The sequence below is a fragment of the Rhea pennata genome, chromosome 2, assembly GCF_028389875.1.
Source record: "Rhea pennata isolate bPtePen1 chromosome 2, bPtePen1.pri, whole genome shotgun sequence".
Classification (NCBI taxonomy): domain Eukaryota; kingdom Metazoa; phylum Chordata; class Aves; order Rheiformes; family Rheidae; genus Rhea; species Rhea pennata.
The window spans coordinates 145,944,244-146,088,422 of NC_084664.1; the positions used below are offsets into that span (position 1 = coordinate 145,944,244).

At 40.7% G+C, this 144,179-nt stretch overlaps 2 protein-coding genes across 4 annotated transcripts; one reads left to right on the top strand and one right to left on the bottom strand.

Moving 5' to 3' along the window:
• Positions 1 to 8,390: 8,390 nt before the first annotated feature.
• EBAG9 (estrogen receptor binding site associated antigen 9) lies at positions 8,391 to 26,423 on the top strand. Of its 2 annotated transcripts, none has more exons than XM_062568384.1 (7): positions 8,391 to 8,560; positions 14,165 to 14,262; positions 17,801 to 17,879; positions 18,004 to 18,162; positions 20,039 to 20,146; positions 21,078 to 21,169; positions 25,878 to 26,423. In XM_062568384.1, the coding sequence occupies exons 2-7, from the start codon at positions 14,180 to 14,182 to the stop codon at positions 25,996 to 25,998; spliced, it is 642 nt and encodes a 213-aa protein (XP_062424368.1). In that variant the 5' UTR covers positions 8,391 to 8,560; positions 14,165 to 14,179; the 3' UTR covers positions 25,999 to 26,423. The 2 variants fall into 2 exon arrangements, with proteins under 2 accessions (XP_062424368.1, XP_062424369.1); XM_062568385.1 differs by lacking the exon at positions 8,391 to 8,560 and adding an exon at positions 9,785 to 9,879.
• Positions 26,424 to 29,465: 3,042 nt separating this feature from the next.
• On the bottom strand, positions 29,466 to 76,994 carry SYBU (syntabulin). Of its 2 annotated transcripts, none has more exons than XM_062570556.1 (7): positions 76,897 to 76,994; positions 75,517 to 75,709; positions 62,649 to 62,846; positions 37,291 to 37,393; positions 34,696 to 34,899; positions 33,605 to 33,754; positions 29,466 to 32,628 (listed from the first exon to the last, which is right to left on the bottom strand). In XM_062570556.1, exons 1-7 carry the CDS (start codon positions 76,921 to 76,923, stop codon positions 31,515 to 31,517), a joined length of 1,989 nt encoding a protein of 662 aa, XP_062426540.1. In that variant the 5' UTR covers positions 76,924 to 76,994; the 3' UTR covers positions 29,466 to 31,514. The 2 variants fall into 2 exon arrangements, with proteins under 2 accessions (XP_062426540.1, XP_062426539.1); XM_062570555.1 differs by having other exon boundaries at positions 75,517 to 75,715.
• Positions 76,995 to 144,179: the final 67,185 nt, after the last annotated feature.

Here is a 144,179-nt window from a genome sequence, read left to right on the forward strand (position 1 = left end):
GCAATGAAAACCTGCAGACTCTCTTTAATTTAAAAAATATTTGCAATTGAAATCAGAATTGTGTTCTACTTGGCCTATTTTTCTCAGCTCTCTAGTTTCTAAAAGAAATAGCTGTGATTGCAGAGCCAATTTTTTGACTTGAGCCCAAAATGAGGAAAAGTGACTTCTTTTCCTCACGAATAATTTTTACTTCACTGCTTCAGTGTAATGAATAGGTTAATCAGCATTCTGCTTGGAATCAAAGAAAGTCTAATCTTGTTTCAGCATATTTCACATTTACCTTTGTGCTTTCCACAATATTACTCTTACTTATTACTCTGATTTATTATTCTTAAAATGTTCTTTACATTTACCTTATAACAATTTAAGTGATTTACTGGTAGATCATTTTAAAAAAGGTCCCTCCATGATATCCCCACTGACTTGTGTTGGCATTACTAGGAAAGAGGCTATCCATTATTTCAATTATTGATCTGGAGGTAAATACCAACTTGCTTTTGAGAAAATCTGTGGTTGGCACAGTCATTGGTGAATACTGATAAGGGCAGAGCAACCTGTCCTGTTCTGTTGGCTGACTCCATTCAAGTATTTGCGTACTAATTCAGCTCAGTGCACAGAGGGTGAAAGCAACACTAAATTCCCTAGAAAGAAGTGATTCTGAAAATCATAGCGAAAAGCTCATCATCTGCATCCATATGATCTTTGCATATATTCGAGCAGAGATGAGCATAATACTGATCGTATCTTTGTTTACTGTATTGATGAGACTGACCCTCATGATGTGCAATCTGCATTTTTGATAGGAAGTGGAAAAAAGAGTGGTTACAGAAAGGAGAAAAATGAATTATTTAGGGCTAGCATTGCTTATTAGGCTGTTTACATTTCCCGGTGGTAGTTTTTTTTAAAAAGGAGAGAAAGTATAGTTGTGGTGTATCACAAGGTTCACAGAGAGAAAATACTAAACAAAGGGTACTTTCATCAAAAAAGATACACACCAGTAGATAGAAATAGAAATCTGACAATTTCGATTTTTAAAAAAGATAGAGTATGTAAAAGTACAGCTGTTCAGTTACTGAAACAGACTATAAAGAAATATGGGGCTCCTTCATTTTTCAAGCTTTTCTGAATACTGGTACCTTTCTTGAAGAGCTGCTTTAGCCCAGAGTTACTCAAAGTTTCTGGAATTTCAGTACGTGTCTTTCTGTGCTTTCTGTAGTTGGCAGCAGGAGCTCAGCTTCTTTCAGCTGAGAAATGAAAACCAGCTTAAATACTATGTGTTACACTTACTCTTCAAGAAAAAACAGAGGTATCTCCAAAAATTTAAGGTACAATGTAATTCACTGACTTGTGTAAATGTGTTCAGCTTTTTTCACTCCCCTGTTCTGGAAAAGCTTAGCAGCACCTGAAATGTTATTTTCTAACACTTTCCAGTATGAATCCTTCAATGAATCCTAAGGACTGCACTCCCCATAATGAGAAATGCTGCTTTTGCTAAATACAAGCAGAATTTATTAGTCTCAGTACAGGTGTAATTAGGTGGAATATAATGCTCTAGGAAGGAAATCTCAGTAACGGTTCAGCATTACAAAATCTTTTAGTTGTTTGAATTGAAAAATGCTCCCACCTAGATAACCTGTTGGTTAACTTTTTCATATGTATTTCATTCTAAGATAAGTTTCTGCCCAAATCCTGTATCAGATTGCTAATATTTGAGTAGTTCAGGGTGCGTTTCAAAATACCTGTTGACGGTTTTTTTTGCAAGAGGGTATCTCATTACATAGTGAATCGATAGAAGACTGTTCTCTTTCCCTGTTGAACAAAGATCAGAAAGAGCATTATCTATGCCTGTTTTTTACCTATTGAATGCTGCAATGATAAAGATGGCTTAAATGCTTCCTCACTGTCATGAGGCAAAAGGGAAAAGTTGATAAAGACTGGAAGATGTATTCCATGCTTGTTTCCTTTCTTTGATTGTTTTGTTCCTTACCCTACATTTATGAGATTATGCCGTTAAACTAAAAAATGGTTGTTTATTTTTTCCCCTCCACCAACACTGGAATCTAGACGTCTCAATCCAAATTTAATTGAGATAATAAAGTTCATCTGAAGCTTATATTGATTTTAGTGAGACTTTGGGAGCTCAACACTTCCAACAACCACATAAGTGCTCAGGTAAGAACCTGAACCCTGTTTTGAAGTTTCTGATCTATGAACATAGGTATTTTTGCTGGGTTGGTTTGATTTAAAATGGAAAGAAGGAATGATCAGAGGGCTGGAGCATCTGCCCTATGAGGAACGGCTGCGAGAGCTGGGCCTGTTTAGCATGGGGAAGAGAAGACTGAGGGGGGATCTTATCCCTGTATGTATAAGTACCTGAAGAAGATAGTACCTAAAAAAAGGAAGAGTCATGATTTATTTAATTATTTTCTACATACACTTTCTGCTAAAGTCTTTGTGACTTTAAAAGAACTCTTCTTGAAAGGTGATTAGATATGACAAAAGGCATGAACTTTTTCCAGTATTTTCATGAAGAACAATCCCTATTATCACAAACCTCCACTGTTTTGCATTATAATGAATCTATTCCAGTGCAAAGTGTAAAATTACCTCTTCCATACTATTATAGTAAAATATATTTGGTTTCATGTTTTAAAAAAAGAAAAGAAACTTGCATCTCACCAATAAGCAGACATTTTTCTAACAAATGGTAAAGCAAAAAGAAACAAGGAACGGCTTCATGATTCCCATCCCCCCAAAATAGAAGGAAAATCCTTTCCTTTCCTTCCTAAATGCTTTCCCCAACAAAATTTCTTTACCTTATCTTTTCATGATATGCAATGTCTCTTCTATTTATCTAAATGCACATCACTGAAATACACACATGTGCATGAATGCACATACAAAAAAATATCCATGTAGCTAACTACTTCTATAAAGCAACATTCTAGAAACTCAAGTAGTTAGCGGATTTGAGTTCAAATATAAGCCAATATGGAACATAGTAATCTAAAACAGATTTTAAGTGGAGTTTAAATACAGATATCCACATTTGTTTTTTAAAAGCTGCTCATCTGCAACCACGTAGCAGTTACAGAAATTCTTAAATTCTGTAACTGTAGGTACATTTATAGATAATAAAGTTCAGTCTATTTACAATTCTGGCATAGTACATGTTAGAGTTAACCTGTTATCTGCAGCTAAGTACATGCAGAGGAACTTGCAACTGGCACCTTAAGGAAACTGGGATCTAGAAGCAAGAAAGGAATGCTTGAATCCTTAGCACACCTGGCATTCATTGACAGGATTGGATTCCTACCAACAGGCAGCAGCAGCCACTGCTTTCTTTAAGATATAGTTGAATGAAGAGGAAATAGTTGGGAAAACTTGTGTATAGAGCTTAATAGTTAAATCGTGTAGTCAAGATCTAAACACTGGGTAGAATCATAGACTCAGTAAAGTTGGAAGGGACCTCTGGAGATCATCTAGTTCAACCCCCCTGCTCAGCAGGGTCACCTACAGCATGTCAGACAGAGTTGCATCCAGGCGGGCCTTGAAGATCTCCAGAGAAGGAGACTCCACAACCTCTCTGGGCAACCTGTGCCAGTGCTCTATCACTCTCACAGGGAAGAAATTCCCCCTCACGCTCAGGCAGAACTTCCTGTGCTTCAATTTCTGCCCATTGCCTCTTGTCCTGTCACAGGGGACAACTGAAAAGAGTTTGGCCCCGTCCCCTTGACACCCTCCCTTCAGGTACTTCTACACACTGATAAGATCGCCCCTCAGTCTTCTCTTCCCCACGCTAAACAGGCCCCGCTCTCGCAGCCGTTCCTCATAGGGCAGGTGCTCCAGACCTTTGATCATCCTTGTAGTCACGCTGGACTCTCTGCAGTAGCTCCATGTCTCTCTTGTAGTGGGGAGCCCAGAACTGGACACAGTACTCAAGGTGAGGCCTCCCCAGGGCTGAGCAGAGGGGCAGGATCACCTCCCTTGACCTATTGGCAACACTCTTCCCTCTTCCTAATGCACCCCAGGATACCATTGGCCTTCATGGCCACAAGGGCACATTGCTGGCTCATGGTCAACCTGTCACCCCCCAGCACTTCCAGGTCCTTCTCTGCAGAGCTGCTCCCCAGAAGGTCAGCCTCCAGTCTGTACTGGTGCCTAGGGTTATTTCTCCCTAGGTGCAGGACTCTGCACTTGCCCTTGTTGAACCTCAGGAGGTTCCTCTCCACCCAGCTCTCCAGCCTCTCCAGGTCTCTCTGAATGTCAGCACAGCCCTCAGGTGTGTCAGCCACTCCTCCCAGCTTGGTATCATCAGCAAACTTCCTGAGGAGGCACTCTGTCCCCTCATCCAGGTCATTGATGAAGAAGCTGAACAGGATGGGACCCAGGACTGAGTCCTGGGGAACTTCACTAGCCACAGGCCTCCAACTAGACTCCACGCCACTGATGACAAACCTTTGTGCTCTGCTTTTCAGCCAGTTCTCAATCCTCCTCACAGTCCACTCGTCTAACCCACACTTCCTGAGCTTCTCTAGGAGGATGTAATGGGAGACAGTGTCAAAAGCCTTGCTGAAGTCAAGGTACACAACGTCCAAAAAGAATGAAGTTATTAAATTTCTTCCTTAACAGAATGCAAGTTGTTAGGATGGCATCCATCCAGTGTCTGTGGAAAAATCACCTATTAAGTGACAGAAATCACTTCACATATATAAAAGTGGCACTAGCAGTCTTGCAAAGTGTTAGGTGATATGATTGTTTTCTCAATCTTTGGTATCTATAAAAGTATTAATTTAAATAAACCTAGTTCCATAAGAAGCTGTATTTATTTATTACAGCTATACTGTATTGACTGTGACAATGAAATATGTAAGATTTAGAAAGATCTTTTTGGGAAAACAAACTGATCCAAAGGAATTCTCTTCATTAAAGAGGTAAAGGTTAATAACATTTTCAAACAGAAATATTCATCACTGAAAAGATTTTTTCTAGCAGTGAAGTTATGTTTATACTATTCCTGAATTTGGAGTTGCATAATTATGCTTTTACGAAGAGGGTTATTCTTTATTATCAGTCTGTCAGTTTCCTGTTTTTTTTCTCATTAATGCGACAATCACATACAAGTCTGTTGTGCATTTAGGAGCATAGTGTGGGTGGGCCAATCTGGCAGTTTTTCTATTAAATGTGGGTGTTTATATGCATATTTTAAAAAGTTTCATTCTCAGTGTGGCTTATTCTCTATTGAGTACACAGACTGTAATGTTCAAAAACTGAATGTATTCTCTAAGGAAATGCCATTGGCTATCTTCAGAACCCCAGCTGTCCCACTGTGTTGTGCTCGTGGTTTTGCTTTTATATGCGAACTCAGATGATGATCATTTTCATTTCTGTGTCTTTAGATAGAAAGCTATACTGAAAGACATAAACCTTTGCTACACAAATGGTTTTGAAATGGCGCTTAAAATTAAAAACCTTATTGCATAAATTGAATATCTTTTATTGAATGCAGTGTCTAAGTGCATAATGGTGTCCAGGTCTGGGGACACTGCCAGACCTTTCCACCCCTGCCCACTCCCCCAAGGCTTCTCTCACCCTGCCCAGTCCCAGGCCCTCATTTCAGTCCAGCCAGGGGTCCTTAGTCCCTGCCCACAATGCCACAATGCTGCCAGCTCCAGCCCTGACCCTGCCCTGCTCTTATCCCTGATCCACATCCTGGCCTTGACCCATTCTCACCCCCCCAGGTGTGCCTGATGCTGGGGCTAGGGCTGCCCAGGTTGCCCCCTGGTGCCCCACACCTGTGAGGGAGGTGGGGTGGGGGGGGGGACCTTAATAGCTAGGCCTGGCCCTGCCATCCTCAGGAGCCCCTGGTGCTACTGGTGCCCCAGCCCCTAGGGAGCTTTTCCCCAAAAGCTTGTAGAAATGGATGGTGTGGCATGTAGGGTGTCTGTCAGCATTTGAGAAGAGGGAGATGAAAGAATCCAATGTGACACTAATTCCTCCCTAAAAGAAACTTCTTTCTGCATCTCACTCTTCTATGTCTGAAATAGCTGTATAGAAAACAGCAACCAGCAGGGCATGGCTTTCATGCCTCCCCAAGCAACTCCTTGGGTCAACATCTCTCTCATTACTGCAGTGGCTCTAGCAGGTAACTCCTCCTTCCACACACAAACACAAACAAACAGTCTGTAAGAGGAGATACTGCATGTTTGCAGGACCTCTTACTACAGGACCTACCCAGGGTATAGCAGAGGAGCACTTAATTTTGTCTTTTGCCTGGCAGTAGTGCAATGGTAGCTTCCACTCCTAGAATGCTCTAACCATTTGTCAAGTTCTTGTACTGAAGATGTTCCTCTCTTAATGTAAAATTTAACACTTACTGGTGAAAGATGTGAGTGAAAGTATAGTTACAAGGACTGGTTTAAATAGGTTCTAGCAGGCACTGAATCTCTAGTCACCAGGATACTGTGTCATCCTTTTCCATTGGCCTAATGAACCTTGAACTATCCCATGCAAAGGAGAACACTGAGATGAGTTTGAAAGTATTTTGTAGCCTTGCAGCAACTAACCTCAAGGCAGGAAACACAGAAGAAGGAACTGAACCCATTTATTTTCAAAAGTGAAATCATCCGAATCACCAAAGACTTTGAAGGACAAGAGGTAAAATGAGCAATGCTTCCTCCAAAGCAGGACTCCTTGCTTCAGTGTTTCCTGACATATTTCCACGTTCAACTGGCTTTTAAGGATCCTTTCTTTAGTACCTGAATCGTCACAAGAATTATACAATGGCTGTGATTCCATTCAGTGGCAAGCGAAATGTAACAGCATTCAACGCTAAAGCATCTTTCTTCTGTGATGGAGCCATTTGCAATCTGATAAAACTATTTCAGTGCAGCATAAAAATTTTTCTTAAATTTAATGGTAAGTTCATCTTTCTCATTCAACAGAACACTTTCACAGTTCATAGAATTAAAAAACTGGAAAAGTAGAGGAAGAACTTTAATACTTTTTTTTCAGACTAAGAATCTCAAAATATAAATGTGAACTTGGGGTCTACAAGTACCAAACAGAATTGGTAAAAATGCTCAGGAAGATAAGTGAAGAAAGACCAATATATAACATCATAAAATGACATACCCATATTGCTAAAAATTGAGTATTTGACAATTTCATCACTTTATCAAAAATGAAAGTCACTGCTCATGGTGAGCTGAATATCTAAGGAGAGTTCTGCATATTTCTCTACTTTTCTTGATCAGTCCTGTAGTCTGGTGGTCAGGACAAAAGAATCCCTGAATCTCTGGATATGATGAGCTAAAGCCACTGGAGTTAGCTAAGTTAGGCAGAAGATATGTAATTTAAAGTGATGTGGAACTAGAGAGGACTGAGAAAGGTTTTCTCTGTATTAACTGTCAGGAAAAGTGAAAAAGCAGGTTACTTCCACTGGCAGGACAGGCAGTCTTTAAGGAGAGCTACTTAAGAAGTACAATGAACTGAATGATACAGTTTAGAGATGTAAGGGACTTTATATCTGTGCTTTTTTAGAAGTGGGCTAGGAGTCCTGGTGAGAAGGGGGCAAAGTTTCCATTTACTGTATCTACTGAGCTTATTTAACCGTGTAATGCAGTTTGGAACCATTCACAGAGCTCAGAAAATCTCACATTGGGTTACTTAGTATCTTCCTCCTCCCTTCTTCCCCATGTGAACAGTGAATGAATAAACGGTACTGGGAGGCTGGCTGGCTGACACACACAAGTAGCTTTTGAAGAATCTGCTTGAGCAAACTTGAGACATTTGCAAGATCTGATGCCAGTTGAGGCAACATCCTGTCACAAAGAACTTCAGCAAAACTTTTTTTTTGGTAACTTTCAAATTCATAGCACAGATTCCAGCCAACAGCAAATGAGCACGTACACAGCCACAACTGCAGCATACAGATACTATTACATACAGGCCTATACTGATTTATCCCAGTTCCCTGAGGTGATGGCCTGGCTTAAATTCCTGTGGGTGCCGAGCTGCCAGTTTGCCTTATTGTTTTGAACTGTCTGCAATTGCTAGAGCGGATTTCGTTTCAGGAGCACCAAGCTTCATGCCGGAGCCGCCGCCCCCACGGGACGGAGGGGCTCACGCATAGCAGGGCGAGCGCTCGCAGCTAGGGGCAGCCGAGCCGAGCCGAGCCGAGCCGAGCCGAGCCGAGCCGAGCCGAGCCGAGCCGAGCCGGGAAGCACGCGCGAGGCAGCGCCGCCCGCCCGAGCACGGCGGCTGCAGCACCTCTCCCCTCCCCCCGCAGCCGTTAGCCCCAACGGCCGACGCCCGCAGCCCAACGGCCCGCCCTGACGGCCGGCGCCCGTTGGCGGCGCGAGGGGAAGGGGCGTGGCCGGAAGGGGCGGCCCCGTCGCCCAGGTGACAGGAGCCGACATGGCGGCGCGGGAGGCCGCGGTGGCGGCGCGCGCCGAGCTTTGAATGAGGGGCGCCCGGCGCGGGCGGCGGCGGCGGGAGCGGCCGGCCCCGGCCCCGGCCCCGGCCCCGCGGCCCCGGAGGGGCCTCCCCCGCGCGGCAGGTGAGCGCAGGCGGCCGCCTCGGCGGGGCCGGGCGGGGGCCCGGGCTCGGTGCCCGCGGCGGGGCTGCCCCCGCGCGCCGCCCTCGGCAGCACCTCGGCTGCTGCGCGGCCCCGCGCCCGGCCCGGCCCGGCCGTGCTGGGCGCTGCCGGGCGGCACCCGGGCCCGGGGGAGAGCGCCCCCGGCGGCGTGGCTGGGCGGCGAGGCGGGGGCTCCCGAGCTGGGAGGTGCGCGAGGCGGCGGCGAGTAGGTGGGCAGCGCCTGGGGGCTGGGAGGTTTGGCGGCCTCTCGGAGCTGGGGGTGGGGAGGGATGTTCGTGCCTTTTCCTCTGGACTGGGGGCTCTGCCTGGTCTGAAAAATCTGTGTTCGTGCTCATTCAGGAACTGCATAAACGTTCGTGTGGAGCTTGTTTAGTAAACCTTTGAAGACTTAAGAATTTCTAAAAGGTCATGTAAAGCTTGAGTGCTATAATGTGCTTTCTGTTCTGTGTCTCTAATAACGCTTCTTTCAGCCCTTACCAGTACGGGAAAAGGTTGGGAGATCTTGAGCTCTGATCGCTCTGATACGGAAGATACTGGTAAGCAGTATGGTGCACCTGGAACTCCTGGGAAAGGAGGCACGAGCACTTCAATCTGTGTGGAGCAGATCTGCTTACTTTTTGGCTAAAATGAGTGGTGCTTAGATTGAGGGATTTGTGTAACCTATATCGTCAAGCTAGAAGCAATTTGTCAGGAGTGTATTCATTTAGGGTTATAGTTTGCTGTTTAGTTTGCTACTTAAAGTAAAATTTGGTGTTTGGGCCTTGTTTTCTTCTGTGTGTAGGAGTCAGCCTGTTTTCTTCTCCTAGTTATTTTGTATATAATTCAATGAGATTGTTGGAGTTCTAAAAAGTTGGGTTTGTGCTTGTTTTGTGCAATGATGAAGCCCTATTATATGGGCTATTATATGACCGTGAATTCATGATGCAAGTGCCTTGGTTACACATTTGATGAAAAATGATAAGAGCATGCTGCTGTATGCTGCTGGCATTCTGAATACTTCAGAAATACTGGTGTGCCTTATAGGGATTTCTTTAAGCCACCCAGTATAGCATGTCTTGCTGTTTATCTCAACTGTAAGCACTGAAAAGTTGGTACTTGTAAAGACAACAGATGTTGCAGGATAATTCAATGGTAGTAACAATGGGAGTATGCTAATTTGTTGTCTCTGGCTTTTCATGTAGATACAGATAACTTAAGACCGGTATGGCTCCTAAAGACTGAAACAGAACTGGAGTCTCTTGAACTCAAGTTCTGTGGTCTGAGAACTCCAATATTATGAAGTAAGTTACATGAATTAGTCTATTATGTAAAGACTACATGCAAGCGTGAACTAAGTTATAGTGTAGTATGATGGGACTGCATGACTTCAGTTGTTATATTCTGTATGGTGACTTTTCAGAAGGCAGTACGTATATAGGCAGTGGATTATCAAAGAATAATTACTGTGCCTAGCCAGTGGACACAAATATTCTGGTTTAACTAATGGTACCTTGCATTACGGCCCTGACCGTACGTTGCAGAACGTACTCTAATTCAGAGCAGAAAGCTTCAGGAGTTCATGTCGTCAAGATTGGAAATATTTAGTTTATTGGGAAAGAAGAGGTGAGATGAGGTGGCATTACTGTAGTGGTTTTATGGCTCCAGGAGTAGAGAGGTTGTGTGATTTTTTTTTTTTGTTTGTTTGTTTTAAAATGTTTAAACTCTATGTAGTAAACTGAGTGTTGGGGATCTAGGATTAATTTAGGAATGGAGAGGCAAATGCACTTCCCCCTGGATTTTGCTGTCTTCTGCAGCTTTTAGTAGTCTTGAATTCAGGAAGAGGTTTCAAGTGCTCTGGATGACTTAACTCACTTCCATAAAACATATTAGCAATCATGTCTCCCAGCTATCACATTGCTTCCTGGTTAGGATGCTTATGCTGAAAGTTGGAACATTAGTTTTGAAACTATGGTTCCTCTTACTAACATCATCTTAACTACCTACCTATTGTTAAGTAGAGCAGATACTTCCTGTCCTTCCTTTTGTATTCCACTCTTTTCTCTAACCTGGTAGGGCCACGGCTTCAAGATTACCATTGAGTTTTATAAAAATGGACAGCTTGAACAGCAGCATGGCAAAGACATTGACCTGGTAGTTGCTTTCCTCTTCAATGTTGCCAATATTATGTTTATATAGCAAGTGATTTTTAAAAGTAATAATAAATTAACCTGAAAGAGGGAAAAAAATATCCTCATTATGATTCAGAATCACAGGTACTTTTTCTGAAATGCAGCAGCTACTGAATCATTATGGTACCCTCCCCTCTTTTTTAATACAAAATGTCATTGTGCATCTTGTAATATACAAGGGAGTGTTTATGTACCTGAAAATAAATATTTTTCAGCTCTATCTACTGATCTTCATAAGATTGTATCTTGCTATAAACCTACTTTGATCATCTTCACACGGATTAATGATTTTTAGTGCCACAAAGTAACATTATTTTAGAATTCTTTGTCTCTTGAAATATTGTTTAAATGGTATTTATTGTGTGCAAAATTAGATTTTTTTTTTTTTTAAAAAGGAAGTGCTTCTCCAAGCAACGATGTACTTGTTGTACAGTAACAATCAGTGAGAATCTTGTTTGTGGCACCTTACTTAGTCCAGCTAAGTAAGTGAAGTAAGCTGTGTGCACCACAAACACTTACTAGCTAGTGTGGATAAAGTCTGAGTTGCCAGGAGTTCCAAAGCTGCCAATGCTGCAAGCTGCAAGCAGTGTCAGTGTTTCAGTTCAATAAAACTTGGAACTCTTTCTCCCTTTACTATATTTTTTTTCAGGGCTAAGTTGCCTTGTTCTTCTGATTTGTTTATAATATTTTTAACATCTTGCTGTGGTTTAATCCTTTTTTTGCTCAACCTCCATGTAAACAACTGCTGTGACTTTCTGCCAGTTGAAGGCAGTATGAACCACATCATCCTGTTCTGTCCTAAGTCGAAGTCCTGTTAAAGTTGGATATCTGTTACAAAAGTATTGCACTGGCTGCCAATATGAAATTAATTAGGATTTATATCCTGATTTAAAATAAGCTTAATTACAACAGATTTTATTTAATTAAAAATTCCGGTTGATAGCAAGTTTGATTAATATTATGCCTTAGAAGAATTGCATCAGTCTAAATAATGGGAAGCTCTATTCAACTTTACACGTGGGACACTGAGGCATATAGGATGTGGTATGTGTAAGAATGTATCAGGCTGACAGTGGACAGCTGGATTGGATTTTCTTAATTCTAATCCAGTGTTTTACCTTTACCTACATTAAGAAATGTTCTAGGTTTCTTCCTGGAGCACTGCTACTCTGTATTTTGTCTCAGTGTAGGCTGTATCATAGTAGACTTCTGATGCAATTTTAGCTCCTTTCGAGATGGATTATCAGGGAAAGACTTATGGGAAGAAAAGGGGGAAAGAACTTTGTGGCACTTCCATTTAGCTCGGTTTTTGTTCCCATTCATGAGACAAGCTACAGTGCTGTGCATCCTTCTTTTCTAGTTGCTGTTGAAAGATTGACAGCTTGAGAAGAACACTGTTTCGCCTAACAAGTCTAGTGGAATAGCATCAAGTGAATAAGTTTGCACTACACTCAGAAAATAGTAGGTTCCTTTAACATTTGCATCCATGCAACTGTTTCAGAAGATAAAATTATTACTCATTGAGAAAATCCATTAGTTAACTTAGATGAAGTGTTTTTGTTTTGTTTTGTTTTTTTCCCTAATTGGGGAGTGCTGTCCTTACAACAGTGATGCCAGCATTTTATGCACCCTGTTAGATACTGTTGGGAATGTTTCACTTGTCCTAATCTCAATCCAAGGAATTGATTCAAGATTCTTGTTGCATAGTTTCTAGTCTCTTGCTAAAATTAATGCATGTTTACTGCTTCATATCTAAATTAGCAGTATAAAAGCTAGATACACTACTGCAAGTATTTTTTCAAGTGGAGTGATTGCTGATGTTGCTGTGGTTAGCTGATGGTTTCTTGTTTCCAGAATTCTGATTGTCTGTCAGATTGTATTGTGTATACGATTTCTGATGTACAAGACAATGTAATAGGAAAGATTACAAGTACAGTTTAGAGAAGACAAAGGCAAAATGATACTTGCTGTCTTGAAGGGTTTGACTTTGCCACGCTTAAAGTGAAATGAACTCAGATGTATACAGTATGGGATTGTGTCTAACTGAAATATCCATGTGAGACAAGGGAAGTGAAGGTGGGGAGAAGTCCTCTGAGTGTTGTGGGGAAGGGAATGAAGACTATTATTGAACCTTGACAAGCAGGTATATGTTGAAAGTATACTTACTCATGCATGGGAATGACCCAGGAAAAAAACATTAACTTCTAGTTCACTCTTGTCAGCAGTGAACTTCAAGGCAGGCCAGACTTTCCATGTGGACTCTGTGTGTGGATTGTTTGATGTGTGTTTTTTTTTTTTTTTTTTTTTTTTTTTTTTTTGTGGATTGTGGGTTTTTTTTTTCCTTTTTGTTTAACTTTATATTGAGAACTCAATACAGTATGCAACTCAATATCAAAAAAAGTGTGTGTGTGTGTGTATATATATATATATAATATATAAGCTAGAGATGAATTGAAAAAATGGCTTTTATATATAAATGACACGCTTTACTGTTGCTTAGTTTTAGTTTTGCACTTGGGTAATAAGCTTCCCAGTCCTACAGGTTCAGTGTTACTTGCGCCTAGTTTTGAAATGTTTTTTTAAAGTAAAGGTGACTTTCTAAAGCAGTCTTTTCAGTCAGTAGTTCTGTTTTTAATATAGAGTCTCCCCGGGCTCTATAGTTTGGCTGCTAGCTAGGCTGAACTGGGAAAATTGCTTTGCTCTTTCTGGTGTTGAGTACATTTCTCCCCCTGCTCTCAGCAACAGAAGAGTGAATTCTGATAAATAAGGGTGAAATGAGCCTCTAAACAGCTTTCCTTTCTGAAAAGATATACCTTTATTCAGGTTTCCACAGGACATCTATTCTTCGTACTGGAAATCTTGGCTAGATGACTTCTAGCTGTATGTTTTTAAAGTAATAACTTCTTTACCACTTCAGTGTTGCTTTATAATAATCCCTACCTTTAGAACATAAAGGTATATACACATAAATAATATGTAACTATGTAAATAAATAACTATACATAAAAATTATAATTGATATATGTAAGACCTGAAATCGTGAATGTCTTACTGCTCTTAAGTCTACTCTCCTTGAAGTTGTTGCAATGCTGTTGTTCGTGTCTAAAATAGATTAGCTGTACAGAGTCACTGCAGCTGGTTGCCAGCAGTTCTCCTTTAGAAGTGTCTTTAACTGTGACTTTATCTATGATTTTGTGCCATTTTTTTAACATACATTAGGTGTTTTTATTTACATCACTGAAATGTCCTGATAAATAGACAGTGTGACTATCCAGTCTAGGTACCTCTGCTCTTTTCTTGTATGGAATGCTCATTGCTCGTGAGGAAGTAAGGAAATTGGCTTTGACCGCTATATAAAGATGCAGCATACTCAACGTCTAACCTTTTTCTTTTGCAGAAAGGGGTTCTCACCATGGCCATAACACAGTTTCGACTCTTTAAAATCTGTACCTGCCTGGCAGCAGTGCTTTCTTTCATTAAAAGGCTAATATGCAGGTAAACTTGTTTTATGTAATAACCTTATCTTTTTTTAATTACAGGTCATTTATCTTTCCTTCTCACTACATGTGCCCACTTCTCTCTATAGTTCTGGTTTTACTACTAATTACCAAGCAATCAAGACAGATAAAACTAAATCAAATTCATTCTTGAATATGCATATTCCTTTCGAGTTCAAAAGTCTATATACTGCTGTTGTAAATATCAATGTATTTTGTAGCATGTCAACTTTTGTGAGGAGTGTTTTATAAACAGCTATGACAGGGTTTAAGTTTGCCTTTTAAAACTGTCCTGTGACAAAATGAAGAAAAAATGTTCTCCATTTGTTTTAAAGTATTTACCAAGTGATACTTTGTTTTATAGGAGGTTCAGTTAATGGCAGCATCTGTTCTGTCATCAGTCACTAACCTTTAACTATAACTGATTCTTTTCCTGCTTTATCAAAAAATAGTTGTTTAAAACTTAGGTTCTTCTGCCTATTCACGATTTTTTTTCCCCAGAAGTTTGGAGGACAGTGGTTAGAATTCAGCAGAACTGCCTTCCTTTTATTTGTTTATTTTTTTAGCTGAAAGTATCTTATAACTTTACAAGAATACATAAAAATACTTCTTTTTTGAGTTGTGAACTCATGAACATGGTAGTGTAGTTTATAATAGCTTTCAAAAAAGCCCTCAAGAATTATGCCTACATAATACTAGTGTTCAGAACTTCTCAGTACTGTGCTGTCATCCGTAATGTTGTTCACTTCTCGCCAACTATACAAAATGTTTTACATAAACAACAGTCTGGAGAAATGCATTCTGCTTTTGTATATGAAGACTACTACTTTCCTACTGAGGTTAAAGGATCTCCAAAACATGAGACAAAATAACATCTGAATTGTTTCTCTTCTCTTCACCTTTACTCATTCCAAGAATAAGAGGAAGCTTTCAGCTGACTGATTAAATTCAATGCGGATCTATTTAACTTTTAAAATGCTACATTTTAATGCTACATACAGCTATGAAGATGTAAGCCTTAATTTTGTGACTTGAATTCCAAATTAAATTAAGAATACTTGCTGCTTAAGTTCTAAAAGAAGTCAAAACACTGAGTTGATTATAACTTCCAAAACACATGATCCCCTAATCTCTCAAAGTATTAAGATAGCTCTTGGTAATTGTTTAGTATGTGTAGTGACAATATTTTCCTCCTTTATTAAACTTTTGAAACAACTAAATAATTAAAATAGTTGAGGAATTGATTGGGAGTAAAAAAAGTAGGAGAACTGTTCTTTGAGTAACAATCAGTTGAAGGATGAAAATTTAAAATTTCTCACATAAGCAAATCAGTTGATCAAACTGGCTCAGCCCATTAACTACAAATATTTCTCCTGTTTAATGTCAGCTTCAAAGCATAGTTTGATGAATTTTGATTTCTTGTAATGCGTCACTGCATCTGAGTATGTCTGATAATCAGCAAATGTGATTAGTATTCAGAGGACACGAGCTAGTACCTATTCAGATTATATTGTTTAAATTAAAAACTAATTTAAACTAGTATCTGTAAAGATTGTGCTACTGATTAGTAAAGATAAAGAAAACCAAGAGATCTTGAGAAATGTGGCATTCAAAGCAAGAATCAATATATGTCTAATGATAATTGAGGTGCAATTGTTCCTATGAGCCTGTTGGTCCCTCTGTAGGAGAGATGTAGCCTTCCTCAGTGCTGCCCTGTTCTGTGACAGAAGCCGTTTCCTTCCTCTCTTACACTTGTCACTGCTTTGGCTAGATTCACATTTGTTATGAACTACTGATTAGGATCATTATTGTGTCTTCTAGATCAGGTCTCAGATGTAGCTGCAGAATAGCAGTGCCACCTTTCTTTTATGAGGGCTTAAGCAAAGGTCGAGGCAACTTGATTTCTTTAGTTACTAGTCCTTTAAGAACTTTATGTATCAGAATTTTCCCAAATTGTCAAGAACGCGGCATGGTTTCACCCAGGCTTCTAGCTGTTTAGAAACAGAGTCAGGCCAAGAAGTCAAGACTCAAAGTTAAGTATACTATGCCTTTCTCTGTTTGTCATGTTGTGTGTATTAACAGTACTACGGATGCTGTAAAGATGTTTAACAGGTATGAAGTTCTGGGCTTGCAGCAATGCTTAATTTTTTAAATAGTGAATGAAGATTGCATTTGGAGAAGTCTTGGGTTAAGTATGAATTCACAGGAGCTACTTAGCCTGTACGTAGACCAATTTTTTTCTCAGGATTACAAAACAAATGTAAACTGTTCTAAATTAGATGTTATAAATAAAAATCAGTTATAGTTATATTTAAGACTGGACATTTTCAATGGATGATCAGTCTGTGTTGGCACCCTTTCCAATTATATTCATACTACTATAAAGATTTTCAGAAATAAATTTATAAAGTTATATTGAAAATTTTTCCTTTGATAATCCGTAACCTGAGTTCTTTTTCATTTGAAAGGGATAATTTCTCAATTGACTGGAGTTAATTACATAAAACCTGAAAATTTTGACATAAACACCCGATCTCTCATAAGGAAGACATCTGTTGAATTTCAAGTAGGAAGAATGATAACTAATTACTCACCAGTGTGCAACAGAGGTTGCATTACAAATGATTGAATTGTTCTGAGCTGATGGTAGAATGCTTTAGAATAGTAAAAAATGAACGCACACTCCAAACTGTAGTTTCCTTGATGTATTCTCCTAAGTAGTAATAAACAGATCTTATTTTTCCAAATGAACAGGGTTAGTTATTTGCCTGTCTTGCTGTGCTTCTTGGGGAAAACATGGGAGTGTCAGTATGAATTTCATTCCCTTGTGTTACAGGGTTTAAAATACAGTAAATGTCAACTAAATATATTTTAATTACTATTGTAATCTTTGAACATTAAATATCGAAGTAGCCTATTTATAATGTACAAATGTTTGTGTTAAAATTATTTGATAAAATTTCTGAAACATCTTCACTGAAACAGTATTCTGTAAATAACTAGAAGCATGTATTGAACAGAAGCTGCAGACTTGTATAGTTTTATGCTACTTCTGCTTAGAGTTCTAAGGAGAAAGTACTTTAGAGGAATTTCAAATCAAGAAGATCAGAACATGACTTGTAAAACACAGCTTAACATCTAAGACCAGTAGAAATATTTCACAGAGAGCTTCCAGTGGAAATGGTCATCTTTGAACAAATGTAGATCTGTAGTGTTTGCTTCTTAAGCATTGACAGTCTAAAAATTGAACCTGACTATAAATAAATAACAGAATTAATTTAACTAGTCTCTATTCAAACTTTCATGTAAATAAAGGCTCTGTAAGAAAAAGGAAAAGTAAATCACACTTTGAAATTCTTACGAACCTTCCTTTGTTTAGCAAGACTCTTATTGGTAGTAGTTAATACTGAGGTTGTTTAAGCACTTAATGATTTAGTCATGACTACTTTCAGTAGTTCTTTTCTCAGAGTTCCTTTCTTTTTTAACTTAGTGCTCATGTTTTCAGAGCTTGGAGGAATCCTACATTTTTCTTTCAGGTCTGGAAGAGGGCGAAAGTTAAGTGGAGACCAAATAACCTTGCCAACCACAGTGGATTATTCATCTGTTCCCAAACAGGTAATTGTTAAAGTTGAAGGTGACATGATAGATGATTACACCAATCATGTTGTCTTATTATATATTACTGAGACAAGGCTTTACTTGCAGATACTATTAGCTTGTATTGTTCACTTCTGTTTAGCCAGAAGTAGAAGACTGGTCTTCATGGGATGAAGATGCACCCACCAGTGTGAAGATTGAAGGTGGGAATGGTAATGTGGCTCCTCAGCAAAATGCTTTGGAACAAACAGAACCTGATTATTTCAAAGACATGACACCAACTATAAGAAAAACTCAAAAAGTAGGTATTGAGCTTTCAACTATACTGAGTGTTTTCTTTGCTTTAAAATAGGTTGTAAGTAAATCATAAAATAGATGCTTTGGGCAAAATTGAACTGTCCTCCTGAAGTGAGATTAGATATTGATGTCCAGTTACAAATCATGACTCTGGAGGGCTTTCAATATGTGGTGCTAGTTCATGTTTATGTCTTTGGTCTTAATGTTCCTGGAAACTTATGAGGTACTTCATAGTCTGAATGTTCTGGAAATATAGGGAAGAACTTCATGTCAACTTCAATTCTGAAAATAGTACTACTGAAAGAAGATACTTTTGCACATACCTTTCCATTGTTTGAAGAGAGCCATTCCAGGTCCTGCTTTTGTACTGCTGTTAAAGAAAACAGAATTTTGCTTGTTTCACCAAGCCATACTGGGAGGGTGGTGTTAGGAAGCTGATGTTTCAAAATAGCTTGCTCTTCAAGAAAAGGCACAAGCACATCTCTGCAATAGTGTTAACACTATAAACAAATGTTAATTAAACATATGTTAGTTTGTACGGCTTTGTATGTTTTTGTATGGCTTTGAATCATCTGGAAAGCCGTTTTCACCATAAAGGCAGTCAAGCATTGGAACAGGTTGCCTGGAAAAGTCATGAAGTCTCTGTCTTTGGAGATTTTCAAGACACAACTGGATAAAGTTTAGAGTAATCTGGTGTAACTTCAAAGCTGTCCCTGCTTTGATTGAGTGCTTGAACTAGAGATCCTGTGATCCTATGAACTGGAGATGATGCTGGCATCATTTTTCTGCAGATTCACAATCTACAGGATTCTGTGAATTGAACTCTTAAGATGTTGATCTTGCAAAATCTGGGGGGAGTCTAGAGGAGTGGGGAAGAGGTAGACTTCTCTTTTGTATCATACAGCATTTTTCACCAAACGGATTGAGCCTCAGATTCGGAACAGAACTCAAAAAGGGTCCATGCTGCTTAAATTCTATGTATTTTGTTTAGTTTAAACACATCTCTAGGATTGACTGCAGACATGTTAAAAATCCTACCTTCCAACTCTGCCCTATTACAATCTTTAAATTTGAAATTATAGTTTTACAGTGGATGGATTCAATGTGAGCTTTACAGTCTGAGGTGAAATCTCCTTCTATTATTGCTCATATCTATAATATCTGTGTGTCTGTATAGTCAGTGAAATTGGAGATCTATTTCTGGAAGCAGCACAGACTTAAAGGAGTCTAAACAAAACTAAACAAATGAGTAAGCTCGTATTTTGAGCTTAAGACAAAAAATGGATTTGTGATCTTAGCAGCTATATTAAACTTACTAATTAGCCTTTCAGGAGAAGCAGTAGTGCGTGTTTTCCAGCTAAACCAGTACAGAACCAATTGATTCTATAGTTACGTTCTGTCTACTGAAACTCAGATTGTCTGCACAGAAACATTGTTATGTACCTGAGAGAGCTCATGTTCCAAAGCAGTATAGCTGGTTGGACAGCACTATCTTCAAGAGTAGTATCTTACCTTAAATATCATCGAGACTGGATTTCTCCAGGGGATTGTCATTCGTAAATCATACCAATACTGGGAGATGTGACTATTGGATCTTTAATTCTTTCTGCACTTTCTCTGTCTTGATGCAGTCATAGGTCTCCATGTCACTTGAGATAAAGCTGGCTTGGGGGGGATGAAGGCAAAGAGTGGTCTTAGGCATTTGGCTTCTTCTACTTATGAGTTGATTTAGCTGTATAGGTTCTGGGACCTGAGCAGATTTGAGACACAGTACAGAGTTGTGTAGCTGCACCTTCATAGGTGCAGAGTATATGATCACCAAAAAATCTGTGCAGTGCTCTAACTCGGTTCTTTTCATTCTCTTTTTTTAATATTTTCAGATAGTTATTAAAAAACGAGAGCCTTTAAATTTTGGGGTCCCAGAAGGAAACACAGGATTCTCTAGCAGATTAGCAGCTACACAAGATATTCCTTTTATTCACCAGTCTGTAAGTATGCTCTGAATACTGATCTTTCATTTGACAGGTAAATTACAGTTCCTTAGGAGAAAGGAGGTTTGCTGTATGGAGAGTGGGAGAATAGCTGTACAATATTGTAAATGCTTTTAAAATTGAGCATTTGATTCAAAGCAAAAAGGTATCTAATTAATTTATTCTACTGAGAAATTTATCAGATTAGAGGATTAAAAAGGTAGGAAGCCTCCTAAACACATGCATACTTGCAGATCTCCTAAAACAGTGGACTGCAAACTTTCAGGGCTTTGCGTAGTAAGTTCTCTTATGAATAGAAAGTTTTTTCTTGTAGTAAGGCCTTTGTTTTATCTTTCTATTTTCATTGTATGTTTTTTCCTAAAATATATGTCCAAGATTTTAAACTTTTTTTCCCTCTGAACTAGGTGCCACAAAACATTTTTTAACATTTTGCCACGTTAACATGGTGTACAAAAGGATCTAGGTGTGAAGCAGTGCAGAATAGTCATATCACAGCCTTAGAATAAGAATTAGAATTATTTTCATATGAAATATGAAAATAATTTTGAAAAGGACAAACACATAACAGCACTCAAATAGTATTGAAAGGACAAACCAGTGGATGTATATGTTGGCTCGTCCATGGAACTTCAAGAAATCTCTTAAATTATTTGTTCAGCTTATCTACTCAGCTTATCATCACCTTCCTAAAAATGCATTTCAATACTTCCATCCATCCTTCTCCAGCTGTGAATAATCCAAAAACAATAACCAACAATAAGCTGAAAAAGTCATTATTGGAACAGGGGAAAACACAAAGATAAGCTCACACGTACTATCGTATGTCAAAGGTTTCTGGAAATATTAAGCCTCAAGGCTAAAATAAAAAAAATGTTTTTTATCTGAGATTTCCTGCATATGCTCATAGAGCCTTTTTTTCTTGTTTCAGCCTGAACTGGGAGATCTGGATACCTGGCAAGAAAATACTAATGCTTGGGAGGAAGAGGAAGATGCTGCCTGGCAGGCAGAAGAAGTTCTTAGGTAAATGAAAATAGGTTAACACAGTATAACTTTTTTTTTTCTAGTGTTAAGATATAATCATCTTAACTTTATAGTGTGTTAGACTTTCATATTTCCACATAAACTTTTACATGCAGGAGAATCAGATGTTTGTAGTGAGGCTTTTTTGAGTGCTAAAAAAGGTAATTCTTAAGACAAACAATTTTCATATACCTTGTCTCACTAATTACTGTTTGCAGAATACATTTTATATGTACTCCAGTTAATTTAGTGTCTCAAATAATGAAGAAAATTTGAGAATCGCTAAAACTGAGGATGATAAATTTAAGAAACTTACTAAATACAAATAGCATGTTTCAGCTTGATTAAGTAAAATACCACTGGATGACCTCACAGAACATAACTACATGCTCTCAACTAAAACAGTTGAGGCTAGAAGAAGTGATAAGTAAGTGTATTTTTGGAATCCCCATAGGTGCCATGCTTTTCTAGCTAACTTAGCTCATCTATAATGCTTGTATGCAAAATCAGTGATTTGTACAAAATTAGTGTGAATAGCTCATCTGTTCTTGTCACTTGGAAGTTGTTTCACTTCAAAATTTTATCAAATGTTAATTGCTTGCTACATGATCAGATAACCTACATCAGATGGCTCCAGCATCCTTAACTGCTCTCTCTTTACCCCCAAAATCATAAATTTGTGGTCTTAGTGTGACAACTGTGAAGTTAGAACATGATATGTTTTTAAAAAGTTATTATAGAACTGCCATTTTTTAAAGAAAAAGTATTTTGCAGAAAGAAAATTCTGAACTGTTTATTGTAATGTTATTGAGAAATTTACTTTTTCAACAAGTAGAGTAAGAACAGGAAGCATGTTTCTGATGAATTAATGATGAACTCAATTCTGATGCTATCAAACTTACTTGGCAGCAAGTTATGAAAATGGGACTGTAATGCAAATATTTTAGCAAACTTAATCAGATACTGACTAGAACACACATCTGAAAGTATCTTTTTTTCTCCCAGTGCTGAAACTGTTTCAGGTTCTGTCTTGCACAAATGTATCACAGAAGTATAAACTATGTGATATGTTTGAATGACATGCCGTAAGGGTGATTTTGTTCCAAGGAAAGTGTTTTTTCCTGTAAAAATATCAGCAGGCTCAGTAAGATTTTTAAAGTGCAATGTGCTAAGCTTAGTATGTGTCTTTCATTTTTCTTTGTCTGGTGCATTGATGGCAACCTCTCTTTTTTGAACTGAAAAATTAAACTACAACTACTTTTGCCTACTATGGATTCTACACTATTTTACTGAAACTGTGCAGTTTCAGTATATTACGTTAAAAGTGCTTAATTGTTTTAAGACTGTAAAAACAATTACTCAAGCTTTCCCAGGCATGGACTTGTCATATAAAAATTAGCTACTAAAAGCTGGTATGTGGATGTGCCAATATATATTGGAATATAAAATTTATCCTTATTGTGGACTTTTATGGGGTGTTAAAAAGTGTATTGTTTCTCAAGCGTTAGGCTCATGCTCTAGAACGCTGAGGGATACGCAGGTTTAGACTTCTGGAGATCCCTTATGTAGGAATAGCAATGGTGTTTCATCCAGACTTTGTTTTTGGAAATGTCAATTTATTTGGTTAAAGCTCTTCTAAATATTTCAATCCAGCATATTTTTACTATTATGTCTTCAGCTGAAGAGGTTAATTCTCAGAGTTACTGAGGAGGGCAATTTTCTACCTGTTTTAGTAGGGATGTGTGAATATATGTATTTACACATGGGTATGTATTTGTATATGCATAAGCAAGTATTTCAAGTAAACAGAGCAAGAGCATGATCAGAGCCGCAGTTATCTGTATGACATACCTCTTGGCCAGCTATGAATGGCTGCCTCAGTACAACTGATCACTGTGAGTTGTATCCCAGCTGTGAAGTAAGAGCTTTGTTTAATATGTGAAACATTACTCAGATTACTGTATTCTTCTGTAACTGAGGAAAATGCAGGCTGATTTTTAGCAAGAGCAATAGGAAGCATCTTCTGGGTTTAGGATCTCTCTTGGAGTAGAGACCTGTAGTGTATTTGTCTTTTGACACTTATCATTCAAGAGTTCACATTACTTGACAAGCCTGGGTCTGTCTTCAGCAGACTGTATTCAGTAGGAGATCTCAAGTCTGTTCTTAATGCTAAAAGACAAACATCTTGGCCTATGAAATGCTCTGAAGCTCTTAGACTGATGATTGTTGTCCAAAGTCTGCCTAACCCTTCAGAGAATGATAATATTAAGCTTACTTCAGCAGTGCATGTCAAGAATGGAATGAGTGTGTTTAAGTAAAATAAATCTCCATTAGCTAGGTATGTCTAGGTATCTATTGGTGCCCAGTTAATATTCAGAAGTGTCTTGGATTAATTCTTTGTGTAGTAATGGAGTAGTGATCATTGCAATTGTACTAAAATGGGCTGTGGCTTCTTAAATAGCAGAAAGGTTGTATCCTAAGGCCATCTCTCTGGCAATCTAATACATATATAGTAGTTGAAAAAAGCATGTGTAGCAGGCCAAATGCTTCCCGGAAATCAGAGTATGCAGGTAAACACTATGAAGGACAGGACATAGGAGTAGGCTACTATTGTCCAAGACATCTGTGTAGCCTGCATGGACTTTAGGCACTTTACTGAGAAATGAAAACTTCCTGAGCATGAAAGATGCTAATTTTACGTTGAAAAAAGTAGGAAGTTGGGAATGGAAATTGGTGTCTTGGATAATGATCAGCTAAGTAAAATAGTAATAAAAAGGTAATTATTTCTGGTAACCTCTTTATAAGCATTTTTTTTCTGTTACTGTGTATTGCACTAAATGAACAAGGACTTCAGTTACATCCAAATGCGAAGAGACCTCCACCACATCTCAGATAGATTGGACTGAAGTCCAATAATATTACTCAGCCAGCAGAGGGCATAGAAACCACTTAGAGGAATCTCCTCAGTGCAGAGGAATGCCCTGTGGTCTGTAGCTTATGGAAAAAATAATGATCTATAACCTCTCTCACATAACAAAAACAAATGAAGAGTGGCATTGTTTACACCTTTTGTGAGGGAGTTTTTGTTTGTTTTATTGTTTAATGAAACTCTACTCTCTCTACATGCCTGATTGCATATGTTGCCTCTTCATCTCTTCTACTGCATCAGTTTGGATGTGGATGGGATATAAGAAAATCTACTGCTGTAAAGTGGCAAATATGTTACTCTGCAGGCTGGACTGACAGCCATGTCAACTGTCTGTCTTGTAGATGGCTGGCCTTCTGGTAAATGCCAGGTCATGGTCTTTGGGCTTCTGTTGACTTCAATGGGAATGGGAATTAGGTGCTTGTGTGTCTGTAGATTTAGATTTTGATGCAAATGACCCTTAATAAGAGCAGAGCAATTTAACAGAGCATAGGAAAACTTGCAGCCATTACTTACAGCCTAATGAACTAATGGAAGACACAAAGCTATTAAAAAGTGGAATCTCTTCTCTCTCCACTACTTTCCTAATATGTAGTCTTTATACCTCTAATATTTCTAAGTTTCATATGCCCAGTTTGGACATGATTGGGAATCTACAAAGAAGTTTGCCGTAGATGATGATGATTTTTAATTCTGTGTATATTACACATTTGAGTAGAACTACACTGCTAATTTAGATTAATATGTTAAAATACTTTGCCTAGTCCATTAGATTATTTATTTTAATGACGTATTTTTATTCTTACTGAGTCTGTGATAAATATCACTTTTTCAAATTAATTAACCTTCACTTCTATTTTTAAGCCATTTTGCAAGCAACCTGGCAAATTTTTTGTATATCTAATGATCTGAATCCAGATCAGGTTTGACCTCTTTGCACTGTTTTATTATTGCTTATGAAATACAGGAGAGAGCTACAATCTATAGCAACTTGATCCAGTTGCTGCCCCTGTGCTGCACAATAATGAGTTCTAGCTGGAGGGGTGGAAGTAAAGTGAGCAGAGTCTGGTTCTCTAGTCAGCTGTGTTTTTATTACAATTGAAAGCTGTTTCTATAGACAGATCCTTTGAGTTGGCAGATAGTAATGTGTGCAGTTTGATAGCAGTGGTAAGAAATACTGCTTAAAGTATATACAGCTGAAGACTTCTTTCTTTAGCTTTTATTTCCTAAAGGGTATTGTTTATATTTGTCCTGATCAATAGAGTACATCACAGATCCTGGACAAGTAAAAGGGAATACTTTGAGGAAACGAGGAAAGTGTTTGCAGCACTTGCATTACAAAAAAGATAGTTATTTATACCTCTGTTTGAGGCAAAGGGAAGACAAAACTCGATGTTCTAGGCAGGTTGAATTATGTTGGTCTAAGCTTGAGGAGATAGGTGTAGTTTTGTGACTCTTACAGCTAGATGGATTTTTCTAAAAAGCTCTAAGCCTGGTAATTCTCCAGTGCTCACAGTGGTTCACTTATTTATTCTGAATTTTTATAGAGTGGAATGGCTTTTAGATGATAAAGTATTTGAAAAGATTTTACTGCCTTAGATGCGAACAAAGGACAGATACTCTATCACAATAAGAAGAATAACTATTCTGAGTCTGACTGCAGTAGACTTTGAGGCTCTGTTATAGCTATAATAGCCTATTTAATGATAGAAACTTAAGACATAACTATACTGAAAACTAGACTCCTGTTCTTAGCAATTCAATTTTTTCCTCTGATTGCAGACAGCAGAAGATAGCAGAAAGGGAAAAGAGAGCAGCAGAACAACAACGAAAGAAAATGGAGAAAGAGGCACAAAGGCTAATGAAAAAAGAACAAAACAAAATTGGTGTTAAACTTTCCTAACAGAAACCAGGCATCAATGGCAGTGCCAGTGAAAAAAGAGAATTCCAGCTCTACAACATATGCATTATTGGTATTGATTTAAGTATTTCTAGGACTTCAATGCACTGCTTGGTTTTAATGCATTCTTCAGGTCATCTTGGAAGCCAGAATTCTCCTAAAATACCTTGAACTACTAGTGGACCTGATCTTTAATGGGGCGAGGGGGGAACCACACAAAATCATGCCTTGATGGAATGATGTTTCCTGCAATAGCTCTATTCCGGCACCCTTCTCTGCAAGAACATTGATTGAACGGGGATGTTGATTGAGAGACACTCTAAATGAACAGCTCAAGCTTAGGAAAAGGAGTGTAAATATTCAGTGGGGGGAATCTACTGTATTGTCTGTGCTTACCTGAAATATGTAATTAAACAGTTTTAAAGAACCGTTTGCTTCATGCCTGATATAAGAATGTCTGGTTATTGCCTTTCTTATGGAAGTATTATAAATACTTCAGTGTTCCATGGGCAATTGTATTGACCTGTGCAGAAGAAAATGACTTGTGGATGACCTACAACTCTACTATCAGTAGATTTAAGCATACTGCGGTAGAGGACACTAGCGGAATTGCTTGTCACTTTGCAACTTGCAACTTCGGGTCTTACCATGCTTGTCTACAATGTGTTGTAACAGCTATAACCAATGGCATCACTATACAAGAGTGGTGCAGTCTATTTACTTCTTGTGAAGGATGAAATGATCAGCATAGGGGAGTGAGCTAATACTCCAGATCTTAATCACTGATTGTATGCATAAATATGTTTGTACTTCCAGTACAATTTCCTTTACGTGCTAGGATGATGAAAATAAAGTCCCTATGCTTTGTTCTTATTAAGTAGTGAGATTAGGCAGTATAATTGAGATCATTTCTGCCCTCTCTGTTAATGAAGCTATAGAAGATCTCTGTTGAATTAACAATATTCCTCAGATTCTATTTTCCTAGTGGGTAGATGTTTTAAGTGTTTACACTTACGACGTGCATTTACACTGAAATTCTTCTGGGAAGAGTGTGCAGGGTAACTATGCAGTAGAAAACAACAGTCCCATGATCTAGTGAAGGAGGAAAAGTTGACGCCCACCAGGGGAAAAGGTGTGCTGGGAGGGGGGAGCCTTTGTAGCCCTCATGTCCAGCCCAGGGCTTCAGTGAACACCTTCTGCATCTACTATTGCACAGACATGATTTTTCTGTCAGTTTGTGATTTGGTTATATAGGGGGGTTTATTGTGTAAAAGACAGCAAATTCTGTCCCTGAAACTTGTTTCCTGGACATACAGCGAACAGTAAAGTTGTAAAAAGAATGGAAGGACTAAACGTACTCCCTTGTACACTTGCCAGCTGCTCTTAGAGTAGCTTGGTGGTCATTTGACCAAATCATGTGTCCCTAGAAAAAGTGCATTTCTTCTCTTAGCCATCAAGTATGTCAAAAAGTATTAGCTGCCTTTTGTTGTTGTGTGTCAGCCCTTTTATGTCGATTTCCCCACTCCTGCTGCGTACTGGCACTGATTTGCTGTTCTTTCCTGCCATATATTTCTCATCCTGGCATAAAGATTAAATAATTCTACTGTTCTTGCAGGTAGTATCTTGCATGTTAAAAAGCTAGGTGTTTCCTCTTCTTTCCTCCACTAGTTGTCCCTTCTAGCTGCTTTTTATTCTGAGCAGATGTCAATGGTTTTTGCTAAACCATTATATAGCTGCCCCTACGATAAGCTTTTTCCTCACTTTGAGTTCCTTGAGGGATCTTGTACAACATTTGGATACACTTGTTTCCATTCTCTTCTGTTGCCCCAGCCTCTTCCTTTCTCTTCCCTGCACATAGCCTGTTTGCCATTTCTTTTTTTTTCTTTTTTGGACTCTGGTCTTGATTGCTTTCAGTGTTATTTTTGACCACGTAGGCTGACTTGCTGTGATGACTGAAAAATCATTCTTTCCTTGTCTGTGCCACTGATGTGTGCTTAGTGTATCTGTCTGAAGGGTTTTGAAGTAAAATACTTGTTTGTTCTACTCAGGTAGTACATACATAAAAAAAACATGGCCTTCATTTTAGTATGTTTCTAGAGCTTGGGATCTGGGAGATGTAATAATCAAGTTATTTTGGGGAAAGGGGAGGGGAAGCTAAGAAGAGTTTTGTGACAGTGTGGACATAGGTAAGAATACAGGTGAATGTTTTGTGAGCCCTATGCTTTAAAGTTTTCTGTAGCTTACGGACAGAGCTCTCAGCTGTATGCTAAAGACTCTTTTCTGTTCCTGGATTGGAAAGGAAAAGTATAATGGGATTGTCAGCAGGGATTATCCTTCAGCCAGGGAAGGAGCTGACTTGGTTTCTATGCGATCTTGTAAGCTTGCACTTAAGCATACACCTGCTGCTTTACCATAAGCCTATGAGCTGCTTGTCCTCATCTGTATGTTTTGAGGCAGGATTTTTCTGTGCTGTATGGTATGAACATTTTCTAAACTCAGAAGAAAGGATAGTTTGGTTTTTTTTGGTTTTCTTTGATCAGAACAGTTTGGAAGTTGATGGTCCTTCTAGCTACTCTGTACAGCACTGTAGGGATCCAGCTGATACATGACCAGCACTTGAAGTAAATGTTAAGAGGAGAAAAAAAGAAAAAAATTAAGATGGTATGTCTGCTACAACTCCTGGGGTATTCTTCTGTGGACTGAGATTAGCAAGGCCAGTTCCCCAAGGTCCGGGGCTGCAGCGTGGTACTTCAGACCTCTTCTTACAGAGGACAGCTTGGCCTGTCTATATCCTTGCAATTTGAGGAAAGAAAAGGGGAGATTGAATTTTGAGTAGAGATCAGAGCAGGGATTTTTACTGGTCTTGTGATGGGGACTCTATAATGTAGTTACAATCAACAGAGTCTGATCATAAATAAATACATTTTGAGAGATGAGTGAACAGAAAGATCTTTAGGGACAGGAAGCAACACTGATGTTATTCTAGCATTAGTACCTTATATCTTGAACAACGTATTTACACTGCTAAATGAAACCTGCCAGAATCAAGTTTTGAAATGAGTTCAATTCACTGAATTTTTGAAATGTAAATATAAGGAGCTTTATGTTGCTTTGTTGCCTGCTTGCTACAAAAAAAATTATGCAGTTGCAACTGAATGTCTCTCCTAAAACTAAAGATTATTTTCCGCCATAATTTATGTTTTATTTTACCAGCACTCAGTGTAGATTGCTTAAACAGCAGTGGAAATAAATCAAAAAATGTTAGTAAAGATGGTAACAGAAGGGCTAAGAAATTGCTCTCTGAGCCTTGAACAGCTTTTTTTTTTTTTTTTTTTTTTTTTTTGAAGTAGGAATAAGAATTTTTCCATAATGTTTTTCAGTCCTGAGGAGAGATGTAGGAATGACATAATTCTGATGTTAAGGGTAAAATTTTCTTTTTTCTTTTTTTTTATTTTTTTTTTTAAGAAGAAGAAGAAAATTTAACAAAGCATCTCTTTAAAGCAATGGGGACCTTTGCATACCCATACATTGTGGCAGTGGTATAAAGTAAACTAGCCAGCAGGGACCCAACTGTGCATGAGCGCATCAAAGAAGGTGGTAAGGCAAAGAGGGCAGAACGCCCTCATGACTGTCTTCATGGACTCATGCAGTCGTACATCGAATAGTCTGCTAGATTTCCTTACTATAATCCTTAAAGAACCCACTTAAATCTTTGTTGCAAGCACAAGTATTTCAGAACACAACTATCATAGGGATGTAAAAGACCACTAATACACTCCTGTAAGCATCTGTATATATCGCCCTCTTGAGTGCTGTAAATACTCCCAGCACGCTGGCCAGTTATTCCTGCTCCTTTGTAGTTTACTAGTAACTCCCTTGCTTCCAAGAGCTGCAAAGCAACACATGAGCACTGTCAGGCTGCACAGTAGGCTGCCTGCCCTGTGCTGCACAGGGGAATGTTACACTTGCTTTGCTGCAAGGAGGAGAGTGAAGTTAGAGTCTGTGTGGAGCCAGATTAACTGGATTATCATCATCTCTCTGTCATGTTGCCCTCCTCTGATCTATGCACAGATCTCAAGTTTTGGACATGGAGAATCTGTACTTTAATGGCCACAGTACATCTCAGAGTACATACTGAGATTGCATGACTCAGCTATGTTAAAAAGGCTTTCTGCATTTTTCTTAAATGCCAGGAAGACTGATACCCTCCTGGGAGTGCAGAAATAAAAACCTACAGGTCTCCAGGAGATTGTGCCAGGTTAAGGATTAGGTCGCTTAAATCTGCTAATGCACAACGTGGGAGTGGCAGAAGGGGTGGCTGTGGCTTTGCAGCCAGCACGGAGCCTTTTTCCTTGCTGACTGCTTCCACTTGAAGCCATAATTATGTTTTCTCCATCTAATTCTGTTCTCAGGGTACTGACAGTTCTTTATGTCCCCATACAGTTCCTCCTCCTGCTTTGTGTGTGCCTGTGTGGTATCCCCCCTTGGAAAAAGAATATTCTTTTTTGCTTTTGCTACAATAAACTACAATAAAATACTCCCATGTTCTTAACATGCTTACTGTATTTGTGATTATAAAGGTAATTTACAATAAAGCAATTAAATAACCAATAAGTTAATACACAATACATTTATACAGAGTATTTCACAGGGCTCAAATGACTATCAGGTTCCAATACATTTAAGACCTTAAAACGACATTAATATTCAAAGTGTATCCACATCCACATTTATCATTGTAACAAATTCAAGACTCCCAACAACTTACATTTTTGGTTACAGTCCCCTTATGCGCACAAGACCAGTGGAATGCTCGAGCGACTGCGGAATTTAAAGGAGCACTACACGAGACAGGCATAAGCTAAGTGCTGGAAGCTGCCTTGGAAATACGAATTTTCTAAACTGAATTGACAATTCAGACTACAAATGGAAAGCGCTAGCATGCTTTCAAGAGTACACGTGTGATACACTTAGTGGAACAAGCCTCCCTGTCACTCAACTCTGTAGTTTCACAAATGTTTTAGGTCAGTGCCGCCTAAGGAAAGCTCCCGCTCTCGCTGGCCATTTGTTCCTTTACGCATCCTTGAGCCAGCATGGTGCCTCTGTACACTTGCTCAGTGAAACAGCCAGGGAAACCGATGGACCTTTAATTCAGCAAGCAAACACAAAAGAGTGCTAGCTGTAATTCTCCTTCGTTTCCCTGATCATTTTTCACTGTGCAGATGTGGTGGAACACGGAAGACACCAGCAGAGGGGAGGGACACGCTGGCTGGGAGCAGGCAGGACTTTCTGCAGGCAGCGGTACTAGCCTGTGCCAGTTAGAAACATCTTGTGGAACTACAGGGTTCAGCTTCTCTATTTTGAAACAAGGAACATGTTTCAAACCAATTTATAGTGCAAATCAAATAGTCAAGAGCAAAATGATGAACTCTGCCATAAAATACAGTATCTTTTTATAAACTCTCTCAACCTTCTTTCCCTCTGCCTCAGCCAATTGGTGCCCAGTAATAGAGTAGAATTTAGGTTTTGATATTGAAGGGTGTACGACGTAAAGAGTGCAGGGCCACCAAGCAGCAGCCACGAAGCAATGCTCCGATATTATAAATGGGATCTGTTCCTCCTCTCTGAGTACTGAATGCCCACATGATGGTTGGTACAACAGGAGCTGCTACAGCTAGAAAATCTACAAGGAGACTGCTACTCCAGTATCTCTTCACAATTCCTGTCTGAGAGAAAGTATTGACATACCCAAAAGCTTCATCATGAGGGTCTGCAAAATCAAGTTCTTTCATGACACGGTTTTCATTAGCTCCGCAATCCACTTTGCTGCACGGAGACTCCATGGGAGACAAAAGAATGGCAGAGTTTGGATCACTTGGAGTTAAGTCTAGTACTACACCGGAATCACTGAAGCATCCAGAAGGAAATTCATCCAATTCCTTTAATACGGAAGGTGGGCTTAATGGACTGCTATCTTGAGATCTGAAGATATTTTGAATGAGCTGCTCCACATCCAGACTATATGGCACTACATCAGTCTGGATGGCCTGTTCCACCAGCATGTTGCTGCTGCTTTCCTCCTCTTCTGGGGAAGAAATTAGTTTTTCATCAAGAACATTTTCAAATATCTCTTGATTCACCACAGAACTGAAGGGAGCTGGATCCCCCAAGTCAGAAGTTGTGGTGGTCAAACTCTCTTCAAATGAGTCAGTCCCGTTAGCTGTGTCTTCACTAAGAAGCAGCCCACTATCTGCCATCTCCTCCAGCACTTGGTCCTCTGCAACTTGGCTGTCTGACATTTTGGAATACAGCGCTAACGACTTCCCTGGCGAGCCACACCTGTACTCCAGACACTGCTCGTCCCTCAGCGAGCCGCTCTGTGCCATCTCCATGCTCTGAAGCAAAGACTCCAGTTTCTTGTTTTGAATGTTTATGTCTATGAAATATTTCTGAATCCCTTTGTCCTTCTCAGCCAAGCTGTTTTTCATGGTTTCAATAACCTGCTTGAGTTGTTTAATTTCCTTTCTTGCTTCCTTTAAGGCCAGCTGTGCCTCCACACGATGACACTCTTCTTCAATCCAGTCTTCCCTCATGCGTCCCAGCTGAGCCTTGAGCTCTTCTATTTCTGTTTCCCTGTAGCAAAATAAAATTGTTGTAACAAACACTTCTGCTGGTGGGTCACTTAAAGAATCAAAGAGAAGTTCCCCTGAGCCGGAATGGCTGCGCTGCAGAGCTGCTCCAAGGAGGAGGAAAATTCTTTCATGCACCATTTAGTGCCACTTCAGAGAGAACTGGCAGAGGTGTAAGGAGACTGCCAAGCCAAGCCGGTTAACTGCTCTCTAGAGCCCCCGATCTCCCCACTTAAGCAGCATGTGCCTCTGTGCAGCAAGAGGCTGCTGCCTTGACTTGCAGGCAAATGGGGAAATGCAGCTCCTACGTGAGATCCAGCCCTTACAAACATGGAGGTCCCGGGGGACCCAGGAGTCTGCATCAGGACTCTGCTCAAATGCTCTTTTTCGCCTGACTGGGGTTCTGTGTGATGGAGACCCAAGTCTCAATCTGCTCTTCTTAATTAAAGAAACTACGTCTGCTGCTGTGTAATGCACACGATCACTCTTTTGCTCAGTATCAGTACAAAGGTATGTTGCAAAATATTCAACCTAAGCAACAAAAACCAAGGCAGGCACATGGGTTTGTGTAAGAGGTTTTCTTTCACTAGGGAAACCTCACTGACTGAGGTAGAATAGAAGACTAAGGTGATACGTATTTGCAGGCATGAATTAATTTCTGTATGAAAGGTCCTGATGCTAAATCAGACTGATAAAAATATCCCTTTGAAATATTATTCTATCAGGCAAATTCAAAGAAGGGAAACAAGCCAAACATATTCATCAAATTTACAAATAAACTGAGTACTATACATTCACTGAACATGCTGTGAAACCTGAAATGCCTGAAAACAACTTAATGAGACTATGTTTTAAATTCCTTAGTTAAAACTTCTAGAGGTCAAGAAATGAGGAAAATGTTCAGGATTCCCCCCCCCCCCAATCCTTCTGAATAAATCTGAATCCTTCTTTATAACTCTGATTTCTGAAATGAAATGTACCTTTCTTGAAGTTTGCTCTCAGATTCCTTCAACTTTGTTTTTAAATGTCGTACTGTAACCTCTTTCTGCTGCAGAGGAGTCAAATACTGCTCTGGATTTGGTGGCTTAATGCCATGATTCTCACCACAAGATGTGTATCTCACTGAGCGCCTGAAAAGAAAAAAAAAAAAAGTAACAACCACCACTTAACATCACTCCTACAGTTCTTTAGTCTTGGCAAAAAGAAAGATATCACATTGACTGATACAAAGCTGAGTTTACACTTGACTCATTTTGAGCTTCTCTCAGTGTCAGCACAAGTGACTCAGTCTGGCAAATCAAAATACTTGAGGAAACTGCTGATTTGCAGGTACAGTAAAAAATTTACTATTCATTGTACTTGGTTTCAGTGCAATTACATCATACGAGATATTTAACTTTAAAATACCTAAAAATCCTCTCATCTAAAATGGGTGGAATGTTCAATAGTAGACAGCAAGGACATTCTGCTGTAGACATGGCATGTAAGTTAGTGTAAGAATTCAGTTTAGATCCATGTGTGAAATATGAAGTCAAGCATAGTGAAAGTAGCTTCATCCTGTCTATCTGGCATACCTGATAGTGAATTGCCGGAGGGACAAAGCGAGAGACAATAACTGTTTTCTTTTCTGTACATGAAACTGCATTCTTTAGCAAGGTGCCTAAAACTAAGCAGGGCGAATTTTTGCCTATTGTATTTTCTGTGCCACTACACCCAAAGCTCTCTGAAGCAAAGTGGAGCCTTTTATATGAAAGAGCCAGTAAAGCCACATGAGAATTGATGGTATGAAACCACTCAAGAAATGCTCCGTCTTGAGTGAAAACCAACTGCAGGAGACCTTTGACTAAGAGTAGCACTGAGTCTGACGGAACTCAATCAATCAAGCTTTCACATGGGGAGAAAAATGTGGGATGGAGCAACTTGCTGACTGTCCAACCACCAATACGAAAAGTCACACCTATGTGGAGGAGCAAGATGACTTGCTCACCAATTCAGAGAGCTGATTCCATGTTTGAGGGTGCAGAAGGTAAGTCAGTGCAGTGAATGCTGAGAGGATGAAGTAAACACTTGCCTCATTACTGGGCTGCTGTCACTTCCTTTGTACGAGCCTGAGTTACTGCTACTGGCAGAAGAAGCCCCGTAATTCTGGTGAATGTTAACAGGACTCAGCTGATTTCTGCACAGTGTTGGCAAAAGGTCCTTTTCGCGGGAAGTAGGTGGGCTGCCTCCAGGCTTGTAGGATGAGGATCCATTATTCCGACCATAAGAGCCACGACTGGAGGGGAACCAAAATGGTTAAAGCAGATTAGATAATCTTCATCACACAACCCATTGTGTGTCCTGTTTTACACACACCTTTGTCTGTCTAACACAGATAAATAACAGTGAGTGGCTGGGAGGAAAGAAAGTCTTGATGCCATCAGCCACTGCACATTCTTTCACTGACTGTGAGGGTCTTAGTTTGAACTATGTGATCCAGGGAAACCTCCGGCCTTTTAACATTTCCCTGATTATAGTACAGTTTCCAGTGAGTCCATCAGATCATCCATGTTCTCTGAACCTCTGACTCCTCTGAGGATTGCAGAGGACTGCGATCTTGCTTAGTTCCAAAAGACTCACATTCCAGCTTTTCCCTGCCAGGCCTGCAGAGAGATGCCTATCCGTGGAGGCTGACGGAGGGCTGTTGTAAGAGTGCTTTCACGATCCTCAGCAAGCAGCCTGAGGGATCACAGCGTGCAGTGAAAACAGACTTTCTTTGAGCCACTGTTCTCTTGTGCCTTTGGCATACTGGGTGCTTCAGCTGTCATTGTCAGCGATTCATTTACTTAGCCATAGTTTGCACCCTACTGAGAGAGGACTGAAATGGTATTAAAATATACAAAGAAAAGCACAGCTCCTTCCTTTCTTCCAATTTCTCCCATATGTATCTACCCTTCTTTTCCCAGTATTTATTAAATAATCTGATTGTTAATTGTGTGTGCTTGAAAGCAATGCATATCTGAACTGTCCAACAGCTGCCCAAGAACTGGGGCACTCTGAAAACAGCTTTTAGAGGTGCATTTTTATTTTGTTCAGTTGATTTGCTTTCCTACTGTGCCTCTACCTTTATTCTCTCTCATGGAATTTGTTGTTCTAAACTTTAATAAAAGAAAAAGGGCAAGTTTCAAAAAAAATATGGAAAATGGCAAATCCAGCCAGTGAAGGAGAAGGATAGAATATAAAAAATAAAATACCACAGAATTATGAAGCAAAATCTCGTCTTAAAATTGTCTGAACTGGTTTCCTCTCTTCTCTGAAAATGGAACACTTTATAAGGAACAGATGGTTGAGTGGCTGTGCTGCAAACCTTCATCGCAGTGCTGTGGTTTGGGAGATTTTATAATTATTTTACAATAAAGTGCAGGACTATGGTTTGTGACAACATGAAATGTTTCATAGCCAGTTAAGTCAAACAGCTAAAATGGATAGATTACAAAGGAGAAATCTTTTTCTTTCGTACAATACAGCATCAATTTTGTGTAAGGCAGAATCTGCACAGCAATGCATTTGGAGAAGCGTTATTACAGAGAACTTCTAGCCATTTAAGCAAGGCAGTACGGTATAATTTAAAGTTTTATTTAAACACACAACAATATATGCAATTACATACTCTCTTACTTAAAAAGTAAAGGTCATTTTAGGACTTCATATTTAGTGCTGCTTTCTTCATAGTCAGTACTTTCCTAGCTATATTTGTCTAGAGAGAGCTTAACTACTATTTATTTTTCTAACGGTCTCATGACACAGATAGGAAACTCTTCATTAAGCATCATTCATCCGATCCTTGTACACCGGGGCCCCTTGTGAAGCCTGTGTGCCTTGAGCATATGGATATCCCGCTGTCCTTCCCCTTCTGCCTGCCAGCTCCGCTCTCGAGAACGCACAAAGGGCAGGAAACAAATCATCTCTCAGGCTGAACTCCTTCCACCCACCCCAAACCTGCAACCAGCGGGGGCTGCGTGGGCAGCGCACAATGTGCACTGCTCTAGCCAAGCTGCCCAGCATTCAGAAGCGATCCGCATGTGATACGGAGGAAACTTACAGAAACCTTTTAAAAAGTGTTCATTTAGAGAAACGACTATGATCTCTTTTTTTGAAGCTGTGTATAGTTTACTCATATAAAAGACACGGCTGCTTTAGAAATGAGTATTAACAGCAAAATTGTCAGCTTCTTCCCACGAAAAATAAGGCTATGACCTGTAAAGACACGTGCTGAGCTGACAATTTATCACAGGAAAAAACCAAAGTGGTATGACCAGAAAGTTAAGGTTAATTCGTTAGAAGCACTGCTGTTAACTAACATATATGTAGCTATTTTCCCCTCTATTCCAGCCAATGTCTTTTTTACCTTACCTGATTGATTGAATCACAAATGCTTGTTATAAACAAAAAAGTGCCAGTTAGCAACGGCATATGGACAATTTTTGTTCTCTAAATACAGCATTTTTGTTCTCTCTCATATCGCAACTCTGACTGGTGTAAGTACTGCCAGAGAGCATACTGTCATTCAAATTGTTCTAAAACTCACAGTAGTGATATTATACATATTAGCTGCAAAGCATTATGTAGTAGTCTCTCTCTGTACTAAGCAATACTGGAAATATATAGCACAAATTGCTTTGCTTACTTGCGAGAAAAAGAAGATCTTTTGCTTCCAGCAGCAGACATATGGACTTCAGGAGCTGAAATACTGCCTGTGCTGCTTGAAGAGCTAAAATCAGCTTCACTCCCTGGAAAGGAAAAGGAAAGAGTAAAACACGATGGAAATTATAACTCAAAGACTGTTTTCAGAAAAACAATGAATCACAAGGATCCTTCCTTTGTCTGTCTTGTGTGAATTTTAAAAGTTGTATGAATTTTCAAACATCCCTGAGGACAAGCACTGGATACATTCCAGATTTTCAACAATTCCTCAGAACTGGCAATTCAACAAGAGCAGGAAAAAAAAATTGGACACAGAAACTTATTCTACAGAAACCATTTTAGAAGCAGGCTGAAGACTTTTGTTATGACAACCTGTTTGCTTTCTCACAGTTATCAATATGTATATTGATATGAGGCTGCTGATAGGGCTCCTTTGAGAGCACAGTGATTAAGAATATACAGTTGTTACTGCAGTTCTCTTCCCTTAAACCACTGGGAAGTACTGCTTACTGGGGAGAAAGCCTGTCTTTTTCTGCTTTCTGCAATGATATACATGTATATAGGTTACTAGAGTAAATATATGTATATATGTGTACATATATGTGTGTGTGTGTGTGTGTGTGTGTGTGTGTGTGTGTGTGTGTACAAAGAAGCATAGTAAGACAATTCTAATAGATTTTAAATAACTCAGTAATAATACATGGCTCTCAAGTGCTTCTCGGGTGTTAAGCCATATATCTGATTACTGACTTTCTATGGATTACAGCTTTTATTTTCCAAGCTCTGTTACATACACAAAAAATGCACTCTCTTTGCTGACGCCAGAAGGTAAATTTACTAATAAAGTCTTATCATCTCGAAAAATACCCTGAAGAAATTAGCTTTTTTTAATCTAATTTTGTCACTCAAATGGCAAATTTTCCAAGCTGTATCCAAGTCTAATTCTGCAGAGTCACAACAGATAGTAACTTTATTTCAGGGAAGCGAAATAACTTTTTGATGCACTTTAATAACAGCTGGTCAGCAGGAAGAAATATCATGATTTATATGGCATCTTTCATTTGGGAATTTCAATGCACCTTGCAGCCACTGACTATCCTAGCGTCACTCAAATCACACCCAGAAATTGGGGAGGGGATTTACCCAAGACCACATGTGCAGCACTCTGGCCCCATGAAGCTCCCATGCACAAGCTGACCCTTCCAGGGCCACCTAGGAAGCCACAAAGAACACCATGAGGCCACCAAGGTAAGGAAGCCAGCAAGGTGGGCACCTCCTGCCCTTCCAGTGCAGGGAGGGACACCTGTGAGTTGGGGCAAGGCTCCTTATGAAAGCTGATACTGCAGACTTCCCAGCAGGGTTTATACTCTGGTTAGAGGCTTCTCAGTAGGCTTTATAACCAGGATCTCCCAGGAAGCCCCTGCCACCCTTTGCTGGCTGTGCTGAGTGGCAGCTCTTCCCAGCAAGGGAAGGTTGAGAACACAATTCCTGCTGCCTCCTTTAGGGGTGCCTCCATCATCCTCCACAGAAACATCCACTCAGGTGAGCAGCTGGAGACTTAGCACCCAAGAGCTCTTTTTCTTTTTTCTTTCTTTTTTTTTCTTTTTTCTTTTTTTTTTTTTTTTTTTTTTGCCATAACCCACTTTTCCGCGAGGGGGAGATGCAACTACAGCTACTGTGATAGCCACCATGACAAATACATCCTCTAAGCTCAGGGACAGTTAAATCTTTAGCACAGCTGACTGGCACATCTTAGGCTCCTGAATGCTCTGGACTGCAAAAAAAAAGGCATTGTTAGTGCATGTTTTCACAGACAGTCTTATACAGCAGGAATCATTTAGCAAAATATGTTAGCCACTTATGGTCATAGTGGTCTCAGAACCAACATGTTCTGATACAACTTCTTTCTAATTTCACAAAGTCCAAGTGTCAGAACATACATTACTCATTACTCCAACCTGTACACTTAATCTCAAATACCAACTGACAGGAATTGTTCTGTCTTTTTGGCAAGGAAACCACTGCCCTTCCTGTGATGTCTTCTTGCTTGTTTGAATGCTGCAGGATTCAGCAGGATCAAGCTGTTTTTTTTTTTTTTTTCTTTTTTTTTCACCAGTTGCAAGTCTATGAGATATAAATCAGATCAGTTTTGTTTACTTGTCACAGACACGGAAGCAAAGAAATTCAAGAAAATCAAGAACAAAACCAAACTCAACCTATTCTCAGTTATTAACTAGGCTCTCTCGTGATGACAGGACAGAAGTGCATTATAGAGGAATCATCAGAGGAACTACATTTCAGAGTAAAGTCTTGGCTTTTTCCATGCTGAAGAGCTCTAATTGAAAAAGCATTAAAGATGCACACTGTTTCTTGTTATTTAATGCTCTACAACATCCCAACATAAAAGGCATCTACAAGCCACAGTTTTTGGAAGACAGGGAGTCTTTTCCAGTTGGAATTGTGAGCAGCGATAAAGTTGCCTTGCAAATAACCTTGGCAAACTCTCATACAGAGGGTGGGAGCAGGAATAGAAACAGTTGGAAGCAGGAGGTGGTAAATCTGTTAGTGGGGAGTAATGAGAAGTCTGTGAGAGAACAGATAGTTGTGCCTATTAAGTAGTATAACTGATAGGCCAATAGATCTTGGGAAGAACGAGATTTTACAAGAGGAGTTTGATCTACAACTGACCTCTAAAACAAAATATCTGGTTAGAGCTGGGTGTCCTAGAGGAACTGCAACATTTTGGTTCAAAATTTCAGGGAAGGCCAAATTACCTTCCCAGGAGGGTCATGTTAGGTGCAAGGCTGGGCACCAGCTGCACAGGGCAGCCTAGCTTTTACCTAGGAAGATGTATTTTGGCCTTAACATAGGCCTTAACCTCTGAAACTCAGGGTGCACGAAGAAACATCAGTCCTTTTTCTCTGTGTTTCTTCTAACTCAGCCCAGCCCAGAATATTCCAGAGTCTAATTTCAAAACAGAAAAATGTACTGCCTAATTCTTGAAAACAGTATCCCAGGGATCCAGTTTTATTGCTTTTAATCAATTCCATACCCAGCATAACATCCCCGAATAATCAGACCCATGGTGACCTGCGTCGTTGCAGTCCTAACCAAATAGGAACCACATGCAAAGATATGGAGGGGAGGGCGGGAGGGGAGCAACAAAGCCACTTTGTTTTATAGAATATTTATATCATGTCTGCAAATGCATACGGCAACAATCCTCTCCTTGGGGAAGCAAAATGACCGCGGGACGTCATGTCCCAAGCTGCAATAGAGTTTTCCTGATAAACAGAACACTCTCGTCTAAGAGATTAAATTCCACACAGAATACCGTCTCAGTATTATGTTAATCCCAAACCTAATTTTACAAACAAGACCTGAACAGGTAAACGTCACAGATTTCATACCTCCAGCGTTCAGGCCTCCAACACATTCCTGCCCTTGCAACATGCCAACAGCTTTCCAAAGCAAAGTACTGGCTCCTACACGACGCACACGAGCCCGAGCTGCGGCTCATCTACGATTAAGCAGACCACATCATAACCAGACCGTGTTATTGAAGGCATTTCAAGGAAGCAAGGCTTACTAATAGCCTCTCCCCGACCCGCCTGGCGTGCAGCGTAGCGCTGGGAAGGGCTGCCAAGCCAGGTACCGCAGAGAAGGTTTAGCAGAGCCTGGAAAAGCAGCCATCTCAGTTCCTGGCGTTTCTGAAAGACTGAAATACATTTGAAACAGGAAGCAAGAATTAAGCTCTCTGACCCAATTCTGGTAACAGCTATGCACATCCTTTAATGCTGAGCATGGGAGACTACTCGTGCCTAAAATCAGGCAGTGTGTATTTACAGGATCTTCCAGAACTTTTTGTAAATTAAAGAGGTCACAGTTAGTAGTGTTCGCAAGTGGGATAGCTGATGTTCAAGCCAGCCTGCATGTAGAAATGCTACAGTAATGTTACTAGTAGACTTTTAAAAATACTTTCTCCAATTTAGTAAACATCTCTATGTAAAATAACACATGTACCCATATATAATATAAATTGTAACACATCTTCGTGGATAAGTATTACTTCCGCCTTCCAAACATTTCAACAAAGAGAGGAAACTCCTTGTCTGAGAGCACCAGGTAGGAGCAGAACAAGCCGCTCTACAGCCTTTCTCCAGGCTGTCAACGACCCAGGGCAGCCTGCCGACTATTTCTGTTGCTGTGGCAATGTGGTCGGAAAAGCTCATGAAAGCAAGCAGCAGAACCGCCTCAGCAGCAGCGTTAACCATGAAAGAAGTTGACATTTCTGAAAAACACATTCTTTCGTCCCAACCGGCTGTAACACTTGTTTTGCCCGGGTCTGAGGTGTCCCTGTTTTAGAGGATCACATTCCCAAAGGACATCACCCGTTAAGCCGCCAGCTTCAGAGCTATCTCATCTGAAATTCGTTCACACATATTCTCCCATGCCGGTGGCTCCACACCAGAGCACCAATAACCTGCTGGCAGCGCTGGGAATCGGCGCTTGTGCCGCACGCACGGCTCCGGCCTCGGGCTGCCGGGACACCCACGGCTCTCGGAGCCCAGGGAGGGCAGGGCGACAGCCTGCGCGCCGCAGAGCTTAAGCGGCCGGACGGCCAGCGCGGTGCTGCCACCTCCTCCAGCCTTGAACGGGTATCTGAGAAGGAGGAACGAAGTGGCGCAGCGCCTAGCACCATCCCCAGGCTTTACTGGCAGACGGGACACAGCACCAAGCCAAAAATACGCTGTGGACGGCAGCGCGCTTTTGGCCCTCTTGGCCTTTTGGTGTCCGGACAACACTGTGACCCTCACGCCGTGCAGCGGAGAGGGAGCGGAGGAGGAGGGAGCCCACAGCCCCGCGGCTATACTACAATTATATTACAAACTTGAGGGGTTGAGGAGAGGAAGAGAGAGACCACTGTGCAAGGGCAGCTGCTCTCCAGGGCACGCGGGCCCTTGTTCACCCAGCTGGGGCACTGGGGCCCTCGCGCCTCCATTTGCGGGTGCGGAAAAGCCGCACCTTGATCTCTGCTCTCTCCGCTTCTCAGCTGTGCTCTCAGGCTAACGACACGCTGCTGTGGCCATGTAACACACACAACTAGCAGCCTTTACAGGCAGAACGAGCTACATGTTTTGGGGACACCACAGCTGGCTGCAAGCACTGAAATGCCACACCACGTACGTATGTGTATAGAGACAGTACGTGTATTTCTTACGCAGAAACAAACACCCACACGCATGCATGCAGTGTGCAATCCAATTCTTCTGTTTCCAGTCATTACTGATAGCCTAAATACCATGTCATACGGTCTTCTGGCCTCAGACAGTACAAAACTACACTTGCACTTTAGCATTTAATATTTTTCCTTCTGTAAGAATAAAGTTGGAACTTTTTCACATGCATTTCACTGTCTGCTTTCTATTAAATGATAAAATTAGAATACAGAAAAAAGGGGAAAAGTTCAAGTAATATTTTTAACAGGAATATTGACAGCTGATCAGCAGAACTGGACTTCCAAAACCCAGGATGCATATGAACTTATTAAAATCTAGTCATATTTTGTATGCCTTTTTTATTTACAACTTCAGTACTAATCCATAGCTGCCAACTTACATAAACCACAGAACTTACTTGTCTTGAAACTCCATAAAGAAGCACTCTTTCATATATATCAGTCTTGATGCTGGGTTTTGCATTTAGTTACCCAGTGAAACAGAGCTGTAAATAAAATTGTGCTGACAGAGACAGCTTGTCCTCAAGATGTAAAGCACTTAAATTCTCTGAGCTTACTTGCCTTCAAAAACATCCCATTATAGGGCAAAGGGACTAAAATATGCATACACATTCACCAGCTCCAAGCAGCAAACAGGGAATTAAATGGAGCACTGCCTCTGAAGATAGCTTTATTTAGAGACTCCAGCATAACAAAAGTGCAGCAAAGCCATTAGAAGCAGCTAGAGAAGAAGAGAGGATTCACTTCTACTGTGCACTATCGAAAGTATTTGTATTTCTAAGAGATTCTGTATCATTTACCTTGAAACCTTTAATGTAGAGCCACATCTTCAGTTCGAATTTTTCACAGCATTAAGTAGTGTCTCCAGAAAATACTAATGTAGCTCCCTTTCGGCCTAATATTGTTCCTGCAGGAATATTTCTGTATGCAACAAGCAATTTCAATAATTATTCACAGGCTCATAAAAGTAAGAAAAAGGAGCTGGAAAGAAGTGATGAGCTTGCTTTAGCATTTCAGGCTTTTTCTTCATCCTTAAGAAATGACCTGTTTCAAGGGCAATGTCTCCCACGGACAAATGTACTTGATTGCCACTGTGACGCCCGTAAGAAGTCTTGGTTCCAGTCCCAAGTCTTAAACTTATTACTTATTTGACTAATTATTACTATACTTGAGACTTTTACCTTAGCCTTACTATTACATGTTATAAGAAACAGTAATCAGATACAAACAGAAACAATCCTGGGGGAATGGAATATGACACAGGAACCTCCCCTGCATGTGGATGCTCTAATCATTGGGCTACAGAAGCTCTTGCACGCTTTCTTTCTGCCCGTGTCTCATACTCTCCACTGCAATGGGATGAGCTGGGGATTCCCACTAGGTTTCTGTGGTTCAAGCCCTTTTATGAGAGGTGTGGATTTGAACTCGTTCGGTCTGAGGAGGGTACCGAACTCAAACCTTTCTTGTGAGCAAGTGCTCTAACAGCTCAGCTGTTACACAAAACGTGGTGGTACCACCAGTGCTGGCCACATTTTGAAGGAACGAAATGTGCTGGTTGTCAATACTCACAGAAATAGTCTAGTGCTGCCAAGGAGGTTCAGAGCGAATTTGAGGCACATGTGGGCACACTCAGGACTACAAATACAGGGCTAAGTCCAGCAGTCAGCCCTTTTGTTCCATTTCTATGGACTCTAGAGGTGTTTTTCAGCCTGGTGTGCTCTCGGCTGTGAATCCTTGCCTTTCCTCATAATCCAGTGCTCCCTCACCACATTGCTATTCATTTCAGCCAAAAGTAGCTCAGATCTTCTATTAACCATGTTTCAGTTGATTGCATGGTCTGGTAACTGCTAATGACTTGGGCAGCTGGCAAAGGTGTAGTCAGAAGGGACAAGGAGCAAAAATTTCAGTCTGAGTCTCTGTAAATTATTCTAGCCTGATGGGTGATAGATTTCCAGCTCCATGTCAGATAGCAGATTTCAGGCCTAAACTGCAACACAGATTCTAGATCCCCATATTCAGATCTGTACTTGATTTACAAATAATCAATTCACACTACTGGTTGTGTGATCTAAACTAGTTATTAATTTTGATTTTTGCTCATCTTGCTAGCTTACTCATCTTACATTGGGAAAGGTTTGTTATCAATTAATGTAATCAAATTCTTATCACATAGCTTTCTGATCTCATCTAAATCTAGTCTTGACAGTAATATGAAATACATTAATGGAAATTATAAGCACTGCAGATCTCAAAATGAATGCAAAATATGACTTGTGTATGCTGTAAAACCACATTCAGTTAAGCTCTTACCTAAACACACTAGCCACTATAAACTAATTACTGATATTGGGTGGGAGTCATGTCTAATTGTGGTTTTATTTCATGGATTTGTAGAGTAGCTACAAGTGGATGTTGGAATAGACAAAGAGCTTTTCAAGTTATTTTTTTCTGCTTTATATATTTTACAGAAATCAACCTGACCCCGGTATTTTTTGTATTAATATATACAATTTGAGCTGTTCTGACAATACTTTTAAAATTGCTCCCATAATTTTTTCTCTTCTCAGCCTGAAATGACCCTCGTGAGGGGGGAACATTTATTCACAGAGCAGAAGGGAAGAGTCTAGGGAATCTACCTCCCTGATCAAACAAAGATGCTCTCTGGATCAGAGATAGAGGGATGCTACTTTGCTGCATCAAGCAGTACCATATGTATTTCTTCACTACAAATGTTGAGACTGGACATTTGAAAAATATACTGATAGGGATATAACATAATACTCAACTTGCATTTGACGGTTTTATAAAATGTATGTGTAAATGCACCTGTACACAGATGTCTTCATGATTAAGTGTAATATGTCACTTCAGGAGCAATTTTAATTTACCTGGCATGGTGCTATTTGGCCTATTTCAAGGGAAATGAATAGGCTGGTCAGGAGTATTTTTAGGAGCTGGAAAGTGTCATCTTTGGCAGGGATGACTTAGCAGTACTCAGAAAGGGAGTGAACTTCATCACAGCCTGGGAAAACATCCCAACCCGCCTGTTACTTTGGTGGCAGATTTTTAACAAAGGCCTTTCGGAGACCCGTTCAACACATCCTCTAAATCTGGTTCCAATAAGTAAGGAAGAGAAAAGCTGTCTGGTTTATAGCAATTAACTATACAGGCAAGCATCCACAGTATACATACAAATGCATATAATCATATGCTAAATCTGATTCAGTTGAAAGCTTTTGCACAATCACCCTTAATATGAGACACATGCTTTTCATTATAATGCAAATAAAACATTTTAAATCAGTTTGACATGATTTCAACAGTGAAGAGAAAAACAGTGGAATGAGAAACGTATCTGGGAGGCAACTAACTGAACAACTCTGCAGTTCCAAGGACAGAAAGCAAAATTTGTCATAACCTAATCAAATATTTACTACAACTCTCACATTGAAATGGTTACAAAAACTAATTACATTCAAGTGCCATTTACTGAAAAGAACAGCAAACCATAGCCTGCATATTAATCAGTTGCCTAAAATACAATTTTTATAATAATAAAGTCAACGTAGTTCCAAGTGCAATACACTTCAAGTTATGACTACTGCAATTTGGTCATGTGCTAAGTTTTTTTTTTCCAATGGCACTTATGAAGAAGCACTAATTAGAGACATGAAGACTGAGTTTTTCAGCTTATTAATCCTTGAGGGTCTGTGGTTACACTACATCCTTCTGCCAATTCTAGGAAACAATCACAGCCTGCTCACTTCCTGCATTTCCCAAGCTAATCGCTTACTATTACTTGCAGAATTTCAGAAGTGAGGAATAAGAGATCTGTAATGAAATGCCTTAATATAGAACAATGCAAGGATCATAATATTAAAAAATATGAAAGAAAACCTGCAGAATTTTAATCTCCTTTAGGTATGTTTTATATAATGCCATATGTAAGATAGTAGCGTTACTATTTTGTTATTTGCTAGTTCAGTGAGCAGTATCTAAAAGCATCAGGATACAAATGCACAAATACTGCCAAAATACTACATCCAGAGGGGGACTTTCAAAAATAACCCTCTCCCCATCTGCCGCCTGGAGGCTGCACAGCCTCTCCTGTCACATCAGCCGGGACGCAGGCTGCAGCCGGCGGCAGGAACGGGCGAGGGACGGGGTGCCCGTCCTTGGAGCGCCCGCGTCTTCCGCCGCGGCCCTCGAACGCGCCGAGGCTGCAGCACCGGCCTCGCTGCTCCCTTCACGCCGGGGAGCCCAGCAGCCCCGTGCCGAGGCTGCAGCACCGGCCTCGCTGCTCCCTGCCACGCGGGGAGCCCAGCAGCCCCGCGCCGAGGCTGCAGCACCGGCCTCGCTGCTCCCTTCACGCCGGGGAGCCCAGCAGCCCCGCGCCGAGGCTGCAGCACCGGCCTCGCTGCTCCCTGCCACGCGGGGAGCCCAGCAGCCCCGCGCCGAGGCTGCAGCACCGGCCTCGCTGCTCCCTTCACGCCGGGGAGCCCAGCAGCCCCGCGCCGAGGCTGCAGCACCGGCCTCGCTGCTCCCTTCACGCGGGGAGCCCAGCAGCCCCACGCCGAGGCTGCAGCACCGGCCTCGCTGCTCCCTTCACGCGGGGAGCCCAGCAGCCCCACGCCGAGGCTGCAGCACCGGCCTCGCTGCTCCCTTCACGCGGGGAGCCCAGCAGCCCCGCGCCGAGGCTGCAGCACCGGCCTCGCTGCTCCCTTCACGCCGGGGAGCCCAGCAGCCCCGCGCCGAGGCTGCAGCACCGGCCTCGCTGCTCCCTTCACGCCGGGGAGCCCAGCAGCGCCACGCCGAGGCTGCAGCACCGGCCTCGCTGCTCCCTGCCACGCGGGGAGCCCAGCAGCCCCGCGCCGAGGCTGCAGCACCGGCCTCGCTGCTCCCTACCACGCGGGGAGCCCAGCAGCCCCACGCCGAGGCTGCAGCACCGGCCTCGCTGCTCCCTGCCACACGGGGAGCCCAGCAGCCCCGCGCCGAGGCTGCAGCACCGGCCTCGCTGCTCCCTTCACGCGGGGAGCCCAGCAGCCCCGCGCCGAGGCTGCAGCACCGGCCTCGCTGCTCCCTTCACGCGGGGAGCCCAGCAGCCCCGCGCCGAGGCTGCAGCACCGGCCTCGCTGCTCCCTTCACGCGGGGAGCCCAGCAGCCCCGCGCCGAGGCTGCAGCACCGGCCTCGCTGCTCCCTGCCACGCGGGGAGCCCAGCAGCCCCGCGCCGAGGCTGCAGCACCGGCCTCGCTGCTCCCTTCACGCCGGGGAGCCCAGCAGCCCCACGCCGAGGCTGCAGCACCGGCCTCGCTGCTCCCTGCCACGCGGGGAGCCCAGCAGCCCCACGCCAAGGCTGCAGCACCGGCCTCGCTGCTCCCTTCACGCCGGGGAGCCCAGCAGCCCCGCGCCGAGGCTGCAGCACCGGCCTCGCTGCTCCCTTCACGCCGGGGAGCCCAGCAGCCCCGCGCCGAGGCTGCAGCACCGGCCTCGCTGCTCCCTGCCACGCGGGGAGCCCAGCAGCGCCACGCCGAGGCTGCAGCACCGGCCTCGCTGCTCCCTGCCACGCGGGGAGCCCAGCAGCCCCACGCCGAGGCTGCAGCACCGGCCTCGCTGCTCCCTGCCACACGGGCAGCCCAGCAGCCCCGCGCCGAGGCTGCAGCACCGGCCTCGCTGCTCCCTTCACGCGGGGAGCCCAGCAGCCCCGCGCCGAGGCTGCAGCACCGGCCTCGCTGCTCCCTTCACGCCGGGGAGCCCAGCAGCCCCACGCCGAGGCTGCAGCACCGGCCTCGCTGCTCCCTTCACGCCGGGGAGCCCAGCAGCCCCACGCCGAGGCTGCAGCACCGGCCTCGCTGCTCCCTGCCACGCGGGGAGCCCAGCAGCCCCGCGCCGAGGCTGCAGCACCGGCCTCGCTGCTCCCTTCACGCCGGGGAGCCCAGCAGCCCCACGCCAAGGCTGCAGCACCGGCCTCGCTGCTCCCTTCACGCCGGGGAGCCCAGCAGCCCCGCGCCGAGGCTGCAGCACCGGCCTCGCTGCTCCCTTCACGCCGGGGAGCCCAGCAGCCCCACGCCGAGGCTGCAGCACCGGCCTCGCTGCTCCCTTCACGCCGGGGAGCCCAGCAGCCCCGCGCCGAGGCTGCAGCACCGGCCTCGCTGCTCCCTGCCACGCGGGGAGCCCAGCAGCCCCGCGCCGAGGCTGCAGCACCGGCCTCGCTGCTCCCTGCCACGCGGGGAGCCCAGCAGCCCCGCGCCGAGGCTGCAGCACCGGCCTCGCTGCTCCCTTCACGCGGGGAGCCCAGCAGCCCCGCGCCGAGGCTGCAGCACCGGCCTCGCTGCTCCCTTCACGCGGGGAGCCCAGCAGCCCCGCGCCGAGGCTGCAGCACCGGCCTCGCTGCTCCCTGCCACGCGGGGAGCCCAGCAGCCCCGCGCCGAGGCTGCAGCACCGGCCTCGCTGCTCCCTTCACGCCGGGGAGCCCAGCAGCCCCGCGCCGAGGCTGCAGCACCGGCCTCGCTGCTCCCTTCACGCCGGGGAGCCCAGCAGCCCCGCGCCGAGGCTGCAGCACCGGCCTCGCTGCTCCCTGCCACGCGGGGAGCCCAGCAGCCCCGCGCCGAGGCTGCAGCACCGGCCTCGCTGCTCCCTTCACGCCGGGGAGCCCAGCAGCCCCGCGCCGAGGCTGCAGCACCGGCCTCGCTGCTCCCTGCCACGCGGGGAGCCCAGCAGCCCCGCGCCGAGGCTGCAGCACCGGCCTCGCTGCTCCCTGCCACGCGGGGAGCCCAGCAGCCCCGCGCCGAGGCTGCAGCACCGGCCTCGCTGCTCCCTGCCACGCGGGGAGCCCAGCAGCCCCGCGCCGAGGCTGCAGCACCGGCCTCGCTGCTCCCTTCACGCCGGGGAGCCCAGCAGCCCCGCGCCGAGGCTGCAGCACCGGCCTCGCTGCTCCCTTCACGCGGGGAGCCCAGCAGCCCCGCGCCGAGGCTGCAGCACCGGCCTCGCTGCTCCCTGCCACGCGGGGAGCCCAGCAGCCCCGCGCCGAGGCTGCAGCACCGGCCTCGCTGCTCCCTGCCACGCGGGGAGCCCAGCAGCCCCACGCCGAGGCTGCAGCACCGGCCTCGCTGCTCCCTGCCACGCGGGGAGCCCAGCAGCCCCGCGCCGAGGCTGCAGCACCGGCCTCGCTGCTCCCTTCACGCCAGGGAGCCCAGCAGCCCCGCGCCGAGGCTGCAGCACCGGCCTCGCTGCTCCCTGCCACGCGGGGAGCCCAGCAGCCCCGCGCCGAGGCTGCAGCACCGGCCTCGCTGCTCCCTTCACGCCGGGGAGCCCAGCAGCCCCACGCCGAGGCTGCAGCACCGGCCTCGCTGCTCCCTTCACGCCAGGGAGCCCAGCAGCCCCGCGCCGAGGCTGCAGCACCGGCCTCGCTGCTCCCTGCCACGCGGGGAGCCCAGCAGCCCCGCGCCGAGGCTGCAGCACCGGCCTCGCTGCTCCCTTCACGCCGGGGAGCCCAGCAGCCCCGCGCCGAGGCTGCAGCACCGGCCTCGCTGCTCCCTTCACGCGGGGAGCCCAGCAGCCCCACGCCGAGGCTGCAGCACCGGCCTCGCTGCTCCCTTCACGCCGGGGAGCCCAGCAGCCCCGCGCCGAGGCTGCAGCACCGGCCTCGCTGCTCCCTGCCACGCGGGGAGCCCAGCAGCCCCGCGCCGAGGCTGCAGCACCGGCCTCGCTGCTCCCTTCACGCCGGGGAGCCCAGCAGCCCCGCGCCGAGGCTGCAGCACCGGCCTCGCTGCTCCCTTCACGCGGGGAGCCCAGCAGCCCCACGCCGAGGCTGCAGCACCGGCCTCGCTGCTCCCTTCACGCGGGGAGCCCAGCAGCCCCACGCCGAGGCTGCAGCACCGGCCTCGCTGCTCCCTTCACGCGGGGAGCCCAGCAGCCCCACGCCGAGGCTGCAGCACCGGCCTCGCTGCTCCCTGCCACGCGGGGAGCCCAGCAGCCCCGCGCCGAGGCTGCAGCACCGGCCTCGCTGCTCCCTTCACGCCGGGGAGCCCAGCAGCCCCGCGCCGAGGCTGCAGCACCGGCCTCGCTGCTCCCTTCACGCGGGGAGCCCAGCAGCCCCACGCCGAGGCTGCAGCACCGGCCTCGCTGCTCCCTTCACGCGGGGAGCCCAGCAGCCCCACGCCGAGGCTGCAGCACCGGCCTCGCTGCTCCCTTCACGCCGGGGAGCCCAGCAGCCCCACGCCGAGGCTGCAGCACCGGCCTCGCTGCTCCCTGCCACGCGGGGAGCCCAGCAGCCCCGCGCCGAGGCTGCAGCACCGGCCTCGCTGCTCCCTGCCACGCGGGGAGCCCAGCAGCCCCACGCCGAGGCTGCAGCACCGGCCTCGCTGCTCCCTGCCACGCGGGGAGCCCAGCAGCCCCGCGCCGAGGCTGCAGCACCGGCCTCGCTGCTCCCTTCACGCGGGGAGCCCAGCAGCCCCGTGCCGAGGCTGCAGCACCGGCCTCGCTGCTCCCTTCACGCGGGGAGCCCAGCAGCCCCGCGCCGAGGCTGCAGCACCGGCCTCGCTGCTCCCTGCCACGCGGGGAGCCCAGCAGCCCCGCGCCGAGGCTGCAGCACCGGCCTCGCTGCTCCCTTCACGCGGGGAGCCCAGCAGCCCCACGCCGAGGCTGCAGCACCGGCCTCGCTGCTCCCTGCCACGCGGGGAGCCCAGCAGCCCCGGCCTCCCCACAGCGCCCCGCTCCGCCAGCCACCCCGACCCGCTGGACGACTGCATGTAACTTCTGCCACAGACGTCCCACTTTCCACTGGCCGTCACTGAGGCATTCGACAGAGGAACAGACCGGGGAAAACTAAACTCTACAGTCTAAAATTTTAGGCACTCAGCTGGGAAAAGTGAGACTTTATCCATTTGTTTTTCCAGCTGTTAGTTCTTATTTTTTATTTCGTTTTATCTCCTGGAACAAGGACAGGAAATGTATTTCTCCTCTATCCTAGCCTCTTTCTCCACTCAGAATAGTAATTTAGAGTGGGAACCGAAATGACACTTACCTGTCTAAAACAGAACTTCACCAGTATTTTAGTATCTATGTACATAAGAGCAAGTAAGTATCATGCCTTCACCACGTCAAGAGCCTGAGATGCCACAGCTCTCTGCAAAGGTCCGTTTAAGTGTTTATGGTTGAGCTGCCATTTTTTATTCCAATTATCATCAATTTATGATGTCTTTATAACACAGTGAAATCAAGTAATTGAGATTTGTATGACTAAAACTTCCAGTACCTACTTGTAACTATAGATACAAAAACACAAAGAATTGACTGTCATGTCCACTCAGTACTGCTCTGATACAATTAAGCAGTATGAAGGGAACAATACTCTTAGGAGAATTATTTAGTCATAAAAAGAACTCAGTTTGCCGAGCATTGAAAGTTGGTAATTTAGGAACTGAAACCAAACTTGGGCAGAAAATGGAAAAACAGAATCTTAGACTTTTTGTTTGAAATGATGGTTTCATTTTGAAAACTGCCAAGTTTTTCTTTCTCTTTTTAAAAGGGAGCTAAAATATTAAAACTCTCCCAAACATAAATTCTAATTCTAGTTTGAATATCGTCTTTGTTCAGTCTGAAACAGAGGTTTTCTTTACTGTTTTGATTTGGCAACAAACCACCAAATCAGTTATTTGCATAACTCCACTTTGAACATAATAAGATGTCAGGCAAAAAAGAAATCCTGCATATAAAAGAAAATAAAAAAAGGAAATAATCTATCAACTCTTCAGTAAACATTGCTCAGAAAACAGTTTAAGTCCCAAGATTCTCATTAAAAAGGCATTAATAACCTGGAAGAAATCCAAAAAAGGTCAACAATAATGATAATAGGATTACAGGGCAATATTTATGAAGGAAGATTAAGGCAATGCAATTTGTGTATTCCAAGATAAAAAGAAATACTGGCAACACTGTGTTTATCATGGGGAGGAGAAATGCAGCTGGAAAATTGTGTAGAAAACAATGCAATATCAATATAGGAGTCTTGCTGTGGTGCATATTATTTCATGAATAATCACTTGAAATAAAAACTGAAGGTTGGTGGGAGTTGGGCACAGTAAAAATTAGCTGGAACATATTCAGAATACTTTTAATGTAATTGGGGAATCAGAAAGCTATTTTAAACATTGACATAAGTAATAGAGATTGCAATTTAAAAGCAGAGCACAAAAAGAAGTCTCCTTGGGGAAGATTCCTAATGGCCTCTTACGTATGCACAGTATTTCTTTACATGTAGGTGAAGCAGGCTGAAAACCACAGAAAACAGCCAGGCGAAACAGAAAATTCACTGGAGTAAATACACAAATTTGCATAGCATATTCTATCTCACATATCTTTTAGAGCAAATACTAAGTATGTGCAGTGTATACAGCATCAATTTCTCTTCTCTCTCTCCCTCTCGCGCGCGCTTTTTTTTTTTTTTTTATTTTGGCAGAGGACCTCATATTCCATTCTGAATTAACAGAGGGTAGAAAACCTGCTTGAATATGTAAGATTTTTTTTTGACTAAAAATGACAGCTGTTGCCATCTTCCACACCTGCCTCAACTCTGAGCCCTAAGCCCCGTGGCCACTCTTACGCTGGGACTCAGCTGCTGCCTGTTCTTGACCCAGGACCATGTCTCAGACCTCTTTAGGAGACCTGCTCCAAAAGGCATTCGGAGCTAAAAGATGATGTGATGGCACATGTGTCTCATCCTATGCAGCAGCCTGGTGGCTGTGTCACTCCTCATAAAATTCTCATATCTGAACCCCCTGGCAGTTTGAACTCAGCCCACCCACGGTCAGAGAGCAACTTTAAGGACCAGTGCACACAGCACCCTAGAGTGAGAGCTTCCCATTAAAGAAGCATGTCCCATTTTATGTAAATCTAGAGCAATATGGGGATAATTAATGGGCCAGAGAAAGAGGTTATGGTATGTGTTCTGGGAACTCTGTTTCAAATCCCTGATAAAACAGTTAATTACATAAAGTAGAACAGCCTCCATGGGAGATGGCTCTGTGAGTCCCCCCAGACCAGCAGCCTGGTGACTAGGGCACTCTTCTCACATGTGCTGAAGTCCATCATCCAACAGAGGCAGAAACAGACTCTTAAATATAAACTTCTTTCCCCCTTCCTTACTGAATAAGGTAACAGGGGTCTCTCTATTTTCCGTGAGAAACGACATAGGTATCGAGCTCCAGAAGATGATTTGTGCCCATGGCTCTTGACTGCGGGCAGTCTGTACCTCCAGTCCAGCAGTCAGCAGCTACTCATCTTTGACAGGTGGGGTTTAGGCCTCTGTCCTTCACTTGCTATTTCCTCCAGAAAAAAACCACCACCAAACAACAATAAAACCCTATTGCTGTGTTTTCCTTTGCCACTTGCTAGCTTCTGTATTAGATATGTGTTTTTCACTGTAATGTCTGGGAACTTGGTGAGCCCTGGGAATCTTTTGAGCAATAAGAGACATATGTTTTGAGAGTCTACCTCCCAATCACTAACTGCTTTTGAGTATACAAAGCAGCACCTGAAAGAGTTTTTAGAAGCTAATGAATCCTAAAATTTGTGATGCAGAATTGAAAAATCTTTTTTTCGGGCCAATTTAATGTAATAGGAACTTGTACATACAGATTCAAAAATACGGAACACTTTGAAGTCAAAACACTGTGTAGCTGCTACACGTTTGAAAGAAGTACTTGGCTGTTGGAACATGTTGTCCATAGCAATACATGGAAGTCTGAACAAATTCAAGGTTTACATCTAATACATATAAAATCCAAAAATAAAAAATAGTGATATAGTAACATTGTTTTAAAAACTTTACGATAGTCTTTTGCTCAAAATATTTCTCTGTTAGAGTTATAAAGCACTTTTTTTACTTCAGTAGAATTTATTTGGGTTAGCTCCTAAAAATACTTCAGCATTGCAATGCTGAACTCCTAGGTGTCCTGCTGACCAATGAAATTCTCAGTACAAAATCAGACACAGCATTTCTCCATGTAATAATGGCACCTGGAGCAGCGGTCCTCAGAAACAGGACAAACAGCAAATGCTTAAGCTTATCAGGGATGAACAGAAGAGGAAAAGGCATCTAATTAGACCTACTGACCTAAATAGAGATAGGCATCAACTTCCAAGCGTGATCTTCAATCACAAGCCTCATTCTGCAACTAAATACCTGAGACTGAACCTCCTTTCTATTAAAAAAAAAGGCATACAAAAAAAGACAGAGCTTGGCTCCAATAAATGCTAACAGCACAGCTGTTGGAGACCTCTTGCAGGCTACAGGAGATGTGGGTGGGAATCATCACACTAACTGGAGATGTCTCTAATGTAGGCACCTATATCCAGGCCAATGTTTAGTCAATACAGTTTTAATCAGTGTAATCAGAGAGTGCAGTTCATTCATCTTCTTTTAAAGTAAATGTTTACAGTTAGTCAGAAAAGTCGCACGCTAGATTCACTGATCTTACTACTTTTATGTCCTTTGAACCAAAGCAGGACCTTAGTCAAATTGCTCAGGCAGAGACAACTACAGCTAGATTACAGATATGAAAGTTAGGCCAGACTAACTACAGCCCATCACTGCTCTGCCTGGTTGGCTCAAGACCATGAGCTCCCACCCCCTCACCTTGGAAACAGCCTCCATAATCACCAGAACAGGACAGATTCACCTGTTAAACTGTCCCGCTCTCCGTAAGCAATTCAAGTCCCCGGGCCACAGAAAGACAGTCAGACCCCATCTGTAGTCCAGACCAAAAATAATCTAAGGAGAGCTGTAGATTCAAACCTCACCTCTTCCCACATCACACGTGCTCAGTGAGTTACGCGAGACAGACGAGCCCCCCGGTGCTGGCTCTGCTGGGTCTGTTGACCCAACTGAGCGGGACTCGTTCCAGAACTGCCATAGCGATGATAACCGCTCTGGAGCGCGCGGCAGGACCGGGAGCAAACAGCGGTCTCCACGGCGCTGCCCGGTCATCTGCTCAGGTTTAAAGCAGCAACTCTACAAGACACAAAGCCCTGGCAGAGTGCTAATATCCATGCTAGTCCTAGGGTGTAAGATCTGAGAACAGCACAGACTTGTACTAGAACACTGCATCTTTTCTTTTGAAGGGAGATATGTGTATTTTAATCTCCTTGTGAAGTATACTCTGGTACTGTTGTATCCATGGAGACAGAGTCTTTAATAACTCCCTGTGCTAGCAGGTCAAGTAAGCAAATCTACACAGCTCCATAGCAACTGACGTGGAATTAAAACGGCTCCCATCAGTAAAATATGCAGGAGGGCTCACTGCAAACAGATGTATTATCTGGAAACACTTACTTAAAAAAAAAATCATCAGCAGCTATTTTGAGTAGGCTCAAAACGAAGAGTCAAGAAAGGGGAGAAAAGCAAAAATAAACAAGAGAAAGGTCAAAAACTGCCACAGCTGTATTCATTACATTCAATGCTAGAGAAGATCTCAAACATTATTGTTCCCCTCAAAATTATGAAGTCTACCTATAAAAAAGGGAAAATAGTGACACAAAATTCTACAGGAAATAAATTTTGCATATCATTAGATTTGAATACTAGGATGGGCATGACGTCTGCCTTTGGTCTGCTGTCAGACACGGTAGGGAAGTGAAACAAGGCATGTACTCATATCCAAGGCAAATGACCTATACGCAAGCACTCCCTCCCTTATTGCCCTGAAGATGTTCTAAAAAGCAGATGGAAAGCCTTCCAGAAGCACAAGTAATTGACCACTGCCCATCTGCTCCTTTCCAAACACTGAATTGCTTAAAAAAAAAAAAGAAAAAGAAAAAAGAATAAAGAAAAAAATCAGTGCTCAAGGTAAAGCCACCCTTATCAAGTTTAAGTTACTCAAGGAACCTGGGCTTTGTTCTTCCTGTTCTCACTTACAAACTCTTCTGTACTATTCAGAGAATTTATGCTTTACACTTATAAATAAACAGTCATATCCAAATTATTTCTTAATAAATAATTTAAGGAGAGACAAAAAAAGAGTCTTACTTATGGTTACAGGCAAAATATTCCACCATTTGTTATCAATTTAATTCACTCAGGTTATCTTCAGAACATTTTTTTTGTAAGATCAAGTATTTAAGTTACACTGAATCAGATTCAGCTCACCTCCTCATTTCAGTATCTATATACATTTGATACTAGCCACATATTTAATTATTTGAATATTCCAAGGAATGAAAGCACCCATCTTCCCATCCTCACTGCACATGTAAAGTTATGACTGACTGCAGGATGGGAGCATAGTGCACTCCAATTAAACCCTGCATTTACAACTGGATTAATTGTTTTTGACATACTCTTGTTCTTAATTCCACCCCCTTCAAAGAAAGTACAATCTTGGAATGTGGGTTATAAGTGACAGCAGAGAGATACATTATGCTGAGTTTTTGTCATCAGCTTCACTTTTGTATGAAGCTGCTTTTAAAATGAAGCATACCGATTTATTTTTGGGATCAGCCAAGGCAAATTTTTACCATCAAATACCTACCTTTGTTGCTGTTTAATCTTTAGAACAAACAGGGTGACTTTGCCTTAGAATACAGTTGCACATATATTACACTAGCAGCATTTAAAAGGCATTTCAATGTAAGAGGTAAAAGTATAACTCATCGTTACAAAGAACAATGAATCTCTTTGCAGGAGGTTGGCTCTAGTCAAGTTAGCACATTCTGTACCTTTGTTCCTGTATTCTGCACCTTCATTCCTGAACAACGGGAATAATTCTGCACAGTCTGCAGACATTCGGTGCAGAGAGCGAACAAAAATTATGCGAATACAAGATACAATGTTGTACACATGCATCAATAAAACATGTCTGCCTACATTTTATCAGTCCTTCTCAAGGTAAAACAAAGAAAATCCTGTCATTGTATCTAACTCCAATCAGAAAGATAAAGTTCTTCAGAGTAAACGTTATCTCCAGAACTACCTCTAAGACAATCTTCTCCCAGATCTTCTACATGAACTGATCCGTTTTTAAGTGACACATACACATATATGTTTGAGTCGGATGTTATTATTCTCACTTTATCTTACCAAATTGAGATTCTGCAATGACAAAGGATCTGTAAAATTGTAAAGTCAGGTCTCAGTAATATAAGCTAAATCAGCAAATTTACGTTTTGTTTTTGAAACAACCAAATAAGGTGACTTTGCCATTAAAATACAGATATGTTTAGATATATGCAAGTAATATGGATAATCTCATCTGTCAATTTTACGTTAATGGATTACTAGTCACTGCTCTTGCCTTGCACAAGATGAGCTGAAGAGTAAGTTTCTGGTTACTCAGTATTCCAGGAATCTAATCAGTATTCAAGAAAAAAAAAGAAAAGAAAAACAACAGAAGATCAGATAACCATTTCTGGTTTTAAAACATTAAACTACCTTTTCAGTGCTCACAAACAATTTAAGGCCAATACAGGTTGCTCTACCTGTTACTTCCAAAACCCTAAGAGTCCTAACACTTTCAAAAATTAATCTGTTTAGACAGGGACATCCTGCCCTAAGACTTACTCACTTATGAATTGAGAAGAATACCAGGAAGAAGTTGAAAAGACCGTAATGGCAGCATGCGCTGAATACAACTTTACTTATTATGACTGAAAGTTAAATGACATTTTTAACCGATGATTTTTCAGACGACTTTTATTTATTTCTATGAAAACAGATTATGAAAGTACACAGATATTAAACATGGAGAAGGAAGATCACAAAGTGTGCACTGCAACTTCTGAACAACAGATCTGGGCAATGCACTACGTAAAGGAATAAAAGCCTTGGCAACAAAGGTAAGTGGTCTATGTGGTTAATGTTCTGAGATCTTCCTATTAATTTGAACAGAATGAAGCTTTAATGTCTGAATTCTAAATGACTACCATTCCTGAAACGTAATCCATTGCAGTTCAACTGCACTATAATCCAAAGTGCTATTATTTTAGCCAGATTCAGTAACAGATGGCCAAATGTTTTACCAGCCGTCAGAGAGAAGAACTTTTCTGTATAGTCTGCTGGTGCCTGGGGTGGTTATCACTGAACAGAGCTGAGAATGATGAACAGCCAGGCTTTAAAGAACTCTGCGGCTCACCTTAGCTGCTGCTCATCTAGGATTCCTTTAATGCAGCAGTGTTTAATCTCTACTCTGTAGGCCCATAAAGGTCTGAAAATAGTTATTTTAACACGTCTGAAAAGTCTTAATGTCTCAAGTCTTAATGACTTCACGTGAAACTTTAGCCATTCAATGGACTCTGTGAGAGATCTCCAACGCAAACCTCACTCAGATCATTCAGTAAACTGGACTGAGGCTGCTCATAACACCAAAAGCAGGAAAGCAAAGACCAGAACTCCTGTCAGAAATGCTGAACACAGTCAGTTGATCAGGTGCCATTCTAGAATTACAGACATTTAAAACCACATACAGCTTTGTGTTGCTTTAAGCTTACAAGCTTTTAAAAAGTTATTGACACAACTCACGCCTGAGATTCCTTTCTTTATCTGTGTTTAACTGTAAGTTAATCATAAATTTCCAGCTTACTTTGAGCATTCTTACGGAAGTCAAAGAATAAGAGAAGAAAGACTGTCCAACAAAGCAAAGCAGTTCCCACTCTCCTTAATAAGATTTGGACATCAGCTGCAGGTGGAATCCTATGGAATCCCATCCATAGGATTAGAAGAATAATGTGAATACATGAAGTGATCATGTTCCTACCTATACATTTACAGAGACTATAGGTCTCAGTACAGCACCTTGAGTCAAAAGCAGCACTATTGCTAATCAAGTATTCTGTATGTCTTTCTTCTGGAGCCATTTTCTGCAACAAATTTTGTTCCTTTTAATACTGCAAAAAACGAATCACACTGAAGAGAGGGATTCTTTCTAAAATTCTGGGACAGATTTTAAGCCAATGCTAAGTGATCATGTCAATTTGGTCTTTTCATCTCATTTTGAAATTTATTTTGAAATAAAATGAAATATAACATTGCTGTGATCCACGTTTAATGTAGAATATCTCCAGCTATCACAAATGCATAACATTTCTATGATCATAAAACTTTCAGAGGTTTAGCAAGATGCAGCAATGATGCATTCTAGGATTAAGTATGGTTCACTATGCAGCCATCATAAATTATGAATGATATTCCAAATCTAGTCTGTTATTACTTTGAGAGCTGAATATGACTTAGATCTATATAATGATGTTTTAGGCTGCTAGAGAAAAGAAAGCTATGCTATATTTGATATTTTTAATCACGGAAAAGAAAGATGAAGTTATATTGCTGGAGTTGCAAAAAAACGCTGGAGCTTGAGAACAGCTTACAAAAGTCCCAAGGGTTCATTCTCAGTGCTATCGCACTCTGACATTTCCTGAATTATCTAAATATTTGTGTGAGTGTTACTTCTGAGATTCAGCATGTTCTAAGAAAACAATGCTAGAAATGGATAAATTTTCAGTAAAATGGCAGGCAGTCTGAAGGTGCACACTGATTTGTGCACTCGCCTACAGAACTGTAGCACAGGTCAAACTAAAAAAAAAGAAAGAGTGCTGTACTGGATGTTTGTCTTTTATATTCAGCTCCTGCTATGCAATCATTATCACAAGACCTTTCTAGATAAATACTCTGCCAAGACTATATCCATAAATCAGTAGAGATTTTTGGTAGAGAGAAAGATGCTATGCACAGATATTTTGTGTACAATTCTTTGAAGTATTCAGCTGAGGTAAACAGAAGCAGTTATGTAACAGCATGTATGTATTGCCTTCTCCTCTCACAGTCCACCCTTCTATTGCTCCTCTGTTACTCCCTCCACGTTTTGCTAAATTTTAGTTATTTTTCTTTGTACAAGGACTATTTCTGATTGGGTCACCTGTCAGGGTCATTTGTGCATTCACGTACAAAAAGGTCATAAGAAATGGTATGGATCCACTTGAAACCAAGAGATAGGAAAGTAAGAGAATTACATTAATCCCTGTGGACCAAAGTGAAGAAAATGAACCCCAGCTACCTCCTGGCTTCCCTTCCATTTCAGGAATGCCCTTCTCTTGTGTTAGCTCATATTGACTAGAAGAGGATTTTTGACAACTTCACACTAGAAAAGGAAGGAGAAACTTTGAAGTGCTTTGAGGTGACCGTATATCAGACCTATTATAAATCAGAACTACCTCTTGCTCCAAGAGTTTTGGTAGAGCCCATGAATGACATGCTTGAAGTCTGGAGAATTTTTCAACCTTACAGATTAATCAGTAAAGAGGTACTAACAGATACAGAATGCTACAAGAATAGAGAAATATTAAAGGGAAGTGACATAGATGACAAATTAGAGCTTCAAAATGGGTGGGTGAGAATGTCAGTATGTCAAACTGCCCAGAGAATTTCATAAAGCCAAGCTGCCTTTGACTTAGCTGGATTGATTGACTTTCTTTTTTTCCTTCCATCTGAAGTATATTAAAAACTCTACTCAGAGTGTCTTTGTTTCCTCCTTTCAGCCTTTCAGCTCTTGCAACCTTACTGATTCCTCTACTCTTTTTCATATTTAGCTGAAACTGCTTGAGAAGTTCCAAGCAATTTAGTGAAGATGGAGATAAGAGACAGTTATACATAGGTCAAATTATTACAGAAAACTACTATCTACAAGAAGCACAGTTTAAAAACTACAGTTCTTTTAAAAATATCGTTCTTTAAATCAGTTCAGGGATTTGAATCAATTAAAGCTGACTTCGGACTACTAATACTGAAGGCTATTAACTCAATATTACAGTTTGATCTAGTGTAATGTTTGAAAACAATGATGTTACTTAACAAGAGAAATGCACAACTCTCTTCTGTAAGTACAGCACCATTTAGCAGAATAAACTTTCAAATCCTTTATTCACTTTGTCTTAGGTTACAACTTTACTCATACAAATTGTCTGTGAAAGTCATGCTTGCAGATTTGACTGCCATATATTATGTCCACATCATTCCACCTGCATTAGATTTCTTGATTTAAGTGGAAGAGAAAACAAGATTTGCAAAAATATAATCAATAGTTCATTCTGCAGAGTAATGGGAGCCTGGGAACATCCAGTTAATATGGATACTATGAAATAAGTTGAAGAACTTTCCAGGTTTAGGGGTAAGTTAGATCCAGTTAGCCCTTTCAATGTCAAAGGCAACAAAATATTTTTGTGCCAGATTCTCTACTGTTCCTGATTCTAGAAACAAATCTGAGCTGGCTCTGAATGAAAATAGCAAAATTGTTTCCAGAGATGAAATGGCCCTAGAAACAGTACAGCCATGAAGTACGTGAGCTAACAAAGCATGTTGATTCCACGTGGCTCCACACAGAGTCAAAACACCCTCTCTGGAACCATGATTAATTCAGTAACAGCCCAAATATCCTGTCCATTTATAATCTAGAGCTGACTGTACATGAATCACTAAAATACTTTATATTTTCCCATTAAAATTATACTAGCTTATGAAACCCCAAGATATTTAGTCTTGGATGTGTGACAAGCAGGTACTGAGACAACTGGTGGTCCAGGTGGCTCATTAGCGCGAGGCAACGTGACATGGTCCTGATTCAGACGATGCACTATGGATGCCTGTCTGTATAACTCCCACATTTAGATTGGCCTTTATCATGCCTTGCTTTGACGTTCAGTATCCCCAGAACCATCACAACTCGGTAGCATAAACTGTAGGCAGGATATAACCATAAATCTAACACCATTAAAAGACTAATTCTTTGTTTTGATAGTAAAAGAGTCATCTGTCTTTCCCCAGTGAAATATGCGTGCAGCTACCATGGAATAGCAGAAAATTCAATTCAATTGTTATTTGACATCACCATCTAGTCTCATAAAAGAAAGTGAGGACGTCATTTAATTATATTTCCATGAAAAAGCTTTACTTATACTGTTCTCAAGCCTTAAAGGTGGTTCCACAGAAAGAACCCAGTTATATACTATCAATATGAGTTGTGTCACAAGTAGCACAATACAATGTATCTAAACACCTGTAGCTATAGTACTCCATTAAAGAGCATAATTAAAGAAATGAGAAGAGCGATGATATACTTACCGGGCTTCACAAGGCTTGTCTTTGTCTCCTTCTTGTATCGAGCCACCTGCAGGTTTCCTTCACTCATTGTCCCTGCATGAAACTTCTTTCTGGTGAAGTCTCCATCGCTACCAGTGCAAAAACTGATTGGACTGTTTCCAGCATCAGAAGGAGTCTTAACTGGAGATACTGACTGGCTACTAGGACAACCAGTGTCATCTGAAAAGAAAAGGGAAAACACTCGGATTTCTAACTAGGAAGTACACAAAGCTAACAAAATTAAAAAAAAAAAAAAGTGTCTGAGCGACAACTGTTTAAAACCAGAAATGGTTATCTGATCTATATAACCTTGACCCTGAAACTTGCTGGGGCCCTCATTTACATTAGTTTCTCCCATTTGGTGAAAAAGTGCTGGATATCTTATGGCAGACTAAAATGGCAGATGCTTGTTTCAATAAGTGACAAAATGCAAAATCAGAGGTTACCTAATGGAAACTGAGATCCAAGATAAAATTTTAACTTAGCAAGGTAAGGGAATATTATGGCATTAATGTTAAGAAATACACAGAAGAATGACCTGCGTCACTGTGTGCATACTGGACAAAAAGCAAGCATGGACCACATGGGCTTCAAGATATGTTCCTATCTGAACCAAAACAGAGCTTTATATGTACAAAGTGAAGATTTCCACTTAACTGAAAATGATAAAGGAAAAACAATTTTAAGAAACCTTTCAAAGAAACTGTGATTGCAGAGCTCTTTCTTTCACAACAAGTGGATGTGTGTTATCGAGTTCTAAAAAAGGTATACTAGGCACTGCTTTCGTTTAAAGCGGAATTATTTTGAGGAAACACTAGTGCTACATGATATCAGCATTCATCTCTGAATAAACCATAATTTCCAAGCTCCAGAACTACAAACACTCAAACTCCTAGTAATGAAATATATTGTAAAATGTCAGAATCAAGATAAAATCCATGTGCCAAAAACAGCTCCATCTAAATCCCTCCAGAGTAATCATATCTTCTGTAATAGTCACAGTGGTTTTGAAGAGACATAACAAAAAACAAACAAGCTACCCTGACACTGGGAAACCTTTAATATTCACTCTCCTGGAGAACTGTAATTGTTTACTCTTTCCCAGGACTAAGTAGAAGCCACTGTCTTAACTATGCAATTGTACTGTTTCCTTAAATAACATGACGCTCCAAATACCTGCAACTGAACTAAATAATTTACATGACCATATTTCACTTACCACTTCCATCCTATATTCATAATTCAGTTTGAGCCTGATCTTGCAATGAGCTTTGCAGATAGGTTGAAGTCAGTATATGACTGCAGCTTTATGAAGTAAAATGACACTCCATAACTCCATGCACCATCCCCTCCCTCCCAAACAGAAGCTTTTGCTATTAACTGTTGCTGCTCAATACAATTAAAAAACCTCTACCTTCCACGAGAACCAGGTTTTCCCTGGTTACGCTACCTCACCAAACCCCTCATGTCTCTACCTATTTGCTCATATGACTGCCTTCTACATTCTGCTTCTCATTTCTCCACACCCTTCCTTTAATTCTCAGCAAATTACCTAAAATTATGCAATAATGCATTATCCTATGCAGGTTATACACATAAGTATATAATAGCAGTAAATAGTCTAAGGTATTTCTTCTTAGGCTTGCACAAACTTACAGAAATGATGTCAAACCAAGAGGGTTGCCACACCTACTATAAGATTACCTCCAGGGCACAAAGGCAAAAAGTGCAAAGCACCTAATCCTACTTAATCATATTTGATTCCTTCAGCTCAATTAAGCCTACAAGGATCTCCTTTTGACATGTTGCTTGGGGGAGGAAGGCTGCTACTAAGGTTTCCATCTCCATATTCACCCTAACTAAAGCAGGATTGTTCTCCACATAATTTTAGTTCACTCTTCATCTTTCCTATTCATATCAACATCACCATATAATGCAACACAGAGAAGAAAAAAGAAGGCAGTTTCTTCCCAGATTTCCCTTTGTCAAGGGTTCTGTAGTCTCTTCTACAGACTGAATGAATATTATCTACTGGGCTGTGAATCTACAGCACTGCTGAGCAAAAATTTGAATTATAAACAACTTCTTTAGCTACGTCCAAAGTGTCTTCTCTTTAGAAGTGCACAAACACTTATAATCAACTATATTTAGAAAAAAGTGCATGTTCATGGAGTTCATTTTTTCATGTGACCTTTCAACTTAGACATTTCTCTATGTGGTATTACTTTCAAAACTGTGTTAAAAAAATAGACAAGAAACCATTTACTTCATCTCTCCAATAAAGTCATTGCAACAGCTGGACAGCTTCTGTTGACCTTACAGATGGTAGATCATATGGCAGACTTTATGTACAAATAACTCCAAAGCTACAAGGATGCTACACAGAGGAACCTTGGGAGCTGACAAAATCTTGTTAAAAGGGTTTAGCTAGAAACAATAAAAATCTAAACTACAGCTTTAAGAATTAGGACATTAAAAACAAACGTGTAAAACTAATTGAGACAAGAAAATAGAGTAGCAAAATAAAACAATCAAAAATAAATATTTTAACTGCCAACAGTTAACATTGCCTCTGATATTGCACCGATCATATTGGATAATCAGATTTTGACACATGTACATATACACATACTAGATATATGCATATATACTCACTGTACGCGTAATGACTGCAGCTTTCATTGCAAAAGGGCATTTATTAAAGGAATAAAACGAACCTGGCATAAAGAACAACAGGTCTTCTCTGCTCTTATCATTTGTGACCTTTAGACAGGCCAGTAACCAGCTAAGCATTTCCACACCAGCTGAAGTAAATGAACAATATTATTGTACTCCTCTTTCCTCTGATCAGTTGTTATTTTTAATATAACAGATAACTTCTTCTACCTGGCATGAACTAGAAATATGAACAAAATTATGAATTTTCTAAATCTAGAGTATGCTGCCAAAGAAACATTTTATCATCCATGTAAATATCAGCTTTTTGTGGTGCCTTCTGAAGAATCAAAATGCTTACTATCCCAGAAAGGAAGAGCTGAGTATGAAAAACCACAGTTCATCACCAACGGCCAGAAAACCCCTGCTATAAACTGGAGGTATACACCTCTCAATCAACTTGCAGCTGACCACTCTGTTGCAACAAAAAATAACGGTAAACGCTGAGGTGCCACCCAATTGCTCAATGCAAGTCAAACTGCCAGCATCTGTCTTCATTTTTTCCTGACTACCAAACCCTTACAAGGTTATTTATTTATAGAGAATTTTAATATTGTAGTTGAATTCCCTGCAGAACAGCAGCATATAAAATCTCCACGCAATGTTTCTGTCTCTAGAAAGGGTGAGTCTCACTGCACATCAAACTGATAGAGCCACCTTCCATCCCACACATGGGCTTAGATAACCAGGCTTAAAAAGGGCTTGATCTAAAACTACTCACTGTCAAAGCATACCACACTTTCATAAGAGAAGGAATGCAACTGAGATAGTTTGAGTTTAATATTTGCCACAGATATATATATACATACGCATGTATACACATATATGTAGGCCTCTCCAAAACCCTGCTCACAATTCTGAGGGGAAGAGGTGAAAGCCTCAAACTTAGAACTAAGTCAAGATAAGGAATCTATTTTCAAAGCGGGTAACGGGGAACAGAAACAGACGAGTCTCAAATGGAACTGACCTTCTGCTGAACACACGACATGGACGTAGCTGTCAGTGTGGTCAGGTAAGGATTCAGCCTCGTGGTTCAGCCCCAGTAAGGATGTCAGGCCAAGACTTCTCAGGAATTCCACACGCATACCTGACTTACTTCCACGGGCATTGGGTATTAGGAAGATAGGGAGAAAGCTGGCAAAATCAGCTATGAAAGTCACAATTTCTCATCTCCTGTATGATTTACTTGACAAAGAGAAAAATATGTAAACAAGATACAACTTCCATTGCTTTCTTAGCTATATTCCTGGTGTTTTCTTTCACACTGGCCTTCTAAGAATGCTCTGGAACTGAATTTTCACTTTGAACATCAGCTGGATTTCATCACTGAAACTCTTCGTCTAACCCCTCTCCCAGATCAGACATACTTGCCAAGTTTCAAAGCCAAGTATGGGAGAGTGTCTTGTCAAACGCACAGGATCAGATAGGAAAGTTGCTCAGAGTACTGTGACATTTGTATTCACAGACTAACTTTCAAATATTAAAGAACAAACAGTTTCAAAGGCAGCAACACTTTAACCATATAATTCATAGACTTAAAGGCCATAAGCGGTGACATGATAATCTCTGATTTTCCCTGCATAGAGATTTTAGAATTCTCACTAGAATATGCTTTAGAGTCTTCTTCAGGAAAACACTGCCTTTTTCTCCTAAAGACTTTAAGTAATACTGAATATATACCCTCCTTCGTTAATCCATCCAAATAATTAATTATGCCATCTCTGTGGAATCACAGTCTTATTTCTACTGTCACAGCTAACTGTCAGATTTAGTTATGAACTTTTATGAGTCTGAACTGTCTGTCCCTAAATGATCTCTGCTCTGTTACCACATTTTTGTCTTCCCTTGACCAATGTTTAAACTATACATAATTTGTACTTCCCCTATGAAATGTGGATTCCAGAATTAAACACAGAATTTTAGTAGAGGCCTTACCAATTCAGCGTATTAAGGCAAAAATAATTTCTCTAATTTCACCTGATATTCCCCTTTGTCTACATCCTAGGATCTGTTAGTCTTTGTAGTCATGGCTCTGCACGAACGACACACTTGTTATTTACAATGAACTATCAAGTGTATTTCAGAACCTCCCAGGATAATCCTCCATTCTGCTGGTCTACCCAGTATTTTTTGCACCCACGAATGTTGCTTTGATCTTCTTTTCATGAATGTTCTTGCAAGAGGGGTTTGTTATGTGTTAATGAAAGCTGCTGACAGACACCAAAGGGAATGTGCCACCTAAATTCTGTATGAAATTAAGATAAATAGGCTCCTCAAGAGAATGAGTCAGAAGCAAAGCCTATTTCAGGCTTCTCCAGAGAAGCCAAATCATCCCACTGTTCTGAATCACTGTCTGGAGGATCTCAACTCTCTCCATTGACTGTGTAAGGAGCCTACAGCAACTAGAATTCTCATTTAGGCAGTTATATCAATAAGGTGGAAGGGTTCACATCTAAATTGAAAAATGTCACTAACTGGAGAATTGCAATGTCATTCCAGAATAACTGGATAACCCTGAGAACCAGAGTAAAAGAGACAGGATGAAGCATAAAGCGAAAGGCCAAACATAAAAAGGCAGAGTTTGAATATATTTACATTCACAACATAAAACTCTAAACAGATAGGAATCCAACTCCTGCCTAATTAAGGCACTCTGAATGGCCTTCTGGAAGCACCCACACCTGCCTACTAATTACTTAGGGAGCACAGACTAAGGTAAGAACTGTGATTATTCTCCTCAGTTTTTATTTGTACTAAAATGCCTCACTTTTAGGGCAGTCATTCCAATAGCTGATTTCAGCTACTCCTTGAGATTAGTTATTTGCTACTAGCCATTTCTTCTGTCATCTGCAAACCAGGGAAGATTTTGTAGTATCACTTAGACTGTTCACAAATAATTTCACTAAAAGTGGAACCCTAAAAATGCCACTAGTTTTCAGTCCTTCTAATCAACCCTAGCTTCATTTTAGAGCTTATTTTAACATCTACCAGGGGTTGGTATGTAATAAAATTAATTAGGATATCATGTAGTTCTAAGGCCAAGATCTTGTGGGAAATTAAGTATACTAAATCAGAGTAGAAGACCAACCAAAGTTATAGCCTTGTCAAAAAAAGAAAAGATGTTTATGTGACAAGCCCTACTTTTATGAAATCTTGCTAAGCAAATTAATTCCACATTTATTCTCTAGGTCTCTGCAGACAGAACTCGAATTACCTATGCTCCATTTTGTCCACGGCAGGCTAGCAGCTCTGCAATTCCTTTCGGCAGCCTAGCGAGGTTGTGCAATCTCTGCCCTTGGAGGCTTTCAAGTTTTGAACAGACAAAGCCATGACTGACGGGATGCAGTGCTGACAACAATCCTGCCCCAAAAAAGCGGTTGGACTAAGCGATCTCTGAAGGTCCCTTACAACCAACATTCCTGCGATTCTGCTTTTCTTGTACATTTTGTACACGTTCCAGCCTGCTCTATGGTTGCGAACCATTTTGTTTTTCCCCGGTCCATCTTTCAAGACAGAACTACTGATCTGAACATCCCAGTCACAGAAACGAGGCCACTGACGGCCAGTAAAATCAAGCCTGAACATCTTCAACTCCTTTTGACTGTCAGTTGGATTCCTGTCATTAGTACATAGCAACTTTTAACAGCTACTCTTTACCAGCCCCTTTGTGCTTGCAATCGTCACATCCAGGAGCAGATCAGTCACTGCTCAAAATTCAGAGAGAGATTCTCCGCACTCACTCACTCAGTGAGTGAGTGAGGCTCAGACTTTGTGGAAGGGAGAAGAAGGTGAAAGAGGATGGATTTACTCTCCTCTAAACCTTGGGCATCTTTTGCCAAGCAGAATTTCCCACAAATATGCCCTTAAAGGTATCAGCTCTTGACATCTGACTGTACAATCGCTAAGTTACACTGAAGCGGCGAGTTTTAACAGACTTTGGCAGGAAATGTTGCCTTTGCTAATCTTCCATCATTCTAGCTGAACATTTCACATTGAGTTCTGGGAAACCATCTGAAAAAAGCCTATATAATTGTGGTTTACTGGCTCTGCCATTCCATTTACAACACAACGAATGATATTAGTTTAACAGAACAAAAGCATCCTAGTTTACTAATAAAAATATGCCAAATTGTGAAAAACAAGGTTTTCAATGAAGTTGCAAGGTTTGGGGTTTTTTTTGAATAGGCATAACAATATTCATCTCAATAAAAAATTGCATTAAAACTACTTTAAAACAAAGGTGATTTAATTATGAAATGGTGGCAAAGAAAACACAGCCCATAGCTCAGAATTAAGTCATTACTGTCATCATCGTACACAGCCAGATGCGACAAACAGGGCACTAGAGGTGAGGTACTAACTGCTCTCAGGACACAATCCAAAATTGGCCAGAGTCAACGGAAACTCTTACTTCAGTAGGCTCTGGATCAGGCTTTAAAGATTCACAGTCTTGACAGATACACAAAAAGTTGACAATAAACATTCAAAAGGTCAAATGTTTTGGCTTCCAGATGCTGTTGTGTTGGGTGGGAACAAAGGCATAGTTACTAAGTAGGAAGGAATAAATTGTGCAGTTGAAAGGGAAGTAAGAAAAGGCCAAAAGTTGAGGAATACGCAGGCTTTGCTTTTTAGTACCAGGACACTTTTCTAATTTCCATGTTTAAAAAACATCTCCGCTCTACAGAAAAAGAACTGGTGGTTAACAAGAAAAATTATTGCACATAAGTAGGTCCAACAGGAAACTCTCCAGGGAAACATCAGTGAGAAAAGGAAGCCTGTCACCAGAGAGTTACCCTTATGTGAAAGCCATACGTGTATTTTTAAAAGTGGATTTTGCTTCAGTGTATTTTGGAAAGTATTGCAATGTTTGCTAGCCTGCCTTACAGAGTGCTCTACCGGGATCCTGCAAACAAATTCAGATGGAGAAGAGCTCTACTTCGAAGTTGTTGTTGTTTGAAACATTGAACCGTGGACAAGTGTAGAATAGAAGATGGCAGAAAAGAGAAGCTAACGTATCAGGTATTTCCTTGATTCAGTAACTCACAGAAAAAACAACAATAAATCACTAAGGAAGTTTTTAAACAAAGTATTTCTTCTAATGAAAAGAAACAAGAAGAGCTCACCATTTCTGTGTGTACACATTTATAAATACAAATAATCAAAGTAATTATTTTTAGTAATTTATATTAATTCTCTGGATTCAATCTATTGATTTGTTAAAACACAACTTCATTTTCCTCTATCCTTTTCTATGCAGAAACACAGTTAAACACACACGCTTTAACAGCGCTGCCTCCTAGGCTAGCTGGTTTATGATACAGCCTGCTTCAGCACTCCAGTTAGAAATTATTTATGAGAGTGGCAGAAGGTACAACGTTTTGTTCAATAACACAGAGCTTCACTGCACCTGTACGGATTCCCCTCGCCTTTGAGCTGTGCCTAGCAATACAGGTAGCAGATTCACATTGATTTTAATAGGCCTGCATAAAGCCCGCATGCCTTTTTTGATGGATGCACGCTGAACGCAGCCTCAGCATCCACCAACAGCTGAAGCCAACCAGAAAATAACATCCAAGTGCAAGTGGACTATGGGGATGAATAACTGAGCAGGATACCATAATCGAGAACTTCCTGCTGCAGTGTTTACATCACAGAGTTTACAATCATGGGTACATTATCAGAACATATTTATTATGCTATATATGCAAAGAATGGAGGAGGAAGATTTTAAAACCTTCATACCAGAAAAAAAATGAGGTTATGAAATGAATACTGAAGCCAGTTCTTGAAATTTGAAAGCAAAGTAACAAAAAATAAAAACAAAAAACAAAAAAGGAGCTCAATTTTAAATGCAAACCTATTTTTGAAAACTCGGTAGAGTGAGTCATAATCATCCATATACAGAGATACTACTACTGTAGTACTATGCAGTCTATTTTTTTTTTAAAAAAAAACAGATTTGTAGCTAAGCTGGAGAAAAGAGGAACACTTTCTATTGGAAAGAGTCAGCTCCTCTAACTCATGAACTTTTTTGCTGAACTGATTATCAAATGTGCAAGTGCTTCTTTTAAAGCTGCAATCTCAGCTAACGACCTTCCGCACTGACTCCAGTTGGCTCCTGTAGCAAGGCTGAAGAAGAGGCTGAGCATTGCTAAAAGGTAACATCTAAGAACCATTCTTCATAAGAATAAATTTACAAGCTGAGCTATTCAGAGGTGGAAACTAGAAAAACGTAAAGCCCAAACTGACTGCCTTTTAATATTTAAAACTAAACAGACTATTGAATGTAGCACCTCTAGACCAAACACCGCTTTCAATCCAATACGGCAATTTGTTTGACATCAAAAAAACCCACAAAAAACAAGGAGAACACTCTCCCCCAAAGAACTGTATCCCTCACAAGGCAAATACTGTCACTGAAATTACCAAGGGGAGTCTCATTCTTTCTCAGAGCAGCAAGAGCAGCTGTTCAGACACAGACCTGTGATTGAATTATTTGTTTGTGATGTTTAAAAATGTACTCTCCTCCTGACTGACAAGGTGAGTGTGTCAAGCTGCTTCAAAGCTAAATGTAACTTATGAAGAAAACACGCATGACATGGGGAAATACTCAGCAGCAGTCAAGCCAGATGAAGTCTCTGGAAGAATGTTTTCTCATAATTTGACATACGAGTTCTGTGGCTGACGTCCAAACCAAAAGAGGGCAGAGGTTGAAAAAAGAGAAATGCTCCAGTATCAAATGACAAAACAGCACCCCAGATGTGCTAAGATTTTAAAGAAGGATTATGCACAGTAAATACTGATGAAAAGATTCAACTTGCCTACTCAATATTCAGAAAGCACCCATGCCCATTTGGTATAACAAAGTAGATTAAAAATAAACAAAGCGCACAAAGAAAAGGAGTCAGCTCAAAACTCTAGGGAATCAAACAGGAGATATATATTTAGAATAGACCGAGGAAGAAAAATCGATTCTATTTTGGGGGAAAAAGGAATCTACAAACCTAACTGCTTGGTGTCAATACTAAAGGTAGATAGTAACTTTTCAAGAAATAGATCAAGAAGAAAGAAATTATTCCAGGTGCTAATTCATACTCTCTGCTGGTTATCAAGAATTTTTGGAGTCTGATGCTCATTACAGAGGTTACAGCAAGAGCATTTATCCATGTGCTCATGAGTTTTTCACACCACCATCACACTATCATTCATCATAGTATTCATTTGTTCACCTCTTTCAAATTTATTACTTGTTAACTTTAAACACACTTACTGCACATACTGCTTTTCAATTAAGATATAAGTGTCTACCCAGGCACATATATCTCATCAGAGAACGGTTAGAGGGCTGCAGCCCCTCCAGTCTCCTCTCCACACATCTCTTTCCCATCCCCTTTCCAGAAAAAGGCATCAGCAGCCATCTGCTGCTGCTGGAGCATTTCAGTCTAAATTAAACATATCATAATAAAGAATGGTCACAAGCGAGAGACAGAAAAGAGACATCAGAGAATGAGGAAATCAAGTAAGTGACTGTTATTATACCTACACCACAGTAAAAAACCCCAAAATCTAGCAACAACAAAAATATCAAGAACCATAGATGAGGCCTGACTGATCCTTAGCTCAGTAAGTTTTGAAGACTGCAAGAATCAAACTAGGTACTGCACAACTGTAGGGGTGTTTCAGGCAGCAAGAGAACAGGCACAAAGCTGTTAGCATGGAAAAAACAAAAGAACAGACGAAACCACAGCAGTTTTAGGATGATATTTTTCAGAGTAAAACATGAATAAAAATAAGTAAGCATATGAGCAGCTGTGCTTAACAGAAAGGTTACAAGAACTACATTATGCTCATGAAACCTTCCATGAATGGTGCTTTAAAACTGCCAGACCAGGAGATCAGGGACACCCAGAGTCAACACAAAGCTGTTGCTAGCGCTCAAGAAGTAACCCACCCAGTGTGGTGGAATAGCAAGAAGCGCTATGGTAGACTATGCTGAATACAGCTGAAGAACACGATACAAACTAAAAGATACTACAAAAAAGAAACTTCAGTAAGCAGGACAAAAGGCTTGTCAATAAAGAAAAAAAATAAAAAATGATTCTGGAGGAAAAAGAAAAGGAGTCATTTTGGAGAGCTCATAATACAGAACGTACTTCTAGAGAGCATCAGAAGATTTTAATTATTTGTTTCTTTTGAGGAAACAGGCAAACTCAAATGAGAAAGATAAGATGGAAGGATTCCAGAGACTTCAGCGTTCTTCCAACCTAAGTAGTTTGTCTAATGATAGCCATTGTTCATTAAGTAATAACCTAACTGATCATTCAGCTGAGCCTGAATTGTAAAATCTACCCAAGCTAAGAAAGAAATATTAGAATCAGGGAGGGATACTGTGTTCCCTAAATAGGAAAATTCACCGTTCTTGTACACAGAATTAAATATATTACTACTGGTTAGAAGAAACAGTACTTGACCTGACCTTCAAAGTACTTATCCAGGTGTGTAACTTCACATATGATGAAGAGTCCTGCTGAACTGAAAGACTAAATATTTGAGTGAATCACACTTAGATGAGGAACCTAAACTGTGCTAAACGCAACAGAGGGCAAATGTATAACATCAAACACTTGGTTTTCTCCTGGACATAAAGGGATATACTCTTTTTAAAGTGCAAATGACACTTCTGTGTTCAACAGTTGTAAAGTGCTAATTTATTTCTGAAACATCACCTTTCCATTCCACTCTCCGTAGAGGAGACATCATGCTCAATTCACAACTAGATAAATACTTTCTGGTAGCAGCTGAATTCTCATACAACCAAAATTAACTTCAATGTAACAGCGGTGAAAACTTCACCTACAGATTTTGCTCTGGCTGATGCATGAAAATCAATGTGAAATTCTACAAAACCAGAATGAGTCACAATATCTGACCCACATCTGTTACTCTTAACAGCAACCACCCTGTTTTACATGAATAGAGGGATTCTTTGGCTTCGGGGCTTTTCAGAATTCCTCAAACACGCGCTGCAGTGTTTCAGGCAAACCCTTCTCTTTAAAGTAAGTACTCGGCTGCAATAAACCCGCCAGCTTTCTGCGCCGCGGCTGGCAGAGCCTTTAGAACTTGAAATATCTGGCGTCGCTCACTGACATGTACTGAAGCCACGGACACCGCGTCTCGGGGGGAAGGTCGGTGGCTGTGCTCCTCCACACGCACACCGCGCCGGTGGCTGCGGTCCCGCCGCGCACACCCGGCAGCAGTGGTCCCGCTGCGGACACCCGCCGGCCGCAGGGCACCGCCACGGACACCCGCCGGCCGCAGGGTCCCGCCGCGCACACCCGACGGCCGCGGTCCCGCTGCGGACACCTGACGGCAGCGATCCCGCCGCGGACACCCACCGGCCGCAGGGCCCCGCCACGGACACCCGACGGCAGCGATCCCGCCGCAGACACCCACCGGCCGCAGGGCCCCGCCGCGGACACCCGACGTCAGCGATCCCGTCACGCACACCCGCCGGCCGCAGGGTCCCGCCGCGCACACCCGACGGCCGCGGTCCCACTGCGGACACCTGACGGCAGCAATCCCGCCGCGGACACCCGCCGGCCGCAGGGTCCCGCCGCGGACACCCGACGGCCGCGGTCCCGCTGCGGACACCTGACGGCAGCGATCCCGCCGCGGACACCCGCCGGCCGCAGGGTCCCGCCGCGCACACCCGACGGCCGCGGTCCCGCTGCGGACACCTGACGGCAGCGATCCCGCCGCGGACACCCGCCGGCCGCAGGGCCCCGCCGCGGACACCCGACGGCAGCGATCCCGCCACGCACACCCGCCGGCCGCAGGGTCCCGCCGCGCACACCCGACGGCCGCGGTCCCGCTGCGGACACCTGACGGCAGCGATCCCGCCGCGGACACCCACCGGCCGCAGGGCCCCGCCGCGGACACCCGATGGCAGCGATCCTGCCACGCACACCCGACGGCCGCGGTCCCGCCGCGGACACCCGATGGCAGCGATCCCGCCACGCACACCCGCCGGCTGCAGGGTCCCGCCGCGGACACCCGCCGGCCGCAGGGTCCCGCCGCGCACACCCGACGGCCGCGGTCCCGCCAGAAGCGGCGTTTCGCGGGGCGCCGCGGGTACCTGAGCAGAAGCTGTTGCTGCTGACGGTCCTGGCGGAGCCCCCCGAGGAGCTGGGCGGGTTGAACTCCCTGCTCTCCTCCTCCGAGAAGGGCGACTCGGAGGCGGGCGACACCTTCTGCTGCTGCGGCGGCAGCGGCCGCAGGACGAGGCGGGGGATGCGGCTGCGGGACACCTCCTTCTCCGGCTGCGCCTTCTGCTCCTTGTCGGGGCGCGAGCGCGGCCGGCGCCGTCAGGGCCGCTGCCGCCGGGCACCACCCGCCGCCGCCCGCGGAGGCGGGGAGGGGGCGGCGGCCGCCGTCCCCGGGGCGATGGCGGCTCGGCCCCGCCGGCGGCCGCGGCGCCCTCGTCCGCCCCGCTGCGCGGCGGCGGGCGGGGAGGAAGGCGGCCCCAGACGTGACGGCCCCCGCCCGCAGCCAGGCCCGGGCCCCGCCGCCCCCCGGCCCGGCCCGGCCCGGCCCGGCCCCGCTCTGCCGCGCTCGGGCCCCGCAGCCCTGCGCCAAACCGCTGCGCGGTTCCTCACCCCGCGCCCGCAGCCTCACCGCCCGCCTGCCCCGGCCCCCCGGCCCCGACCCGCCCCGGACCCCCGCCCCGACCCGCCCCCCCGTCCCCGATCCGCCCCGGCCCCCCGCCCCGATCCGCCCCGGCCCTCCGCCCCGATCCCCCCCCCGCCCCCGCCCCGACCCTCTTCCCCGACCCCTCCGGCCCTGATCCTTCCTCGGCCCGACCGCCCCGACCCCCCCTCGCCCCAATCCCCCACCGGTCCCATCGCTCCGATACCCCCTCACCCCGATAGCCCCTCCCCGGCCCCACTGCCCCGATCCCCCGTCGCCCCGATCCTCCCCCAGCCCCACTGTCTCGATCCCCCATCGCCCCGATTCCCCCCCGGCCCCACCGCCCCGATTCCCCCCCCGGCCCCACTGCCTCGATCCCCCATCGCCCCGATTCCCCTCCGACCTCACCGCCCCGATCCTCCCCCAGCCCCACTGCCCCGATCTCCCGTTGCCTCGATTCCCCACCGGCCCCACCGCCCCGATCCCCCCCCTCACCCCGATCCTTCCCGGCCCCGCCGCCCAGATCCTCGGCCCCGATCCCCCCCCCCCAACACTACTCAGATCCAACCCCCCCCCTCCGGCCTCGACGCCTCGATTTAGCCCCCCCCCCCCCCGACCTGGTTCCCCCCGCCACGGGCCCCACTGCCGAGATCGCCCCCCGCCTCGACGCCTCGTTCCCCCCCCCGCCCCCGGTACCCTCTCCCCCCCGGCCCCGATCTCCCCGGCCCCACTGCCGCGATCCCCCCCCGGCCCCGCCGCCCCCGGCCCCTCACGCAGCCCCGCGCCCCGCCGCCCCCGCGGCCGCCCCGCCGGCGCGCCCCGGCCTCACCTTGCCGCTGTCCCGCAGGGGCCCCATGCCGCCTCCGCCGCCGCCCGGCGCGGCGCGGGCACCTGGCGTGGGAGAGGGGCGGGCGCTGAGCCGCGGCCGCCGCCGCCGCCGCCGCTGCTGCTCCTGCGGCGGCCGCTGCGCTGCGGGTGGCGGAGCGGCCCGGCCCGGCCCCGCCGCCGCCGCTCCCCGCTCCCCGCTCCCCGCCCCGGCACGTGGTGCCGCCGCCGCCGCCGGGGCCGCCCGCCGGGGCCCGCTGCGCCCGCGCCTGCACGGGCGGGTGGCGCAGGCGGTGCCGAGGGGCCGCGCCGTGCTGAGGCGGCAGAGCGGCTACGCGGCGGAGGGCAGGCGTTACAAGTACAAATGCAACGACTTCGGGCACTTCATAAACGGCCACGGGTGTCAGCTCTCCTCTGCTCCTCATTACCCACTCGCAGCTTTTTTAAAGCACTTGTAGAGATGCAAAACCTTACTTTATTCTCAGACAATACAAAGCACAGTATGTTTAATTATTGCATTGTCTCCCTTACTCCCCATCATGCTAACTGTTGGTAACCCTACTACCGATTAACGTACTTGTTTAACATCATGCATCTGCTCCCCTAGTTGAAATAGTTTAAGCACACACACACGTTAGTAGGGCTGTGTCTGGACTGCATGCATAGCTACATGGTGGGTGAAAAGGACTAGTTTTCTTCAAGAAATATAAAGAAATACTGCATATGGAGTTCATACGAGGTTCCACAGAAGTGTCTCCTTATGGGGCTTAATGAACTTGCAGAAACTGTACTTTCAGCAGTAGTATTTTAGGGCAAAGGTCTCTCTTTGCTTGGTCCAAAAGGCCCCATTTCTGACTGGGAACTTCTAGCTGCATAAATATTAAATATTGTCTCAAAAATAATTAAGGGCAAATGCATTTTTTTTGTGCAGTGCAGAGAATATGCTATCATTAACAGGAAAGCTGACGCATTCAACTAGTCCTCTAACAGGAAAGAGGACACTGGTGAGATTGTTACATACAAAATAGTTATACTAATTTATTAACCTAGTGTTAGTATTAGATCCATTTCTTATGTACAGCTCCAGGCTAAGTTCTGCCAAAAATGAGATGTCATCTTCCTCTCAAAGTATCAAGATATACGTAAATCAAAGACGGGGCATAGTTTTATCTATAAAAATGCTGAAAATTCTTGAACTAAAAATGCTGCCTGCTTATAAAGAAGATTCTAAGCCCTAGAATGCATCTTCCTGAGGCAAAAAAGAGGAGGAAGTATCCTGGACCATCTCCTGCTCTGAGCCTGTTCCCATGGAAAAAAGAAAACTGCAAATCACGTATGTAAACCACACAAATTTGTTCTGCCATTGAGTAGAAAGCAGAGCATCCGAGAACGTAGGCTTCTCCAGTGAGCCGTAGGCAGCACGTGTGCAGTGGAAATTTCCCATGCACGCTTACAAAGCTGTTGTATTGGTAGAACAGGAGAAGAAGCTGTGCAGCAGCACTGCCATTGCCATAGTAACTCAGCTAGAGAGCTGCTGCTGATGATGATTCAATTGTCGGAGCCTGCTTCATCTTTTTCTATTTGGAGCTTAAATTTTTGACTTGCTAAGAAACAGCGAAGTGTTCAGGCTGCCTCAAAATTCATAATGAGATGACATACCCTTTTATCTCCTGTCATATTTTTTGCATAGATATTTCTAGACTTATGTTAAAATCATAAAAAAAGTTAACTTTCAGGTAAAGATTTTCTTTCCCTATCAGTGCATGTATATCCAATAAATCATCAAGGAATGAAGTCACTTTTAGGTTATTAAAATATTTTTACTGTGCACTAATCATCAGTGTTGGGAAGAGCGCATTCCTACAATGATCATTTGATAGTATGCTTATTCTCCTCCCAGTGTCTTTTACAAACTGTAGCTATATTACTGCATTACATTTAAAACTCATTCGCACGGTTAGCATATAACTCTGACCAAAACCATATTCACAACTGTATGGAAAGAAAAAATGCTGTAGGTTTTCTGAGGCCCTCAGAAAACCAACAGAACACAGTATCTTTTTATGTTTGCTCTTGCTCTACTCCCTAGTGAAAAATAACAGCTATACAGGAAGTTGCAGTGGCCTGCAAACTCAGCAGAAGCGCCTGAACTCAAAAAGTTGCCAGGGAAAGCTAGGCACTAAGCCAGGCTTTTTGGCTGGACCTTATGCTTTCCTGAGAGGGGAACAAGGTAGATGAAACAGTCTGTATTTTATGCTTTGCCACTAATCACTCAGATAATATATTCTTCAAGAAAGAGGTTGCAAGGGAAGGAAGACAAAACATGTTACGATGGACCATTTTCCTTCTCTTCTGATGTCTGTGTTCCAGTCCTGCTACTGCTCTCTGTACCTTTTAAGTAGAAAGGAGAATGTGGTTCTAATTCAGCAGAGTTTTATTAGCTAGTAATTGTCTGTGTCCTTTAGTACAGAGCCCAAGGGACTTGGTGCGTAGCTACTTTGGCATATGAATTACTAAGAAAAAGCTTCACCTGATGTTTTTACAAAACTTTCAATGAAATCTATTTTTGCAAGATTATTTATTCTATCTAATGGTACATTGATTCTAGACATCTGAAAATGCTGTTTTTCGGTTTGCCTACTTACAGTGTAGTATATTTGCCCTTGAGCTTTTAAAATAACATCAGCAGAGAAGTCAGCCTGGTAAAGGGCTCAGTCTGAGTACCCAAATACCTATGTGCAGAAGAACAAGGCAAAAAATCACCAAGGGGAGAGTCAGAACTGACCAATAGGTAAGCCTTTACATCCTTCAGCACAAAAGGCTGTTTCATGCTGCCAGGAGAGACCAGGTCTCAACGGAAAGCATGTCTGTGGTACAGCCTTATATGCTGTCTTTCTGATCCTGTGAAATTTTGTTCATTCCTGCATAGTGGCTCAGCTTCAGCAAGAAGGGCTTCCACTCCTTACTCGTTTCATTTTTTACCTGTCCCTCATATAGTGGAAGAAAGCAAGACTTGTAGGAAATCAGAGGTCTTAGTCTCACCAAGTGGTGAAGGGAACGGAACCTATACTTTCTGTTCTTTTTTTTTCTTTTTTTTTGTGCAGTAAGTATGAGGCTAAACAGTCCCCCCTGCCTTAGTGCGCTCGCAGAATTGTCTTAGTAGCCCTTCGCTGTACTTGCCCCAGTAGCTCTGCCTAACGCAGCCCAGGATACCGCTGGCCTTCTTTGCCACAAGGGCACATTCACACGAAGCGTTCACACACTATACAGTCATCCTCGCATACCGTTGCTGGGTTTTATGCTGTCATCCCTCGGTATTTGCTGTTGCACGTGCTTGCTAAGTTTGGCTTCACGGGGGAGTGACATGCTTCTGTACTTAGTTTATTGCCTGTAGAGGTTGTTAGTCCAAAAATGGGCTGCCTCATTGCTCAGACCAAAACAATTCCACATGTTTATAGAAGTGAAAGCACCTGTGGATATTTGGGACAAAAAGAAGCACTTACGTGCATTAGGGTTAGGTTACCTTCTTGCAAAGTTATTTTGGGGACAATTTCTGTGCCTAAATGTTAAATTTGATTTCAGGTGCCTGGATTTTTCCTTTAGATTTAGCACCGGACCTTCAGACGTCAATATAAGGTGAAAAATGTCTTATACTGCTTCGGGATCATAAGCTAGATTTTGTTCTTGATTCACATCTCTGAGTTCAAAAGAGATGCTGAATGTGGCATACAGGAGAACCGGGCTTTGTAATCCTGGCATCACACAATTTAATTAATGCAGGCAGATAGCTGATGGTGCTTCTCTTTTTGTTCTATGAAGTATCTCTATTTTGTCAGCTGAGGCCTATGGTGCTTTGACATTTTTTCCCCACCCAAAATTTGAAAAAGATGCTTAAATTAGTTTTGCAGAGTTTGGGAGTGGGTAGGTAGTGGGAAGAGTACAGAAGGACAAGGGAAAATGTAGGAAATGCTGCAGATTGTTTACATTAAAAATAATTGAGCCTGGTGATCTTATTTAAACATTTACTTTCTAACTAACTGATTAATATGTGGGTGAGAAAAAACAGTGGAAAACATTGCCAAATATACAAGCTTGTTCATTTGCAATCATGTATGTCAGTAGGTTAGCAGGGAAGAGGATAGACAGAGATGGTGAATAAACTGTAACTCAGAGAACTAGAAGATTACAAATAAAACTGTATTTAAAAGTCAGAATCAAAAAGTTTTTGCATAAAGAATATAGATGGAAAATCAGTATTAAGCAGTGAGGTAAATACAAAAGATAAATTGAGGAAAGCAAAAGATTGAACAAAAATATTCACTGAATACAATGCATAAATATATATCTAATACTTACAAATGCTATTTTTATATTTTCTATTTTGATGGGCAAAGAATAGACACTATTTCTGCTTTAGAAATAAGAAGTGCAATAAAACTAAAATCCAAATATGTGTTCTTTCTGACTGGCCTTAGTTCAAACCAGTCCATATTTCCTAAGCTGAATAACATCCTCTAGTTTGATTATCAGATGTGTTGATCCTATTTTACATTCGCTTAGGTTGATGAGCATATCAACAGATTTCACTTCTTCCCAAATGCTAAAAAGAGAATCCAAGAGAACATCAGCTGGAGCTAACCATTTCCTCAAGAATTCTCTTAAGGAAAATCACAGAAAGATAAGAAAACTACAAATATTGTTATAATATGTAGACGAAGGCCAAAGGGAAGCATAGCTGCATGTCAGTCCTAGTCAGAATAAGAGAATAAGCTATGTGGGACTATGATAACACAAATTAGAACTTAAAAGTATGATTAAAAGCCATTCGGATATCCTTATAGGAAGTACATCTTATGGAAAAACTCACTATATAGAGCAAAGAGGAACTGTTTACAGAAAGATGCAAAGAAAAATATCTGGACAAAAAAAAAAGACTCTGACAACAGGATAGGAAACTGTTCTGGAAAGCAATTATGAGAAAAACACTTTAGAGCCATGAGGGTTATATATCATAATGTGCGTTCTTAGACCACAGCTGTGGTTAAAAGGACTAATGCCTAAGTAGTGGAATATTTAGCCGAAACAGGGGAGCAGTACTGCATACGTACACAGTATAAGATGACTGCTGGAACAGCGTGTTCAGTTCTAGTGGGGAAGGGTTCAATGGAGATGTTATTTTTCTGAAAGACATTTATTTCATCCAACTTCTGATAAATTTTGTGATCTGTTTGTATTGGACAGATCTGTATCTGTACTACTCAGTGAAAATGCAAGCCAGAAAGCAACCTAAAGTACTGCAGGCCCGTACATGTTTGTGAACCTATATAGCTTCCCAGGAAGGACTTGGGCCAACTGTCTGACTTGAGGCATCTGAAGATACTGCATGAAATCATGAGATGTGTAGGGGCAGATTTATGGCAAGCAGGCACATCCATGTCTGTGTCTACACTGGAGAGGGAGCTGTGGGTAAGGACCTGCGCTGAGTGATTGCCTGGACCTAAGCCTCCTTCCGCAGCGTGTTTCTGAGCTCTGCCAAAACTCGTGAGAAACAGTTTGGGAAATACAGGAAATCTGGGCTGAAGTGTAATTTGGATCTGCTCTTAAAATACAATGTTATATTACAAAATCCACTTAGCAGTAGCTTACGATCATTTGGCTTTTCTATATAACATCAACTTTGAAACAGATTTGCAGTAGAGCTTGGGATGAGACTGTGGTGAAGACCTGAATAAGATGATGGTGTACAGCTATTTCTGCTAGATAAATCCTGATTTAATTAATAATTCAAATTATTTTGGGTTTAGTAAGTAGTGCAATATTACTGAAAGATAAATTACCAAGGAAGACAATTGTGCTGAGATGCCCACATGCATAACATCTCCTACCTAGCTTTGAAAGCTTGCTTTCTTTGGAGCAAATATTCTCCACTTCTTCTGTCTTTGTTCAGTGGATATCAGCCATTCATCTTTTAAACTGGAGGATATAGATATGGTGGATCTGACAGAGACATTTTTCATATTAAGTCAGAATGAGTGAGAAAGTAAGTCGCAGTTGTATGTAGTAGTTAATAACTTCTAAATGCTTGCTCTCTTGGGGTTATCAAGAAGATCAGTTAAGTATCTTGCCTCAGTTTCCTCAGTACCATATCTATGTTGATATAGATAGAACATTTGCAGTATAGAATGGATGGAAAAAAACACATTTGATTGGGAATCTGCACTGAAGCACCACTTGGAGAAGAATAGTTGACATTTTCAGTTCTAGCTGGACACAAGTGTCTCTTGAGGAATACACTATTTGTGAAAAAAGTTTTATGACCCCAACTTGGGTTTCTGAGGTTGTTTGCTCATTTTATCTTCTATGCTTGGTTGGATCTCTCCATTCTAATGAGTAGAAGATTTATTTCAGGGCTACTTTTATTCTGTCCTTTTCCAGTGGATAGAGAGTCTGATTTCAAATGCTCTTCTGTGTGGGAAAGACAAAGGATGCAGTGATACCTGTAGGTCAAAAAGTTTCCCAGGAATTGAAGCATACTCTTGAAGAGGTCTTTAGCTGAGCTTGAAATTGTTTGATGACATTTAATATGGTTAAGAGGATAAGCTCTCACTGACCTGGAATCTAACACGGCTCTTGTGAGCTTTCTGCTTTGAATCAAAGTAAAGCTTTGCCAATTACTACATGCTTCTGGCAAAACATAACGATTGGAGCTAGGACAAATTTCATCAATTTATGGAAACACTCCCATAAGAGCAAAGAGCAAGATGAGAGGCCATCATGGTAGAGAGAGAGATGAGACCTAGAACTTCCTCACAGGCAGGAGCCTTGTATGATCCTGAAAGAGCTATATATGCAATCGCCAAATTAGACATGATAAAGTAGATAATGACCAGTAGTGAGTCCCTGGGGAGTAGACAGGAAGGTAATGGAGAAAAGGATATCTCTGGTGCAGATGTGATACAAGACTGCTGACCAGAGTAATATGATTTCACATGATTGGTATATGAAGAACAAATCCATCTGAACTGCCACTGAAATAAGAAAAACAACGTAAATGTTATACAACAACCTTGGTTTCCGTTCAGCTTAAGGAAGAGCTGAGACTGTGTAACCAGAGCTTTATAATCTGAGTTCAGGAAACTGAATTGTATTTGAACTATATTTTACAAATAACAATAATAAACAAAGATCAAAACTGAGGCTTTTTTCTTACCTTTATAGTGTCCTTTTAAATGACAAAAATATTAACAATAAGCCCTCCAGCCCCAAAGTAGACATTAAAAAATAAGAATCTTACACACAACCTGCTATCTTAATTACCATGTTAAGTACTGTATTAAACCTTCTGGGATTGCTTTCATAATAAAATTTAAGGATATGCAAGTGTTTGTTCAGTACTGAGGTCCTATGTTGAACAAATAGAAATTAGTGTATGGATACCCATGTATAAATCAATTCTCAAAAATATTTCTGTCAAAATGTGCAAACTTCAGAATTTATGTCAATAGAACCAAAGAGGAATCAGAAACATTATAAACCATTGCTTATTTAATCAACTGATAATATATTGTTTATACTTTTGTTCTATCCTTCTAAGTCTGCTCTCACTTCTGAGTTGCTTGCAGTATCAATACATGTAAGCCAATGATCATACTATAGTTGCTCTTACCCACCTATCCCTTTTCTTCCTGTTTTTATTAATATTCTTCGTTAGACACTTATGCCGCAGTGGCCTCCACACAGGCATTTGCAGTGCAAGTTTAGAGTCTGAGCAGTTGACTACGGGCAGGGACAAGGCCTTTTTGTCTGTTTTTTCAGTGTCTAGTACAATGTGGTCTTGAGCAGGGCCTTGGAATGTTACCCCACTAAAAACAAGAGGTAGTAATGCATGTTAGTGGCAAAGCTCAAATGCCTTCAACTTTGGAAAGATCTTAATGCCAGTTTGACTATAAATTCTCTGAGTAATCAAATTTGCTTGGTAACTTTTAAATCCTTTCCTCCAATGCAGAATAAAGATTTGGGAAAAATGTGCCTGTGATTTGTATGTGTGGTTCCTGCCAGGTACATTTTTACTTGATAACATCCCCAGTGCAGGTAAGTTATGTCGGTACTATACTCACATTTCCTTTCAATAAGATAATTGTGCTATCTGGGACACTTTAAATGCAAATGTCACCTTTTTATCTAGGCATCTACTTTCAGACAACGGGAGTACTATGTTTCACATGCCTGTCGGTAAATAGCAGTGACACTGCTTTGATACAAAGGCTTCCAAAGTTTTTGAGAACACTGAGTAAATATGCAAAGGGCAGAAATATAGTGCTCCATTTGCGGGAAAAAATGTGTGTTTATAGGGCTGCTAGAGAATCTCACTGTTCTTTGGAAAAAGTCAACAAGAGAAAATGACATTTTTAATGTTCATTTTGTATTTGATTTGATCATTTTGGTTCTGTTATCCGTTCATAATTTTACTGACATTTCCCCTAAAAGTAGTCAAGCAAAAAAACCAAGAAAAACACAAGAAAATATTTGCTACTGATATTTAATTGACAACCATGTTAAATATATGGTTGATTTATACTCTGCTTATTTAGTTGAAAGAAACGGATTGGTATAAACTATGGATTTACGTCATGCATAATAATGAAAAACTGTATCAGCTTTACTTACCTTTTTGTTGATACTCAGCTACATTTCGGAGCAGTTATGTTTCTCTCTGAGCAAGGCCCTGCGTGATGGCAAAGCTGCTGCTGAGATATGCTTTGGCTCGAGCCGTGTTGTTCCAGAGCCTGCTGGAGGCATTCGGCCAGCATTGCCCGGCCGCACACGTCTGACACCCAACCCCTCTGCTCAGTTTAACTGCTAAGCAGACCAGACGCCTCCTAGGATTGGATTGTGGGGGGAGCAGGGGAACATGAGGACAGAGTCCCCTTGCATTTCCCCCTAAAAACCCTATATGAAAAGTGGGAACCCACTTGTGGTTTCGCTTTCCCTTGCCAAAATATAAGCAGCCTCGTTAACCTGGAACGAACTGGAAGAAGAGGGATCTGTGCAGGTGTGGGGAACAGTGAGGAAACTTATCGGAATTAATTTTATATCCTGTTCTCCCCATGAACTTCGACGGGGAAGGGAACGCTGCTCTCCTGGGACGCTGTGCTGACGGGGACAGAGAGCTTGCAGCTTCACCTACTGCAGGTAAAGCAGGTGGCCTTGGAGCTCCGGTTCAGGAAGGACTGAAGAATCAGACCCCAATTTATTTTTGAAATGTCATTCAGTCCCGCAGTCCTCATGCAGCCGTAGTAACTAACATAGCTGAAAGCTTAGATTTTGCCCTTCAGTTCCTACCTGAAGTAAAGGCTAAGCTTCTAAAATCAGCTACCAGGGAATTCTTCTATAGTATTAATTATGTATCTATTATACTAAGAGTAACTAAATAGTTATCAGCCACCTGTTGGTGATATGAATATCATAAATTTCAAAATCTTCATTAGTAATAACAACTGTTACTAAAAATTTTCCATTTTCTACATTTGTTCCCCTGATTTCTTTATATTTTGCTATGCTTATCTGGACCTAAAGTGATCCTTGAGTCTTCCAACTGAATTAAATTTTTGTGGGGGAAAATGAATGAAGATTCAACTCCTTAGCTTCAAATGCTGATCATTTTTCCTTTCAAAAAGCGTATTAAATGGATTTAAATGAAATAAATTATAGTTTGTTTTTCATTATTCCATATGCCCCTCAATTTTTAGTTACTTTCCTGGATATATTTAACGCAAGCTTTTTGTGAATTAGCGTGAGAGACTATGATTACTACTTAGTGGGGATTTGAATCTGAGTTTATAGCAGCACCTGCTGAAACTATTACAAGCATTAGTCTTGAATCTTCATGGAATGCAAATTCAACCTGTGTTCAAACAAAATCCCATAAATGCATAAGCCAGATGCAAGAAGATTTACTATTAAGTTAATCAGCAATTATGTCTTGGCAACTCTGCAGGGTTGTGCCCCAATCTAGTATTAAAATTACATCATTACTGGAAGATAACTTTAAAATTTCTGCATGAACAATGCTCAGATAACACCAACAGCATTATTTTTTATGGTATCGATAGAGTTAAAAGAAACATACTTCTAGCCTAGACCCAAGAGAGAACTTGTGACAAAATGAAATATAGCCTGCTGAAACCTACTGTAAGCAAATACCACAAGCTGTGCCAAACAATTATATTAGTTTCACTATAAAAGTAACACCAAACATAAAGAAAGGACTTGCACATTTCCATCACCATTGTTTTTAAATAGTGTATCCATAAAGAAAGCCAGTAATCATTTGGTTAAAAACTTATTAACTTGTGATCTATTCTTGAGAATACTTTACATAGGCAGCAGTTTTAGAGACTGGTTTAGTTTTTATAAAGAAAAATGGATCTGAATATCAGATCTGTTTACTAATGCTACCTAGTTAACCTTGCTGTTATTTCAGAATTTCAGTTTCTTAAAGCTTAAACTCTAGTTGACTCCTGTGTGGATACAAACTCATTTTCTACTTTTCTTTAAAAAATAGTTTTGCAATGCATTGCAACAAAGCAGCATAAATGGGATTAATATTTACTTCACACTTAGTACATCGTAATATTTATATCTGCATAAATAGGTTTCTATGGATACCCGCTGCAGTGGCAAAGTTATATGTGCTTACAACATTAGGTGAAGAGTAGGTGTCTCTATATTGAAAATAACAGCTTCAGATGGTCTCTTGCCAAACGATAGTAAGTTTTGTTCAGTTCTCCAAGAGAAAAATAGGCTGACAGCAGATCTAGGATCAAATACTCCTGGCTCAGGGCCCTGGTGCAATTTCTCATCAGATATTCAAACCCTTTTGCAGGCACTCTGTTTCTGTAACCTGACCTCAACCTCCTGAGAGAAACTCCCTTACCCATTACAGCGAATGAAACTGGAAATGACTAGAGAATACAGAGCATGAAAATGATTAGGAAATTTATCTTTGTATTTTGTCAGAACACATTACTAACAATTTTGATTTCAGAGTCGAGTTAGACTTTAATGAATCCAACTGGGAATCATCAGAAATATTTAATTTTAACAGCATTTCAACAAGAACAGATATATTTCAAGAGCTTTATATTATTCAAAAGTTTGTTTATTCGTTTATTTGTAACCCTGAATTTCATATATTGGAATATATCCTCATCTCTACCTCACTTTTACCTCACTAAAACTGTTTTTCATAGTCTGTGTCATCAGTGTAAATCAAAAATGTCTATGCATTGCACTATCCCCACACAGTCTAATCCCACCCGAGGTCGCTGACTTTGGCTGATTGGCTGCATCACTTAACAAGTTGTTGATCTCCAGGGTTCCCTTATTTATCTTCTCCACAGAGCTATGGCATAGAGTAAATCAAGAGTATGTATCTGAAGAAGCAGTTCCTGCTTTGGAAGTGGATCAAATATTACTATTATTATTAAAAACAGGAGTGCAAACTTGACGCTTGTAGTTCTACTTTATCAATAACAGTTTATTATTTTCCTACTGATCTTATTTTTAAGCTGTAAGAGAGAGCTGAGAAGAACCTTACTTGCTCTGATTTTTTGCTTCGATCATTTTCTAAAATTAGTTTGTTACAGTTCCTTCCATGACCTCAACTAACTTTTAAAATCACGCTAGCTTTTACGGATGCTTTGGCATGGACCATGAGATGACCTAAGCATTTTAATAACCTGACTGAAATAAACATTTTTAACAGTACTTCTATCTGCCAGCAGCCTGTGACTTATAAGGCAGTGTATTGAAATTGGAAGTGATTTTTTTTTTTTTTTTTTTTTTTTTTTGCTTTCCAGGTTAAAGCTAGTGCCATCTCCCATAAATCCTACAAGTTTATTACTGAAGCCCACAGCAAGGCAGAAGAAGTCATTGAGAAGTGTGCTTCATGCTGCAATCTATTTCAGGTCTAGGAATGTTAAAATATGAACCAACAGTACGAATTGAAGATATAGAACCTGCTGCATGAAAATGACAATTTCTAGTTCTTTAGCTTGACTGATAATATTAGTCACTCCTCTCATCTTATTCTAGTTATATGTATATGTCCAAATCCATACCATGATAACTTCTCATTTGGCCTTGTGAGGTATTTTCATTTTTGCTATCCTATGAACAATATCATAAAATCTGGTAAAATTCTATCTTCTATTTGCTTCAATTGATTCAGAAATATATAACTTGTTTAAGATAGAAATACTACGGGATTTTTCAAAGCAAATAGTTTTTTGGTGCTTTTTAAGAAATATCTATTGAACAGCTCCAATTTCAGTGACAGGTAACTAATGAATGTGTTACTATTTCTTATTTCTCCTGTTAGAATCTCATGTTTTATAGACAGAGGGCAATTAATTATATCTGTCAGGAGATTTATATTGCAATAAGTTACAGATGCAGTTCATACTCCCTGCCTTTTTCACTGTTTTCAGATGGTGTGATTCTTTTTCCAACTCTTCTTTATGATCATTTATTTCTGCTTTTACTGAAGCTCTCATAATCTTTTCCCAGCTCCTTGTCAGTAGCCACTATTCAGTTCCCAAGAGGATTGAAAAAAAAACCTGATATGAAATCATACTTGGAATTTTTCCCGTTCACAAAGTGCTTTTAGATTAAAGAGCCTGACCTCATCCAATATCTGAAATGACAGCTATATTAAGGAAATCGGAATTCATCTTGTTCTATGCAACAAAGAAATTAAAAGATACCTTATTCTATAGAATAATCAGGAAGTTTGCATGGGACTAAATTAAACATCTAATAATGAGATTTTTTTATCATTCTCCTGGAAGTTCTGATTCCTGGTGACAATCACTCTGTCTTTGTATAAATTCTAAATGCATTTGAAATATTTTAAGTGTCATAGATGGTATCTTAAATCTACTGCTTCTAATAGCGATGTTGGAGAAAAGTGAAAGAAGTCCTGATTTTGCGGGCATTCATGTCCTTGCATAAGCATACTATGTGTAAAGACATAGATGTGTAGGTGTTTGGAGACACTCGTACTTTGGACTCTGTACTTAAAAACAAATCAGGTTTCTTCCTAACCTCAATGTATTTCTTTTGTTTTTTTTTGCTCTACTGAATAGAAAATGATGCCAGATCATGAGCATAGATCACATTTGGGGTCTACACATAAATGTTCTCTGTGAGTAGCAATCATAATAGTTCTAGCAGTGTATGCGGGAGGATGTGAAATTCTGTGTTCTGGAGTGAGGATACTCTATGAGTGTTAAGGATAAGAGGACGCGGGATCCTTCACACCTTCCTTTGAGGCATTTAGACAGCTACTGTCAGAGCCACAACACAAAGCTGGGTGTACAAAGGATCTGCTGGAACAACAGCTCCTCTGTTTCTTTTCTTATGAATGATTTAACAATTAGAAACATTTGACTATAAAAACATATATTACAAGCATAAAATCCCTTTTTATTGAAGAAATACATGGGAAAGGGAATTAATACAAATTTGTCTCCTTTACCTTTAGATTTACAAATAGTAAGAATTTATTTCCTAATCAAAAGTAATAAGAATGATTAAATGCTTTTTTTAATGGTGTCTGTCAGCAATACAGAATTAGAGCTGGAAGGAAGATCATCCAGCTCACTCCCTGGGTTCAACTATACCTGTGCTGAGTCTGGCAGATGCACGTCAAACTTGCTGATAGAAGTCTCCAGTGATGTTTTCCATAATCTCCTCAAATAAATTATTCGTTCATTCTTAACTAGATTTTGCTGCAGGAATTCTTTCTTTGTTTAGTGTGAACTTACTGTGCTAAAGAGTAAAACTCCTTTTTTTTTTTTTTTTTGTCCTATTCACTGCAGACATGAAGAACAAAATGTCTTTTTCTTCTTTGTACTATTTTTTTATACATTTGACTATTACCCTCTACTTATCTCTTAGGTATGTCATCTTCTTTGGGATTAATATCTATATTTTGTCCAAACTTTCGATTAGAGGCCCTGTTTTATAGTCCCTTTACCGTACTTGCAGTGGTCCTCTGGACTCCTTTCAGCTGATCTAGCCCAAAGTGTGGCACCAAAATCTGGAGTAAAGTGTGGCACTTTACTCCAGTTGAGGCTTTGCAAATTGAAGAATTATTTCACAAATGTCAGTGTCTGTAGAAACCATAACACTTTTTTTTTTTTTTTTTTTTGACAGTGGAGATAGCTTGGGTGTCACAGTAATCCTGATCCTTCACTACAGAGCTGCTTCCTGACAACTTCTTCCTCATCCTGTAAAGTTAATTATTCCTTCAGTAATTTTCATTCATCCTGTTTGAAAAACATCTTACTACAGTAAGATGATGTAATTTGTTAGGATAATTTTGAATTCTAAGCATTCTTCAACATTCTAATAGTCCCATTCTGCTTGGAGTTGTCTACACATTTAATAATATACTCCTTATCTGATCATCCAGGCTACTAATGAAAATACTTACCAGAACCAGGACAGGATCACTGAGAACTCTACTGAAATATATGCTGCCATTTTTACACTGAACCGTTGATAACTATTTTCCAGAAATGATTTTGTAAACAGTTTTGTACCCGGTCAATGTTTTCATCTCCATCAAAGGTCCCTAGTTTGCGTTCAGAATGCAACGTCAATACAGTTTCAAAAGAAGTGTTAAAGTCAAAATGTATTACTTCAGCTATTTCTCTTGTTCAGAAGCCTGTTACCCTATCACCAAGGAATTTTGATTGGCTTGGCATAATTTATTTTTAACTAATCAATGCTGGCTGTTAGTCATCTCTTTTTCCTTTGGATGCTTATAGATAGTTTGTGCAAAAATGATTATTTAGGAACTGTGGTTAGACAAACACTGTGGCTTGTCCCCTTGTTGAATGTCAGCGGGTATTATCAGAATAAAACTTAGCTCTAGGCTCTTCAGCCCAGCCACTCTTCAGGTTGTGGTAGGGATTGTCGCTGCCAGGAAGTATAAGAACAGGGATGTGGCTGGTCTGTGCCAGTCAGCCTTAGTGCCAAGGACTGTTTCTTGGCATGTTTAATTCACTGCTTTGGATGTAACTTCAGTCTTCTTAACCTGTTGCTTCCCTTTGCAAATCTGAGATCTTTCACCGTTGTCACCAGTTGTTAATCACATGGTTAGCAACTGATCTTTTTAGTGAAAAGAAACTTAGCAACCTCATTTGTTCCTATCCACTGACTGGTAGGCAAACAGTTTCTTTGGTTTGTTTTTTTTTTCCTCCTAATATTAAAATAGTCTTAATGTCCCTTGTTAGTTCTGTTACATTTTTTTCCACTTTCATAAAGGTAGCAAGTTTGTCTTACAATTCAAATCTGTTACACAATAGTCCTTTCTGAGCAAATTTCAGCTGAAGTGTTGGCTAGTTGAGGTTGGAAGGGACCTCAGGAGGTCATCCAATCCAATCCCCTCAAGATGGGCCACCTACAGTAGGTTGCCCAGGACCATGTGTAGTTGGGTTTTGAATAGTTTGTAATGATGGAGGCTCCACAGCCTCCCTCAGCAAACTGTTCGGACACCTTGCAAGTAAAAAAGTTTTTCTTATGTTTAAATGGAACTTCCTGCGTTCCAGTTTGTGCCCATTGCCTCTTGTACTGTCGCTGGGCACTACAGAAAAGAATCTGCCCCTTTGCACCCTCGCTTCAGATTTTAAATGCATTGATCAGGTCCTCCCGAGCCTTCTCCAGGCTGAACAGACCCAGCTGTCTCAGCCTTTCCTCGTAAGAGAGATGCTTCAGTTTGTTAATCACCTTAGTGGCCCTTCGCTGGACTCACTCCCGTAGCTCCATGTCTCTCTTGTAGTGGGGAGCCCAGCACTGGACACGGCACTCCGGGTGTGGCCTCGCCTGGGCTGCGCAGAGGCAAAGGCAGCTCTGTGTGCTCCTCAGCCTTTTGATGCTCGACATTTTAATGCTCTTTGGTTTGCATTTGGAGCAACAAAATTACGCAATAAACTGTTTTGCAGACTGTTCTCCAGCACCCTCTCCTGGCTGGCTAAAGAGTGGCATTACGGTCTTAGAGAAGCTGTTTGGCGGATGTAAGGATGACAGACCTCACATGTTTTGAACAGAAAAAGTGGGAATGAAGAGGATGAGAGAAAACAAATGATTTTCCTCCTTCCCAGCAACCTATTTATAGGATATGAGAGGATTGGCATTATTTGGCATAAATTGTTACACATGCTTAGATGATAGGGCTGTGTCTAGGAAGTGAAAACCCGCAATTCCATTTTCATGTGCTCAGAAACCGATTCAGAACAGCTACCTGCAGTATTTTATGTAGCCACACTTCTGGTGCTCCAGAGAAGAGAGTTACCTACAAGTCCATCTCCCAGTCCCTTCCTCAGCTGTGGAGCCAAAGCCTCAAGTCGTTAAATAATAATGTTTCCCAGTGGAAACAGCACAGGGCTTTTAGCTGTGACGCCTGGAAGGAGAGGAGCAATAAAACAAAAAACGTGTACAGCCAAAATCAGTCTCATGCCCAGCATGAGTAATTTATACAAAATATGCACAGTGGAGAGAAAAAGAACACTTTTTATTCAGGTCAGCACTCACTTCGGTTACACATACCCTCCTGAAACACACTAATCATGTTAGTCTTTCATTTCATTTGAGGCATATGAATAGTAAGATGCCATGAAATGAAAGGCAGCACTCTTAAGATCAGGCTATTTTAAGAAAAGGTTGACAATCTCTGTATTGTAAAATGTATCAGAAAAAAGAAAGTTAGATATTTTTGTGGCTTTAATCAACTTATTTGTGAGTATGGCTATAGTAGGGATGTATACAAAATATAAGATTAAGTGAATATGATTAAGTATATAATTTCAGTCATGGACATTAGGTATATTATGTATATTTGCAATATTAGGTATATTGCAAAATTGTAACAGATTTTTTTAAGATCTTTGACAGTCATTCCCCCATAACAGCAGGAATGAAATAAATGTAAGCTATTAGTTTACTTTTGATTAGAAGATATTTAATGCCCTTAGAATATTGGTCAGAAGAATAAGATACAAAAAAGAAAATATTTTGCTTACTAAAATGACACCTCAGTGACACTCAGCAATTACAGCCATTGGTTGAGCTAGGCAGGTGTTGTCTCTTTGTGTGGTATGCAAAGTGTTCACATGTCAGGTTGGTTATATGCAGATGCATAGGTATAAAAGCTGTAAATAACTTTTAAAGGAAACATTGATAAGTAGATATATTAAAATAATGTATTTATCTTGAGCTTATGTTGACAATGCACTATATCAGTCAAACTTTAAATCCTGTAAATCATTACTGCCATTTGAAGCAATATTCTTACCACTTTCAGTTCCACATTATTTCAGCTACTTCATTTGTAGTTTTTTATTTTACTAATACTGTGTGTACAGCACTCTGCTTTTAGATACTGTGTGCCTTATCCACAGCCCCAAATGGATAGTCCCCATATATTATGCATAGGGACATACTTCACAGAGGTGCAGAGACATTCTCAGCTGACCAGCAGCAAATATTGAGGCTCAGTTTTACGTTGTTCCCTGCTGTATGACCATCAAACCTTCTTCTGATCGGAGTGCAGGTGTCTTATTTTGGGCTACGTGGGCATGTCTAGTCGAGCTTGAATGTGGATGCTTGTCTAAAATGAACCCTCTCTCCCACAGCTATACCTAGTGCTGGTGTCAACACATTTCCTCCCCACCATCCCCCAATACTCTGTACTTTGGTTTGAGGAGGATGATCCATTTCCCTTGAAGGGATTTGAACTTGCTAGTAAGGAAGACAAACTGCGCACAAGTATCTAGAGATGAAATGTTTCAGTCCTTCCTCAAGAGTACATAAACATCATGAAAGCAGGGAAATCAGGTCACCCCTTTCCCATCTGACTCCATATGATGATGCTCATACTCACCCCATGGCCCAACAATTTTATTTTTTCTGAGAGCATTGGGGCAGGTTTAGCTCAGTTGATCAGAGCGTGGTGCTGCTAACGCCAAGGTCACGGGTTCAATCCCCATATGGGCTACGCTGACGGTTGGACTAGATGATCTCCAGAGGTCCCTTCCAAGATTACCATTTTGTGATACTCTATGAATGGCTATGCCAGGAAGGATTGAGAGACCACACTCCAATGTCATTGAGATTTTCTAGGGGGATTACCCTTGATGCTTAGTGTGGAAAAGGAAGATGCCCAGAAAAACTCCAGCCCTACTTAACAGCAGGAAGTAGGCATGTGCAAGCAGGATTCCTGAGGGCCATTTCACGCCAAGGAGGAGAGCAAGAAGGCTGGAATTATTGCTGTTATTTTGTCTTGATACAGATCTAGTGGCTTCCATCACAATTCCTGTACAGGAAATATTGAAACTGAAGTAAAAAGGTTTGGATCCTTATATTCTTCATTGATTTGTATGACTTTTAAGATCTTAATAGAATGTCTTATAAGTACCTATATTATACATATATGTAATATGTATATGCAAATGTGAGATAATTCAAGCTGGTGTAAGAAAATTTTTTTTGGAAGTATTAAATTCCTCCTTCACTAAAAGTAATTATAGTTACATAGTGATGTCTCCAAACATATTAATCTAAAATTAAATCACAGCCCTTGTGCTATATGAGCAATAAGAAATAAAAGCATTTTTCATAATGCACATCTATTTCCAGTTAGCGAAGCTATTCCTATGTTGCTAGGAGTCAGAAACTGCTTGTAACTCATTTGTCAGTTGTCCTTTAGTTTGTGAGCTTCTTTTAGAGAAATCACATTTTGGTAATTGTGAAGGAAAAGAGAAAATCCATTAAAGATTCACTTCTGCAGGCTTTAGGGAGACAAATGCAATTGTCTAGAGTGCATTACCTGCAGAGCAGCCTCAAGGGACCAAGGTGACAGCAACAACTCCTTTATAAGTCAGGCAGAGCTGTTGAACTAAAGAGCTCGGAGAACAGAAAGAATCTCACTCCTTAAAGAGCTGCCCAGTGTGCCTGCCTTCACTGCTTTCATCATCGACCTTGAGCTACCAGGACTAATCATTCCTGGTGGGCAAAAGCACTGTTCATTGATTTACAAGAATCTGAATTTTCCTGTGAATTCCGCTAGAATTTTTTGCTATTCAGAGTAAATGGAATAAATATACACAGAGAACAAAATATAGTTAGCATCAATTAGCTTGATAATCTACAGCACTGCAAAATTTCCTCCAGTGGTAATGTTACTTTGCAAAAGCCTTCAGTACAGAGATATGGGGCAATTATTTTCATCCTGTCCAACACTGATAAGAAAACTGCAGTGGTATCATTTGAGTTAATATAAAGCGTTAAATAACAAGTTCTATTTTTAAGGCTTTTAAAACAATACTCATATATATTACACCTTGCTTCTAAATTGCACATCTGTGTTCAAATCAACAAATTGCATTGACTTTCAGAAACACTGCAGAAAGTAGGTCAGAAAAAATACAGCGCTATTCTACATTTTACAGAATTTAGCAATATAATAGTAGTTTTCAGGCTACCAATTTTGAAATAGATTTATTGAATTAGCACTGAGTGACCCATTCACAATAGCACCACTGTAGCTCACATGATTTGTGTTACTGTTATTATTGAGGCTCTACGTCAGCTTCATGAATGCTGCTGCCACTCTCCTTAATGAGATTTAATGATCAATCATCTTCTAACTCTTAGTATTCTACAAAAATGTGTTAACGCCCACAATTTTTTACACCTTACCAGTATGATAATTCTTGTAATCTTATAGATAATTTGAAATAATTCCGTTTACTTTTCAACTGCTCTATTTCTAGGCAAAGAAGAAGGCAGCATAAGCCTATTACCTTTCAAATGCATGCAGAGGAGTTTACTGCTTTCTGAGGAAAGCACAGCAGGCTGATTTTGGTGTATATGTATGATGAATAGTGCTCTGCTGACAACTAAATTGGTGGATTGGACATGGACATTGTGTGCAATTGCTAATCACATAGCATTTACAAAAACACAGGAGATCCTGATCCAAAATATTCAGTTTTTTAGTTTAGGAAGAGTGACCCTAATAAAAGAACTACTATTTAACATCCATATGTTTGAGTGAAGGCTCTACTGTCTTCAATATTTAGTGTCAGGTACATGCTGGTCTTTCGACTATCATGCTTACAAATAGGGGGAAGGGGAACCTGGAACATGAAAAATAAACATGGGTATAAGAGTATGATGACTGCTGCCTCTTAGCTTGATGGTTCACAAATCCACCTGGGAATTGTAGGTTTAAATTCTCCTGCACACCTACATACCTTGTACATCCAGAGACAGCCTTAGGTAATTGATTGTCTATTTGGGAGATATAGTCAAAAATCTATTTCCTCAAATCTTTCTCAAATGCTCTGAAATTTTCACTGAGAAAGCATCTATGGATCCTTCACTCCTACTGACTGTCATAAGCTGAGTTTTCACAGTGTGCAACTAGTCAGTGTCTAAGATCTTGTGGGTTTGGCAGCCCATGGTCTAGATGACTGGTTCTGAGGACAAACTTACTGAAATATTTCTTCCCTTTATCTTCTCAAATATATCCAGTGGCTCAGTGGATCGATCACCTTACCTAGGATATGGGAACCAAAAGCCTCCTTTGTCTCTGCTGAGGGGCTCTCCCACGTCTGAAGAAAGGATAGCACTTAGGTGCTCTGGTAATTCTCAGCTGGAGCTCTCTCAAGCCCTTTTGCTACTCAATCTGTTATCAAATGTTAATTAGGGCTGGAAAAAACAAGCTGGACTAAACAAACAGAAATTCATTTCCCAAATTATTTCCCAAACCATTTGTTTCCTTGAGGAAGATTAAAAACTGAGGGTCAGACTCTCTCCATGAGTGTAGCTGAGGACTTGAGGAAATTGGCTCCGTTGTCTGGAGGGACAGCTTTCAACAGGGACACTTAGGGCCTGCTGCTGGGTAGTTAGTGCAGTCTGCATCAGTTTTTATCTGCTATGCCAATTCTTTACTAATGCAATATCGTTGCAGTCATTGAGAGTACTCAGAGTATTCATAGATGTGAATAAAAGGAAAATCATCTCTTTTGCAGTTTTCTGAATCTATGGCATACACAAATGGCACAACATGGTATTTATGAATTACGCAGTTGTATATGTATTCAGCAGGTCTTAGAGGAAAACAATTACCGTTAATTCTTTCATAAAAGCAATATCCTTAGCGTGAAAATTGCATGAGAAATAGCTGTGAAGAAAATAACTAACATTTATAATCTCAAAGCCCATTATCATTAGGTGAATTATCATTTAAATACTATATCAACTAATATTTTCATCAATCAACATATATCAACATATAAACACATCATGCTTAAACACCTATGGTCCAAGAGAATATATCAAGTTGGCAGTATTCTTCCTTGGCATCATGCATAGCAATTTAAGTTGATAGCAAATTTCTCTTCTATTCTCTTACACGTTTTATATGACAAGTATAATCCACTTTTTTTTTTTAACCCTTTATTAAGGTCATTACTATCTACAGTATGATAGACTTTCCAATTGCTTTGTATCACCAATCATTTACTTTTATTGCAGGAAAAATATCTTTGCTTGTGGACAGGTCTGAAATTGGTGAAGTTAAGAACAACTCCACTGACCTCAAACTCTAATTTACCTGTAAATGTGCAGAAGACCGATGCCAAAGAATTCACCATGGTTCTGCTGTAGGCACATTTTGCACTGGGTACCATAGGTCTAAACTGAGAAGGAACTTTCTAAGACTGTGCCAGATGTGATAGACAGTTAAGTTTCACAGTCTGACCTCTTCTGCTTTCCTATTTACAGTACCGGCGGAGACATGGGGAATAGCACCGCCTCCTTACTGTTAAAACTGTGTATACTGCTGGTAGCTGTGCAAAATTACTACTATGTTTGTTCTTCACAAGTGATGAAGGAAATTACTTCCTCACTATAACTGCTATTTTAATGGTCAGGGTAAAAGAAAAGGGGAAAATATTGTTAATTGTTAGGGGAAGTTAAGGCAAATAAGCATAGCAGATCTGATGGAGCACCTTTTCCTGCTTACACCCTAATTACTGATAATTTTTTTTTCTTTACTGAGAACCACATGAGTTTCAACATAGAAGGATGTGCTAAAGCATTTCGTTTATAATCTTAAATCAGGTAATATAATCTACAGAAAATCTTTTGTTAAGTCTTTTGAAGATCAAAAATATTATAAGTGGCTTTGCAACAAAACAGAAAACAATAGAGAATTCAGAGAATATTTGGGATATAGATTTCATAGATCCTAGATATATTAAGGTGCCCATTCTGTACAACAAAACCAACAACCAGTTCATACATAAATTTTATATGAATAATCCTCTTTATATGAACCAGAAAATTCCAGTAAACCTCAAATGAAACTGTACATATCTATATAAGAATAAAAGCTGATATTCAAGGTCATATACTTCCTTTACTTCTGCTGACTTCAGCAGGACTAACTGTAGAGTGAGGCACAATGTGAGTACAGCTCGGTGAATCACATGGCTGTGGGCACCTTAGGCTTGGAGAGCTAAAAATATAAATGAGAATTTCATTTCTGTATGAAGATAGCACAGAAAATGAAACTCAGCCATATCTGAGTGCCAACTTATGACAGTAAAAAGTAGGGCATCTTTCCATAAACGGTGTCAACTACACTTTATTCAAAATCATAAAATTTTCCCATAAACCCCTCGCCGCCCCCACTCTTCCTTTCTTCCTTGTAACATATTTACAACTTAACATCAAGGAATAAAGTAATGTCAATGAACAATTCAATACATACTTAAAAAAGATCAAGTCAAAAAGGACTGCATAATGTGCAACTGCACATTAAACACTATGAAGAACTCAAAATCAAAATCAAAATGATTTGTCACTGCTTGTGAGCTCCCATCTCCACAGAAAAGCATGTTGCCTTGCCAGTTAGACCACCATATGGCGATTTTATCAATTAAGCATACATAATGTACCCATTTAAACATTTTGACTCTTAAGGAACTACTGCTTTGTCACTATAATCTTAAATATGGAGTTTTGTGGGTTTTTTAAGAAAAGAGTAAAAATATTTTACCTCAGATCAAATGATTATTTACATATTTTGAAATTCAGCAGACTTTTAAAAGACTAATATTTATGTGGTAGACCTTTCAGATAAAGGTATATCCTATTGCAAAATTATAAGATAAAATAGTGAGAGCCTTAAAAAATATACAAGGAAATCAGGTTAGTAACTGCTGCTTATTTGTCAGACACTTGTCTAAATATGCTGAATTGTACTGCAGATCTGGGCTCTTTATTACTCACCTGAATGCTGCCTACACAGATAGACTGTTGAAATTAGTTAGTCTGAAAAGCTCTTTAAAAGGCCAAAAGGCATCCAAAATGATAATTTTAGGATTATTGTCACCGTCAAAGATTAAAATTTATGTGTTACTGTACCGACTATAATCAAACATGCTGATTTCTTGATTACTGTATTATTTTGAAGCTATTAATTTGAAGGATTTCAAAAATTATTTCTCTCCCACAAACAATATTTTCTTAATCCTTTTAGTACTGATTCCTCGAACAAATCCTGTTGATTTTACTCATTCAGACAAGCAGAGCTTTGGCCAACAATGCCAATACAATAAGAACAATAAAACTCCTTCAGACTTTAAACAAGTAAAGACTTGCCTTTTGAGAAGAAGGGATGAGATAACACGGCAATAACTGTATTCTTCTTAAGGAACTCTGCCTCCGACACACCGATAAAAGATATCTTTCTTCTTGATCTGAACGTAAAGAATGAAGCAGCTTAAGTGCACTTAGCATGCAATTGCTGCACCCTTTCCAAAACAGAGAACAGAAAGACGTGCACTAAATCGTATGTTGCAAAACTGTCTCTTCTCTAGGCAGAATGCTAGTGGAAAAACTGCTACTTCACATTGCTCCCTTTATGTTGTTGAACAATGATTTGACCTGACAAAGAGCTTCTAGCCAAGTATCCTGTTAAAAATAAAGACCCACTATGCTACACCCTGTCAGAGTGAATTTGGACAAAAAATCCAAACAAATAAACAAACAACCTCCGCTCAAAAAAAACCCCCCAAAAACAAAATAAAACAGAACAGATAAAGTCATAGATAAATGAAGATGAAGGATATGAAAGGAATATGGTCGTAATACCATTTTTTGCCCTTCCAAGAAATTTTCCTGTGCAGCATATTCAAGCAATGAAAATAATATTTGAATATTGAGTAATTCCTCCCCTTTCTTAACATGCTCCTGTCAATGTTGATGAACCTGACTCTAAGACTAAGCAGTCTGAATCAGGCATGACAGTACTGTTCATGAATACTCTATATCCTCTGAGAAGGAGTTTTATTGTTTAAAATGAAAAAAAAAGCATAAGTAGGAGTAAGGAGATGAACTTAATAATAAAAATATAATGTAAAGTTAAGAACACTTCTCTTTAATGAAGTATGTGTCAAGATTTGGGTAATTTGATTCTATGCAGCACAAAACAGTGGAATCTGTTTTGGTCAGTGTCATCTCTCCCATGGCAAGTGTCACAGCTGGGATTGTGAAAAATCAATGTCTTTAATCTGATCTTACATTTTGAGCTTCTGCTCAAAAGGAAGTTGGTTTTCTGGACAATAATTTCCACAGATTTTGACTATTTTTCACTTTCTGGTAAACATCTACAAACTCTTTGTTAGAAAGCAAGAAAAAAGGGAGTGAAAAGTGACTAAATCAAATCATAGGATACAATGGACTTAATTTTTATTTTACTCTCTAGGAGCAGTCGTAAGGATCCCCAAGGATTTTCAAGGCCTGCAAGATGAGTTGTTCTTCTATGACATCTCCCTTTGGATTTCCATCATGTTTTCTTTGTTTTGAGGAGTATTTTTCTATACTACCTATATGTGTGCCTGCTTTACTATCTTTATATGCTTCTCATTTACATCTTCTTCTCTGGCACTTGTCAGCCACAATACAGCTGCCTGTGTCTCATTTATTTGTTTAATAAGCTTCCTTCTTAAAACTCTTAGGCTCCCCATACAGGGGGCCTATAGGGTCTTATCATGCCCTGTGGAAATGGTTGTTATCTTAAGTGCATCTTTGATGCAGATATTTGATCTTGTCTTTCTCTGATCTCCTTGAGCTGCCTTATTACTTTCAGAAACGGAGGTGTTATTCCTGTTTTCAAGAAAGAAAGCGAAACCTCTTTAAATCTACTGTTAAAAAACAGCTAACTACCAACTAAAACTTGATAACAAGAACCCAGACACAACATAAATACAATTATTTATTCTAGTCTTACAGCAGGATCTGAAAGTATCATAGTAGATGTGTGGATTTTCTGCTATTGAAGAAAGATGTTTTATTCTGGTGCCATCAATATCCAGATTAATCTGTTATATAAAAAGGTGAGCACAGTTTTAATCTGCTTAAATTTTAGGCTGTTTATATAAAAATAATGTTCTTATAGAGTAATTAGGATTCTTTTTTGACCAGTACTGGTAAGATTGTCTTGCATTTTTTTCCCATTTTCTTCATTCATTGGTTAATACAGCTTCCAGCTTTGGGTATGGCAGAAATGTTTAGTCTCCTATGTTTTGTCGAATTATAAAAGAATGAGTTAATACTGCTAGAACTCACTTCTATACTACTAGCACCCAGTACCAGTGGCTTAAAAGCTAGGGAGAGACAAAATAAAAATAAAAATCACAGATATAGCTGCTGCAGCATAGAAATGAAGTGTTCTTTACCTTAGGCAGCTCGCAATAAAGTGGAAGCACAGTGTCATGTAGATGGGATTGCTAACTCTCAAGGAACTGCCTTTGCTCGGCGCTTGATCCTGAATCCAGGTCCCACGGTGGGGCCGGTCCCGCTGCAGCACCACGGACAGCGCCGCCCGCCGCCGCTGCAGCACCACGGACAGCGCCGCCCGCCGGCGGGGCCGCGGCGAGCCGCGACGCTCCGGGCAGCCCGGCCGGGTTTGGCAGCTCATGCGCTCGGAGAGAGATATTACTGTAATGGCCTTAGTTACATCCACTTTGTCCCTGAAGTATGCATGATGTATGCATGCAACTGCCATTAGTCCTAGTGAGATGTAACCCAGATCCAAGTCTTACAGGAATTGTGCTTACGGAGGGTGCATGATTGAAGATAATGGAAAATTGACTTGCTTTGCTACATACCAAATACAAGAGCTTCGAGCGCTTAGCAGTTCTCTGAACAAAATGTCAGGAGAGCTTTTAAAACAGCGGAAGACTAGCATAATACACGAAGGTATTTGTCCATTCAGCATTACATTGGAGAAATTTGATACACAGCATAGCCTAGTATTTCCCTTAGATGAATCAGACAGTGTGCAATGTCCACAATACATCGACTCAAAGGTAAGTGGTACGAATTGCAAAAATGGAAAGGTATATGCAAAGTGTTGTTTTCTTCTGGTCAAATCAAAGGATTGAGTATATATATATATACACACAAAATAATAGTTGTGATGGTAATTAACAGAGTTTAGTAAAGATAATAAAATATAATGGAAATGTATAATCCTTCTGAAGCTTTTTGAATTACTCCACTGCATTTCTGTTGCTTAGTGGATGTATAGAAAGAATAATGTTTTCTCAAAAGCATTACCTATATTGTATATACATCCTCCGGCTGTGAAGCACTTTCGTGGGAATATGCCATGTTTCTCTGCTAGAATTCTTCCCCTGCTGAAAGATCTGATATCCCATGTTCATATCACACTTTCAGAGTAATTTCACTCTGGCACTTTCATCTAGATTAAAGTACTACCCAGGCAAATGCTCAAGCAAAAAAAAGCAATTCCTCAGTATCCATGGTCTTGACTCTGTGGGGTTAAGCAGTTTTATGATTTCCTAAGGACTGAATGTGCATCGCCATTTTAGATTATTTTTGAAAGTGTTCACATACATGTTAATTGGGTTCTCATGCATAGGGATATAGTTGCTTTTTCAGTTGTGAAAGAAGAAATACCTTTCAGAAAAGCAGACATTCCTCTGAGCTAGCATGATGCATCAAGTGCTGTTCAAAAAAGAAATCAACATATGACCTACTTTTCCATTCAATGTGTTCACTAAAATATTTTTAGAACAAAAAAAAAGGCACACATCTCCTAGCTGTACGTACATCTCTCTTTCTTGGAGCTATCAATTGCTTAATTGCTCTCTTTTTTCCTCTTAATGCAGCTCTCGAATACATGATATTTGATAAATGTACATTGTGCTTGTATGTTTATAATGGCTTTCACATTCCAATATTAAGTTGGACATGTGTAATGCAGTTCACAAAACTGGAGGTGTAAGGCATCCTGTACTCAGGCATCGTAGATGGGAAAGAGATAATTCATAGCAGTACAATTGAAAGTGTACATATGTACATATGTGCTTTAATAGTCAGTCTGAGCCTCTTGAGCTTCACACAGCCCTCAAGTGCACTGACACAGCAGTGACATGGTACTTTAAAAAAGCAGTGTCTGCGCACAAACTGAAAAAAAGCTCATTTTTCTATTGTTTTTGTGAAGAGCATAGGACATATGAGGAGCAGAGACAACACGTGCACCTTACCAAAGTTCCTGTTGCAGCTGTGGAGATGGCAAAATAAGCTGTGAAGCAGCCATGCTGTCACCATAGTAACAGAAAGGGAGGATGCCAGTTCAGTATTCAACATGCACTCTTCCCATTGCTGTGCACCTCTTGCCTCAGGATTTTTAAGTGCAGTCTCCAAATAGCACCTTCCAGTTGCCCCAAAGCACCTGTACATGCAGAGCTGTTGGGGAAGACTGAATAAAACAACGGAGAATCTGATGTCAGAACGCTAAGCTGTCCAAAACAGGGAGGAGGACATCATATCTGTGGAATAAATCCTACACTTACTGAATAATGAGATAAACGATACTATAATGCTTTTAGATTCCCTCTGTCTGTTACTGTTCACTTCTCACTTGGGGAGTTTAGTTGTAAATCTTCAAATTGCTTAGTGGAAGGAGGTGGATTAAAAAGTAAGTTACCCATAGCCATCTCTGAAGAGACAACCCATTGTTTTTCTCCACCAAAGAGTAAGAATGGATCTAGAATAAATTACATGCAAGTTTTAAAGGGGAAAAGATATTTTCTAAATTGTATCTGAGCCTCAGTAGTTTGGAATCTGATTCCTTGTGAGTGTGTCTATGTGGATCTTTACTAGCAAACTGGAGCCTGCTGCATCAAGTTCCCACCTGTGTATCAACTTCCTCCACTTTGCTCCAAGCTAACTGATATCCAGATTACCATGCTAGTGTAAAGATAAACGGTTGTGAACCTCTTAGCACAGACTTACTGTCATGCAAAATACAGCATCTAGGATGCAGGCAAAGTGACCCTTACCATTACCACTGTAGACCATTCTGATATAGCACAGAGACTTTCCTATATACTGCTCCTTGGTTCCTGGAGTAAATTCAGGTGCCACATTCTATGCAACACATGAAAGTGAAAGGTTTTAATTATATGTATTTTTATAATATGTGCATTTTTTTTAATTGAAAGCAGCAAGTGGTGAGACATGAAACTGCACGTCTTAAACTAGTGAGCTGAATAAAGCAGATGATTCTGAGATGCTAGTTTTGATATTAACATTTACTGACAAGTTTGTTACACTGCACGGCAGCACTGACCTTATTATGCCAGTCTCATCTTTAAGCATTCTCGGTGCAGCAATGGGGGAAGAGGGCGTGCTATTTTTGTAAAATACAAAATGAACACAAATAACCACACTCACTGAAGCAAGCACATCTTCTGATGATTTTAAAGAAGCAGACTGAAGCAAACACATCTTCTGATGACTTTAAAGAAGCAGAAAAATAAAGGTAAAGGTTTTTCTTTAGAATGTAAAAGAAAAAACACCACTACTAAAAACATTGTGATGGAGTATAATTGGGCAGATACGCAGTAATTATGGCTGAGAATTTAATAAGCAAGACATCTGTGAATAATCCCTAACCCAGACATTATTAGTAGTGATATGCTTCAACTTGAACAAAGACATTTACATTGACCATTGACCAATTATTTTTACATCTTTTTTAGTGGAGAACATTTTTGATGTTTTTTTTAAAAAGCACCAAGTTATAGAGATTTTCATTTCTTCTAGAGTACTAGTTCTCCTTTGGTTTAGCTCCTACTGGCTGAAGGCCCTTTTTCTCACCCCTTTCAAAAGTGTTCATAGCCTCATGCTGCATCCCACAATGTTTACTCCTGTCCGAGAAATTCACCATCAATAAATTCAGCTTCTAATGTAGGTCCCTCCTGCTGGAACAGGCTCACAGAAAAGATAACTAAAGGCAAACACAAACCCATTCCCTTGAAGCTAGTACTCCAGGTTCAGACCAGAGCATGGAATAAACTGTATCATTTGTGCTAAATGAATATATTTTTATTTCCAAGAACAGCTGGAAAATGTACATTCTCTTCCTCCTCAATCTCTCTATATCATGTAATAGTACAGTCTTGTTTAGGAGAGCTAGCAGAAATCCAGAATAGTTTGCTAAACTGCTTTGAGTACTTCTCAGAGGAAACAATAAAATGGGTAGTGTTGGAAAAGTTAACCTTGAGGATTATTTTACTTACAGAGTATTACAAAGATTAGCCATTTCTACTTAGTCCTATTAAACATGTACATGCAGCTAGGTTAAGACAGCATAGAATGGCAAGTGATACAGAGATACTGGAGCTCTACCACATATCATAGAATCATAGAATCAGTAAGGTTGGAAGGGACCTCTGGAGATCATCTAGTCCAACCCCCCCGTTCAGCAGGGTCACCCAGATCATGTTAGACAGGGTTGCATCCAGGCGGGATATGGCAACAAGCCATTTTGATGGCTGTTATCAAAATGACAAGTGTTAGGATAAATAAAATACGCTAGTGGATAAAGAAGTGGAAACTGAGTGCAAGCTGAAGGTTAAACTGGACAGTCTAGTCTCAGTGCAACTTTTTCATTGGAAGAAATATACCTGTGACTGCCTAATTCGTTCCTCTAATGAAGACTGCTGTTAGATTCCTCATTGACATTCAATCTTTATCATTTCAGCTTGAATTCTGATTTTCGTATTTCTCAACAACTATAATGTGATATTCAGCAATCTAAAGCCTCCAGAGCTTAGGAAGCTCCAGTTGGTACATATCACTGCCACAAACACATCAAACCAGTTTTCACCCAGGGCTGGCTGTCCACAGAATATCAAAACAAGTTCAAAATCTTGGTCCATTACTTTCAAAGTACTAAAAGGCTTAAGATCAAAGGGTTTAAAAGGTCATTTAACATTCTACTCTGGATTCATGACTGAAGATAAGAGAACAAGCAAATGGCACAAATTAATCACTTATGCTTAAAATAGTACCAGAAGAATTTGTGTTATGGCAGAGAAAGAGAGAGTAAAAGATACAGAGGTCCTTGCTAATAATCCCCGTAGAAGTTAATATAAACAACTACCATCTCTGTCTGAAGCAGGTCTAATGATCATAACTGAACTGTGCTTGTAAGAGGTTAGCTCTGTCACGGTTACCTTATACTTTAATTGTAGATGGAGGATTTCAGTTCCCAGAGCTGCCAGTCTGATATTTATTGCAATGCTCCATATCCATTAAGCTGCATCTGATACCTGCTTGGTGATATTAGCCTGACAAAGTGCTCTGAAAGCTGAATCATCTTCCTATTTGACTAAGGTGCTATCTCAAGTGCTTGCCAGATGCCTTTATGCACTGCCTTGGAGTGAGCTCTCTAAAAGATTCCCTTCTCCTCCTGGGGCTCATATCACTCAATATTATTTGGGGAGTCTGAGAAACACTAGAATTATTTGTCTTGGAAATCAGTGGTAGGATACTTACAGCTAACAGACCCAGTCTTGGAATGAACTCCTTTTGTTTACGCATTAAACAAAAAAGATAATCTTATCTTCTGGAAATTTTGATTATTTACCTATTAAAAAATGGCAAATCTTCTTTTTTACTATGAAGTTGAGAAGTTGGGAACTGTTATGAACCAGTTAACCTATGCTTTGGTGTCACTATGACAGGACATCTTTTCATAAGATGAAAGAGGAAAAAATAGCCATAGAAGCACAAACTACAAAATAATAATGTGGTAAATTAAAAAAGCTTAAATTAAGTCAAGAAATGAGGTGACAGAATAAGCACTTCTTCCTTCAAGGCAGTATTTTTAATTCAACTCATATTTTACCCATTTCTTTAATACCAGGGGAATTATGGTACATGTTCTCTTTTGATGTCACATGCAGCTCTACCAGGACTCCATGAGTATAGTCAAGCAAGGAAATTTCTTTCTTATTTTATATTTATGTTAGAAAAATATGAAACAGAAGAAATGTACCCTTTTGCTAGCTAGCTGTGTAGATTCACCTCTCTCTGAGCTGTAGTTACTTTGAAAGAAACCTTTGCTAAGGTTACACATATTTTTGTCAAAACTATTCTGGGCTCCTGTGCTTTTAATGAGAAGTGATTGTGGTAGCATGATAGGAGTTTTTTATTTTTCACTAGACTTCAAAGAAATGTAGATATTATATATGAAATCAGACAAAGAGGGAGAAGAGGAGTAGGGAAAACACACCCTCTTCAGACTTTTAACCTGAGAGATACTGCATTTTAGAACACAGTAGTGCTTATGTGCAGAAACAGCAGCCCATCTCCATAACTGAAACCATGTCTAACACAGCGCTGAAAACAGAGCCCAGAGAAATGCCTGCTGGCAGTTCCAGGATGTCTATATTATTTCATCATTCCTTCTCCATTTACAGAAAACAGCAGTCCTTCAACCTTTTTCTTTTTATTTTTTCATTATCACACAAAATGCCTGTGTTTGTGCTGAGAAACTTTGGATCCACCCTCACACACCATATTCACTACTGAACATCTTATGTGTGTGGTAGCATCTCTTCCTTTCTCCATAGTCATACTTATTGTTCAGATGCTGTGTAACATGGAGACCTCGGGGACTGATAGTTCCTGACATGGGCTTTGCAGTGTGAGTTGATCTGAAGAGATCCAGATTTGATCCAGAAAATCCTCTTATTGATTCTTCTGTGCTGATTTTTGTAGACAGCCAGCTTGTTGCACCAGGGCTTTTATTTCTGCTTTGAAGCATCATATCAGTTTTGTATAGTATCTGTAATTTTATTCATTGCAGAAGGATTTAATTTCCCAGGTATTTTACATTCTGAGTAAATTCTATCTTGTAAGAAATATCAGGCATTTCTTTTAATTTATCATGTGACCTTCCTTAATAGAGGGTTTGTCTAACTTCGGTATTGAGTACTTCTGCTTTTACATTCAAAGTTAATAGGATACAAGTAGAATAGCAAGTATTAGCCCACCAATATAAGTCCTCTGCCCTTTACAATTTCAATAGAAGCCAAAGAAATAACTGGCAGTGAAGTAAACAAAGATCACAATCATTAAACCATCTTGCATTTTTCAGTGTGTCCTACTTTCCTTGAACCTGTCATGGTGGCTGTTTCTTAGCAAGCAAACTGCATTTTCATGCACTATGCTGTACCAACAACTGTCAGAACTAAGCAACAAATAATAGCAACCACACAAATTTGCTCATTGGAAACAACCACTTGTGATTCTTTGCTACTGAAGCAAAAAGAATAAAGCTAAGAAGATAAACAGATTCTGAAAGCCATTCAAAGCAACCTTGTTCACCCACCCTGTCTCTTTGGTTTCGTTGTGAGGATGTTATGCACAACTATGCTGAAGGCCATGCTAAAACGAGGGAGAAAAACACTCACTGATCTCCAGCTGTTCACTAAGCCAGTCATTCCATAATAGAAAGCAATCAGGCTTATCAAGCATCATGTGTCCTTGGTAAATATGTGTAGGCTGCTTTCAGTCAGCTTCCTGTCCTTTACGTGCCTATAAATAGCCCCCAGAAAGCTTTCCTCCCTAATTTTCCTATCAACCAAAGTTAAGCAAACTAACTTCCCAGATTTTCCATTTTGCCTTTTGAAGATGGGTATGACATTTTCCTTTTGCAAGTTATTGAGGATTTTCACCTGATCATGACCCATCAGGGATGATTCTGAGTGGCCTTGCAAAAACCATAAGCTAAGATTCATCCCATCCTATGGACTTGTTTACATCCACTTTGCTTAAGTGATCCCTAATTTGGTTCAACAGGCCAGAGACAGCTGTGTAGCAGGAAAGCATCATCTAACATGTATTTTACTATGAGACCATTTACATTATTTTTGTTGCACATGAGAGCTATAGAAATAGCTATAAATTATAACTACTTTAATGAGTTGCTGAAAGAGAGGTAAATTGGGTTATCACAACATTGCACCTCCATCTTTAGAGTAATGAACATTGCATTTAATATGTCACAGATTTTCTTTCTTCTGAATTTCTGAATGTATTTTAGTAATTTGAATCTTACTTCTGGAAGCTGTAATTAGACAAAACAATTATACCTGACTGTGAGTTATTCAGTACCTCTCATTCAGTAAATCTGATCAGAAATCAAATGTCTTTCAATATAGAAGATGGCATGGACTCTTGAAAGAGGGAGGGCTCCTTCCTTCTAAGAGATTTCTTGTGTCTTAGCTCACATCCTGGTGCAATGAATAAAAAAAAATATATATTCAATAAATTGTTCAACATAAAACTATATGATAGGCCTCACAGGACAGTGTTCTAACAAAATAATGAGTTTGTCAGACTGAATTCATTAGTGTATGGTGATTTGAATATAAAACCATATGGAACATAAAATTTTGATTTGCATACATGCACTGACACATATTTCTATTTTCTCAAGAAATTCAGCCTTAATTATATAATTTCCTTCCAATCATGTTATGTAACCTGTTAAATGGGATATTATTCCCTGCTGTGTAATAATGAAATTATATATAATTCCATATGATTGTGATTATTCCTATATTTGAAATGAGCATTGTAAAACTATTTTTGCATTTACATCTCTATTTTATTGTCCTAATATCAATGAAGCAATATTCAATTTCGATTCTAAGATTAACATCTTAAAGTTACAGCAGCTGAATTCCACTGCGTTCTAATTTCTGGACATCTTCACACTTCATAGTGTTTCTATGTTTGAATTTAGTTTCACTTGTAAAGAAAAGAATACAGTAAAAATGACAGTTTTGAATGTCTATGTTGCCATCAAAGAATCCTCAAAATGTTGTTTCTTTGCTACAGTAAAGACCTGGCTACAGACCCAGTGAAGATAAAGGCACAATTTCATACATATCTCACATGTCTGAAGCCTGACAAATTTTGAATAAAAAGTGTCCCGATCAATAAACAATTGATCCTGATGTGCTTATATCTGCAGATTTATCTGTCTTTGGTTTAGAATACACCTACATTAATAACTAGTGTGGTGCAAAAAAGGAAGACCAGAATTTGATCTGCCATATTCGTTATGGTCTAGGACTCTGTTCACAAATCCTGCGTCTTGGAAGCGGAGTTCACACCAACCATTTGCACCGCACATATCTATTAGCCCAAGTGAAGCACATCTCTGTATGGCCATCTCAGATTGCCTTGCCATTACTAACAGAATAAGAAAAAAACCTGCTGGAGAACTTCAGAGACGACCTTTCCTTCCAAGGAAGTCACCTTGTGTGCACATTAGAAATGGGATCCTTTTCTTGTCAAGCTAGTGAATGACCTCAGCTTCACTAGGAACGGAACCACATGTAGATTGCCAGGGGTGTTGGTGAGTGCGTACTACAAGACTCCAATTATAGATGCAAGGCAAATTTGCTCCTAACAAAGTCTGTCTGATAGAGGGGCTATTGGACAGTGGATGCATCAACAGAGGAGTTGTCTTAGCTCATTTCCAGAGTATCTAACTCTGAGCCTTTACCCAAGCCTTTGCAAGCAAGTTTGTCTGCCATCAGCTACCCTCTACTCTCCTCATGGATGTCAGTCACAAAATGAAAATCCAGATCTAAGAGTGCATTGCATTTAAATAATCTTCTCTTCTTTTCCCAGAGGTTAAAATAAGCTTGGATCATGTTTTTTAGGGACTGAGAATCATCAAAAGGCAAGATGAAACTTATTCTCAAACATAATGTTTTCTACCAAGGAAATTTTATAACCTGATGAATTTTGTATGTTGTTTGCCATTCAACGTGGTGTTAGTGCCTATTAAATAAAAAATAATCTCACAATCTATATTATGCCCTAAAGGGCATCACTATGAGGCCTAATTGAGTCATGTTTAGAAGCAAAACCTTCTAGGCAGAGAGATTTCCACAGAGCGTAATTGGTACTCCAGTTACTGAGATGCAGAGGAAGTCCCTCTGAGCCAGAGGAGGGCCAGGATACCAGCAGCTGCAGAAAAGCACATAGTCAATCCAATGAGATGCTGAGTTTCTTCAAATCTTGTGGGTGTCAGTGAGAGCTGGGTTTATGGAGAACCCTCTAGGACTGCGTCCACAGGATTCAAACTATGAACCTACACGGTCTGAGAGCTTAATAGCATATACTCAGGAGACAGTATTGCAGACTGCAGACAGGATAGGCATTACTGCTCTTCAGCAGACTTAATCACTCTTCTCTTCTTCTGCAAGGCTCCTACTCTCCCTCGGCCAAGTTGCTCATCACATTGACAGTGTTTCTGAAAAGTAAAGATTGTCTTTCTATGGCTTTGTGGCCTGACCATGATGCAAGTTGGAGTAATACAGCCTCGTGTTGCTCTTGCCTCACTAATGGGCCTTAGCTCACAAGAAAAAGCTGTTTAGTTTTGCTCATGTGTGTCAGTGAGTAGTTAATGTAGTAGTGGCATGAACCTGTTTTGTTTGTTCTCACTTCTTGCTTCTTCCTCATGGCTTGAAGTCTGAATGCTGGGGGAAAGAAAGGTTTGACCCTCTCTCCCCTCTACATCTCAAAAGTGAAATCCTGACAAAATAGGCGCTCTTTTTTTAAATATATAGAGAACTCAGCTTTATACTTAAAATGAGGGTTACCTGAGTTTACTTGAAAATACTCAGAAAACAGTCCAAATTATTCAGACTATATCATTAAGGAGGGCTGCAATCTGCTAAAATTCACCTGGTTTCATGCTTTGTTAGAAACAAGCACTTCTAAGGGCAATTTACTAACGCTTCCAAATGAGAACAGATGCTGACACCCAGAGGCAGGATAATGCTATGCTTTATAATTTCTCATACATACATGAACATTGAATGCATGGCAAAAGAGTGACAGAGCACTGGAACAGGTTACCCAGAGAGGTGGTGGAGGAGTCTCCTTCTCTGGAGATATTCAAGGCCCGCCTGGATGCAACCCTGTCTAACATGCTCTAGGTGACCCTGCTGAGCAGGGGAGTTGGACTAGATGATCTCCAGAGGTCCCTTCCAACCTTACTGGTTCTATGAGTCTACAAAAAGGAATTACAAGAATGGATTCAAAGTGATCTGATAACATACTTACATCCATAACCCAGGGGAAGAGTAGTGTAAAAAGTTAAGAAATAAAACCAAGAGTGAAAGGGGATAGTTTAAAATGAGACATCATGAATCCTTTAAAAGTCCATATTCCTTGGTGATGGTAAATGCTACAGACAACAACTGCATCTTCAATTCTCCTTCTGATCCATGGAATGTTTTCCTACACTGCCTCAAACCAATGCCACTGTTTCCTTCAAAACCCTCCTCAAGACTTTGGCATGTTTGAAGAAAAATACCAACCAGTTTACAGAATCTTATTAAAGAGAAATTGTGTGAGCAGTTTCATTACTGTCTATTGCACAAAGAAATCTTATTGGAATAACATTATTATAAAGAAAGCATTAAATGTTAGGAAAGGTAAAGTTAAAAGTGTTTTAGTTCACAGCCTTTTGTTTATGTCCATACTAGATAATTTTTTCCCTGCAGGGCCCCATTTCTTTCTTTTTGCTTGGCCCAAAACCTTGCTACTACTTACTCTTCAAAGCCTGTTTTAAAAATTGAACTATATATTCCTTATCTATTTGTTATGAGATCATCTTAAATATAAATGAATTTAATTTCTGTGTACCATGTACCAATTCTGTACCATGACAAGAATATATGGTATTAATCCTATTTTAAAATCTTTTCACTATTGCACCAATGGAACAGGGGAGACTGTGCAGCCTCCATCCTTGGGATATTTGAAACTTGACAGAACTCAGCCCTGAGCAGTGTAATCTGTCTCAGAGTTGACCCTGCTTTGAGTGGGAGGGAGGACCAGAGACATCCTGAGGTCCTTTCCAGCCTGAGTTGGTCTGTGGATCTCCACTCAGTAAACTCAAACAACAATATCACAAGTTAGGTGTCCAGAAGAATGAAGATCAAACAATTTTGACTACTTTCAGGAAGTTTGATTTAACTGATTTGTTCAGCACCACTCTGGGGCAGAGGTAAAGTAAAGCACTCAGCTACTTTAATCATAAGACCATCTTATTTCTTTCTGTAGCTTGAGATAAGAGTCATCTAGAAAACTACCTTTAAACTTGATGTTCATCCAGCATGGAAGGCTGTGAATATGAGGAAATATTAGACCATACTCCATGAAAGGGCTGTATTTTTCCACAGAAGCAAGGATAAAAATATAATACTTAATGAGCATTTGTTGCTTTGCCTTGGTTTGGTTGTTTGTAAATTAAATCCTCTGTGGGTTTGATGGTCTGCACAGATTTGTCCAAAATATTGAGCAATCCTTGCATTATATAAAAAATGAGGAAAGATTGATCTAAGTAACATTTTTTCTTCTTTCTGTTATCAAAAAGGGCCTGAGTGATGCTGTGTGCCCATGGGAAGTATACATGTGATCATGTAATTAATGACTATATCATAATGCATCAATTCCAGCATTTCCTAATTTCCAAGTGCTTCATTTCATACTATTAGTAATGTTTTGATCTGACAGAAATGCTGTCATGTAGGATGAGTGTAAATGTTGGAGCTATTTAATTCACTGCACAGACCTTCAGGAATTTCCTCTTCCCTGCCTTTTTACAACAGACTGTTCATCTTAAAAGCATCTGACTTGAATATTCCTGGCGTCACTGTTCTGCCTGCATGAATCCAGTTCCTACAGACATGAGTTGTGCTCAATCTCGCCTGCCCTGCCAAGGAAAGGGATTTTTCCAATAACCTTTACTGACACCGTGCTGTGTGGATAGTGCAAGCTATCATTGTTGACAAGCAAACCAGCAGGATCTGTGGGTCTGATGTCAAATGCCCTTCAAGAATCTGACCTCACTTGCTAGTTGAGATGAAGAAGACTAGGGTGTGAGACAATATGCTGCTGGATGCAGCAAACTGGCTGCATGACTGCATCTTTGTTTGCTAATGCTGGCTACCTGTTGCAGCTGAGCAACAGCCTGGCTGTGGCACCATAGCTGTGGTGTGCCTGGAGAAGAGGCACCCTCTGTGCATGGCAAAAGGCGTTACTGTGTCGTTCCAGCTGCAGAGGAACATCTGGCTTGCTTTATAACCACAGTCCTCTGCCACTGCTCCAACTCCTTCCTACTGCCCTTTCTTTTCCTGTGACAGCTGTGGCCTGATCATCCTACATTTTAAAGGGTAAATGCCTTCGGTTGGCTCTGTGTGTACATACTTCAAGCAGCAATCTTGCTCCATAGCTTCCTTTTTCTGTTGTCACTAACCTTCCTTCAGTATCTTAAAGTCTGCCTACAGCAGCTCCTGCTTCCTCCTCAGCAGGTGTTATTTCTCCCACATTGCTTCATCTTTCCCTCCTGAAATAATGATGGCAGGAAGAAAAAGGCCTTCAACAATGCTGGCCAAGATCTGATCTTAAGCTCAATGAATTACCCGCATCACATTTTTCTATCCCAATCTTTTTTCCTCTTCTCCTGCCAAGCATCTTCCAACCTGTAGACAGGCACATTTTATTTTAAATTTGCTGTCAACTTCTGAATAAAGGATAGAGACCCTCTTACCTCAAATGTCCCTAACATGAACTGAGGAGATGCTAATGATGCTATAGATAATCTACCTAGAGATGGGAATAAGTTCATAAGTGCAGAATGGGGATGAGGCCTTGGTGCTTGGCTGTATCTCAGCCCGGCTAGTTTTAACAAGAACTGAATTAACTTTTTCCTGCCACAAGATGGCAGATAGGAACAAGACAATACTACAGGGAGGGGATTTAACAGAGCAGTAGTTTTTTCTCACCTTTGAGACAAATAACAGTTACTGACAGTGAATCATCTACTTTGTGGGACACAATAGGATCTTCATGGCAAAAAAAGATTTTTTTTGTCTTGAAGTTGAAGGGAAGCAGATGGTGATCTGAAGACAGCTGATACTAAAAGAATAGGATAAAAACAGCCCAGACTACTGAAATTAAATTTAAAATTAGCAGTCTGACTTTTAAAATACTGATCCTTGAAAGAAATACATTTAGTAGGTATGAATTTTAGACTCTCTTTCAGGTACAGACATGGTTATAGTAAGTGAATAATTGACAGAAGTTTTTTTTAACTTTTTACTTCTGTTTTTTATCTCAGCTAAATGTATACATCAGGATGCCATCCCTTTCCTGAGGCAATATGTGGGTTGTTTTTTTCTTCTTCTTTGTTGTAGATTCATTCATTTATTATAGCCCATCCCTTTCCCCCCATATTAATCTTAGAATCTCTTGTTCTTAGGTGCATAAAGCTTTAGAAATCTTCCCCTGCTCCAAGACCTGCCCTGATTTAGGCATATAAACTTGCCATTAAAGCATGACCTTTATTTTGTTTGGTCCTAAGTTGTTCTGTGAAAACCAGTTCTCCTGCAGTGTGGCATCTGAGATCACTGCTAAGGAAGTTGCTCGATGTAGCCCTCTCTGGGAACTGTGAAATGCAAAGACTAATGCTGGGCTAAGTGGCCCTAACACATCATAAAAAATCTTGGAAGTAATTTGCAAGTCAATTTTCCAGCCAATTGATCTGCATGACTTACAAGTGTTTCTTTTATTGTTTTGTTTGAGACAAGGTGGGGTCTCTATGTAGACTTAATATCACTTGAAATGTAATCAGTGCAGAGACAAAAAATAACACATTGTGCCTTAGCAAGGAACAAGATGCGAGTCTGGTGGCGCTCCAGGGCACAAGCCCATTGAATTGCAGGTGAAAATCTAATAGACAGTCAGAGCAGGATTTAAGCCTCTGCCTATCATCCAAAGTGGTTTTGCTAAAGTGGCCATTGCTTCATGTCGCACAGGGCAATAGCAGTGTGCAGAAGTGAGGGATGGAGATGTAAGGGAATATGTTTGATTTCAGATCCTCAGGTCTTCTGCAGAACCTCTCATCTTCCCTGCAAGATGTTTTTGCTCTTTGGAAGGTTTTACTGAAGGAACTTGTGATACAGTGGTTGCACTGCCTTGAATAAAGCTCTTCCTGGAACAGTGTTCACTGAAACAATCAGCATCCTTCCTGCTTAGTTGGTAGCTTAGAGCTGTGGTACGTTTTCTTCTGCAGCTATTACTGTACATAATAGCATATCATATGTACCTTAAATGTGTCTATCTGTTAAATCCATCAGGAGATTGAAGTTATTGTTGAGGCACTGTGTGGGCTGGGGCCTCCCCAGAGTTGGAAGGTTGGAGCCAGGTCTGGTCATGAGGACCTGCCGCATACCCATGAGGGAGCAGGACGTTGGTGGCAGCTGGGGCAGTCTAAACCCTGGGGGTCAGCCCTGGCTGTGGCCTCCCCCAGAGGAAGGGGCTGCCCTTGGCTGCACCACCTCTGAGCTGGCCTTGAGCCCCTGCAGCCCATGAGGGACTTGCTCTCAGGGTCCTTGCAATTGTTAAGAAATGTGATAGCCCTATTACTAATTTAGTCCTATTGTTTTATTACGCGGACTGGCTTCCTCTTGGTTTTCAGTAGCATTTAAGCTACTGATTTTGACCTAGTAAACCCTATAAGGTCAAGGGAATACCTGCCTGAGAGATTACCAGTGTTGGTGTATGGAGGTCAACTGGAAAAAATAAATTCCATCTTGCAGAATATCTTCCCATCTGAAGGCTTGAAATTTGTTTTGCAAGCTGTGAAACAAAATAGACACCTTTAGAGTTCCAGGTGACTAACAAATGGACCCTTGAACAACCATCAATGTAAAAGACTCCAATATCCAATCAGCCAAAGCAGAAGATAGAACAATCTTTTACTGCCCAGCTGCGTGATCGGCAGACCAGGCTGGAGAGTAAGTCTGTCCTCAGCTTGCCTAATTGAACTCATCTGCTCTGTATAATAATTAAATACTCATTAGACCTTTCAGCAATTCAACATTTTCCTAAACCCTGATCTGCCAGTTTCACTGCACTGGTTCGCTTGGATTGGCCTCTCAGTTGCAGCCCCAACGCAGAGCTAAACAGCCTATGCAGATATTCTCAAGAGATATTAATATTTAGACGGAAATAATGAAAACCTATCCACCCTTATGTGGGAAAAACTGAGTTAAAAATATCTCAGGGATGTTTTAGCATGATGGCCCTCCGATTCAGAGTTGGAGAGCACTAGCAAGAAAATCTCGTTTCCCTGGAAGCCTGTATTGGGACCATCTTAACATTTGGATTGAAACTGTTGCAGTTTGTCAGTCCTCAAAACATGTTCAACTGCCTTATCTTCCTGTGCTGTAGTGGAAGGGTAAGAATATGGAGGGATAGATTTTTGTGGAAATGGATGAAGATACTGTTTCTGGATATGCTGTTTCCTTGAAAAGTGATTTTTTTTGGGGGGGAGAACCCCCTAGAAATATCTGCAACTTGGAAATAACGGCTTGCTTAAGGTACTTGGCAGCTTCACCAAGTACCAAAGAGCAGCAAAAAGTATTGATTTCTTTCATCTACAGATGTGCAAAGATCCCAGTGTCCCAAACATCCTCTGCTGTGTTTCCTATTTCTCTGAATATTTAATATGCGATTTCTCCACAGTGCCTCAGTGACTTAGTTCATGTAAACCAAGAGTTCTCCACTTGCCTCCTGTAACTGAAAGGTTATTTTATTTGAATTAATTGATTACAGACACTGGGGGGAGATCAATGCTTGCCTTTGCAAGTTGATTCAGAGAAGAAGTCAAAGATCTCTCATAAACTGTGAGCTCTTAAATGAAATTAATGGTATTTCCCAGCTCATCTCCCTAGCATCCTCAAGAGCAGGCTCCAGGCCACTCTGAATGTGTCATGACCTCAAGCCAGGGTGATCACTAGGGCCTTTCAGGCTTCAGTTTCCGGAGCAAATATTGCCTTCTTTGCTTTTATTTACAGTCACACTTATATGCAGGAAGTGAAAGTATGACTCATCCTCCCTCATCTGGTGATTTAAAGGGGATAAAATTGATATAGATATTGCAAGAAACTGGAATAGATGAGACATCAGCCTGCAATGGCTTGGCCACAAACATGACCACATGACTATTTATATATGAGGCCTGAGCACAAACCACCCTTATATAGATATGTACATATGATATAAGTCATATGAAATAACATATGTACTTGTATAGATATACACATAGATATACATATAATATACATACATACATACAGTATATGTGTTGTAGATATAAATTATACCTATGTATACCTGTATGAATACAGGTACATGCGTTACGTATGTAATTCCAAACACAATAATTTTAATCATTTTAAAATCATATTCTATTCAGTAGCCATTATTCATCTCTCTATTGTCCGGAGATTGATTTCAAGAATGAAAGCACACTTTTCCTTTAGTCCTTTTCTTCCAGGATATCTATGGAAGATAACCAATAGTGAGGTAAAAAGCCTGATTTCTGAGGTGACTCCACGTAAGCTGTGTACTAAATACTGAGTACTGAAGCGTGAATAGCCAGTAATCACTCCAAGCACTGCATTACAAGCAGGATTTTTAATGGCACTGCTATAAACTCCTGCTGATAGTAGTTGCAATCTACTCAGACTTAAGCAAATTGGATATGCCACAGGGGATTTCTTCAGGAAAAAGTTCTGAAATGTAGTAAACTCTGAAAGGGCCAGGCATAGACATGTCATTGCATTTTATATTCACTTCTTGACAGAAGCATCCTCCTCTTGGCTTTTTAGATACTGGTAGTATAGTTAAAATGAACCCACAGAAAATGTGAATGAAAATCAAGTTCATGTCTCTTCAGCAGCAATCAGTTTCCACATTTCAGCTCTTCAGATTTTACATCAAGAAAGAGAAATGCAATTTTTTCCTTTTGGGAATGCAAAAAGAAAAAAAAAAGAAAGAGACTATTTTAGATCGTTTGCTTAAGTCCCATTATGGGACTTCTTTGTCTGTTTGACTCTCACTGTCTTTCATCCATTAGCTTTTGAGTTTAAAGTTTAATTTCAGCTATATTTAATAAGATATTCCATTCCAAAACTTTGGTGAAAAATGATGGCAGGGAAAGGAGGAAGAGAAAATTAGTGCCTCTGGTGAGGTAAAGGCTTAAGTCTAACTTCAGCAAATATTTCTCTTTTGGTCTTTTGGTTAGTCATTCGAAATACTCATATGACTAGGCAGTCATCACATACATAGCTGGAATCAGCTGAGAGGTAGGAGACGGAAAAGAGCTGAGGGAGCATGAATGTGAGAACATGCAGAAATTTCATTACATGAACTAAAGAAAACAATTTGTAGGGAGACAGGCTACAATAGTTACTAATGCTCAAGGAAAAATGCTTTCATCAGTGATTAATTAGATGATTTTACTTATCTGGGGTGTGTGTGTGTGTGTGCGCGCGCGCGTGCGCACTTTGCCAAGTTTAGTGCCCTTTGCAGCACTAAGCTGAAGTGCAGACAGAGCTCTAGCTTTTGCCTTGAAGATCACTCACTTATTTAGGGGAACATGAGACTAGCTGTCAGGTTAGCCACTGTGAGCCCACAATATCTGCTGTTCTGCCTTCACATTCCCTGGCAGTTTCAGGTCTAACAGCTGCTTCCGGACTCTAAGGTCATGCAGTGGAAGTGATGCCTTTAGAAAAACATCTGGTGGCCTTTCACAACTGCTAACGTGACTGAGACACTTTCACTGGTGCTTCTTAATCAATTACAGTTAGATACTGGACCTGAACCGTTTACAGTATCCTTATACTTTCTACTCACACCATCTCCCAAAAGACAGTTTTGCCAAAGACAGAAAGGATAGGGTCAGATATGTCTGATTATAAATCTTGCTCAGTGATTTGTAATTGTTTGGGATTGAAAATACGAGAAAAGCATTAGTCTATGCAGCAAGGGACGTCAGCAGAAAGAGACATAAAATAATGAAGGGCTCTGCTGTTGGAAACAGAAAGGCCCCTAATGTTGGCTAGCTATCTGGACTGCAGGTACCATGGTACCATTTAAAAATCTTAGAACCTGAAGGTAAACCTTCACCCTAGAACAATAAATCAAGTTCATAATCTGTTACCCACCATCTTTCTACAGCTCGTTTAAACATGGCAGCCTTCTTGCACATCAGATGCCTAATCACGTGGCAAGCACCCGGGTAGCTGCTCGCTCACATTTCTGTGAATTGGTAACATGCCAAGTACACTTTTTATCACATGCCTGTAAGCTGATCCGAAGAAGAGGCTAAGGTATTATGTGCAAGAGACAAATGATCCTACTTTGTGTAATCCCAAAGTGGGATCATATCATGAGGCTGACACATGTTCGATCATATTCAGATTGGCAGTGTATTGGATATGTTCAGTTGTTTGACAAATAGAGTGCCATTAAATGTATTCCTTAAGGGTTCGAAAAATGTCTATGTAGTGTGCCTATGGGAAACATTGCTACTTCCATTCTGTCTTGACTATTTTGGCTTTAATTCGTACAGAACAGAGATTGTCTATTGCTGCACAATGCCTGACACAAAACAACAGGGGCCAATCTAAGAAAAAGCTTTTATGTATGTCAGTAATTACAAATAAACAAGTATTGACATGAGACAGCCAGACTTTCATATTTTGATCCAATTGCTTTAGGAGAAAAATCTAGTTAATGTATTGTGAATTGTATTTGCTGGCATTCATACAAAAAAAAAAAAAAAAAAAAAGATTTATTTAAAGACTGTAGGCTATTTGGTGTGACCCCCAGGCCAACAGAAAAGGTCTTCTGGAAAACAAGAGGCAGGTATGTTCTGCACAGAAAATGACTCTAATGAGGGTGGTAGTTTGACTAGTCTGTTTAACTCATAATATTAATTAAGAGTTAAGAGCACAGGGATTTAAAAATAGAACATTTTTCTCAGCTGCTGTCACAGATGTGAATCTTCATACTGTAAGAACACTTTAACAGGTAACGCACAAATACAGAGGTGGCAGCAAGTGCTTGGAGCCTTGTTAAATGGAGCAGCTGAAGAAAGGCATGCCTGCTATGTTTGAAGGGTACTGCAAGGTCAAACTTAGTTTCTCTAAAAGTGGGGTGTATTTACTGATAACAGATATTTTTTCAAGGATAAAGAAATCATGAGGATAAAGTTATATTAATGCCATTCTTATCACACATTTCAGTTTATCCCAACATAATGAAATACAAAAGTATTTTTTTAGTAACCAGGCTTGTAAGAACTCAGAGATGAAGGTATTTTCTATATAAAAGTATTCAACATCTTATAATTCAAGCGCTATCTCTAATTACATGCATCAGAACTCCAGAACATGTCTATTGTAAATGTGTAATTAATTTGCATACTAAAAATATTTCATATCCTAAAAGTGTCTTAAAGCTTAATTGTTCAGAGACTGTTCCACAAATACACGATTCAGGAAACAACCAGAGCTGGATCCGAAAGACATTCTCTTTTTAGACTATCATGAGAAATTTTAGTGAGATTTATGCTGAGCAATAAACCACTTACTCGGGAAAAAAAATGCCTGTTACAGTCAGACTATGCCCTCCCACATGATCATTGCTATTTGTATTTCCATAAGGAAGAGATAAACAATAAGCATCACACAGTAAGAGTTTATCAGACCTTTTCTATTGAAAGGTGGAAAGAATGTGAGAATATTTCCAGCCCTATATATTTTCCCTGAATGGAAATTGAGGTCTGTGGTTCTTTGACTGATATTCTTTGCATTCCTGACAGTCACATTAATGGCACCTTCAAATTAAGCCAAAACCAGATTATTCTGTCTGATGAATAATATTAGTGCTTTCCTAAAATTATCCCAAGTTCTATGTCTTTTTCCACAGCTGAAACTCGGGGGCAGCACATTATTAACTCCTATTTACAAAAGGATTATTCACTGTATTGGCTTTATCCTCAGAAAGCACGTGGCCAACCTTTGAAGGGATGCAAACAGGAAAAGGAAGCAGAAATGAAGCAAGAAGCTTAGCTCATAGGGCTTCTGGGCATGGAATCAGAGGAACAGAGAAAGTAACTGGGTTTCTTGTACTGTTGTTCTGTGTTTCTACATGTTAACACTAGACACTGCTTAGAGTGGCACTTAAAAGATATTTCACTGTGTTTGACAGCAGAAAACATAGGTCTGTTGGAGCAGGAATGTGGAGAAAGCCATTCAGAGGTCTTGTGGAAGAAAACCCACCTTCTGCTCACTGTGTTTTACCAGTGATCCTTTCACTGTTTCTAAGGAATGATGCAATCAGGATCTGAAAGGTCTTAGGATGGGTTTTTAAGGTGCCTGTCTTCACAAGGTCCCCACTATCTACTAGTGACATTATTACTTGAATCATTTTGATATTGAGACCTTTTTAAAAGTGTATTTTACAAATAAAGTAATATCTGCTGAGGTCAAGATTGAGAAATATCTTTATCTTAGAAATATGAATAAAGTTATATCTGGTTGAAGTAAAAAGAAGTCAAATTTAACATTTACTTAGGAGGCAATAAATGTTGATGTTCTGCAGACAGTGCTATGCTCTTATACCTCTCATCAGCACTATTTGGGACTCTTTCCATAAACCTTAGCTTGGAGCTCTACAGTTAATCTTTGTCCAGATGTACTGGATAATATTCCTGAGGTCTGTCTGTTCAGTAGGAAGCATAATGCCAGCTCCTCTTCTTCTGGGCCAGCCAAATGCTGCACATCCCCTCTGAATTGAAAACTGAGCCAGTACACAGCAACTGCTCTCTGAAGGACAGAGAAAACATTAATAAGTGCAGAATTTCTCGCTAGAATTGAGGAGAAAATCCCCAATGAGCTATTAGTGAGGTTTAGGAAAATGCATTGTGTACTTCTTTTCTAGATCTAGACTGTTGTCCATCGCTTGAAGAGCCATCCTGCAGAGCAATATTAAAAAAGCTCAAGTTGATAATTCAAAACAGATAAAATATAAACAAATAATATTATTGATCAGATAGTTAAGATTACTGTTTGTTACTTGACTGGCTGCAGGAATGGACTGCTATTTCTAAGGAGCTAAACATGATACAAAAAATCTATGTGGAAGTAAATCAACTGCCTTTGTTCTAGCCTTCAAGGGGCACATCTCATCTCTTCATGTCTCCATCAACTAATCAACTCCAATCAACTAATCAAATCAAGTGTCTCCATCACTCCAATCAACTAATGGTATTCAATTTGGCTACAAAGTGAATCAGAACAAAAAAACAACAGAATAATCGAGGTACATTGAGAAGAAGCTTGTAATGCTCTCAGTGAGCCAAGTCTAGTTTTGTGTCTTCTCCTTAATCATATTTGGCTGCAGCTGATAAGTGTTTTGAACATTGACACTTAAAATCTTCTCATCTGCAGTTAGAGCAACCATACCATCAACAATGTTCTTGAAGATTTATAAACAGAAATGGATGGATAATTATACAGACTTAACTGAGAGAAAATATATTTGCGCCAGATTTCTTTTTCAGTTTAGTAAAATAAACAAATAGGCAGTTCTGAACTGAATAAATTCTTTTCTCAACCTCAAATAAAATATTTTGTTCATTTTTGAGCTTCCTTTTTCCTTATTTAGATGTTAAGTTTGCCTTTGTTTTAATTAAAGTCCATTAAGAACACTTTTACCATTAAGATGTACTTTTATTATCACATTTTTCTCCTCTAGTTTTCTAGTAGAAAAATATTGTGAATTCACAAAGAATAAGTTTATATGAATTTTTTTTTGTTTTTCATCAAAAAATTTTTGCAGCTCTACTGCTTTATCACAGTTACTTACAATATCACCTTCGGTATGTAATTGTCTTGAATTAATTTTTATGTAAGAATAAAAGGAATTATTGCAAATTACTAGTTACTTCCTGTCTGGAATGGCTATAATGCTATCCTCTCCACAGTCAAAGACATAATCGATCAATTACTGTAGAAAATACTATAAAGGTCAAAGCTGCATACATAGCCTTTTGTTACTGTTCTGAAAATCCTAGAATTTAATTTGCACAGAAAGGAAGGGGTGTAATCAAGAGGAAAATATGTAACGTTAAGGCATTTCTTAAACTTTTTATAACAGTGAAGGTGCTAAAACAGCATATGTTCAGATTGTTTCTGATGCCTTGTCAAACGATGTGCTTTTCAAAATCTCCTGGAATGTAGAGTTTTTCCTAAGCTTTTCTTTCATGGCTGTCAGTTTGAGGACTATTACTCATATGAGTAAGTGCTGCATCTGCTACCTCTGTGAATTTGGGATATTCCCTGTTGATAAAGGATTTTTGCCTAATTAGCCATTTAATTGAAAGCTGAAATCGACAGCCTTGTTTCGTGTTCTGATTTACTGAAACCAGTATAGAGTGAACAGTTCTTGTCTCTCCTTGAAGAGTAGGGGCCCGGCCAGGCAGCAGCAGATGCCACCGAAGTCCGGGACAGCAACGCAGCTTTATCCGGAGGAACCTGTCCTCACGGCCGGCTCACCCGACATCAGCAAATTGTGCCGTGCAACTTCTAATTCCTCTCTTTCTTCCTCCCTTGGGTGTTTGGCTGTAATTCTTGGGGTCAAGGAGCAGGTGTGCACTGCTTTGGATCCGAGACGGGCGCAACGTTTGCAGAGAACGTGGGGCGCTGAATACTAAATGTTGCCCTTGTTTGCCTCTGTCATACAGTGCAGGCCCTGCGCTCGGCACTCATGCCCAGAGGCATTATGTAAAAAGCAGAACAATTCTGAAGCCTAATTTTAGTCTAATTTTAGTCCATTAGGCAGATTTATATCTATAAATCTCATTAGTCATTAGCCAAAATGTGGAAATAGCATTTAGAACTCCCCCATCACAAGTGAATTCTCCAACAACCAGTCTCTTGCAGTTTCTGTGACCTGATGACTCCTGTCTACGTTTCTTCACAGTAGCATAGATTTGGCAAATAGGATGCTTTGCAGTTTAAAGGGACAGCTGAGTTTAAAATCATAATTTTGGCCACCAAGCCCAACTTTCCATGTGCAAGTCTCCTGTGCATGAGACATCTAGACCTTTGTCTGGACTGAGCGCAGAGCTCAGCATAAATTACAGATCTCATGCTGCCCAGACTGGTTCGTGTTCATATGCAAGGACTTCGAACTTTCCACTCCTGTTCCAGATGAGGTAGAGGTTCATGGGCAATATACTTACATTTCATGTAGCTTATGAAAACAGTCATAAAAGCTTATAAGGCTTATAGTTGCCTATACAAAGCGTTATAAAAGTACTTGATTTTTTACTTAGATTAAGCTTATAAGGGGTTCTTAAATCTTCATTAAAATAAAAATTATATAGTGTGAACTGCTGTTTTTGTAATTGTGAATCATTTCTTATGAGAACATCTTAAAAGGAAGTACATTGAAATTAATAAGAAACCTGGCTATGAAGAGTCATTCAAACAAATGAAGTCTTAGCATTTCACACCTGGTATATTTTGATAATAATATTTTGTTATCTTTCATCCAGAGGCAAATTATAAACTGTATTGTAAGGTAGAAGCTCATGCCGGGATCTTGCCCTACTGTACTTTCCTATTGCAAAGATACTTTGATAAGATCTTTGCTTTTCTTCAGTTTCTAAATCTATTTTATGAATGGTAACATGAAACAGGAATGTTGTTCCTAAATGCTTCTGAAATATTCTGGCATTTTTCTGTTCAGAGGATGGCGGGATGTTCTCTGAAATCTTTAGTAACTATAAAAAGGAGAGCTGAACTTCTTTCCCATAAGACCTATGGTGAAAAAAAGAACTGTTACCAGGTGGTGTTACCTAAGTGGTTTAGGGAAATGGTTTGTAGGCTGAAGAGCAATAGCAGACACAGCTAGGGCATAAACCAAATTCTTTCCTCTAATATGCAGTTATTCTTTAAAGGGTAGGTTATACAGCTCCACTGCTTCAGACCATTTTCTCCTTCAAAAAAGTGTGATCTCTTGTCCTAGAGAGGCCTCTTGCAATGAATAAAAATATTTTTATTCACAGTACAGACTCTCAGATACCCATGAGTCCAGGTCACCATGAAAACCTGCACCTGTAATCTAGCAAATGCAGTGACTACTCCTGTGCATTAAATAAAATCATGATAACTAAGACATGGTAGAGATTAAAGTAGCTACAATTTGTATATATACAAATATATCTAGGGGAAGTGAAAAAGAAAAGCTTTGGTACAGGAAAAGAAAAGTGAAATTCTAGGGAGATTACTGCAGTTGCTGCTCTGTGCTTACCAGGATGCACAAATAACCAGACAAATGAGTGATTATACATCAAGATGGTGTGCAGAACTGAATGCTAGTAAAAGTAATAAACTAATAAAGCAAATAGCAAACTAGTAAAGCAACGAAAGCCTTAAGAAGTACATTTAAACATATGGATGCAGAATTGGACACTTAACTGCCATTGCAGGCATGATGCAACGTTAATGGACACTTCATATCTCACTGTCCAGTAAGAAAAGACTGTCTTAAAATTCATTAGAGTGATTTCAGTGTGTGATGTGCAGCTGTGCTGGTTTTACTGAACTGCTAAAATTAATCAAGGAGAAAGATACAAGCAAGCCTTCAGATGAGGATTCTCATTGCAGGAACTCTATCAGCAATGAAAATAAGAGTGTCAAGCCAATTAGATACTGATACCTTGCAGGTAAAGTTACCAGTAGCACTGTCCTTTCATTTACACAGATACAACGAAATACCAGACTTCAACTACTGCAAATAACAATTGTTTAAACTTTCCCATAAAAAAGTAAGAAAGTCAGTGGTACAAAACGTCATTTGTTTAAAAAGAAATCTTTGTTTAATAGAAAGTGAAAAGGATACTTCTCCTCATCAAACAATTCCTAATTAAGTAGATAAAGTATTAAGTTAGTATACTACATTTAATATGAAATTAGAGAAGGTTGCAGTGACTGTTAAAAACTATGTGCCCAAATAGATACTGGGGAAAATAATAGATAGATGGAGAGATCAAGACTGAGTTTAATTAATCTGAAAGTAGAACAAAAGCTGGGATGCTATTCTTACTGACCAAAACACAGCATTGCAACCATATTAAGCTGTACCTCTAGACATTTTGAGTTAAGAAAAATTGAGTTTTTTGTTATGGCAACTAATGGTATTTATGTTTTCTGGCAGATATTTTTTGTTAGCTCAATAATAAATGACTTGTGTGACAATATTCGTATTGTTTAATGTGTATTAGGACCTGCATATCTTATCTGTGTATATGCATTGAATAGAAGCATCAACAAAAGCCCTGTTATTTGACATAACATCAAAATAAAACAGTATCAAAATAAAAAAGAAGCATGTATTATCTAACAGGCGTAAGTTAACAAAAAAAAATTTTCAAAGGGAAAAGATTGAGTATGGAGGAATCAATACAAGATCAAATCCAGTATCAGGCAGGGAGGAAGGGCACTTAGGCAACATGCAGACTAACGAAACCAGACCGTGCGGGGGTCACTCTCCGCTCCTCATGACAAGGGAATTGCGCAGCTCTGCCTATCCAGTCAAACCCTCCCTCCAGAACAAGAACACCTGGTCCCTAGTGCTCCTGTGAGCGGTTTCTGGCTTGTGCTAATTCCTAAGCCCTCTCAGGCACTATCTGTGAGAGTGTGAAGGAGAGGGACCGGACGCTTGCCAGGGAGGCTATGCCGTTGATGTGGGTGGCGGCGTGCCCGCACAAGAACTTGTGCCCTGGCCCTTTCAATACACCAGTAAAAATATAGCTTTAGTGTCCAAAAAAAACCCCGTTAATTTTAACACAGACCACATGCAAAGAAAGGTGATAACTACTTAAAACAGCTCAGCCAAACAAACAAGTGGAGAGAGAGCCAACTCAGTGACTGAGCTATTTCAGCAGTTCCCTCTGCACTCATTCGAGGCAGAGGTCTGATTAGATTTAAGCTATAGAAGGAGGCTGTATAAAACTGTAAATTTGTTTATAAGAGAAAAAATTAAAATGAACACCCCCGGTAACCCAAAAAAGAAAAAAAATCCTGTAAGAGTGTGAATTTGCAGTGTAAAGCTCTCATGATCTTGTTCTTCTGAACCGGACACACCGGTGAGCCACTCAGGTGCTATTGAACCAGGGTTTGCTACATGGATCTGTCTTTCTCATTGGCAAGGGACTTGCAGAAGTGTAAATACCACATTCGTTTGAAGAAGTTGAAAATATCCGGTGACAATTGGTTATTCCACATCTTGCACTGGAGGAAAATATATTGTTTTCCTCCAGATTTCCAACTTGGATACCATCTGTATTTCTGTAGGAGGAAAAAATAGTCCCTTACTTTATGTTGTTCTCCTAGAATGTGATTCAATAACATGCTAACAAGACTCCTGTAGTTTGTATTTCAGGTTAGGGAATATTGTCGAAGTCTATGTTGGACGGATTACATAAAGCTCTGTGGCATTACACTGAGTCTCCTCATTAGACATGGTTTTCTTCCTTTCCATAGGCATAGAACAATATCCCTACAAAAATAAGGAATCCCAGTGCCCTTTCACAGGAACTGTGAGCTCCAAGCTACATTACAAAGAAAATGGAATATTATTAAATGAAGATTATTAATTTTTGAGCACTACAGATGTACAGAGCTATAGAACAGCAAAACATTATTACTATGTGTTTTGCATCCAAAATCTACATCACATTTGCTAAGGTTAGATGACTAATACTTCCAACCTAATTAACCAACTAGCACATATAGTAAGTTAGCTCCCTCGAGATTAACATGAAAAATAGCAGACTGTTGTCTGTTGCAATTAAAGAAAAGAGCACAGGATGTGATTTGTAGATATGAATGAGTTACTGTCAGTCACCCAAATTTCAGGAACTAATACATGAAAAAGATGAATATGTAAGAAAGTGAAAAATACCAGCTACAAACTGAATTCTTTCTAGAAACTTGATTTTTCACCAGTCATGAAATAAATTATCTCTTTTGAGCTCTCTCAATCAACTTTCAGTGTGTTTAGAGAGTGAAAACTATAATCCATGGGTGATTATACTACTATTTTTAAAGAGTGATGTCTCTGCTATTGTCTGCAAGACTTGTCTCTTTTCTTTAATTTTTTTTCCTGGCAACATTTATATCCAGTGATTGCTGTGGTAGAATGAAGCAAATAATAGCAAAAGTTCACCTGCAGGTCGGCTTTGAACACATATTGCTCTCTTTCAGTGATGACTTATTGTGAGGCTTCTAGTTTGACATTGTTTGGCTACAGTTAATCGCAGATCCGTGTACTGCCAAATCAATCATGAGGACAAATGTGAGCCAACCCAGGCACGGTTATACAGTCACAGTTCAAACGTGTGTTATAGGACTAGAAAGATGCCTCAATAATGCCTCATCATGCTGTCACTTATTCTGCCCTTTGTATGTTCATCTAATCTTGATCTGGCCTACGGACTGTGGAACACCAGCATGTTGCATGTGGGGATGTTTTGGGCATCTGTCTCCTTGAAGGCAAAAGTTGGGTGGACTCTACCCACAGCAGGGGTGGGCAGTCTGTTTCCTAACTCAGCCACCACCCAGGAAGCAGACATATTAAATATTTCATGTCATACGAAGCTGGCTGCCTTTTGCATTTCAGCAGAGGGAATGATGTGTCCCTTTCACCTCCCACCTGAGCGAGTTCAGCATCAGCATCCTGGATCCAGGTCTGCTGCAAATGTGCAGCGACGGCACAGCTGCGCCCAGACTCCCAACATGGGCAGCTCACTCTCCGGCTCATCAAGTTCCACACACTGTGGCAGACGGCAGAGGTGGAGGTGAATTTAACATAGGCTGAACGGTTCACATTGTGAGCAAATTCTCAGTAGTATTTCTGCTGAACGGCAACTTGCTTTATAAAATGCCTAGTTTCGTGCAGAAACTGCTGATTGTGTTGGCAAGGCGGGGAGACTGTGGAAGGGGATGTTCAGATATGGAAACAGGGTGATATTTATTGATAGTAGTGTGAACTCATCCCTTATTAGTGGTGCTAAGCCTCTTTTATTAAAGCATTTTAGTCAGGTTAATGATATTTTGGCTAAGCTGGTGCTTGTTCCCCTGCAGTAAGTCCATATCAAGACAATAAGGAACACAAAAGCCATCTAAAAGTCTTCATATCTGTTAGACACTGTCTAAAAATAACTGATGCATTTGGCTATTTACTGACATGTCACATAACACCTATATTTTTCCAGTGGTGTTCTGTGAAATTGTGCCGAGCAGTTCCTCTACAAACAATGCCTGAGGAATAAATATTTGATTCAAGAGCTGACTATCTATTTGCAGAATCTGATAGTATGTACTTCAGTTCTAGGATGAGATTAAGGTGAGAATCTGACCTGTGAAAGTATTACTTTTCTATTTATAAGCTAACTAGTTATTAGTGTTTCAATTCAAATCTAGAATTTAAAAAGTGGCTCAAGAAGTGAGCTCATGACTTAGGCAGCCTCAGGTGTTACTGTGTGGTTTTTGTCTAAACCAGGGCAAATATTTAAAAAGTGCTATTAGTTGTTCCAATTGTGCTCAGGTATGCAGATAATGCTCCGCAGATCTGAGCCTTCCAATGAGTGGACTCTCACTGATTTCACAGTTTATTGCTTTAACCTTTATATGGTGATCCAGAATGAAATCCCAAACTGTGCGTTGTTCATATATCCATTGTTTACAGACAATGATCCTTAAATTTTGAGGTTTTAGATACTGACTGTGATCTCAGGTGTTTAAACTACAGCATGGGTTTTGCAGACTAGTATTTCATAAGTGGATAATTTACAAATGCCAACTGAAATTAATATAGGTAGTTATCAACTTTCACCACCTATTTTTTCTCTGTAGTCAGTTGAGAGGCATCTCTCAGACTGCAGAAGGCTGTTCATCATAACCTAAGTTCCCTCTCTTTCCTTTGATTATTGGAAGAAGATAAACAATTAATTCAGACCATATCTAACTCTCACACAGCTGTAAGTAGGTCAGATGAGTCCCATTCATCACATCTGGAGTTTCAGAGAGCTCCCACACATGCTTTGTATTGAAAAGGGCAAATTGTGTCTATATTCTCTGACACGATTCATAACATTTGCAAGATAGATAGGTATGCATTTACAGAAAAGAAAGTACAAGCATATCTCTCTGTATTGTTCTCTGTAAGAGTATTCTTTGAATTTTACTGCACCAAGGGCAAAGAAAATAGATGAAAAAGAGATAAAACAATAAAAATACAATTTATAAATAATAATCTGTAGAAAAGAATGTCAAACGAGTTGAAAACCAGAAACAAAATGCACAATTCAGATTTTTTAAAGATAGGAAGGATATCAGCTTCTGTCATAGTCAATTGTCTTTGGAAATTTTCATGGATCTTTCCTACTGGTGCTTCTCCTAAGCTGCTATGTAACAAGGCCAGGGCACTGACTGTACCATTTAAACATTTCATCAGCATTCCTGAAAAGTTCATTGGGATTCACTGGAATAAGACAGTATGATAATTTGTGAGCAATACAACATAGAGTCTCTGAAAATTTAAAGCTCTCCATTTATTTTTGGCATAGGTAAAGCACTATCCATTTACAGAAGTGAATTTTCCAGTAAAAACGCTACTCATGGGAGCACTCTGACGTGAGCGCGGTGGAAATGTGTACTGCATTCCCATGTGTGCTTTCCCAGGGCACTGAAAAACAACTGCTTCTGACTAGCACAGAGTACTCTAGGTAAATAGTATCTGGCTACAATGACTTTTACAATAAGAAAAGTAATGCTGCTTTAGGAGAAGTAATAGGTTTGATATTTCTTCCATAAGGATAAAAAGTAAGGGTCAGGATTAAAAAAAAAATCTTCCTTGAGAAAGATTATACTATTCCTCATTTTTATCCTCTTATGTAGTCTTCCTCTCATTCTCTTCTCCATCCTTTCCCATTCACCTTGTCTTCACCTATACGTCGCCACTTCCCGGCACTAGAAGCTGGACATAGTGTAAAGACATGATTTTTTCATTTAGTACCAAGTACTAAAAATGTATTTTATGTCTTACAAAGAAGTCTTTCAATTTATATTTTATGACTACTGTTGAGTCTCCATATCCCAGGGTAACATCTGAAGGCTTCTAATCAAACATTCATGCCACCAAATGTTTTCTTCTATACAGGGCTTGATACTTTCTGAAAAAAAAAATGATAGGAACCTTTAATAAATTTGTTTACTTTTTTGACATTTAGAGGGCAAAAATTCTCATAAATAGTGAAAATGAACAAATTTGAATTTCTTGCAATTAAACTGAACAACAGCACCTGACCAATCCATACAGAGATGCTTCTCTGAGCATTTTTAATGTATTAGCTGGATGTTTAAGTTTTATTTTCTTCTTAAAATCTCATTGATTCAGATCTTTCAAACTTGATTTGAAAATCAGAATTTGATTTGTACATCATGAACCTTTTTTTTTTCATCTTTGCAGACCTCCCATGACTCCAAGTACAATACAGCATTTGCTTAGCAAAAAGCAGAATACCTTATTCCTTACTCTTAATCCAACATCTTTTTAGAGTATGGATGAAATGATTTTGGGTTCTCAGGCTGGATCCTGCTAGCTTTATTGACACGAATTGTTTCGTTTTGTTAAATGGAAGATGAGGAGGCAAGATTTAGTGTCTAGAAATAAAAAGGGATTCATTACTGTTTTTTAGCATTTAGAAATTTTTCAAACTCATATTTCAATGATGCAGGTGGACAGATAATATTAACAAGTAAGACTTCAGATTATCAGTCATATGGGATGCAAGCCTGTTTTCTCTTTTAAGAATATCTGTTCATTAAGATTGTATTTACATTGCAGATTTGAGCTCCACTTGATGGATGTCTAGGCTAAAACAGGTTTGTCTACCTAGCTTATACAACTGCATTTATTGGTATGATGAAGTCTGTACCACTGTGTTTACTCTGTATTTTTTTGTTATCCAAAATAGCAATGTTAAAATCAGTTTGGATAGACCTTGTCTGAAGTCTGAGAAATACTGGAGAAAGACAAAAGTCACCGGGCAGTCAGGGACAATCTGCAGAGAGATTAAGAATAAAAAGGAGGAAGGATTCTTGGATAATATAAGCTTTAGTCAGGAAACTTTGGATGAACAGAGAGAGAGTACTTAGTGTATACTGAGTGGGTAGTCCAAAAAAAGGAGGCACAAGTTAATAAATCTAATGATTTTCTGGAATAAAGATACGAAACCGAAATAGGGTAGGAAGAGATCTTGATGCACAATCGTTGAAAGTGATAGGAAGACTACCGACAATATCAAAAGAAACTATTGGAATGGGAAGGAGTTACAAGGGAAAGTTTCATTAAGAAAGCAAAAGGGAAAGGAGGTTGAAGTGAGAACTCAGTAGAAGAGGAGATAGTACAGTAGTGGATGTTCTAAGTAAGGAAAATAAAGGCTTTAAAGGTCCAGGATGGTTTCACGTATCAGAGAAGAAGCTAACACACATCTATGATGTGCATGGTTAATGCACAAATATGCATTGGTCATGAACCTGAGTAACTGCAAATATGTACCAGATCACAACCTAGCAAATAAGCTTTTGGGATATTGTTCCATCAGACAGCCTTGCTGTTCTCTATAGGAGCAAATCTCTTTCCAAAGAGGTTTTACAGTCTCTGTCCTGGGAATTTTTCAAGACTTGACTGGATAAAACCAGGAGCAAGCTGGTCTAACTTCAGGAGTGATGCTGCTTCAAGCACAATGTTGGTTTAGAGATCTCCTGACCCTTCCAACCTGAATCATTCTGTGATAACTATCACTTTCAAAGCTGTACCTGCTATCCTATTATTTTCTTTGGCAGGAGACCTAATTAAGTGTTCCTTCCGACCACCATAGTTACAAGAAAAATGGAAGTCTGCAATGTTTTTAACCATTCATCCGGTTTCCACTACTTAAGTCTCTTGTTTAGCGTGAGTATGTCTGCAGCTCTCAAGGAATGACAACTGCATTCATACCAGGAAGCAAAGACTCTCTCTCAGAGAAAAACATTTTTAAAGTCTTACTCTCTATCATGCAAACATTCAAAAATTACCATAAAAAGAGTATAAGATAAACAGCTCAAGTATTGTCAATGCCTGACTCAATCAGAGTGTTGAACATAGTAACTCTCCAAGGACTCAAAGCATGTGGTTTGCACAAATTCATTAGTTTCTTCAGATGACAGTGATATGAGGAAAACAAAGGAAAGATTAAAATGTCTGGTAATCTGAGAAAGAGGAGTAGGTGATTCACATTTAGTTTTGAAATCACTTATTGTTCATACCCTAATTAACTAAAAAAAGGCATACAGAATAACATGTGAGGTTTTACAAAGTTCCTTGGGATGAGCCATTGGGAAATTCAGTTTTGATTCTTCTAGAAAAATTTCTGATGATCAGAGGTTATGAATATCCTGGACAAAGTTTCAGCAAAGCAATGGCTAATGTACCATCAAGAAAGGCCACTTTATTGGAGAACTCTGGCAACTTAATAATACAGTTTACTACTAAGAATATTTTAAAGTTTGGTAAAAAAGAGCAACCTTTTGATAACTGCAATGTGTATACACTCTACCACTTTCTATTGCTAGCTGAATTATCCCTTGATAAAGATGGTTGATTTTTTTTCCCTTTGGACACCGCCTCAGGAGACAAGTGAATACCTGAAGAACTCTGCTTTCATTAATCCTGGCCACTGCTATTTCAAAGAAAAGTCTAAAAATATGAATGGCTGGACTCTAAGGATATCATTGTGCCTTAGAGAGAGTTTAATCAACTACTAAATTTATGTTTTTAAATCATCATATTTGAGTGCTATCCAATGATTGTTTTGCACGTGATCATTCACTGGAGCAGACAATAGTCCTTGTACTGCCATCCACACCCTCAAAGCAGGGCTATGATAGCTCTTGCATATCCTTTGTCTGGCAGAACAGTTTTAGATAACTGGCTGCCTCTTAGAGGCAGTTTGGTACCTAGACATAGGCAGGAGTTAAGTCAGATTTATACATATGAGTCCAGTAATGGGTCTAGTTTCTGGCGTTTCACCTTAAATATCTGTTGGCTTGTATCTGTTTTTATTTTTATTTTTTAATTTAAACTTCATCATTTGGACATGCATTTTGATGGATTAACCTTCATGAAGAAATGCAGAAAAGTGTTTCTGTACTTAAAGTTAGACATATGTCAAAATAGCTGATTCAGTGTCGTAACTAAGCCTTAGCCTTTTTTAGTATATATATTGGGCATGCATTCAAAATATAGATAAAAAAGTAAACTTTAAATGTCTCTAAAAGCCTGGGATTTTGAGATCTAAGCTTTCAAGTCCACTGTACAAGACATGTAGAGCTGACATTCTGTGTGCCAGGGAATGGCAGGGTTTGAACATTAGATACATGCAATTAGTATCAATAGCAAGAGTGAGATGCACTTTAAAAGTTTGATTCATCACATCCTAAGGTGAATATTTAGGAAAGACGGAGTAGGCTAGCCTTTGCAGATGCTCTCTCTCTCTTCTTAGGTGGCGGGGGAGCCCGAGTAACTAGTTCGGCGTTAGTCAGCCAGTGTCATGAACTGAAATTTCAGTCTAGCACCAGGGATCTCATAGTAGCACTAGGTATAAATGTATCAGGATTGCTCTCTGATACTGCGGTCAGCTGGAATGAAGTGGCTGGTATTAGTATTGAACCTCTTTCTCTCCAAAATGCACAAAATGTTTGCACATTGATTGTTGTGATTAGTCCCCAGACTCTGCAGGAACTTCCTGAGAGAGTGCCAGTCAGACGGCACCGTGTGTGTGCCAAGGACCGTTTCAACAACTTAGCATTGTAGAGCATTAAGTTCAAGCACCTGGAAGAGCTCTTTGCACTGTTAAAAGTACCAGTTTTGAGACAGCTAGTGATAATAAACTGTTGAGCTGTATGCTTGGGAACAAAAGAGACTTCTGTAATTACAAGAAGTTAGGCAAAAGAAATCCTGCAGGGGTATGGAAGCTGTTCTCTACAGGGACTGGATTCAAGGACCTGTGAAGTCTTTTCCATGCCCATGTTCTATTTATGTCCAAATTTTTATGAGATGAAAGAAATTTCTCCAATAGAAAATTATACCATGAATTATCTTTTCCAAAATAAAATCACTTTTTACTGGGAAAATTTTTCATTCAGAGTTTGCTCTTGTATACTTTCATACTTTCCTACTAGCTTTGGTTGGTGTTAGGCACAGAAATGTTGACATATCGCTTGAAAACATAATCTCCTATTTGAAAGCTCTTAGGAAAATCAGAGTATTAAATTTCTAGTCAACCAATTTCCAGACACTATAGATCAGGACAGTTTGGGTTAAACAATGACCAACAAGTTAATGTCTTAGCTCCTTAAGTTTCTCTGAACAGTAGTTACACTCCCACTCACTACAAGACAAAATAGCTTCCTTAAACTTTTGTATTTATCACTTATGAAAATTCGTGTTGTATGGCTCATCTGAATTAGCGCATGGTAGAAATTACTTACCCAGAAGCATTGCCAGTCATGAGCTCAGTTCATACGGCTTTTGCCATCTGTGAAAAAAGACATATGTCTGTAAAGAAAAGATAAATATGACTGCTAGGGAAAATTTAATTCTAGATTTCTCTTCATAACAAGACTATGAATGTAGGAGAGCTACTGGTGGTGTGAAAACCAATAGGTAACATGTAACCAGTAAAAGATGAGGACTAAATGACAGAAACTAGAAATGAGAACAGTAGAAAACAGAAGGGGAAGCAATGGTACAGTAAGAGAAGAGCTGGTGCTGAGGACATCCTCTATTGTACACCCACATGCAAGTCTGTTGTGCTCAGCTGCTCAAACCCACTTTCTTTTTCTTCTGAGAGTAACTTTAAGAGTCTTTATAAAATTGGTATTTTATTGAATCAGTTGAACCAAATGTTTTTTAAAAGGCCATGTGAATTCCTGCCCCTTTTCAATTATTTAAGCCACAATGTATTATGTAGTGTTCTGTGTGTTCATTTGTTTTAGGGCAAAATACATGTATCAGAGAGATGACATTCTTATTCAAGTGCTTTTTTTAAAAAATGTTTTTAAGAGTTCTTCTCAAAAAGAACTTTTAGAGCTCATAATAGTTTGTGTATTTCAAGAAACTATAAATGGATGTTTCCTGTTTTATATGATCCATTGTATAATTTCACTTAGCTGTCAGACAATTATGTAATATAAATGTATCATTTAACCTCTTGGCTATATAATTTAATCAAAGGATTAATTATCTCTGTTGGAAAGGGTAGAATATGTCCTCCCTAACCCAAAACATTAAAATGTTGTTCTGCCAGCAGGAGAGACGGATCACTCCAGGATATGGCTGATCCCAGAAGGGGAGGCAGGGTCATCTTGATGAGGCTTTGCAAGCTGTCACCCAAGTAGGGACATTGCAGTAGAGGCATCTTTGGATGCTGATGAGAAGCACAAATCTTTCCTCTAATCTACTATGGACTCTGTTTTCACACCTTTTGGTGCTTGTATTTATTTCTCATGCTGCAGGCAGCTGTAATGGAGGTCAAGTGCAGCAGAAACAGCAGTAAGGCAGGACTTCTGGCATAAAACCCACAAGAAACTTTCTGTTGATGGTATCAGCAAGTATGAGTGTGGGGAATGGGAAAGCTCTGACTTATGGAAGAAGAAGAGGAGCTTTCTGAGTAAAGCAGCACATAGCAAGATGCAGAGAAACCACAGGCTGAGAGCTCACCGTGGAGAGCAGGGAGACGGAGAGGGTGCGTTCCTCAGCATGAACAGGGTAACTGTGGTCACCTTAGCCACGTCGGGGACAGACTGATGGGACACAGTAAGCCAGAAGCATCCAAGATGCATTAACACTGTCCCTAGTCCTTCCTCACAAGGGAGGATCTTGGACCTAAGGCTATGACCCTGCTGGCATGTCCACCCTTATTTCCTCTGATAGGCATTATAGGCCCACCATATGCGATGGTACCACTTCAAAGCCTGACCCTGTTAATTTCCATGCTGTAAGGCATGTGAAGATTTTAAAGGTTTTGTTGTCATTCAGCAAAAGCATCTGTAATTTATAAATTCCCTGCAGCAGGGCAGTATTTTTTTTCTAGTTTTAGGAAAAACAAAAACAAAAACAATTTGCCTTTTACAGCAGAGAATGGTGGGGAAATAAGTCAGCTTCCTTCAGTTCTTCAGTCTTCCAGGAGTTGACACAAATTGGAAAGTAGCTTGTGATGGAGCAGGTGCTTATAAGTCCTGAAGGCCCAGCTCCAGGTGTTTGTTTCAGGCTCCCCATCAAACAGCTTGCAGCTGAGACCTGGGAAGCTCATGCTTGTGCAGACAGTACTGCAGGGCTTCCCTCATGCCATGTGTTCTGGAAGCCGTGGAACCCACCGAGTGAGCCAACAGGATCTTTGGCACAAGCCTGTAGAAAATATTTCTGAGAAGTATTTTTTTTCGTGTCAAATTCCTGGAAGATTCCCAACCATCCCCACTACTTTCACATATAGAGTTCACTAAGTGTGCAAGTATTTGGGGATTTTAGCTTACATTTATAGTTAATTACATTAAAGAGGAAATTAAGAGACAGGCAGAAAATAATTTCCATCTCTGACTAGCCCATTCCTATCACTTGAATCTTACTGAATTAGACAGAGCAAAGCACTGGAGAAAGAAACATATTTTCAGGGAATGGAGCAGAGGTCTTAGAAGTTCTTTTGTATCTCTATTTTCTAGGCTTGCTCTGTTTCCAGATTTTCATTCCTGTAAGTGTCAATTTAAGCAATAAACAAAGCCAAGAGATTTTCCTGGTTATAAATTTTTGTGAGCAGCAGTGATGCCTGGGATTGTATCTAGAAAAATAAATATTTCATGGAATCAGCAGATTCCTTTTTATAGCAAGGAAATTGAGGATTAGGTGAAACACCACCCACCAAGGAGAAAAAAAAAATCAGAACAAAGTCAGATTGATTTGCTTCCAAAATCTGGATGTTATATTGCAATTTTAACTTAAAGATATTTTTTATATACACCAAAAAGTCTTATAGTATTATAAGCCAATGTACAGAAAGAACATTTATTTTTCTTAAGAAATGACATGAAATTCTACAATCCTGGTGCTGTGCAGTCTTAAAAATAATCCATGATTTGGACTGGAACACAAAATTAAATTGGATTCTCTCCTGCCTTCATAAGGAGCCTGTGGGAGTAGTTTTGCTATTGGAATATGTGCACAACAGTGTGACATAAGTGAATTAACTGTTTTTCTAATTACTGCCCTAAGTATTTTAATTAAAGTAGGTTGAGATCATTGGTCAGTAGTTGGCATAGTCAGTCATAAATATGGCATAGTCATAAACAAATTTATGCTATTTAAGACAATGTAGCAGCACTTATTCTGTACCAAAGAAAGCCAGTCTACCAATTTTCATTAGCCTAGTATATAAGCTATTTCTTGTTCGATCACCAGTGTTTTTTGTTATTCTGAGTAAGTCTCTTGATGTATTTAAAAACCTTATTTGCACAAAGGAGAAATAGTATTTCCTTAGCTCAGCATGCTTTTTATAAGATAACATATTGACAACTAATACTCCTCAAGACTATACAATTTTATTCCAAAGGAGTAGAACTATCTATTTTCTTTCCCTCCCTCCTTTCCTCCCTCCCTCCTAACAAATTTTCTTTGGAGAAAGATTCATCAGAAGAGAAAACTGACAAGATGCAAAGTTATTAAGTCTGAAAATCCTACCCAAGGATCACACTTCATGCATTCTAGATTAGGTTGTGGGCCAATGGTAACTGGGTAACCATGTTTTATTAAAGAAAATCCAAGAGCTATATCTTTTAGTAGATCATGCTATCCTTGCCAGATGGCAACAAAATAACAAGCAGCACTGCTGATTGAAGCAAGAAAATAGGGACATATGCACCTGCTCTTCCTACTGCTTCAGAGTTAAAATATTACTCATTCTACCATCTATGACTACACTAAGCAATAGCTGTGCCGTGAGAGCACTTGCTTTTTAAGTCTTAAATAAAAATATAATGCTGCTTTGATAGCTGAGACACTATATGGTTACAGAGTAAATGGACTGTAAGCTTCCAAAAGCTGCTGCATTAGGTTACTAAAATCCTTCTTTAGAACATTACTGAGTGGCATGCAGCAGTTCCATCTCCAGTGCACTCTGACGTCTCTTTTGTGGTTGCCAGAAAGCTTGGGAAATTAAGATTTTTTTTTCTTCTTCCTTCTCTTCTTTTTCTGCTTTTACTATGTACATATTTCCCTACTGTCAGCTGTCTTTTGATCATTTCTTTTTGAATATACCTTCAGAGAGCAATAACTTTTTAACTACAATGCATCAGGACTGCTCCTAAATTTCTTTCCTTATGGGCCGCTGTTTTTCTGCCATGGGTTTCCTTTAAAAGGGTTTTCTTTACCTATTCTGTCTTTAATTGTCAGACAACCGTTGCTGAGAAATTACCACTGAAGGTATATTGAGATGTCAAAAGCTACAGCAAGGCACCTGCAGAAAAAAACCCTCAAACTAATTCCCCTTGATTCCAGTTGCATCGTGGCACTAAGATGTTTCTACATATATTATGAAGTGCTTCTAGTGATCTAAAATTGTATCTTACCGACACTTTGTACTGACCTCTCAGCTGGGCTAGTATATCAGTATTTACCTATATCTGCCTATATCAACTATATCTAAATTTGAAAGCTGCTTCACAGCCTTTCTCCAGAGAAACTCTTTGGGAGTTAGTCACATTGCTCTTTCCATGAATATTCCCTGTTAGGACTGATAGAGCCAAGCAGTGAGGTGAGCTAGGCCAGAAACAGAGATGAGGGCTCACTGCTGGCTCCCTTTGCTCGTGGCCTCAAACATTTGGGGGTTGTCCATGCTGTGCAAGGGTAGCAAGGGGCTCCTCCCCAGCAGCTGTATTTGAACAGAGTTTCTGGGCTCTGGCTGAGTGGGTGCTGGCTGTGCAGCTGAGATGCCACCTTGAGCATCTGTATCCAAGCATAGATAGCTGGCATTGTGGAGCTTGAAGGTGCAGACACAGCTTAAATACCCTTGCAAATCTGACTGCTCCTTTTTTATCTCATGTTTGTAGGGGTGGCTCTGACAGTCCTGTTTTGGTCCTTGTCTAAGGTTGCATCTTTTGTGCTCAGTTTCACTCCAGAATAACCTCACAAGCTTTAATGTTTAGATATATACAGTTTCTTCTGTGAGGAAACCAATATTCACACCAACAGAGCCCATATGGTTATGTTTTCCTCTGTATCTGCAAGGATATGAAAAAGCTTAACATCTCACAGCAAAATGGCTAATCCTTCTACTTAAGTGGTTAAGTCTTATTCTTTGGTATTGGAGGGCCTGCTTTCAGTCTGTGTAGATAAACTATGTTATATGGCCAGTGTCTGGAGCAATTGCCAGCTGACTGGATAAGTTGTTTTGAACACTGATGTGCCTCAGAAATTTTTTCTTGCCCTTTTCCTGAGAGATATCAATCTGTCAGGGTATATAGAAACTCAAGATTTAGAAACTCGTGCTTTCTAGCCCCAGCAGAACAACACCAGATTTAATACCTGATATACTGTAATTAAACTATTGTGTCTTCGTTCTCAGTTTATTGACCTCTTTCCACGTAGAAGTGAAAAAAAATACCCCCAAACAAAATAGTAAAGAAAAAATAAAGAAAAGTAAACATTTCATTTCATTGTTGGTCTGACAGTTGTGTACCTGAATGGAAACAGTTTCTTCTGACACCTAAGCCTTCATTACAAATGGAACAAGGAGCCTCCTTTCTAAGCTCCTGTAGATACCGAAGAGTTATTTAGCCAGACAATAGCAATGCTATTGTACTACTGATAGCATTTTACCATTTTTAGGGCAAGAGAGTAACTGCTTGTAAGGCAGCCTACTCCTTAGGAGAGCTGTTTTGGTCACTGCTGATGAGCCTTTGAGAGAGCTATGAGATAGGGGCAGTGGGTTGCAGATGCAGTCCCAAGCATCACCTTAAATCAGATGTTGAAAGGATAATCCTTTTTTCCCCATGGTAGTATCAGAGTTAATTGATACTGACTGAGTTCAAACCAAAGTGATTTGAAATAAATGCTGTTAGATTCACAAATACTGACACCTGAAGGAGAAAAAAAGTTCAAATGATCGTGTTTGGTCTTACTGAAATATTATTTTCCCCTAAGAAAAACCAGTGAAAGCAAAACATTAACAGAAGCTGGCAGCCTATCAGGCCTCCCCCCCCCCCCCCCGGTTTGACCATGGAAGACTACACCAAAGTTTCCTACTCCCAAACAGCTACTTTATTTCTGAATCCCAAAGATGAGAGCAACTCCAAGATGAAAAAAACAAGAAAGCCATTCTGTGAGGCTCCTACTTCGTGCCTTGGATGAGTACAAAAGTTTTAAGAGCACAAAATCTTTCTGTGCGCTTGTTTTGGATGCATAATTAGAAAAAGCAATTTTCTTCAGCTAGCTTCATACAGGCAGTACTTCCTTGGACTGGCACTAAGGAAGCTCTCTGCCTGGTGGCCTGTAGGTTAGAGAAGGCAGGAGGGAGGTGACTGACATTCAGCACGGCAGAGGAAGCGTGATTATTAGGCACCGAGTATGTTTGTAATTTCCTAGCCTGGGGCATCTTTCTTTTTATTTTTCTTTTGGAAGCAACATCTTGTAAAATACAAAGGCTCCCCTCTTAATTCTTTAACTAAAATATTTGATGGGGGTTGCTCACTACAATGTTTTGAGTGTCAAGAAAATAAATGTAGAAGGCGTTCCTGTCCCTGTAGTGAAGGAATCACCATTACCTTTGAT

Coding starts and splice junctions, on each gene's coding strand:
- EBAG9 (XM_062568384.1), top strand. CDS start 14,180: ATGGCCATAACACAGTTTCGACTCTTTAAAATCTGTACCTGCCTGGCA. Junction 17,880..18,003: donor ATTCATCTGTTCCCAAACAG/GTAATTGTTAAA, acceptor ACTTCTGTTTAG/CCAGAAGTAGAAGACTGGTC. Junction 20,147..21,077: donor TTCCTTTTATTCACCAGTCT/GTAAGTATGCTC, acceptor TTCTTGTTTCAG/CCTGAACTGGGAGATCTGGA.
- SYBU (XM_062570555.1), bottom strand. CDS start 76,923: ATGGGGCCCCTGCGGGACAGCGGCAAG. Junction 37,394..62,648: donor GACAAGCCTTGTGAAGCCCG/GTAAGTATATCA, acceptor TTTCCTTTCCAG/GGAGTGAAGCTGATTTTAGC. Junction 33,755..34,695: donor GACAGCAGCCCAGTAATGAG/GCAAGTGTTTAC, acceptor TTTTCTTTTCAG/GCGCTCAGTGAGATACACAT.